Source organism: Ursus maritimus, unplaced genomic scaffold (genome assembly GCF_017311325.1).
Source record: "Ursus maritimus isolate PB19 unplaced genomic scaffold, ASM1731132v1 scaffold_8, whole genome shotgun sequence".
Classification (NCBI taxonomy): Eukaryota; Metazoa; Chordata; class Mammalia; order Carnivora; family Ursidae; genus Ursus; species Ursus maritimus.
The window spans coordinates 81,146,258-81,288,736 of NW_024426996.1; the positions used below are offsets into that span (position 1 = coordinate 81,146,258).

Genomic DNA, 142,479 nt, shown 5'->3' on the forward strand with positions numbered 1-142,479 from the left:
GGGGGGGGGGGGGCGAGGGCCCCGGTGCCCCACCCAGCAGCCCCTGCCCTCCACAGAGAACCCGTGCCAGGAGCAGGGCGACGTGATCCAGATCAAGCTCAGCGAGCACACGGAGGACCTGCCCAAGTCGGACGGCCAGGGCAGCACCACCATGCTGGTGGACACCGTGTTCGAGATGAACTATGCCACGGGCCAGTGGACGCGCTTCAAGAAGTACAAGCCCATGGCCAACGTGTCCTAGGGGCAGCCCGCCCCCGCCTGCCGTCACTGCGGGGCTCTGAGGGACGACCTGTGACTGGCCTGCGACTGCTGCCGAGCCCCAGCCCACGGAAGCTTTTAGGTTCATTTCTTGGGGGTGTTCTGGACTTATTTTTTAAATTTTAATATGGGTTACCTTTTGTGTGATTTCAGATACTTTTTTGGATTCAATATTACATTTTTGAATTGTTAAAGTTAACCAAAAAAGTTATAACTTCCTAATTTTAGCGACAGCTCTGCCTGTTTAGACTTTTATCTTTTTTTTAATTTTTTCTTAAATTCCACTGACCACGAGGGAGGGCTCTTACTTGCTAGTGCGATGCTCTCCCCGCCCCCACGAGGTTGAGGGGACCAAGGTGAGGCCCAGCGCAGTTAAGAATGGGGTGGGGACGGCCTGCCACGTGCCCCAGAGTGGGAGACGCCAGGCCACGCGTGCCACATGCAGGTGTTGTATTTGTCTTTTGTACGGTTGTGAGCGTTGAGACCAGGCTTCTGGTACCTGTTTTCATTGTACAAACGATCGCAGTAATTAAAGTATAGCTTTTCTAAAGAAAGCCCCGGAGCTGTGTTTCGGGCCAGCCTGTCCTCTCTGCTCTAGGGCCACAGCCCCTCTCGGGGTGGGGGCTGGTGGGGGCAGCAGGACGGTCACCCTTTCCTGACACAGCCACGGCCAGAGGCTCTTTATCAGAGAAGACCTAGGACCTGGAGCTGAACCTAGTGCCACCTGAGAAGAGTCGGCAGCTCCTCTCCTGACCTTTTCACCTTTAATGGGGATTTCTGGTAATCAAATTATTTACCCCAAAAAGGGGAGCCCTGCTTACTGTGTCTTCTTTTGGCTGTACCTCCCGAGGCCCCGTCAGCCTCTCCCTGGCAAGTCGAGAGCGGGACAGCAGTCGGAGGATGCAGGGGGGCAGGGAGGGGTGTCCTGTCGGGGCTGTGCCAGGTGCCAAAGAAACTGCAAAAGTGGGGAAAAAGCCCCAAACTTCAAAATGCAATCCCATATAAATTAAGTTTAAGAAAAAAAGCCTTTAAAAAAATTTTAATACAAAAATACTCATATACAGTTTTCCAAACACAACGTCCCACTTTAAATGCTATTTTCCCCTGACTGGCAGTTCTCACTCTACAGTTCAGTCTGTTACCCCCAGAAGGAATTTCAAGTTTTTAAGTCTATCCAGACCGGTGAGAGCACCGAGTGTTCCTAAAAGGAGCCTGACCTCATTCTGTATGAGGCTCCGACACCGACAGGCACATTTCAGTTCATATTTAATTTCTGACAGGGCATTTCACATCTCAACAGGGTACGGCGGACACCACGACACCGGTGACAGCAATTCACTCTAGTGACTAGCACCCAACACTATGCTGCTCGGAGGATCGTCGTTTGTGTTAATTTTCATCAAAACGGGCTTATCTTTAATTCCTGGAAATACGGTAGTTCTGGAAGGTGGGCACTACACACCCTGTGGTTTGTATGTCGGGATCAGAACTTGAGAGGCGTCAGAAGTGCGGACCTGAGCGTGTGGGAGGCCCAGGAGGTGGGGTGTCGCACACGGTTCCTTGCGGGACGGGGCAAACGGAGTCTCCCCGCTTGCCGTGGGCGCCACACCCGATTCCCCATAGTGGTCGCATGTCACGAGTGCCAGGGTGGACACGTCCCCAGGCCCCACACCTGGAGACCGGTGCTGGCAGGCACGACCTCACCCGCCGCGACCGGGGTGCCGGCCTTTCCTGATGCTGAGGAATCCAGAGACGGTGGGGCAATTTTCGTTTTGTTTCTGCTTCGTGTTCATGACAAAGGACTAAAGCTGACGTTCAGAAAGACTGAATCCCCCAAACAAGCTCTCCCTCAGACTAAGCAAAGCGCGTCGGCCCCGGCAGGAAAGCCCTCGGTGCTCAGCCGCCGTGCCGCAGCCTTGTTGTACTCAGAGTCATAAACCAGTTTTCTAGAGACTTTCAAAGTTAGTGTTATTTGCTCATTAGTTCAACAGTTTTTGGAAAGAGGATAACCATATTTGAAATAATTTTTCCAGTATTTCCTTTAGAAAGATCATGGAAGAATTTGAAAATATCAAAGTGACTCAAAAATCACAAGATTTTACCACGTCAAATACAAAAATAAGTTAATCTGCTCCCCAAAGTGCACTGCAAGCCCAGTCTGATGGTCTGCCTTCTGCAGAAGTCCCTTTGCTGGCGGGAAAGGACAAGCAAGGCACACGGCCCGCACCCCAAGCCCCGGGCTCTGAAGAGCGGAGCCCCGCGCAACTGCAGGGCCCCCCCATGGCCTCGGGCCCTGGCCCAGAGCACGCAGGTGTAGGAGTGCTGCCGGGCCCGTCGCCAGAACAACCTTCGAAGTTGTTCTGGGAGTAAGGAGCATGAATCTAGACATCAATCCAGTATTTTCTTAGGACGATTTGAGAGAAATTAGAGTTCTAAACTGAAAACCCCCTCACAGTCCCCGTGTCTTACCAAAGCAAGTGCATTTCCAGAGGTCACCTGAGCCACATGCAGGAGTCAAATGATCACCAAGCTCCCGAGTCTCCTGGGTCGCCGTGTATGGCTCCTTTCTCCAGGATGGCGGTAGGAGAGGCGCCAAAGGGACGGCCACAGTCGGTAAACTCTGGTCTCAGTGCTGAGTGTGTGGACCTGCAGACGCCAGGGAACCTCACACTGGGAGCAGATTCTTCCCCGTGGGCAGAGCCCGGCAGAGACCACCGCCCCCAAGAGCTCGTGTCACAGAGCCACGGAGAAGCAGTGGACACGGGTCTGGGTCCAAGGACATCCTGCAGCTGTGCGAGGCAGAAACGATGAAAGGAAGGAGCAGGAGACCTCAGGAGCAGTTTTCAAGAAGGGCTGTGTATACGTCTCTGCAGGATACATGTCCTCCTTAGGTTATCTTAAGAAGAAAGAGCCAGATAAAAGCATCTGCTGCTGAGTATTCCCTTCCCTCCCATCGCAAGCACGGAGACTGCAGGCCCCGTGAAGGGCACGCGGGTGCCTGGCAGGACCCCCGCCCTCGGGGTGCTCCGGACTCCCCACGGTCAGGAGGAACTTCAGAAGAGAAGACACCTTCGGATTCCCAGCAGCTTCTCACTTTGTGGGGCTGGGCCTTCTAATAAGTGAAAGTTAGTGGCCATCTCCCGGGGAAGCTCGGCAGACGCCCGCCCCCCTGGTGCGCAGGCGGTGCAGGCCCGGTGCGCAGGCGGCGCAGGCCCGGCGCCCCGGCTCCCGCTTCCCCGCGGTCTGTCCCGGCTGAGCACGTTTTCCACAAACAGACCCATGAGCGTGACTCAACGGCAGTTAACTAGGTGGAATGGTTCTAAACTGTGCGTCTCTCCTCAGACTCTGAAAGAACATTTTTTCGGGAATGTACGTCTCCCACGTGCTCTGTGTCCCCAGGGTGGGGAGCACTTGCCCTGCTCCCGGACTGTCACCACAGGGCAGAACACAGCTCCTACAAAGCCATTTTCATGAACTCATCACTTTACACAAACTCGCCACAGGGCCACACCCCTACCGAGTTCTGCTTCTTTCGCTGGGACAGCTCGGGGCCGCATCAGTAAATACACATTTCAGTCGGTGGTAATTTGTGAAACAAGTTTAGCAAAAATATATTGAGAATAAAAGCCAGAAACTGGTAAAGAAAAGCCAAACAAAAAAAATATACAAAGTCTTCCCCCAAACGTTGGTAAGAACCTAGGGTGTTCAGGAGCCAGGCCCAGGTGCGACGCGCCAGACCCGCCTGGTCGGGAGAGGCCGGGCTGCGCGGACCCCGCACGTGGGCGGCCGACGTGGTGGCGCCACCCAGTCCAGATCCGGGACAACACTAACTACGGGGGCATCTGACAACAACGCTATCACTACTGCCGCTCCGGGGGCCGGCTTCTCGCTAGGATGGAAAAGAAGCATTCTGAGGGAAAATTTCACATTAGTACAAAAAAACAAAATCATACAGCTGTTTCATAAGAGCAAAATAATGACCAAAATCATGGTTTCCAGGGAATCCAGGGTCCGAGTCCTTGCCCAGGCCCCACCCTGGTCTCTCCTGAGTGGTGAAGACGGGTAAGCAGGCCGAGTAACATCGTTAAGATTAAAGAGATAATAGCGATCCTTTAGAAAAATACTACTCTCTACATTTCGGGTGAGATAAAAACATTTCATATGCCAATTAATTTTCAATTATAACTTTAACCTACAAAAATAGAGTGGGAGGGGACCTTGACATTCTCAGAAATTCAAGTGTAGCTGTAATGCTGTGTAGTAAGGCTTGTTTGTCCGGGAACCTTCTGAACCTCGCGGCTCAGATGGGTCGTCAGTGCAGACGCAGCGGGCGCTGCTGAGGACGGCTCAGTGGTGGGCAGGCGCTCCCCCCCCAGGAGGCCTACACGGCTGCTGTAGCGGCTTCGAGCTGGGTCCTCCGGGCCAGTCCCCCGTGGCCCTGTACCCCTGGATCTGGCCAAGCCGCTGCCTGGCGCTATTTGCCTTCCATGACCCTCCGCCAGCACCTCCTTTTCTTCCTTTTCCCCTTGGACTTGGTGGGTTCCGGGAAGGGTTTCTCAGTCTTGGCGCTTCGAGCCGACTCTGCCCCCAAGTCGTGCTCGTAGCAATATGACCGCCCGTCCTGGGTGGAGCTGAAGGCTGTCCCGTCTTGGTGTTCCTTGCAAAACGAATTGGGGCAAAAGTGGCAAAACAAAGTGGAAGGTTTGCCGCACACGTCACAATGATGCCAAGGACATTCCCACTTCCCTGCAATGAAACACGACAGATTAGCAGAAGTGACAGAACTATAACCACTTCTAACATTTTCAGGGATGAAAACCGTTTTCAAACCTGTCTAGGGAGACAGACACAAATGCAGACAAGACAGTGCTTCCTACCGAGCTGTGACCGTGTAAAGACGAGTGAAGACGGGCGCTCCAAGGCCTGGCGGGGAGGCCTGGCGGAGGGCGCCCGCACCCCCGAGTCCCAGGCCGCCACCCTGCGCTCCGCGCGGCCAGCTGACACGCTGACTTCTCTTCTGTGACCCCACTGTGGCCTGGACCCGCAGGCTTTCTGGCGTTAGCGTGCAGGGGTCACTGTCACAGCTCCTGCAAATAGCTTCCTCTCCCATTTGCCTATGAAATCATGCTTTGTCATAATTATTTTTCTTTTACGCTCAAACATGTTGGACTTTTCCTTTTATACCTTTTCAGTTTCTCCGGCTAAGGGCCTGTTTTTCTCCTGAGACCCCAGTGAATATTTTCACACTGGTGCCTGTAATCTCTCCGGAACGAGGTTGAAAGTGCAAGGTAGACCCCATTGCTTGTCCCCTCCTGGCCCTGCTTGTGCCAGGCTGGCTCCCGGGACCGTCCCCTCTTCCTGCGCCACCAGTTCTGGCGTGGCCCCCGCTCTGGGGAGCCTCAGAGGCTCCACGACCATCCACGCTACAGACACTGACTGTGCGCAGACCTCCCCAGGCTGGGCCTCACCACCTGAGTCACCAGTGAATCTGTGACCAAGAGAGGAGAGCCGTCGCCAAGGACCCCAAAGGCTGCCAGGGGGCCCGCTCACCCACCGAAGGGCCGCTTGCCCAGGCCTAGGCACGATAAGTGGTAGGCCTTGGTGCAGGACTTGCGGTCACAGAGCACCAGCTGGCCGCCGTCCCCACAGCGGAAACACTCGTCCTCGGACTCCTTCTTCCCTTCACCTCTGGTTCTCCGCCTCCTGGTTCTTTTCTTCGTCTTTTTGCCCTTTTCCTCTGAAGAAAGGGATGTTGAGGTCTAGAAGGAAGAAAAAAGTGCAGTTCACCTAAAAGAATCACATGGACGGAAGCAATAATAGACTACGAAGAGCCAGAGTGGGGGTGTGGAGGCTTCAGAGGCCTTTGGAGACACTCTCACACCAAAAGGACAGAGAGTAAAACCAGCTTTGCCAAAAGTCTCCCATACTGGCACCTCATAGCGGCCTCCCAGGTCTGCTGATGGGATGCTGGGGCCACAGAGTGGCTCCTGCCCCGATGGGGTGCATCCTTGGTTCTTTCTAGTACGTATTTTATTATGAATGAGAAGAAAGCCTTCTCCAGTTGAAGCAGCAGACACCAACATGGACACTCCAACTCGGAGCCAGATACCTGTGGTCACCAGTGTTTTAGGGCCCAGGAGTTACGGGGCACAAGGAGGCAGGTAATTGTGTACCAAATCCGTGACCTTCCCAGAATCTCGGAATGGGACCTTACTTGTAAGTTAGGATGAGGTCACAGTGGGGTAGGGGCCCTTAATCCCATATGACTGGGGTCTTTAGAAGACGAGGGGAGCAGGCCCCGTGAAGATCACGCAGAGGGTGAGGAACGCCAAGGGCTGCCGGAAACCACCAGGAGCTGGGAGAGCGCTGGGAGGCAGTGCAACCCTGACTACACCCTGGTTTCAGGTTTCTGGCCTTGAGAAGTTCTGTTGTTCACGCCCAAGCCTAGCGAGGGCAGCCCTAGCACCCTCTCCAGGTAGGACCTTTGCCTCCCTGCGCCCGTGGCCACCCTCGCCCACCCTCGCCCTGTCACAGCTGCAAGTCAACTCTGAAGAAGCTACTTTTCACTAAAAGGGTCATGCTCGTAGACATCCAAAATACTGATGTCAGCTGGGGACGATGGGAGCCGCGCCTTTACCTTCGGTCTGTCCCCGAGGAACCCGCTGCAGTTGGAGGCCCCACACCGACAGACTGTTTTCTCGTTGCCCAAACAATCGAGGTTGTAGTTGAAGGTCAGCTCTGTCCCTAGGTGACAAGAGACACACCGCCCTGGAAATACTGACCTTTGTCAAGGCGAGAGCCTCTGCCGGGTCCACAGAACACACTCCCACTCCCTCACAGCTTTCCACGTTAGCTTTGTAAGACAGACACTCAGAGTAAAACCACCTGCGGAGCACCGCCCCCCACCCCTCATCACCCCGCCCCCCACCCCCCCACCCCCGCCCCAGGGCTGCTCCAGGCTGGCCTTGCCCAGCATCTGGTGATCCGTGCCTGCCGCGCAGCCCCGCGGGCCCATGCAGCGCCCCTGGAGGTGTCGTACCTGCAGGAATGTCACACACTGCAAACAGGCCCACGCGAGTGTCACCATTCACCGTCCACTTGAGGGTCTCACAGTTGGGCTGGCAGCTGTGGTTCATAAATCGGGAATAGTTTCCTTTGGGGCCAGCATCAATTATACGGTCCTGTAAGGTACAACTCAAGTTTCAAGCAGCATCGGAATACACGGGCAGCACTTAGCCATCGAGTCTTTATTTAACACACGCTGGACAACAATGTCGTGCTGGAAACTGTGGTCTCCCGTGTCCACTCGGACAGGACACCCCCAAACCAGTCCTGTTTCTCTCACTCACGGGGGGGGCAAGTCAGGACCACATGGAGAGGACCAAGCCCCAGTGAGTGTTGGTGAGGATGGGGCAGCCAGCTGGCGCTCCCCAACCCCACCCGTCAACACCGAAGGTCAACACCGATGGCCGATGGAAACTCACATTCACAGACAAGAACAAGAGGAGCCCAGTTCCAAATGGACAAAGGACGTGAACAAGCAATGCCCAAAGATCAAATCCAGACAGATGCGCATCTGGGAAGGTGTCCACATCCCTAAACAGTTGAGGAAGTGCAAACTCCGATGACAACGTAATCTGACCTCACGCTGAGACAGGACCATCGGCCAAGACACAGGGGCCGGCCCCAGGCCGGCAGGGACAGTTTTAAGAAAGCAAGCCAACAACGGCGAAGACGTACAGGCCCACTGTGGTCCTGCGCTGGTGCCAAACCCGCCAGGTGGCCCGTGCCCGTGAACACGAGGGTGTGCTCATCACCAGCAACGGTGAGAGTGGAGCCCAAAGGTCACTGGCTGGACTGCACAAGGGGTCCCCACACTGCACGGAGCAGTCGAGGTAAGAAATGTCCCAGCGGGCAGGAGGGCACTTAAAATTAGGCACACGAAGTATGACAGTCCTGAGTTGGTGCAAAGTTGTGTCTGAACAGGGCACACAAACGTGTAAACACACACACACACACCTGTGGGATGTCTCTCCTGGGGTCCCAGGAGCACTGTGCTGGGTCCCCCTGCCCAGGACAGGCTGGCTTTGACACTTCCCACCCCAGCTACACCCACGCCGGGGTTCCCGTGAGTAGAGGAACGGCACCAGAACGGACGTGCTCTGCGGCACACTCTCTCCCACCGCGTCAGGGCCCTGCTAGCCGCTGCGTGTGTAACCCCCTGGACGCCGCCGCCATCTGCACTCTCACGCACCCGTGCTGGCTTTCCCTCAGACACTCTCCAGAACGCACCCAAGATGCCTGCCAGCAGCGGGACAGCCCTGGTCCCCAACGCCTTCCACAGAGCGACAGGCCCCACAGACTCCCGTGGGCACGTCCCCACTCTGTTCTCTGTGCGTATGTACTCCGGCTACTAGACCCTTGGTAACCATGTGTCAGAGTCTTTCTGCTAGGTTTTTAGCTAGCTATGATTTTTATCTTATTTAGCTATGATTTTTAACTTCATAGAACCTTCTCTGAGAACTTCCCCAGTTTTATACAGCTCTTTTATTAATCTTTTGCTTCATGCACTCAGGGCTTCTGCCTAGCCTGGCCCAGCCCTCCCTACCCCTAGGTTACAAAAGATACCCCTACATTCCCAGCTCCTGACTGCGTCTGGGCTATCTACTTTCGTGAGTGGAGGGAGGGGGATGTCCTTCGCCCACTGCCCTGCCGCCTGCCACTGGGACGGGGAGCGCCACCGCGAGTGTGCCGGGCAGCACCTCGCTAAGATACGCCCTCCTTTAGTCTTGCAGATGTAGCCCTCTGCGTGGACCCTGGAATGGCCGGTCAACGTGGACTTTAAAACTGTGAATATGTGCATTCTCAGTATTTGTGGGTGTGCAGGTTGGGGGGGCAGACACCGTGCGCGGGGCCTCCCCGCGCCGCCCCCAGGAGCAGCGGCGGCAAGCGTCTCGTCTCCCTCCTGAGCCTTGCTCGGGCCTTCATCAAACAGGAGGAAAGGCCTTCTTTTCTGTCTCGTCATTGTCGTCAGGAGGTCTACATTCTCTCGGATCCTCGGCGCTCGCTAAGCAACTGCCCGTGGGTGCGTCTTCCTCCCGTCAGGCCTGGGCTGACCCGCTGGGCGCGGCTCGGGTGACGGCGGGCACCCCCTAGGCCCCGGCATGGTCGCGCGGGTGATCTCGCTGCGGGGACAGGGGCGGGGGCGTCTCTGAAAAGTACAGGCCACCGCCCGTGGGTTTGTAAAAAGTGACTTACGAGCTCCGCCGTTGGCTCATTTCAGAAGTTCTGCTTCGACTTCAACTCCCCCCTCAGTAACTGTGCTCCTCTGAGGCAGAGCTTGTCCGTCTGTCCCAGGCCCTCTCCCTCTGCTCAGGAGACAGACACACAGCAGGCCAGCTTCCCCGGTCTCCGCCCCCGCACGCACTGCTGCTGCAGGAGAGCTGCGGCCCGGCGTCTGGGACGCGCTCAGAGGCCTTCCCTTGAGTCCCAGGACGCGGCGGGCTGGCGTGCTCCCCTCCTCGGACGAGAACCAGTCCTCAGACCTCACCCGGCGGCTCTGCCCTCGGTTTGACGTTCGACTTTTCAGAGTCTCCTCGTGCCTTACAAAGAGCAGAGAACCAAGCTTTGCTTTATGGAACGATGCGCTGGGCACGGTTCTAACCTGTCAGTCTGTTCTGCTTGTTTACGTGGGTTTTAAGCCTCTCGCTACGAAGTAATGGGGTTTGCATTTTAACTTTCTTCTTATGTTGAGAACTTTGTGTTTTTCCTCCTCCTGGCTGCCCTTTATAAACACCCTAGCATTTATATCTGTGCACAACACCCTTCACCTACCCCGTTCCCGTGGCGCCCACAGGGCCACCACTGTGGCCAACAGGAACAGAGCCGCCCCCTCCTCCCTTCGTCCCGGCTTCGGTGCTGTCGCCTACTGCTCGCCCACCTTTGCTCTTGGATAAGCTTCAACCACCATCACGTGAGTCATCAGCTCAGACCCTCGGCCATCAGAGGTGACCTTGGCCGTCCTTCCGTGTCATATCTTTGCTCCTGTCAGGAACGACACTCCAAGCATGCTCTGCTCCTTGTCCCCACCCCTTCCTTCGGCTGGAGCTTCACCAGACCTCGGCCGGCCGCCTGGACCTCATCCTCCGGAGGGCTGGCTCCTGGTTGTCTCACGCTCAAGCCTCGTACCCTGTAGCCGTGTACCCTAGGAACCGCTCAGCCCACTACAGAATCTTTGGTTCCCTCTGTTCGGAAAACCGTGCTGGTGCTAATCCTCGGTGCTGCGGCCTCAAGCCAGCCTCGTTCTCTTCCCCGATAAACAATTCAATGTTTAGGTCTGGCTGTCAAAGGATTGTCATGTCCAGTAATTTTAATACGATATTTACTGTGTTGGCCATTCTGGATGATTTCCCTGAAATACAGGGTCCCTTTCTTTCATTTCCCTTGAGATTTCCATAACGTCAGCGGGGGCGCAGGCTTGTCTCCGGGCTGGGGCCATGGAGGGACTGTCCTCGGCCTGCTCGCTGTGCTGTGTGTGTCTCTCCTTGTCTGTCTCTGTCCTGTCTCTTCGGTCCTCGTGCCTGCCCTGCGTCTGCGGCTGAACTTCCCGCTCTGCCATGTGCTCCTTGTGGCTGACGCTTGGCCCGGCACGTCTCCTCCTGTCCCATGCTGAGCCCTCCGAGTTCCCAGCTCAGCTCTGCCTGCTGTCTGGCCACCTCCAGCTCCTCACACTTTAGAATCCATGCTCAATGCTGGGTAGAGCTTTCATCTGCTTTCTGTTGACACTGTCCCAGTGGTTCTGCTGCTCCCTTCGTCACCCTTCTCTGAGCGCGCTGGGGGTCCGCAACGGGTAGCAGCTGGACTTGGGGAGGGTGGGCTGCCTGGTCTCCCGTCTCAGGTACCCGTTCTCTGCTGCCAGCCTGACGGGGGTCCCCGTCGCTGCCGCAGCCACGGATCCGTTCTCCATCTCACTCTTGGAAGATGGTCCTTTCTGAGACCTGTCACCCACGCCTCCCAGGAGCCCCCCACACCTCCTGCCTCCACTGTCCTCTTCCGAAACTCAGTCCTGCCGGCAGCAGGCTCCGCGCACAGGGGCACCTTCAGGTCAATGGGTCTGCCTGTCCTCAGTTTCGCTCGAGACGTACTTTGTATGTACCGTTTGTTGTTGTTGCTTTGGAAGTGAGCAGCCAGCCTCTCGTGCCAGAGTCCGATGTGTAGATTTTTTTATTTTAATTTTTATAGATTAATGTTGCTGCACTGTGGATCTCCTATCTCATTTTTTTTCATTGAACGGCTTTTAAGATCTCTCCAAGCTATCAGATGCATACTGAGCCTGCCCCCCCCCTCGCTGCCTCCCTGGGCCTCTTGCACCCCCGCAGCCGCGCCCAGTCAGGAGGCCCCCTCCCCCGCCGCCGCGTGTGAGGCCCAGGGAGCTCTCCTTCGTCACCATGCAGTGGCCCGCTGCAGCGGCTCCACGACGCTGTCTCCCAAGTCACCCTTGTCTGACGTTAGCGTACCAAGAGCAGCCTTCTCCGGGCTAGCGCTGGCCAAGTTTTTTCTTTCCTAGTACTCTTAGAACCTTTCTGGTTCTTTTATTTTTATTTCACTTTAAATACTTTATTTATTTTAGAGAGCTTGAGTGGACAAGTCGGAGGGGCAGAGGGAGAAGGAGAGAATCTCTAGCAGACTCCTGGCTGAGCGCGAACCCCGACATGGGGCTCCATCTCATGACCCTGAAATCACGACCTGAAGCCAAAACCAAGAACGGAATGTTCAACCAACTGAGCCACCCAGATGCCCCCTCAACGTGGGCCTTGAACTCCCAACCCAGAGATTAAGATCTCCTTCCAACTGAGCCAGCCAGCCCCTCTGGCTCATTTTTATTAGACGAGTCACGGAGCGTCAGATCGCCTCCTACAGTTCAGCCGCTCTAAATCTTACTCTTACAAATCAAGCTACTTACATCTATGATGACCAGTGCCGTGCAAGTGTTTCTGTGTCTCATCCGTGCTAATGATCTCTTTCCTTTCTCCCTCCCTCCACCCCACGGTCTACTTTTCCACTCGTCAATGACACGGAAGTCACACTTTCCGTCTGTACTCATTTAGTAACTTCCTGTGTACTTTTAACACGTACACTTACTCGCCAAAGTCCAAGGTTATTAAGTTCAGCGTTCTTCTTCCCGAAGTACGGCCTTTGGCAAGCTGACCGTCTGCTCCCAGCTCTGAGGTGCTGCTCTGGCGGCGCTTGACTGAGGGTCAAGGGTCACTGCCCCTGATACTGTGAAGCGCCTTCTGGCTGCTGTCACACTTGGGGACAACGCGTTTTAGTTTATTCTATTTTTTTTTTTTTTTGAGAGAGAGTGCGTGTGCATGTGCGAGCAGGGAGAGGGACAGAGGGAGAGGGAGAGAATCTCAAGCAGGCTCCATGCCCAGCGCGGAGCACAACACTGGGCTCGATCTCACGACCCTGAGATCATGACTTGGGCCAAAATCAAGAGTTGGCTGCTCAACCGACTGAGCCACCCAGGGGCCCCGGGATGGCTGGAACGTGCTCTTCTCCTCTCTGGGGCTTTCAATCTTTACCGTCTTTGCTACCCTACAAGTTTGGGTTTTTTTAAAAAAACGTATCTAGGTATAGATTTATTTTTATTCATTCTGTTCAAAACTTGGTCAGTTTCATCAGATTCCAGAAAATCCTTTTTTCATACGACTTTCCCCCCGTTCCCCAGTCTCTGCTTCTGGAGCACCCACTGAACACTCCTACGTGCCACATCTCCTGGCCGCTCTGACACAGTCTTCACCCTCCTGAACTCAGTCCACAGCCTCTCAGGAGCCGGCTTCCTCTCCAGCCACCTCCCCTGCGGCTGCCTAGCACCTCCCCGGCCGCCTTCGGGCCCATTTCCACGGCTACGTGCTTGAGCCGTTCACGCCTGCGTCCTGCTCTTCTCTCATGATGCCCACGTCTCCTTCCGTGACTTCTACCACTTCTAACACTTCCTTCGTATTTCCTCTCAGACAGAAGCCCTACTACTTTTGGTTCTCACCAAAAACTAAGACTTTCTGAAGGTCTGCTTAGGGAGATCTTCCTCCGTTATGCTCTATAAACGCATACACAGGGCTTGTCTGTGTCGTTTTTATAGCAAGGAAACGATGTATGAATTAAGTGTCCCTCGTGTGTCATGGGCTTCTGTCTTTGCTTCAGTCAGGTGCCCTCGGTGTGAATTATCATTTCAGAGACAAATTTGTGTGTTAAATGGTCAACTTGGAATTTCTTACAATACACAAGTAGTTTAAATTTAGACTCCAAAACATGGTAAGACACAAGCCTAAGGGTTTCTCATAAAATGACCTCCCTCGCTACTCCCAAAGGGCGGGGGATGGCAGAGGGAAGCATACGTTGGCCACCCCCTGGGCCAAGTTTAGCAGTCCCTTCCCTGGGACTACAGCCGTCTGTGGGGTCCACACAGGCACCTCAGCTCCAGCCGCACAGCAGGCCTCTGCGCAGGCTCTGGCAGTGGTCCCCACACAAGGGTTCAAACTCGAGCACCACCTGCTCCATGTCCCGTGGCCCCCAGGAAGCTGCGCGTGCAGACCCTTGCCTCCATGGATCTCGCTCTGGAGTGGCAGAGCTCTCTGCCCCTTACCTGCCATCCTACACAGGTGTTGTGAGAGTTTCAAGGGGGTTGGACAGACAGTCCTCCCTCATCAACGGCTGGTTATTCTTGGTTTTCTGCTCGTTTTGTACTATGGAGTTCCTGTTTGCCAGCATGTGGGGTCTGCCAGACCTGCCCCCTACAGAAGCCTGCGTGGACAGAGGTGCTGTGCTTCTGACAGGCCCAAGGGAGGAAAAGCAGCCTCCTCTCTAGTCCAGGACCCTCACCTTTCTAACCAATTCTTTTAAGAAATTTCAAACTTACAGGAAAAAAAAATGGAATACGACCACCATGACCACCAGTACACCCTTCACTTAGACACACCGCCTACTGACATTTTCCCACGTTTGCTGTGTCATCTATTACACAGATGCGTGTGTGCTCACACAGACATACGTGGGCACTCACACTCCTCCTTCCCTCTACGAGTTACCAACCAAAGACACTTGAACCCGAAACGCAGCACCACTTTCTTCTCACAAGGAGCAACCCTGTCCAGGCATTCACCGTCAGCACCTGAGAAACGTAACATCAGAAGCAGAAACGTAGCCACAGCAGGGTTTCCCTGTCCCCACGATGTCCTGTCCAGCACACTAGCCCCAAGATTTAGGGTCTCGGCAGGAAGCACACACCGGCCATGGTGTCTCCTTAGTCTCCTCGTTGTGGGTCTAGGTCCCACGACTGGTCAAGTTGCAGCCAGTGACCAAAAGCCCAGTGCTCCTGGGGCCACGGCCTCCCTGGGGACAACCCTGAAAGGTCTCTGGGACCATCCTAATCTGCACAGCAGGCTGTTCTCGAGACCTCATCACATCGTCTCTCTCTCTCTCTTCCATGACTTATTCAAATCATTTGGCATGTGGTCATTTCTATCTTGTTTTCAAGCATTTTTAAAAATAGACACATCTTCCTGCTAGATTATGACATTAACGGCAAGAAGCAGCAGAAACATGCTTTGTGTCCGCCTTTCCTCTCAAGCAACATTCAGGCACCAAGGAGGCTGCCCCTGGGGTTAGACCAGCCCACTGAGTGGCTACCCTGGAAAGGGACTGTCCCCGTCAGGTACCAGCCACCAATCAGCAAAGGACCAGCCTGTGTTTTCTCTCACTCACCCCCACTCGTAAACAAGCCATCTCACCCAGCCTCCCTCTAGCAGACCTATGTTCCACACTGTTTTTGTACATCTGGACTTCAGACAAGCAATGAACACCCAGGAAACCCTGCCGTGTAACTGAAAACATGTGTAACTCTCCTAATCTGTGCTTTTCTCCTCTTTTCACTGACCCGTAGTCTGACTGTTCAGTACACTCTTCACGCCCCAGTGGGATACATGAGGCTCCCAGGATGCTCTCACACAGACAGTCCGCTCTGGCTCTCAGGCAGCTGCCCGAAGACACCATACACTTCAGGAGAAAATGTACACACATTTGAGAAAAGCGACACATGGACAGAACGCTATCGTCACACAAGACAAGGTCCGCCGTTCCAGGCAACGGCTCCGGGAACCGTGCTCAGCGTGCTACAGACCTAGCTGTGAAGGCCCAGTGAGCACTACCTTGTCTATGGTGAGCATGTAGAAGTGGGTGATGTCGTTCTCGTGCGCGTGTTTGATTCTTGCCATGCACTCCTCCTCGTCAATCAGCTCGCCCACATACTCGTTCACAAATTCTCCCTGGAAACCAGAAGAGCCAACTCTCAGTTCCAGAGTGTAAGAGCCCACACCCAAAGCAACCAGAGTGGGGCGCCACACACGCTGTCACGCCATCGGGGGCGGGGTCTTCCAAAGTCCCAGTTAGTCCAAGTCAACTCAAATGACTACCTATTTTAGACAGGCTGTCAAGAAAGTATCCTTCCCAAAGCAGCAACACCCTGACTCTTGCTTCCTGCAGTACACTGCTCTGGGAACACGACAGTGGGACCCAGAGCTTCCATAAAACTTCCTGCAGCAGCTCCTCCTCTCCCCCAGCAGAGTCCATACAAGAGGCCCGAAGAACCAGCCACCAAGGCAGGCGGTGGAACAAGACTGCAGGGGTTTTGCATGCTCCAAAGCAACCTTTTTTGCCCAGGATCACACCGAGACCAGACCTTGGGTCTGAGGACACTGCCCCCAGGGCATGGCCTGGCTTGGCTAGACGGAGGCACAACAAGCAGTTCCAGTTGTCCTCTACCTAATGGACGCACCTGGTCACCCAGCCCGAGGACAGAGGCAGGCAGACTGTATGTGGCCTCTGGCACTGACTGACGACCTGGCCCTGCACTGCCCCAGACAGCATGGCCTCCTCCCACCCATTCGAGCCCCCTGGAGTGTCCTGTCCACTTATCCAGCGAAGGGCTCCTTCACAGTCTTTCATATCCTAAAGCAACCACTAAAATGCCAACTGGAGGCATGCTGTAAGGGGATTTATGGGTTTTACTTTGAAAGGCAGCTTTCATGTAACATTTTACAATATTCAGTTATAATGACTCAAAAACTTTTTTAAAAAATACCTTTCATAACCGGGGATGTACTGTATGGTGACTAACATAATAAAAAATCATTAAAAAAAAAAAAAATACCTTTCATGAGTGCAAAAGCACAATAAGCAAATCCAAGTTTAAGCCACCAAATGAACGCTAATTTCTTAAAAGCAAGGGAAAGGGGCGCGACACACACCTTTCTAATGTCCCGCTTGGCGACCAGGCCCCATCCTTTGCCATCTGTCTTGATGATCTTGGTCTCGGGGTACTGGCGCTTGGTGAAACACTGATTCTGGCAGTACTCGCCTGCAGGACACACCTGCGGGTGGCACTCGAACATCAGCATCCTGTTCAAGCACTCCGAGTCGGAGCCGCAGGGATTCTCATCTGTGGGCTTACAGTTGCACTTCGGGATTTCAGAAATATCAGCTGTATAGATCTGGACTTTCCCATACGGCTTATTCACCTGCAGGGGAGAAAATTGGCATCTTATGAGCTGATATGTCAAACGGAACAAGCATCTGATGCCCCGTCCCCACCTGCCCACCCTCCCGAAGGTCTGAGATGGGATGGCGGGGGGCCCACCTCTGACCTGGGAGCGCAGCCCTCATGCCACCCCCACTAGTCCACGTTCCTCATCTACAAAAGAGAGCAGACACTTCTCCAGCCAGGCTGCTGCAAGGCAGGAGCGCAAGCAAGCGCTGAGCACATGTAGGGTGCCTGGCCTTCCGTCACCCCAGACCCGAGGACCCACAGGCAGGGGACCAGGGGGTGGCGGTGAGCACAAGTACACAGTCTGTGCCCTCGTGAAATCGCAGTTTGTAATGACGGAACAAGAGCAACCCAACAAAAAAGCGACCAAGAGAAGTGAAGAGGAACTAAAGCAGAAACTAACCATTCAAGGGGAAATGTGATAGAAGACCCTTTGCCCTGCTGTGGGGTGACAGACGGTACAACACCCAACGGCAAGCTGAAAACACGCCCTCAGAATCTAAAAGTCCCACGGGGCGCCTGGGTGGCTCGGTCGCTTGAGCACCCGACTCTTGATTTTGTCTCAGGTCCCGGTCTTGGGGACTGTGGGATCAAGCCCCGTGTCAGGCTCTGCATGAGATACTCCTTCTCCGTCTCCCCTTCCCCCGCCCCCCACACATGCACGTGTGTTCTTGCTCTCTCTCTAATTAATTAATTTTTAAAAAAAGTATCTAGGAGTCCCGAGCTCTTTGACCTAGTAACTCTGTTTCTACTAATTCGCCAGAGAAAATACTAAGCCCAGCTCACTACGGAGAATGCTTCCTTTCCACACACAGGGACTGTAGCCCCTGAGTAGCCAGCAGGCAGCTGACACACGCGCTGAGATGCTACCGGGCCCCGGGCAACAGGATACAGTGGCACTGGCTCGCCGAGCACCGCAGCTGCGAGAAGCACCCCTGATCTCTTCCAGCGCCCAGGCTCCCTGCAGTCAACACGGCGAGCCATGTTCAGGAGCACCCCCACCGTCCTTCCTTGATGTCCACACCCTCTGAGATGGGAAGGTCATGTTGTCTCCGGGGCTCCAGCTGACCGAGCCACATCTCAGCTGAGCATTGGCCCGGAATAACCACCTCTCATCCGAGCTCGTCCCTAGCCCCTGGTGACGGCATGCTCTCAGTCGGCCGGCCCTCAGTCCCTCCTGTTCCTGGCCAGGACTGTTATTCCAGCCCCTCGCTGGTGATCAGGTTGAGCCTCACGCAAAGGCAAAACTGAAACTGCACATGCAGAGACCCCCGCCTCCCCGGCCCTGCACCCAGTCACGCTCCCGTGGAAGGACACACGCTCGGCAGCGACAGCATCTGCTTTCTGTCTATGGCTCCTCCGGCAGCTGTCCGGGCCGGGGCCACAGACGCCTGCTCGTGTGACCCTCTTAGCCGCCACAGGCAGAGGGCTGAGTGGACGCCTGAGAACCGCCCACAGCCCCCTCAGCGACACCTGAACCATTTGCACGTCACCTTGATGTGCTTGTATGGCGGGGGCTTGCGCTCATTCTCCTGCGTTTCTCTGGCTTCCCTCTGAAGTTTGATTTCACGAAAACGAGCTTCAGCTTCCTGCAGTGCTAAAAAGTCAATGAGATGTGAGTGTGACTAAGAGGTTTTAGTAAATTCGTCCCTCTGCCCTTCCAGCTCTGCATCTTGACGGCTGACCGCGGGCCTCCACCTTCCTGCTCGGCACAGTCTCCAGTGTCCACGGGACTGCGGGCTACTGCAGGCAGCACAGGGCAGGTACTGCCAAAGCTGCAAGTGCTGTCGAGCGGAGGGTGCTCAGAGCACATCCGGCTCAAGAGCCCTGGGCGATTCTGCTGTGCGCCACCTGGCCACAAGGCAGGCCCCAGGGCAGGCTTCTCCGCGTGGACACTGCTACGGCTCCCCACCCTCCACCGGGACCCGATGCACCACACGGGCATCGATCCTGGGAACTCACTGTCCTAAGACAGAAAGTGAAAATGGAATTCTGCTCCTCTCAAGGAGCACACGTGCTCTGAGGCGTGAGCGCCAGGCTCAGGGAGAGCGGAGGAAACTAACCACTAAGGTCTGCCTACAGGACAACCATGTGCACTGGGGCCACCCCAACCTGCAGGACCCCAGCACCAAGTCAGGAGATGGTGAGACCCTGACTTCACCACTCGCCAGCTGCCTCTAACACTGGCCATGCTGAGTGGCCTCTCAATCCAACATCTCTCTGGTTTAATGGCAACAACTAACACTCTTCCAATGCCTCCTCTGTCAGCAGACCTCTGCGTGCCCACAGTATGTGAGGATCCACAGGAGAGGACATGGCCCCACTGCCCAGGGCAGCCCACCGAGACTCCTACGTGCGATCAGCCAGGACAAGCCTGCTTTCCCTGGGCTAACTGTGCACACACCCCAAGTCTCTCTCCTGCCCCCTCACTCCAGTCAAGTGGTCACATTCCCATCCCATCTGTCACCTGAACGACACCATGCTCTTGTCCCTCTCTGTCCCCCACCTTGGCTGTGGAATCAGAGAGCGGGCACCTGTCTACCTGCCCACACCTGGCACTTCGGGGGGCACCTGGTCTAGACAGCAGCCAAGTTTCCTCCACATCTCCATCTTACGCAAAGGCAAGCTATAAGAAATTTCTGTAAATCATTACTAAAACTAACTTAACAGTAGCCTCAATGCACTTTAGTGAAATTAATCACAAACAGATGTTATAATAAAAGTTACCGAACAGCATATTTTACCCTGTGCCTCAACAGATGGGTCTGCAAACCTAGTTTTTTCTAATTTAAAGTACAGCTAGAACACTTAGCCCAGTATTTTCTACAGAAATCAAACTTTCCAATAGCAGAAATCAGGATTAGCAAAAGGTACCCCAGAGTGTGGTTTCACTGCATCTGGAAATCTCCGTACCGTTTTTGAAGACCCTTCCGATCCCTCTGACCCCCTGGTAGCGGCTGCCCCGGTCCCCCTCCATGTACGGGAACACTCGCGCCTGATGCGTCCAGTAATAATCTTTAGACCCAAAGAAAAACACAGGGAATTCTCCAATCTCGTGCTTCAGTTTCTGAATATTTGGGGGGACATTTTTGGGATGGCAAACTTCTGCCGGCCACCATCTATTATAAATATTAAAAAGAGGATTCACAGACTCTTCAGACAGAGTGACAATCATTCAGTGCTTTCAGTCCTGCAAAGTGAAAAGAACACATGTGAACGAGGAGGCAGGCAAGCGTGGGGCTCTACTTCTCGCACCTGTAGTTCCCGAGCTTCACCCAGATGATGTCCTGGAAATGCAGCTTCTTCCCGGCCCGGCAGTCATTGCAGAACCAGCTGCCGTCGGGCATGTCGATGTTCAGGCAGTCGGGGTGGAAGGCGGCCGGGCAGGACTCGCAGCACAGGAGGCTTCCCCCTGCACGGGAGGGTGAGTTGGCTCAGACCACCTCCCACAGTCTACGGCTGCTCCATGCCTTGCGCTAAGACATCAGCTTAACAACAGCCGGCTGGCTACAAACTCGAAAGCACATTTTAGGGGCACCTGGCTGGCTCAGTAGGTTAAGCCTCCGACTCTGGGTTTCGGCTCAGGTCATGATCCTGGGGTCCTGGAGTCAAGCCCCATGTTGGGCTCCCTGCTCTGGGGGGGGAGTCTGCTTGAGATTCTCTCTCCCCCTGCCCCTCCCCACCCCATGCGTGTGCATACACTCTCTCTTTCTCTAATAAATAAATCTTTTTTTTTTTTTAAAGCACATTTTACTGCTACCATGAATAACTTCCCCTAAGTCTGTGCACCGGTCACAGTTAATTCAGAAACATCACGGTGTATGACTGCACATGACAGTTTGGGGACATCATGAATGTTAACACCCAAAGCTGTAGGAGCACTGAAGATCCCCCACACACGGCCCCCGGGGTTACCTGCAGGAGCTATGTGCTAAGAAGCCATGAGAAGCAGCACTCTCTCACCACTCACACGGACCCAACAGAATTAACACTGTCAAACAGCCCCCGGCGGCACGGCCCTCACCTTTGGAGCACACAAAACACCAGCTCACATTGACGTGAGCATGATGCCTCTTCCCCTTGCGAGCAGTGAAATGGCCCGTGCAGATGATACTGTTGGAAGCTATCACTGAGCAGCCGGCTGCCAGACAAGCATCCCCTCCGTGATAGGCAACGGGGCAGCGGACGCACCGCATCATTTTACCTGAAGGCAGAGACATGCACTGAAGACACAACAGTGAACAGGGCAACTGGAAATGACCAAGCCCCCACACATTAAGAAAATTAATGCTGAAATAAACTTGAAGTATTTGATGAAAAAAAAATAACTAGGATGGGGGCGCCTGGGTGGTTCAGTTGGTTCAGCGTCTGCTTTCGGCTCGGGTCATGGTCCCAGGGTCCTGGGATCGAGCCCCTCATCAGGCTCCCTGCTCAGCAGGGAGCCTGTTTCTCCCTCTGCCGCTCCCCTTGTTTGTGCTCTCTCTCTTTCTCTCTCAAATAAATAAATAAAATCTTTTTAAAAATAAAATAATTTTCTTATATGTGAAAGAGCACTAAAACCAGAACAAACAGAATCTATCAAAATGGTTCAAAGGTTTCCTCCTCCTAAAATGAAGAGTCTTTAAGACGACATTTAGGGCAAGAAGAAGGAAAAATACAGGGCGAGGAGATCCTCTCTCAAGAAAAACCCTAACCCAGCGCGTGTCAAGTCAGTAATAGGAAGACAACCGCGCAGCCACCACGCCCGCCCCTTCCGTGTGCCCGCATGAGCGCACTGAACCCACAGCAAAGCTCCAGGCGAGCACCTGTACCTTTCGATGGTCTTGGGTTGGAAGGGTTGGAAGCGTGGCAGCTCACGCAGCTGTGGAGCGGGCAGCGGAAGCCTCGGCTCTCAAACACAGTCAGAGGGTACTTCCTCACGCAAGCTTCGTGGTAAAACTTCCCACACTGTGATACGACACAGCGCTTCACATCTGTCTTGCTCTCCTTACACACAAAACATGAGTGAATCCCTAACAAACGGTTAAAGAAAGGGGCAGAGAAAGAGGTGCAAAGAACAAGAATTAAATTGTCGTTCCTAAGCCACTGCGCTCCAGCAGCTCTGTCAGAGGCAGCTGGTGTCGCTGAGGCCTCTGGCTCTATTTCTGACCTTGCTGACTAGCCCAACATGCTTCAAAAAAGTCCAGCCATCAAGGGTTACCTTGCTGCGAACTGGGCTCCAGCTTCCCCTGGAGAACAAGAAAGTCTGAGTAGGAGGCAGCCTAGGTAGGGACGCCCACTCGAATTAGCCAGAAGCTTAAAAGGAGGCACTCCTCTGAAGAAAGGCTTTCACTGTCCCTTCTGAGAGCAGTTAACCAAGTACAGGGAAGAATCACTTAGAATCACAGGCAGGCAGATGCCTGCAGAAGCAGCGTACTGTTGCATCGCAAGGCCTTGGCTTGGGGTTGGAACAACTCTCCGGAAGACTCTAGGTGTCTTCCTAACCTAGGACATGCCCCCACGAGAGCCAGGAGACCCTCAGGTCTGGCCAGGGACAGGAGGGGCTGCATCGGAGGGCCCGTCTTCCCAGAGCGCCCAGACCGTGCCGCTGAGTCCCAATGGCCACTCAGGCAAGAGCGCGGAGCTATTCTTTCTGTTGAAACCGAAGCTCAGGTGCGTGCTGTGTCTAAAGAAGCCCGTGTCCTGTGACTGACTAGGTTACCTGCACTGGTAGCACTGGCCCTCTGGCACCACGGCACCCCATGCCAGCCACCTCACAGACAGGGCAGGGCTCGGGCCAGCCCACGGAAAGGGGGTAGGGGGTGCAGCACAGAGACTGGCAGGGAGGCAGCTGTCCTCCGCCAGCCTCTCAGGTCTCTGACACAAATAAACAGGTCAGCACGCACCTGTGAAGGTGGACCAAAGCCCAGGGCCTCAGAGGAAGGCTCACAGAATGGCCTGTCGTGGCAAGTGCGGTTTACAAAGCTACAAGAGAACCTGCCTGAAGCACATTCGCTGCAGGTGAACCTCCCTTCCGGCCTCCGGGAGAGCCCAAGGCAGGCGAGGTGGAAGGCTCCGCAGCAGGGGCCTTCACAGAGCACGAGGCTGCCGGTCTTCTCACACAGCTGTGGGGCAGAAAGGGGACAGCGATAAAGCCACACCCGGCACCAAAACCCTACAGGATACACTCGAGAGGTTGAGAATCAGATGTGAACATCAGGAAGACTCACACACATTTCCATCATCATAAATCATACTCATCCGGGGGCCTCCCCGCAGCCTCCATCTCACACAGGACGCCAGGTCACAGAGAGGGTGAGTGACCTGCCCCAGCTCACCACAGACACTGACCGGGTCCTGGTCATGGTGCTGGCAGTGACACCCCCAACTTTATGCTTCAAAAAGCCGTACAAACGTGCGTCTGTTACACAGGACGGCTGTAACTCCGTAACAGAAAAGACAAAGCCTGCACGTGGATGCAGGACCCTCCCTGGGGCACTTAGTCCAGGATTCTGCTGGCAACCCCATGCTGGGTGGGGTTTGAGGGAGGAGTGAAGATGTGGCCTGGGACCGGGCCAAAGGACAAATTAAATGACCGCCTTCCCCTCACCTGACACACGTACTCCTTTTTGGCGGTTACTCCTCGCTCAGACTTCTTCGATGAGACGGACACTTCGGTCTGAGTTTCGTCTGCGCTCTCATAGGGGGATTCCAAGGGCTCGTCTCCTGGGCCGTCTGAGACCTGGAGATGAAGGAGGCGGACGACAGTTCACTAGTCGCGGAGAACGGCGGTGTCACACGGCCCACCCGTGTCACCTCACACACAGGCCTTCTCAGCACCTGTCCCCATCTGCCAGCTACTTGTCGCAAGCATACAGTGTCAGCTGTGTCTTGTGATGGCACAGCCTAGCAACTGAACTGGGCAGAAATTCAGAAAGGGATTTTACCCTCCTCAGCATTTAGTTACATCTCTGTAGAAGAGGCACAAAATTTCACATCTCTCCCGACAGAAGAAGGATCTCTGACGAAAACCCAATTTGCTCCAGTAGGTGACCTAAGGTGGGCTTTGGGACTGAGAATCTTGACCTTTCTTATGCAAGTTCCTAAGTTTCAACTATTTTAAAGTAAGAGAAACAGATTAATACCTAATGAATTGTTTAAAGGACCAAAATGCAGCGTCAAAGGGTAAGCCTTTGTATGGTGGTCTTGCTGTCTCACTGCCGCGGTACTGGAGCCTGCAGGGTGTTCTGGAAGCATGTCTGTGCACCAGAGCGCTGACCCAATGTCAGCACTCCAGAAGCATCACACCTGGAGCTAACTGACCATCCTGTTCTTGCCTTCCTCCCACTGCCTATTCTCCCCGGAGGGTTAAAAACGGGGAAAAGCAAGGTAAAACCTGCCGACTTTGTTAACAGGTGAGTCTATGAGAAAGGCCTGGGAGAAAAAAGTGGAATCTTGGAGCAAACCAAAGGACCATCCCCCGCTTATATTTCATCCGTCCCCTTCATCATCAGAAATCACCCAGCCTAGGCCAACCCTCTCCCTCTTCATGGCACACAACATTTTGCCCTTGTTTGAGCAGCAATAATAAATCTCTACATAGAAATCAATAAATCTTTAGTAAGAAAATTTTCTCATATACCAAATTCAAATTACAAAAAAAACCCCACAAAAACCCTAAAAACACATTTAGTGTTCATTCAATGTTAGATAAATGAATGTTGAAAACTGAATTTTTCAACACAACAAAAGTATAAACTACATTTCCTACACACCTTGATAATCACAACAAGTAATAATGTTATAGGCCTGCTGTTTGCCAATGAACACAAAGCTAGAAATTAAAGTTGGGCCACACTGAAACAAAACAAAACAGAACAAACCCCACCAGCCAATCCACCCAGTTCTGTAGTCTTATCAATGAACATTTTCTAGAGTTAGCTCACTTATGTGACAGGGAGCAGCAGTAGAAGGAAAACACCCAATAAACACGGACTTAGACCTGGTGTGAGTGGGCAGATGTGTGAGGGACGTGCTGGCTCGGACTGGCGTCTGTAGCAAGGCTGACAGGTGCGTGGGCCTACTGTTTCAGCCTTGCTGCTCTACACCTGACACATCCCTTAACAACACAGTCTTTGGAGAAAGCAGCCTCTTAAGTTCATTTCCTCACCTTTTCCAGGAAGATGGAAATAGCGGTGTGAAGGTACACTACGTTACAGGGGTCCTCGCACAGCAAGGATCCCCCCCTCCCAGGCTGGCCAGAGGGAGCCCCTCCCTAACAGCTCACCCCCTACTTCTTTAACATTTAACATCCAGAAGGAAGGCAACTTGGAAAAAATTCTGCATTCAAACCCCGATTTTTAACATGTCCATCGGATCTGGAGTCACAGACGGGCGGGGGATGGGGGCGCTGAGCGCTCTGAGGCAAGACACCGCTGGGCGCTGGGGGGGGCCCCGGGGGCATCACGAAGAGCAGCCACACCTCCTGGCCTGGCCCCACTCAAAGAGCAGCCCAAGGCTGACCCGTCTAACGGAGGAACCGAGGCCCAAAGAAAGAGCCTTCAACATGGGCTCAGGGGAGAGAGCCCCGGTGCCCTACCCACCAACCCATGTTCTTCCCTCAGTGTGGTTGGGACAAATTGAAAGCTTTAAAAGAAAAAAAGAAAAAAAAAAAAAAGAAAAACTGCATGGAGAGAAAGACAGAAAACACAGACCAGTCCTGGGTCAAAGAAAGGAACAGCACCTTTTATTTAAGATTTACAGAAAAAGTTAGCACGTTTCCACTTGGAGATATTTCCTAAATTAACAAAGTCTGTTTTGAGGAAATAAACACTGAATACATATTTTGAATGGAAATATAAATGTTAAAGACACACATGAGGCTTGTTTCCTGATTGGGGTCTAAGATACACATACAGAATACAGACCTTACAATATTACAGTCCATGACACAGATTGCAGGAGATTGCGACTTTCATCCCACCAAACCCCTTCCCAGCGACCGACAGACAACTAGCACACAGTCGGAGGGGTCCAACGGCTCTGTGCTCAGCAAACCACCCGCAAGAAGAGCAAAGTACGCAGGGCACCACACAGCACGCCTTACTCCAGCTGCAGGCTCCACGTGCACCAGGTGACGGTACTTACTCGGAGATGCCGTCTGTGAAAGCGACACATTCACCTGAATGGTCCCAACACAGTCCCAAATCTCAGTCTACGACATCTATGGTCTATTCCATATCCAGTAGGATGCATTTGGAAAAAGAACAATGTAGGAACTGAACGGACACAGACTCTGTCAAGAGCTTTCCCGGCGCTTCCCGAATCCACCAAAGCCACGCTGGCAGCACAGATCTCCAAGCAGCTTAGTTCCTGACTTTCCAAAGTTTTCTTGAGTCTGAAAATACTTCCTCTACTCCCCACTCAGTATGTGATAGTATCCAATTGCCTATTTGCCTTAGAAATACATTACTTTATGGGCAGGGAATGCTGTCTCCTTAACATGTATCACAGGAATTTTTCAAGAAGATATTAATGAACATAAGGTAACCTAGTGAACACATTTGAACCAACTTCTAGAAACAATGTAGCCATTTAGGGTGACTTATGAGGATCCCAGTTCTCTCTGCTGTGATGGGAAAGGGCCCCTACGCCTCGGACGGTGGTATACACAGTGATTGTAAAATTTTTTGACAAAACAAATCCCTTCACAAGTTGAATACCACATCATTTTTGAAGTACAATTACAGACCTTGAACAATAAATATTTCTATAAACCAACATTATTTTCATGTTTAAGTCACGCTTTTGTAAAGGAAGAAGTAACTGTAAGCACTTTCACACAGTATCTTGGATTTACACATGATAAATACGCTGTGCTCAGCAGATTCAATGAGCTTAAAACCAAAGACTAATCCCAGACAGGTCCTCCCGAGTTAACATCACAGTGAAATATTAAGAGTGGAATTAAAATAATTTTAAAATCAGTCATTCATCACCTAAAATACTACAGTTCAGAATAACTTTTATTAAAGCGACCCTTCTAGATGACATCGACTAGAACCATCCTAGCTGCCCCTAAATTCTAGGGCTAGGTCTGAGTCATTGAACACACAGATCTCCAGCTCACACACCGTCTCTGTGCTTCACCTTCTAACCTGGGTGCTTCTGTGTCCTCCAACAGCCCCAGAGGTGCCAGGGAGAGCCAAGCGGTTGGCCACGGCCGCAGCATCAGGCCATGCGGCTGCTGCTCCAAACTCCAGGCTGGCCCTGATCACAGGTAAAATGAGTCTCTAAAATGTCCTATCAACCCAACTTAGCCCCACCAAGTCCCTCAGCAGTGGCCGTCCAGTACACAGTGGGCTGGGGAGGGGCCTGGGTTGGCCCTGTGGCAACTTGAAAACAGGAATGAAGCTCGTGCCCCAGAGCAAACCCCACCCTCCCTGCTGGGCTGGGCCACCCCACCCCCACCTCAGTCATTCCTTAAAGGCACAACATGCCTGAGCGGTTAAGCACGCTTTAGAATCTACACCAAAGAATTATATGCCAAAACTCAACAGCTACATGTAGGCCAGAAAAAGTTATACAGTGGATCTAATATGTAACCTGCTAGTCACAAAGGTCTCTAACACGACGACAAGACCTGTCCGGTTCTTAAACGGGCACAGAGGGACACCCGCCCTCGCCCTCGCTGGCGAAAATGCCTGGAAGGGAGCATGCCCTTCCCCCAGGCAATACAAGGAGAATGATGAATATGACAACATACCATCTTCTACCTGCTAAGGATGGTTGATTTTCCATCAATGGCAAGTAAATTAGTGATAATTTCTAATATTCTAGGTAAAACAGCAAAAATACTATTTAAAGGGATCAAAATCAAGGTCACTGACCAAAAACCCTAAAATATATAGCAGTCAGTAGATTTCTTTAAAAAAAAGAAAAAGAAGAGGAAAAAGGGAAAAAGAACCTTTAAGAGCCAATAAGAAGCCAATAACAGATTGGGGAGCATTTTGTGAAATCTTTTCTAACCAGGTTCAATTCTTTTAGCAAAAGAGTCTCACTCAGATTCATATTCTGAAAGATAAACAGCAGGCCTCAGCAATCACTTTCTCTGTTTAGAGATTTTCAAAACCGGAGAGAATACTACTGACTGTAAAGAGCCCGCAATGCTACAGCCTGGCACGGAGTAGAAAGAGCCCTCTCCAGGTCACATGCGAAAGTCCACCTGGACCAGAACCACCTTAAAAATGAGTTAATAACCTAAAGGGCTAGACTTGATTGAGAAGCGTTAGGTCAAAAATCAAGGGAGAAAGGAATCCAGTCTACCTGCCAAAGTACAGGTGTCTGCCCTTTCGAGACAGGAGCCCAGCCTTCTTGCCAGCTTGGCCACAGAAGGGGGCCGCTAAGTCACCAAGGAACCCCTCGCCAAGCCTCCCCCTTTCTGCTGGACTGGACCAAATGAATGGAGGATGTGACGTAAACACACCTGCACTATGACTGAAACAATGCACAGAACCACAGCTCGCTGTCTGCCACAGGCCCCAGGGCCACTCACGCCAGGCTTTGGCCAAGGACCCTCTTTAAGGGCTTTTCTTCATCATTTTAATTTTACACCCAGACATGGGTGCATCTTCTGTTTTGGGAACTAAATGATGCTAACTCACAATCTTAGTTTTATTCTTTTCTGGGGGACACTGCTAAGACAGACCCTCGGTGGTACTGGAGTCACCACCCCTGGGCAAACGCTGGCTCCGCTCTGCCTTCAATTCTCCTCACGCATCCCCGGTCTCAAATCTCGGGGAAGCAGCTCAGGGCCAAAGAGAGCCCTCAGAACACTGACCTCGTCACTAACGGTTCAGGCTCCACAGTCTCCTGCAGCCTCTCCTCTGGCGCATCCCCAATAAAAGAAACCTCCTGAAACGGCCACCTCCCCTTATCCCGTTCCCCAAGCCCTGAACGCTTCCCTTCTTAAAGCTTTCCGTGCTTCTGCATGTGCTTCCAGAGAAAGCTTTGGACTCAGACCCACCTAAAGCTGGGGAACCTCACAGAGCACCTACGAGGCAGGATAGCCCTTGTTGGAGGAAGGGACACAGACAAGACTCCTCCGCGCACAGTGCGGAGCCACCCTTGGCCTTACACTCATGAAACTGCGCTTCCGTGCCGTGAGATTCGGCCTAGATTTCTTGGTGGCTTTTAGGGGCACCCTCTAAAAAACATGGGTTATTTTCAGTTGGGAGACAGAGACAGAACAGATACGTTGTATAAAGAGAGTACTGAGGTGCTAGTACACCTAAATTCATCACCATCAGAGACAGACATTTAACTTCTCTATTAACTCTAAAGAAAGGCCCCACAGGGGAGAAAGAAGCCCACAGCAGGTGAGTAAACAGCACAGGACCCCAACTGCCAACAGGTGCACTTACTTAACGTGCCACCCTATCACAGTCGGGAATTTTCAGTTTTAGAACAGCTACAATCTAAACTGTTGTATATTCAGACAAGTTTTTACCTCTTGTGAATGCCTCCCATTTTATACTAGAGAGTTCCTTCTCATACCTCCCCTCACCAGGCACAAATGGGGTGTATGGCAAATGGTTTGAAGCAGGTAAATGGGACCGTTACAGTGGTTCTATGTCAGTATAAGCAAAAGTCATCTCAACAACAGGCAGTTCAAATGACAAGACTAGAATATATCAGTGTTATTCTGATGTCTCCAGGAAATGAGGGAATTCATGTTAAATTAATAGCATAATGAATTTTTGTGCTCTTGGCAGACAAACGTACTCGCCACTAAGCTCTTTCAAAAAGGAGCCCTTTCCACTCACCTTCAGGAAGCCATGGGTGGGCCCTCTCGGGAGCTCTGCTCATCCACCAGCACTCCTCAGCAAGACCACTGCTGGCATTTGGAGCAGGACAATTCTGCCACATGTGGGACTGTCCCTCTCACTGCCTGCACCTGGCCACCTTCCCAATATCCCCAGCAGGGGATGACGCCTCCCCCAGTTGACATACACTGCATACTTCCCCCATCCTTGTCCCCACCCCATGCACCCCCTCCTATGGACTCAGCTGATGCTAATTTTATGCTGCTTAGTGGATACACCATTCAGCCATTTTGATGGTTCTTCCTAAGGAGGAAAGCACCCACTCTCTGGCTGACTTCTAATGCACATGTTGGTAGCTGGCTGGCTGCCCATTCAAAATTCATCATGCTATAATTTCAAATGAATTCTTGTCAAAAGCCTTTCAGGCTAGTCTTTACTTGGGGTGATCATTTCTTGAACTGGACCACTTTTACATGAACTTTTTTCACATTTTTAAATTTAATAATTAGTTTTCTGTTGAACCCTACATTTACTCCTGAGCTTTTTCATGTCCTTTAGGAAGAGCATGACTTGGGTCACCTTGGAGGCCATGTATCCCACCAGCTCTGAGCAGAGCCACCCAACTAGCCCCAAGCCACAGGCTAGTATCCTCAAGTGCTACTCAAACCAACCCAGTGTCTGCCACTTCCAGGTTTATTTTACCCCCACGTGCATAATGCAGTCGAGAGGATCGCTTCTCATGCCAAAGCAAAATTTATACTTTTGGATAAAAATGGAATGATGGTGATTTTATTATTTTTATTGTTATAACCATTATTGTCACAACAGCGAACCACTGAGTCCTTGCAGGGCGCCAGGCACCCTAAGTGTTTAGCATGCGTTACATTACTTAACGGATTAGAACACAGGTATTAGTCAGAAACTTTCATTAAAGGTAGAACACATCTGAAGAGGCTGCTGGGAATGAACCAGTGCTGTTCACACGGTAACGTGAATAGCACTCCTTCTGCCTCCATGAGCTGAAGGGCAAGCGAGGCCTGTGCCTCACCATGCAAACATGCGGACACCCAGGGACAGGACATCAGGTGGTCACCCAAGACTTAAGACATTTAATGTGATGGCTGATGTCCTACAAAAGCAACTGATGAAGTGGTTGTTGTAAATAACCTGATCGTGGTATATGGTACCCAAGATACCAGTCACTGAATCAAAAGAGTAGAGTTAAATGGCTTATAATGAGACTGTAAATGATATTTTTCCTACAAATTTGCTGTATCTAGTGTCATAGTAAAATTGCTTAGTAAAAATAAGACAGAATCAAAACTCCTCCTGCCTTTTATGTTGGAAATTAGTTTAATATGTACAGTACTGAGTACATTCCATTGGCAATGGGAATTAGCTGACGAGGACTCCTTTGAGTGTGTGCTGCTTGTTCTGTTTCTGAAGGTGCAGATGCCAGCATTTTTTCAATAAAAACTTAGCAAGTCATGAACTAGGAGACAAGTGCGGCCTCTAGCAAGACCAGCCCCTTCGGCGCGGAGTCCTTGTCGCAGGCCCAGGGCAGCCCCGGGTGAAGGGCATCCCTTCAATGTGAAATCTACATGGATCATTGCAATATGAGTGTGTTTCTATTATGAGATGAATGTGATCAGGTAAATGGCCTTGATTAGGTATCTTACCTTGGTCTTAAAATTTGTTATCTGTTTTCTTCATTGTATGTGTTAGTAATACCAGTAAAAACAGATTATCACACATCTTCCATAAAATGATTGTGATAGGAATGTCCCTTAGTGTGTACGATGATACGCCACCTGCAGCAGACATCCTGGAATATTACATCATTTTAAGTGCAGTACAGGGCAGCGAGTTCAAATCCAACTTGGCTGATGTGGGCTCCCATAAAAGCTGTTACCAGTGAAGGCGAAAAAAATAAGAATTTGCTCTACTAAGGGAATAAGAAATGAAGTTACAAAACACTTAAATCACATAAATTCCTTCAGAGGCCTTCATCATGCAAGTGTGTAATTTTAATCTATTCTCTTCATTAGGGTAATGTAGTATTATGTAATAATTATTCCAATATCAATTTTCTCACATATACCTTTTTTGAGAAGAATTTAAACCACAAGTGACCTAAAATGTCTTGAAATACCAACTCTGTGAAAACCCCTTATTTCAATCAAGGGTTTGATAAAAGCAGGACAAACATGCAGTGGGCATGTGACCTGAATAAGGGGCCAGTCTGAACCCCAAATAGCAGCTCCCATGGTCGCCTAGCTCCCACCAGAACGGGACCAGTGGTTTACAGGACGCTGTTTTGTAACACTACACTTTGCCTCCCATGCTAAAAGGCATTCGGCATGTTGCACGTTGTAAACGCATACTGCAGTTCAGTAGTGTTAACACATAATAGACAAGGCTTTTCGTTCACCTAAAGTGGTTTTAATGAATATAATTCTATAAAAATGAACGCTAATGAAAGATTTATATAAGCCACACAGAAGTGGCCTGATGGAAAAGGCCTAGTAATTTAAACGTTTTTATATAAGCAACAGAATACATACTATGGGATCTATGTATCACTTTCAAAATGAAGGACAGTGTATGATTTTAACGTATTTAACATAAAATATAAACATATTTAATAAACTATTCACTTCTGAAGTTCTAAAGAATTAAAAATCAATGAAGTCTAATGATTATAAAATCCTTCATCGAAGTCTTCTCAAGTTCAGAACAAATGTCTAACCCAGGAAGATCACACTCACCCTGGTCCCAGTGACCTTCAGACCACCAACCCTGACCCACCAGCTCTAACCCCACCCTGGCTGTGCCCGCCCTGGGCTGTGCTGCCCTGAATCCAAGCCTTTGGCTGGCACAGCTTCTGACCAGAAATGACAGAAAAGATTTGTTTTCAGCCTCAGAGTTTTTCTTGCAACTGTATCTGACAACAGAGTACATAAAAACTCAACCAGATAGTGGATCAAAGTGCAATGAGAGAAAAACTCATTAAAAATCTTTTTAAATAAAAAAGCCAACTTTACGCAAAAGGGTTTATGGACCTGAAACTTGTTTAGTATTCTTCTTTAGAATTAGAATCCTCATTTTTCAGGATACTAATCAAAATTCAGACAAGAAAAAAGGAAAAAGGAAAAATATTTGTATAGAATGTCTTTTCCAAGTTTCAATAAGCCCCTGGGAAGTTCAGTGAAGAATTCATACTGCATTTTCTCGAATGTGCCCAAACATAAGAAATGTTTCGTCACCCACACATACCAAACTATGAGAAAGCCTCAGTTCCCACACACATGAGCAGCTTCCCATCACTACTGGCATGAATCCCCAAAGACCCCACTCAGAGCAGCTCTCTGTGCTTGAACCCCCTCAGATGGCCCAGGTCCCTGAAGATAGCTCATGCGGAAAGGCCTGCCCCTCATCTAAGGCGAGGAAGCAGCCGAGGCTGAGAGACAGTAGGAGAACGGCCAGGCCCCACCAGTGACTGTGGCAGAGACCAGGTCAGAAGTGCCACCTTCTTAACAGGGTGAAGGGTCTATCCACTCCCTGCCTTACTGCCTAGTTCAAAAAAAGCCCAAGGTTAGCATCTCCTCATAAATACTCAAAAACAGGACTCATGTCTAAAATGAGAAAAAGAGGATCACAGGGCACGAACTAGTAAGGAATTAAAACTTGAATATAAACTCCTTGGGTAGTCACTAAAATTGGGAATCCAAAACTCCCTCTGGACAAAAAAGTGTCATACTTGCATTCTGAGGCTATTTTTTTGTTTTGTTTTTAGAACAGCAAAGACTTTATATTTGGTGATGAAGTCCAGATGTCATGATACAATGAGGGTAATAGCCTCAAGTAGCTATTATTCCACTATTGCATATTCTGCAAATCCGGAAAATAGAGATGTATTACCATGGTGGTTCTGACTCCCCTCCACACTCAAGTATCTAAGAATATGCCAGGATTTAAAGAACTAAAACCATGGAATGCATGAAGACATTCCTCTGTAAACCTAGGTCTAAAGACCGCTGGAATCCGACAAAGCAGGTAAGCCACCCTCTATCCCACCTGGGGTGAGTGCACAATGACTAGAGTCAGCTCGAGTGACAGTGTCATGTTAGGACCAGAGCAGACTTGCTGGGATGCGGAAAATTAATTACAATGTGAGGGCTATATAGAACACAACATTTTAAAGACAGATTTCAAGAACAATTAAACTACATCCAGACTAAAGTATATGCACGTACATTTATACATACACTGTGTGCATGTGTGTATACCTGTGGTGCTCAAATAGACTAAAAGAGTGACTTTTTTTTTTTTCCATTCCATGACTTATACATAGTTTAAAGAATCTGAAACTCACCTACATTTGTGGAGAGGACACCAGTGTTATGCTTGTTAAGTCTGACTTTGCTCACACTTCAACTTGGGCAACTAAATGGCCTTCATACGAACAGCATGGTCATCACTATCATTAGTATTTTACCTCATTCTCAGTTAAGGATGCAGAAGGAGACGAACTTTTGCTAAAAGGAGTGGAAGGCGCTGCTGCAGACGCCCGATTTCTCTTCTTCAGCGGTTTGCATGCATCTGACAGGTGTTTCGTTGCTGTAAAACAATTTTGGTTCATAAAGTAAAGTTTGAAATCTTACACCTCAATTATCTTAACTGTTTCAAAATTACCCCTGTAATAATGAAGTTCTAAAGATACATTTCTGGGCTCCTTTGTCATAGTAAAGGCTTAACTTTTTACTGTGAAAAAATCTGAATGGAAACAAAGGCAAATTTTCCAGTGAACTCTAATGTCCCCCTGCCTGGCCAGCCCCCAAATCCATCAACCTGGGGCCAACACAGCTCCATCCACACCTAGCTTCACATCCCCTGCCACATTCTTCTGGAGCAAATTCCAAACATCATTTCACCCGTAAAAAGTTCACTACATGTCTCTGAAACATAAAATTTTAAATATAACCCCAAGACCACTATACCATTCTTAAAAGTAACAATCCCTTCATATCATCAAATATCCACTCAATGTTCAAACTGCTCACAAGTGTCTTTCTTTTCATAGTCTATTTGACCGATTTTTTAAAACCAGCATAGCACCCCTCGCAAAATAAGGAAAACAAATCCATTTCCAACTCTCACTTACTCCTTTCTCCCCTGAATGTTGTTTTCCTTTCTAATTAAGAGTTGGTGATAGGAGGGAGGCAAGATGGTGGAAGAGTAGGGGACCTCGTTTCATGAGCTTCCTTGAATTTAGCTAGATAACTACCAATCATCCTGAACATCTAGGATTTCAACCTGAGATGTAAGAAGAGTGGGAGGACGCCTGGGGGGCTCAGTCAGTTAAGTGTCTAACTCGTGATTTCAGCTCAGGTCATGATCTCAGGGTCATGAGATGGAGCCCTGTGTTGGGCTCCTTGCTCAGCAGGGGTGGAGGTGGGGTCTGCTTGAGGTTCTCACTCTCTCCCTCACCCTCTTCCCCTCCCCCACCCTCTCTCTTAAAAAAAAACAAAAGAGTTAGAGATGGTAAGCTCTCTGTAATAAACTGTCAGACACACACTTCAAAAAGACAATGAGAAGGGAAAGGGAGCCTGCTTCCCCTTTCACTGCTTTGAGTTATTTTTCACGAACATTTGACGTTAGTTTCATCAACATGTGAAACAGAAATAACTAGTCATTACTTTTACTTTTAGTAAATATACACAGACGATCAGATACTCAAAAGTGGTGGAATTTATAGCAACTGGCACCTTCAAGTAAAAAACCTGGATATTCCTGGTTTAAATAACTTCTTTAGTGTAATTTTAAACTGACAATAAAGCCTAGTAGAAACCAGTAGAAAAATAACTTCAATAAAACGTAGCTGGAGCGCTGCGACCACTTACACATTCAGTTGCCCAAGAACCTCCCTTTCCCCTTATTAGCCGTCAGACCCCTCGGAGGGTGCCCTATGCCCTTCCCTGGCCCTGCTTCCTGTTCACCTCCGGCCGAGCCCCGGCGCCTGCAAGAACGACAAGGAAGAAGTGCTAACCACATTACCTGCCTGGCTCTTCAGCGAGGAGGCTGCCTCGATGGCCTTGCAAGAGCTTGTTCGGGCTGTCTTGTCATTGATCGTCTCTCTCTGTTATTAAATAAAAAGAAAAAGGAGAAGAAAAGGAAGGGGAAAAAATCTAATGTGAGCGAACACAGGTTGCTGAAACGTCGTGCAACAGAAACATCCTCCTTTGGCAGCATGCGCCACAGGCTCCACGAGCAGGGACCCAGCCTCACGCCTCTTCCACCACTGGGAGGCTCTCCCCTGCACCTGTCCCACCATCTGCTGGGACAGGGGAGCTGGTGGGACCATGCCAAACAACTTCACAAGTCCAGGCTGCTGAGACTCTTCACGTGAGCTGCTTCAATATGCTACTCACATTTCCCTCTGAATTCAAGCAGAGTGTGAAGTAGAAACCAACCCTTCTGCTCCAGAGGTTGCCCAATCAACCTGAAGTGGGGCCTCAAGTCAGTGCCAACAGCACTGCTCTAACTCCCTACACTGAGGATTTCCAATTCGGAGACAAGGTCCGAACAAACCTCACAAAGATCATCAATAAAGCACATTCCCCAACTGAGGAAAACCACACACATGAAGGGATCAGGAACATTTGATCCAATGCTCAGAATCTGAAGGAGTTGAAAATAACCCCTCTTGATAGCCCTGAAGCAGCACTGCCCCACGGCCACCTGCCCCTTTCTGGTCCCGAGGCCGGGACGGTTCCTGCACTCAAACCCCACTCCCCAGCCTGCCCGGGGCCAGTGGAAGCAGTCACAAGACTGCAGACAAGGTAACAGGGGTGCGGTGCGGGGTATGGCACCTGACACATCAAAGCGCTCAGCGCATATCAGGAAGTGTACAGGATACGGCCTACTCAGGTTCATAAAAACTCAACCAGAGGGAGACACCACAACTTTGTTATGGGAGACACCACAACTTTGTTATGTGCTACTTCCTGAGCTCTTAGTTCATAAAACGTTTCTACCTAGATACTTAATGTAAATTTTGATATTTCAAGTGTCCAGGGCTACACATTTTTTAAGGTAAATATGAAGTACAAGTATTTCAAGGCAGCCGACATCAGCCTGACTGCCAGCACGGGGTTGCTTTAATAATGGGCAGCCAGAGAGGATACTCATGGAGCATGAGCTGCCAGGTAACACAGATGTCAGTGACGCTAGGTCAATTTTACTTATCTTGGGGCTGGATACTTGATCACTAATAACTTCGCCTGACAGGTGCCCTGGAAGAATGTTCTCTTGGCCAGAAAAATAGGGCAGGGCCTGCTACTGCCCTGCACTGCAACAATGGCCTTTAAGTAGACAGACGATGTGGTGGCCACATATTTACACTTTCACAATACGTGGAATTTATTTTTCCATTCTTCAAAATAAAACAATAAAGAAAGGAACTTCCTAATTTAGATTAGAAGACAGTATGAAGCTTTTCTCAAAACCATAAACACACGACTCCTCTGTATAAACTCAAGCATAAGATACAAAGTCTGTTTCAACTCCCCGTTCATGAATAAACGGAACTGGGCCATAAAGCACACTCGGAAAGGGCTCACACTCTCTGCACGCATGAGCACCATAAGCCAGAGTCACTCTCCTTCAGGTACCAGGCAAACTTTGCCTCTTGACGTAGGGTGGACTACGCTAGAGCTAGACGGCCCTGGGGCTGCACCGTCATATCTACGCAGTCACTTTTTGGTTGTATCAAACAGGCCTACACAGCCTGCTTAGTAGTCCCATTAGGTAAACAATAACGTGAATTACTAATAAACTGAATGAATTCATAAAATCTATTTTCAATGCCCTTAATGGATTTGAAAAACTTTTATTGAAGTATAACATATCTCTAATGGATTTTGAGGTTTTCATGCCAACGCATTATTTACACATTGAATACTACCCCTATAGACAAGGGCAATCTTTAGTACATACAATTCCATTAAATCTAAACATCAAGTATTATTCAAAGTGTTTGTTTTTCTTTGACAGCCAAGTATCAGAAGTTTGTGTTAAAGTCCCTGGCAGAAAGAACTTGCTCTCTTCAGCAGCCTTCTCAAAGGGATTTGAGGAGAGAAGCCAGCCCTACTGCCTAGAAAACAATACCCGCTGAGCACCGTCCACAGAGGAAGGCCTCCCACCTCCCATCTGCATCCCGTAAGAGAAACACAGCCTCCAAGAGTCACACAGCACACACTCCTCCAGCCGAGGCAGACCCAGGGCATAATTACCTTCCGAAGACCATGCTTGTCGGTCCTGAGTCTTTTCCTGGGTGCATCTTCAACTTCGGCATCTTCAGTAGGGTCCTGTGTCCTCTTTGGGTGGTTTCTTTTTTTCCCATTTATGTTACCTTGGAATGGGGGATGGGGGAAACTTACATGAAAAACACTCCACAAGCCACCCTCCAAAGCAATGATCACCTAGCAAGGGCATTCATGTGCAAATCCAGCCCCTGATGGGCTTCCTGTAATCCTGTTGGTTTCCAGGGCCTAAGTATTACAGACCAAATCTCTTTGCATTTTGCAAATTGCATGGGACCATTTCCTGTAACATCAAATACTGGAAAATCCTTATCTAATCTACCGATTATTATACTGGTATTTCTTATAATTACATTTTAATGTACTATAGCATTAAATTTAAATATAATCCACTAGTTTACTAACATTCAAAGACTACTGGAATTTAAGTGGAATTTTAAGTACACAACTTGCTACTATTTATACATTTCTTGAAAGCATGTTAAGTAGCAACACTCCTTTTGTATCTGCAAATTAAGGGCTTTCTACGTGTTGTTCATGCCAGTTATCAGGTATTTCCAGGAATATCAACTAACCCAAGATTTAAGGTATTGACCTAGAAAAGTAAGATGTAAGGTAAGAATGCAAATTCTAGAGAGGTGATTAATTTGCACACACCAATGTTTATTTCAAGCACAAATCCAGCATCTCCGTTTGCAGGGCTGTTTTATAGAGGCTCAGGGTTTCCCCTGGACTGTTGGTCAGACATTTGATGGGAGGGCATGTCATCCTCAAACCCTACTACCAGGTGGGACAGAGTACAGCAGCCAGAAGTGTGGCGTCCAACAGTGCCTCAGGAGAAGGTGCAGGTGGCCACACCTTGGTCACTCTGCCCAGGGCAGACACGTGCACAGAGCCTCACCACAGGCAGAGGCCTGATATTACTAGAGCCGAGCAGCCGGCACCGGCTCTCACCAGCTGCCAGTCCTCGAACAGCGTCAGCCAGCCTGAGAGCAGCCTTCACTAAGCCCCACAGCACTGTGGGCTAGCCATAAAGGCACGCCAGGGAGAGGCCTGCGGAGCAGTGGGGTCTGTTCAGCGGCTGACCAAGCATAACCAGCACGGGGCACAGCCAGCCTGACCTGCCAGAACCTCCTCAACCCGGTTTGCCCAACCTCATCCACACGTGTCCACTGAGCTACAGATACCTGCCACCAGCAACTGCCACCTGGCACCTCGCCTTTGTGCAGGTGAGGTGATGTCACAGTCCTTTACATAAGAACCTCCCCCTGGACCCAAAATGAGACAGCAGGCATTTCATACACAAGTAAGCAATGTGGGCATCTGTTTGAACTCCTCACACTGAGGCCACGAACAGCTGATGCCACCAACACAGCCCAACATCGTGGCTATCAGCACTGGGGGCCCCAAAAGGGAGGCTCGAGGGCCTCCAGGACAAGCGCACACACCTGACAGACACTGAGGGTGGAAACCAACCCTGTCCTCCTCTCTGCTAACTACTTGGTAGCAGCCCAAAATGACAAAATGGGACACAACGATCAGTCACACTTACTCTTCAAGGGGAATTAAATCTGGTTTCAGGAAAACCTGACTCATTCTTAAATAGCCAGTCACTGAAAAGGATCACTCTTCTAGATTTAGAGTACTGATGAAAAGTCAAGTGAACTTCTGCCTTTTAAAGAAAATGCACAAATCCAGAACACCCTCGCTACTCTAAATTATAGAATTTGCAACAAACGCTTAACAAATTGAACAAAATTCAATATTAATAAATGAGACAATTGATGTGCAGATTTAGAAAGCCCTAAAATCAAGAGCATCTGTGAACAAAAGAGAAAGGCTGCACGGTGTGTGTGCAGCCAGAGTCAGACGGACACAGTGCTGGTCTAGAAGCACGAGCTAGTGCACACAAGGCGAACTGCACTGACTTCTGGGTCTTGGTCTCCTTTTAGGTGAGTCTTGAAACAAAATGCTTCAGTGATGAACCTTGAGAGATACAGAATTGTTTTGTATTTTAAATTGATACCCAAATATATTTTTTACATTAGAAATGCTGGTTTTCCACGACATGTGTGTCCAAGCATGCACAGATGACAGATCTGACCACGGTTACAGGTTCTCTCCAAGCTTACAGTGTTAAGCCTCCTTTCTCTTTCCAGTGACCAAAGCAAAGTAGCATCTTTGTTTTTTAAACTGAAGGCCTAAGAAGAGCCAGAGGACACCCACATTTGAGGTCAGTCCACTGTCACCTTTCTCACCCTGTGAGCTCTCAAGCAAACAAGCCAGGAACGCCCTCCCCGCTCCCAGGTCCAGAGCCCCCCACCCACAGAGGCGAGTCCCTCCTGAGGTGCAGGCGTAGCCGCTGCCGGGAGGGCAGCATCACCCCAGGGCCACAGGCCTGCAGTCTGACCCTACCATGTCACGTAAGCTTGCAGTCCTAGAGACCGCCTGGGCTCCCTTCCTTCTTGCGTCCCCCCTCACACCACCCCATCGGCTGCAGAGGCTAGAGCGCCTGCTCCATTTGGGCTCACAGACCAGACAGAGATCGCACCGAGCAGCTCTCATGACAACAAGAGAGAAAATGCAGACAGCACAGGTTGCTTTATTGTGACCACACGCGCACTGGTTGCTGGCACAAGCGCCAGCGCTTCCCTACAGCTCCCAGACCAGAGCTCAGCTGGCCACACGACACACAGATCACAACTAAGCAGAGTACACTAGGACACTTTACGTTTACCAGAGTCTTCTTCAGACTGGGAAGAGGCCACTAGGGCAAACTTTGTGTTATAGCGGGCTTTCTGTTTCTCGTTGAGCATGTCCCACTGGGACCCAAGGAGCTCTTCAATCTCCTCACCCGAGGCGTCTGGGTGCTCAGCAACAACCTGTGGACACAGGAAAGGCGGCTCAGAAGGTCACATACCTACGACTCACCAATGCCCAGCCCTCAGGAGCTCAGCAGGTGGTGTGTTTATTCCCACATGATGGAATGATGCCCCATAAGCTTCAAAAAAATTAGCGATTATCTGATGCTGTAACCCACTGAAAGCTCATACATAAAAACACTGCTGGTGAAAACAATTCAACTGTATTTATGTCAAGGCAGGAAACGATGAATGGTAAGAGGAAAAAGTACACTTTTCCAAAATCACTAAATTAGTAGTAGTAAGTTACAATTTTCTAGGCATCCTTGAAAAATCAGTGTAGGACAAGTGCCATGGAAACACTACCTGTCAACACAGGGGTGAAGTCTTGGTGGGGCTTTCTCATTTGCTGTACCACACACCATCTCTGAGGTCCATGCTCTGGAAGGACAGTACAGATGGCATACCAAGGAGTACGCCATGACACCTCACAGCACAGGACAGCACACAGTGACGAGCCCTCTGCATGGCCCTCCAGCCATGCTGGGGCTGCCAGCATAAGCACCCTGGAAGCATGCTAGAAATGAGGACCTCAGGCCCCACCCCAGACTTGCCAACCAGGAACCTGCATTTCTCCAGGTCTGCAGATGATCCATGTGCACACTGAAGTCTGATTCATGGCCCCACAGCCTGCCTGCACACTGACAATCAGAGAAGTATTAAAACCTCCGGTGTTCAGGTCCCACTCAAGACCAGTTCATTCTCTGGGTCTGGCATCAGTGTTTTCAAGACTCTGGGGGGCTCTCATGTGCACTCAGCTTGAGAGCCATCCACAGTAGGGGCACAGAGGTGGACAAGCAACGGCTGGCAAGCTAAACCAGCCCCACCTCCCGTTTTCATACGGTCTATGAACTAAGAACTGATTTTACATTCTTAAATGGTTGGGAGAAAAAAAAGTCAGAAGAATATTTCCTAACATATAAAGTTTTATTGGAAGCAGCCATAGGCATCCTTTTACCTGTTTTCTAGGGCTGTTCTCCTGCTATAACAGCAAAGCTGAGTAACTGACACAGGCCTCAACTGCCCTGGAGGCCCTTTCAGAGAAGGCATGCAGCCTGATTCCGAGCACTAGTCAGCATGCTTCGGAGCCAGACCCCAGGTTCCCATGTGGCTCCTCCAAGGGGCAGCTTTGTGAACTGGGTAAGAGAAGGTGTCTCCTCCTCTGTGATGTGGGGTGGTAACACTTCACCTGGCAGTGCTAGTGAAGGAATCAACGAGTTAATGCTGCTGGTCACTATGACTACCTAGACCCACGACCTGCCCAACCCAACACAGGGAACCTCTGCCCCAAAATGCAAACCCTTACTCACAGCATGGTCACTGCAGACAGCTTCCTACAGCCTCCTGTGTCCCCCACACCTCATCATGCCCTCCCTGGCCCGGATGGACACTGGCACACCACCAGCTTCCACCCACCCTCGCATCTCAGAGCACGTGCATTTTCAGATGCGGATCAATAACCACCTACACAATCATCCAGCCCTTCCGTGTCCTTACATCCCAAGGACGCCTTCTGCAATTCAAAGCCCAGCTCTGAGCTGCAGCGTTCCACTGGGTATGCTCTTCGGTGTCCCTTGTGAACTGTCACCGTTCCCACCCTGCCCCTGACTCGGCAGTCCTGGCCCCACTGGAGCTGCTTCCTCCTTTCACCTTGGAGCACTGTCACCTCTTGGCCCAGCAGGATTCTGTCCTGCCTGCCCATCCTTCAGGAGGGTGAGCTCACCAGCCCCAATACTTCAAGCATCAAAGTCTCAGACCTTCACGCAGCAAAAGTTTCTGTGCAGAGCTTCAAAGTCACAGGACGATTGCTTTCTGGAACTCTCCACTTAAAGATTCCTCAAGATTAGCACATGACTTGTGGACCCACCACCCTCCTTGGTCACCCACCCCTGCGGACAATATCCTCAATCAGAATGAATCCTAGCAGTGGTCACAGCCGCTTCATCAAACAAGATCCTGAATTGTCCTTGAGGTCCCCTTCCCCTTGCACCTAAATCCATGCCAGGTGGGCCAGCTCCACTCCTGAACATCTTTGTATCCACCCCATCTAGATGGCTGTGGTTTCAGCAACCAGTCTCCTGGCTTTCAGTCCTATCCATCTACCTGCTGACATTCCCATCCTAAAATGTCTCCCTCCTTGCAACCAGAGGGACTATGGCCCAGCCCACATGTAGGGTAGGGTCCCTGTCACTTAGCAATGTCTTCCATGGCCCCCCATAAGCTGGAGCCCATCCTCACCCCACTTTCATCACTGCCTGAACAACTCTGCACTCGGGCACAATGGCAGGCTCCACCTCTCCACAGGCCACACTCTCCCTGAAACATTCTCTTCCACCAGGCTGACTTTGGTGCAGTTTTAATTTCAGCTACAATGTTGTATTCACTCATTCATTCATTCAAGGAACATTCTGCGCTAGGGACAGGAAATAAAAAGGTCAAAGCAGCCACCATCCCACCCACAGTGCTCACCTTCTGGGGGGCCACCTGCTTATTTTTCATCCCTAATCATACACTGTGTACTCCAGTGGGGGCACAGAAAGTATCTCCACTATTTTAGGTTAATAAGGCACTGGCTGCTCACTGAAGTCTATAGGTTTCATCAATGAAGCAGTGCAGTACAATGTTTACAAGTTCTGTGCGTGTGCATGCCCGCATAATTCGGGCCAAGTCCCAGTCCTTCTTCCCGCCTGTGTCCTCCCACTGGTAAAGGAGAGTCACTAACATCTCTGAGTTCAGGGTAGCTAGCTATAAGGCAGGAATAATTTATGCCAACCTCAAACGGCCTTTATGAGAATTGAACACAATTTTTCACAGTAACATACTAGCAATGTATCTTAAAGATGGTAAGCATTCAGTAGTGGCTACTTCCATATTTTTTTTAAAGATTTATTTATTTGTGGGGCGTCTGGGTGGCTTAGTCGGTTAAGTGTCTGCCTTCAGCTCAGGTCATGATGGGATCGAGCCCCACGTCGGGCTCCTTGCTCAGTGGGGAGTCTGCTTCTCCCTCTCCCTCTGCCTCTCCCCCTGCTCGTGCTCTCTCTCACTGTGTCAAATAAATAAAATCTTTTTTAAAAATTTATTTATTTGAGAGACAGAGAAAGAGAGCATGCATGCGAGCAGGGGGGAGGGGCAGAGGGAGAAGGAGAGAGAACCCTCAAGCAGACTCCCCACTGAGTGCAGAGCCTGACGCAGAACTCCATCTCAGGACCCTGAAATCCTGACCTAAGCCAAATCTAAGAGTTGGACGTTCAACTGACTTAGCCACACAGGAGCCCCAACCATATATTTTTTTGAAGACTTTGTTTATGGGAGAGAGAGAAAGAGAGAGAGAGGGCATGAACACAGAGGGAGAGGGAGAAGCAGACTCCCCACAGAGCAGAGAGCCCAATGCAGGAATTGATTCCAAGACCCTGAGATCACGACCTAAACCAAAGGCAGATGCTTAACCAACTGAGCCACCCGGGCACCCCGATTTTTAATAAACTATCTCAGACACACACAAAGTTTAGAAAACCAAATACCCGCAAGCTCACACACTGTGATTGAACCGTTACCAGTACAAAGATTCTGTGTGCTCGTCAGAAATCACACTCCCTGCCCTCAGCCCACCTGTTGCCTCACATATCCTTTGAGAGCTCTGTGAGCCTTTTAGACTTCGGAGATGGCTACAGTCCCCTACAGCTCACGCCTTGACTCCCTATTGAACAGCACTGGCCAGTGAAGACAATGCGGTGTAGAAACGGCATACGATTTTTCAGGTCTAAGACTTATGTAAGACCTCGTCCTGCCCTCCCTTGGATCACCTGCTCCATGAGAAGCCAGCGTCTGTGCTAGAAGGACACCCCAGCCACCCCGTGGAGAGGACCACACGGTGAGGCTTCCGACAGGCAGTATCAGTACAGCCCCTTAGAAGACGATCCTCCAGCCCCAGCCAACATCTTATCTGTGACCTCATGGGACATTCTGAAACAGAACCACCCAGCTAAGCTGCTCCCAAATTCCTGACCCACAGAAACTGTCAGAGAATCCATGTGTGTTGTTGTTTTAAGCCACTAAGTTTTGAGGTCATGGGTTATGCAACACTACATAATTGACACAAATATATATACAAAGAATGGAGACATATAGCATGGTTCAACTCTAATGCATCTGTAAAAATTAGGATCAGAGAAGGTGGGAAAGATACTTTAAAAATGGGAAACTAAGACCACACACATCTGTAGTCAATGACATTGCTACTGAAGCCTCAGTAAATTCTTCCTGGGCTTTTCACCACAGTGGGGCTCCCCGAGCTGCTCTTGACCCCTTGCCTGCAAACAGAATCCTCCCCACCCCTTGTCCCACCCAGGTCATCAGTGGGCCTACAGCCTACTGTGGACTTTGTCTCCCAGCAAACTCACTGCCCCACCTGCAGCCCCTCTAACTGTATTCCAGGAACACCACAGAACACACTTATGAGCTGCACATCTAAGTTCAACCTGATGGACAAAGATGAACATGTAAAACGTGTTAATGAAGAACTCAGCACATTTCACAAAGCGTTAACACTTTCATTGCAAGAAGCTGAATCTCAAAAAAAAGTCAAGTGGCAGCCAAAAGTCCTTGATAGTCATAGTCCTCTATCCTGTGAGCCTAGAAAAGGGGGGTCCAGGAAGCAGAGGGAAGTCTCCATCCGATGCTGTTCCTCAAGGGTTGGGCATTGATTAACCAATTAACAACCAAACAAAAACCATCCTCGGAGTCACCACCACCTCCCAAAAGGAAAACACAACCTAGAAAGACTCAAGATTACTCTCCTCAACTGGAGTCTAGGATTACTTATTACAGACCAGCACAAACACACCTGTAAAAGCAACAAAGTAACTGAACCATTGAAAGAGCACCCTGCCATCACCACTCTTCTGACAGCACATACTTACTCAAAATCAACTAGCTGCTGAGCCCAGATGGGAGGGAAGGGGCCCAGAGGCCTAGCACCGCCCCCCAGCCCTACAGAGACTGGGTTCCGGCAGGGGAAGAGCAGGGCAGGGCAGTTTTCTCTAATGCAGAACTGAATTTTAATTGTGCACGCTTCAGTTTGGTTATTGCATGCAGTACTATGCCAACGGCAACACTGTACCAAATGGGCCCTGGAGGGGTGCTCAGAGCCAGAGAGCTCCAGAGCAGAGGCACTGCTCCTTGAGTACAGAGCCCCTCACCCATGTGTCAGCCTTCAGGTCACAGCTTGTCAGCAGTGTCTGGAGTGACAGGCTTCTGTTTGTTCTTGGCACATTTCTTAGTACTAGAAAGGCCATCTGAGAGCAATCTAGGTCCCAAAAGCAAAAAGGGTAGTCTTTGTAAACTGGCTTGAATTCTCAGGCACCCACTTTTCTCTCATAATTTCCAAATGAGTGGAGAGACCATGGAGAAACAAACTAGGAACAGGCTGGAGTGCAGCTGGCTGGCTGCTTCCGAAGTCCCAGAGCATGCAGCTCTCCAGCAACCATGATAGGTGTCCGGCTGTCAACATGGTAGTGCACATTCAGAGCATGCCGTTGGTGCCCCGGGCCTGCAGCAGGCCCGGTGTGGTAACTGTTCATACTGCTCACTGCTCTGCACCATTTCAAATCCAGCAGTGGCCACATCTTCTCCACCTTCCCTGGGAAGACTTAGCTCTGAGACAGAGGACACACATTCACAGCTACACATTTACTCTTCTGGGATGGACACAGGCAGACAGGTAGGTAAAAAAAGTGGGTATGCTACACTTTTCACACTTTATGGGAACGTGATGGGATGTGCACAGCCTTCCGGCACACTGCTCTCCTCCCGGACTTCCAGCACGCTCACCTCACCGGGGTCCGGAGTCCTGCGGAAGCACACCACAGCTGTTACTCCTTTCACAGCCTTCCAGTTTTGAACACCGTGCTGTCTCCTTGGGCACAAGGGCCAATTTCTCTAAGGTAAATACCTGGCTGTGACATTATAATACATAAAAAACATGCATCTTCAATTCCACTATATATTGCTAAATTTCTCTTGAAACCAAGTGGAAGAAATGATGGGGGTTCTCACTGCCGCTCATCGTTCCCGAGGCACTGGCTTGTGCTGCTCCCCTGGGGGCGGGGGCACCACCCTCACCGCGACGACCGCTTGCAGTGCCCTAGCCGCCAGTGAGGTTGAGCAGCACCTCCTCGTGGACGCACTGCTGTCCAGGCTTATTTTCAGAGCCTTAAGAATCATTTGAGCTCTGTACACACAGTCCATCCTCTCATTGTGTTCATGGTGTCCCTGGCACATCAACTTTCATAGCTCCTCAATGATCTATAATCAGTTTGGCTTAAGAAATCCTGCCCTCTCCCAAACCACAAAGCTGTTCCATAGTAGCTGAATTCTGAAACCACTGGGGTGGCCCCAGGGCCCATCCCGAGCAGCCACCCTGTCCAGCTGTCTGCACCCCTTTCCCATCTGCTTCCACATGCTCAAGAGTTTGCTTCTGGGCTCTACTCTGGGTGCTGCCACTGACCTGAACGTCCGCGGCAAAAACGTCCCTGCTTCTAGTAACAGAACTTCCTATGTGACAGGGCAAGCCTTCAGATATGGCTATTTATCATCCACTTAAGAAGTGCAAAGAAATTCCTATTGGGAGTTTTATTAAGATTATACAGGATTTATAGTTTAATAAAAGGAGAACTGAGAACTTCAACTTCAGGATACTGAACCTCCCTATCTATTAATGTCTGTTTATTTAGGTCTGCTAAAATACCAAGCGTTATTTTTCACCAAAGTTATACATATTTTGTTATATTTATTTCTTGGTACCTTATATTTTTGTTGCAGTCATAAATGGTATGAGACTCAAACTCACAACCTCAAGATCAAGAGTCACATGCTCCGCCAACCGAGCCAGCCAGGCACCCCAAATGGTATCTGTCTTAATGTTACGTTTCCTCTTTGTTGCTGCTCTTGTATACTGATCTGACATCCACCAGTCCTCGTGAACTCTTGTGAATTCTAAAGATACCCTGTAGATTCTCTTAAGTTTTCCACACAGACCTCTGCAAACAACAGCAGGTTTATTTCTTCCTTTACAATTATGCCTTTTTCTTTTTTTTTTTTTTAAGATTTTATTTATTTATTCAACAGAGATAGAGACAGCCAGCGAGAGAGGGAACACGGCAGGGGGAGTGGGAGAGGAAGAAGCAGGCCCACAGTGGAGGAGCCTGATGTGGGGCTCGATCCCGTAACGCCGGGATCACGCCCTGAGCCGAACGCAGACGCTTAACCGCTGTGCCATCCAGGCGCCCCTACAATTATGCCTTTTTCATTCCTTTCCCTTATCTTACCATACTGGCTAGTATTTTCTCTACAACACTTAATATCAGTGTCTTGTTCACAATTTTAAAGAGAATGCTTCTAAAGTTTCATTAATTATGATCCTTACTGAAAGTTTCTGATTGATACCCTTCAACAGATTAAGGAAGTCACCTTCTAATTCTGGTATCTTCTCATCCACAGTGGGAGAGACATTTTCGTAAGGAAGAGTGCAGAGGCAAGCATCTTCGCCCCCAAGGATGAAAACGGTTGTTCCCTAACAATACTTATTTATTAGATCTAAAATCTCTGCAAGGCTCACTACAGACTGTACTGATAATGCTGAGAAACAGAGGAAGAGCACTGGAGAGATGTTCCTCAAATTCAGGAACTCCCCAGAATAAATATACAACACTTTAGAACCCATCACAGTACCCACCTCATCCCTGTGCTTCTGACAGAAAACCAAAAACTGGGATGCCGCATCTCCCTTCCTGCTTCGAGGAGCGGAGGCCGTGGTCTTCTTCCTTCCAGGAGGAGACCCTACTCCTCTCTTGGGGTCGGCCTCTGCCATCTTCTGAGGAGTACTCTTTACTGTCCCAGGGTCACTTTCTTGGTTTTCGGCAGAACTAGACAGCTTGGCTCTCCGCCTTCTCTTAATGGGAACGCCCTCTTCTCTCATGGACTTGGGGTTATCAGCAGCTTCTTCAATGACTCCTGAGGATTCGACCATTTGTCCCGGAGACTCCATAGCAATGCTTGCCTCCTTAGCTACGTGGGGGTTGAGATGAAGCTGGTCCCCCACGTAGAGGAAAGTGAACTTAGCTTTCCGCTCCTCTACTGACATGCTTGCAGCTTCCTCTGCTTGAACGATGCCCATTTCCCACTGGGCCCTCAATTTCCCTGAAATAGGTTTCAACAGCTGAAAAGAAAAACATAAGACATTGAAGTTTCAGTATACAAACAAAAAAGTTAACCCACTTTAAAAAAAAGGATACTGTTATAATTCCAGATAAATTTAGAAATCAAAAACTATAAAAACCAATTAACTTGAAGGTTTTAGACAGGAATAATTCAGCCCAATAATAACTACTATTTCAACTAGAAATCAATTCCAATCACATTTAACTAATGTAATATCTGTATCACATAATATATATCATATATGACTGCTTATATATTTTTATATATACAGAAAGAATAAAAATTATAAAACAAATTATCTCTATCATCAAATGAGTAAAATGAATAAACTGTCTCTAAGAAAACTTGTCCTGTTTTGTAACAGTGTACTTGGACAAAGTTAAACAATGACAGACATAAGCCATTATAATAAATCAAACAACCATAATTTCAAAATAAGATAAATAAGAATAAAAATTAAAGTTTTGGTCTAAAATTGTACTTAAGGAACATCTATCACCTTAATTTTCTCAGCTTTCGTGGGTGCCTGCTTGGCACTTTCCTGGCATAATTTTTCAAACTGTCCTTCTCCTTCAAAAGCTACAAGGCTCTTCTCAAATATCCAAGCTCTTTCTGGGGCATCACCAAAGAACTGTACGTGATACTGGCGTGCACTCTTTTTCTGACCTAGTTTTTAAAATAAAATGTTAGAACTTGAAAGTTAGAATTTCGGATGAAATTAGGCAAGTCTATTAATAATTACTGATATGAAGTTGGAAGCTGCTTTGAGGTCGTTTTATTTGGTGCTGTTTGACTCTGTTAACCTCGAAAAAAGTCCTACTCTTTTTATCCCCACCATGCTCCATGTCAAACAGAAAGGAAATGCATTTATGAGGGACTCAGATAAGACTCAAATTAAACTAGGAAAGAAAGTGGACATCTCCTCCCTTCCAAGATCCACTTAAAAAGATTTACCAAATAAAGAAGCCCAAGAGACGACATCAGCAAAAAGGGCCATTCAACAGAGAGGGGCCTACGCAGCAATGAAGGGATACACACTGGTGTCAGACAGCCTGAGTTCAAATCCCAATCCCACCACTTGCAGCTGGGCAACCCTGGGCTGGCTGCTCACTCACAAGGCTCACAGGGGGTGAGAGCACCAATGACCTCTGAGGGCAGCCATGAGGCCACAGAATAACCTCTCAGATATTCACTGCTGTTCCTCTTAGAATAAAGGAAGAAGCCACATCCTACAGTGCAGCCAGAAGGGAGGTGAGGAAAGAGACACTTGATCCCAAAATCCAAGAGAGGAGGTGCCATATTCAGATGAGGAAGAGTGAGGTTGAAAACAAGTACGCTGGTTAAAAGGTCAGATTTCTGTATGCCTGGGTGGCTCAGTCGGTTAAGCATCTATCTCTTGATCTCAGCTCAGGTCTTGATCTCAGGGTCGTGAGTTCAAGCCCTGCATTGAGCTTAAAAAACAAAAAACTTTTTTTTTAATTAAAAAAATAAGAAGTCAGATCTCTGTGCCAAGTGGAGGGAGAAAGGGGAATCTACCAGCCCCTGCTCCTTCATAGAGAATGCTGGTCACAAGAGATCCAAGAATACTTCCTAAAGAACCAACAAACCCCAGAGGAAAAACCTCTCCATTGAGTCTTTTGGAGATCCTCCCAATTAAGTGGCCAACGGCCAGTTGGACCCTCTAAAATAAACTAACAGTCTCCCCACATACAGGCCGCAGCAGCTCTGAGTGGTACCCTCTCAAACACAAATGCAGCCTCAAGGACACCCAGAACCCAGGGAAGCCCCCAGCATAAACGAGTCCAAGATACACAGAAATAAGCAGTCTCTGCAATGCCACACACACAAAACACCAAGAAGAGATGACACCTGACAAAGAAAACTCTAGTTTGCTATGAAAAGAGAAGAAAAAGAGCTACTGGAAACTTTGAAATACAATTATGAAAAAAAAAAAATCAGCAAGAAAGCTTGGAAGGTAAGTTAAGAAATCTTCCAGAAAGAAGAAAAATAACATCTACTCCCGTAAGAAACCTATAGAATCAATTCAGAAAGTACCATACCCAAGTAACCGTTGTAGAGAGAGAAACTGAGAAAGCTGTCAAAGAACCAACACAAGACCATGTCTCAGAACTAAAACAACCCTAAGCGCCTCATGCAATACCCATACCAATGCACATCTTTCTGACACTGAAGGCACTGGGGGGGGGGGGGGGGACAAGGGCGGCTTCCGTGTTAATGGAGTGAAAAGTGGGATAACAAGGTACCACTTCAAGAGCAATCCTGGACTAGAAGGAAATGATGTAATACCTTCAAACTTCTGAAAAGAATTATTTTCAACATAAAATTCTATACTGAGCTAAACCATCAATCAAGTGTGAAAACACAGAAGTAGCATCCTCCGAATGACAGGGAATCAAATTTACCTCTCATACACACTTTCCTAGAACCCCAAAAATATACTCCAGCAAAAAAGGAAAACTGACCAAGAATGAGCACAGTGTGGAGCCACAGAAAACAATGCATGTAACTGAGGAAAACATCTTAAAGTCTAAGATTACTACTATGCAAAAGGTTAAGAGTGCCAAACAATACAGATTGAAGCAGGAAAATGGAAGATTCTAGAAGAGAGCTCCAGGGGAAGAAAAGATTAAAAAAAACTCTTCCATACCAAAAGAAAATCTGAGCAGCAAGAAAAGAGGGTTAAAAGATGAGATCCAAAGGGTGCCTGGGTGGCTCAGCTGGTTAAGTGTCTGACTCTTGATCTTGACTCAGGTCATGATCTTGGGGTCCTGGGATCAAGCTCTGCAGCAAGCTCCATGCTCTGCGCTCAGCGGCTCAGCACAGAATGTGCTTGAGATTCTCTTTCTCCCTCTCTCCCTCCCCCCACTCACACACACAGTCTCTCTAAATAAATAAATAAGTAATCTTTAGAGAAAAAAAAAAAGAAGATGAGATCCAAGGAGCAAAAAAGGAAAATGTCAATCAAACACAGGTTTTCACTTTTCCCCCCAACAGGAGAAACTATATAATAGTATGAGTTTCAGGGACAGAGAAATGAATATTTGAAAAAAAAAAAAAATAAGGCTGTATAGCCTTACAGAGCAAAGTATATGATTTAAAAAGAAAAGCAGGGGTGCCTGCCTAGCTCATCAGTGGAGCATGGGACTCTTGATCTCGGGGTCATGGGTTCAAGCCCCACACTGGGTGTAGAGCCTATTAAAAAAAAGAAGAAAGAAAGGCAATAATTAACTCCAAGAAAAACAAAAACTTGTACAAAAAAAGAAAATGCAATTTAGCGAACACAATTTGCTTTTCACTGAATGATATTTACATAGTCAAAATTATGTAAACATTTATGTTTGATGTATTAAAAAGAGTGAGTTAATTTGCCCCCTGGAGTGGCTAGTAGGCTAAAAATTAAAACAAACAAAAAACACCAAAGAACACTGAATTAATTATATGCAGAGGATGGGAAGAAAAGAAATAAGAAATGATTGAAGAGATCAGTCTTCATTTTCCACAACAGAAAACCAACAGAAAATATCTAAATGATAAATCAGAAGATAGAGTTAAAACTAGAAGAGAATGCTGGAAGAGTTAAAAATAATTAGCTCTAAGGAGAAAGTGAACTATTTTTCACTACTAACCTCTCAGTAGAATTTGGTCTGTTTATAAGTGTGTATACTTCTTTGATTTTACAATAGGTGAGATTCAAGAATATATTAAGGGATTTGTGACTTCTTCCATCACTTTAATACTTTGAAAGAACTTTCGTGGGTCATGAAAAGGACTATAGACATATGTCACAGCATTTGCATAATGAAGAAAATCTGTTACAGTGCATATGATGAAATAATATAAACTTATATTGTTTTTTATAAATAGTTACTTACACAGAAAAATGCTCCTTACAGGTCAGGTGAAAAAAAGCAGAGAAGAATACTATAGTCTGATTCTAAGTTTGTAAAATAAATGTAATTAATCTTGAAGTTCTTTCCTGCCTAGAAATTTGGTAACAATACAACCCAATTTTCCCCTATTTTTATGGGTTTCTTTAATCCACATGAATTTCTTTGGTTCAAGTTGAGAGGTGAATATCTCATTGTTTTATTTTACCACATAATTAACCAGTTGTCCCACCATTCATTAGTAATTATTTTTTCCTGTGATTTCTGATGTTCATCAACCATGGTTGGTATGAAAACACCTGCCATTGACTCCCCCTACCTACAATCCCTTCTATGAGAACCTGTCCTCCACCAATAGCCCAGGTATCTAATTTTGCATTACAATCCTTTCATCCCCATCATGGTGGGGACTTAAGGTGGTCTCTGACCCTCTGGGCCCAGTGGACTTAAGGTGGTCTCTGACCCTCTGGGCCAGACTAGATTCAATAGAATCCTTTGAGTTAACAGCAGTCACCCATGCATGCAGAATGGACCCCATAAAGAGACAAGACTACTTTGGAGCTGAAGCTCTAGGGAGGAAGAGAAGCCATAAAAAAATGCAGACAAGTGTCTACAGAAGCAAGAATAGAGCACAGGGACAAAATCACAAGGACGTGACACCATAACGTTCTACAGGAAATAAAGGACAAGCATCACCATGCCTGAATTTCCCGGTTTAGTCCCTGGGGGGCACTGGAGCGCCAAAATAGGTAAAGCGGAAACCAACAAAATTGCAAATAAAAAAAGGCACATTCACTATCACAGCGGATGATTTTAACACACCTCTCTTAGTAATTGAGAGAACAAGCAAAAAAGAAAAAAAAGGAGATTATACTATCAAATAACCCAAGATATAAGAAAGCCAGATTACCTGTAATAATTTTAGAAAATGCTGGAGTTTAGCAATAAAGCAATGAAGTTTCCCTTCCATAACAGAAAAAGCAACAACAAAATTTTCCACAACAGATAATTATTTGACTCCTGACCTGTTATCTGACAAGAAGACTAGTGGGGTACAGGTGTGTCAAGAAGATGGTGAAGCTCCCAGATGTAACAGAACTCAGTTTTTTTCATAGTATCTAAATATCTAAAACATACATTTATCTTCTGTTTCCAACTTAAAAGAGTCAGGCCTCAAAGCTGCTCATCCATCTGGATGCCCTTGTAGATAGTAGGCAAGACAAGTTATGCTGCCATATATCACAGAAATGCTACTAAAACTTTCATTAACTTAGCTTTTCAAAGGAAATTTGAACTTTCAAGAGTCTGGATTGAGCTGCTGCTTATGAGTTGTATTCTCTTCTGCATGTATACTTCAATTTTTAAAATCTGAGTGCATTACTAAGATCCAAATTCAAGCACATCTATAAATCCAAGCATGATAAGGGGGGGAGGAAGTACACACAAACAAAAATAAAGAAAGAAATAAAATTTGGGGTGGGGACAGGGGGTAGGGTGAGGGAGCTGCATCTCACAGGAAAAAAAAAAATACCTGCTTCACAAGACCCCCATGTTCAGCCTGCTCCCGGAGTCCTGGGATCAAGTCCTGCATCAGGCTCCCTGCTCAGCAGGGAGTCTGCTTCTCCCTCTGCCCCTCACCCTGCTCGTGCGCTCTCTCTCATAAATAAATGAAATCTTGGAAGGAAGGAAGGAAGGAAGGAAGGAAGGGAGGGAGGGAGGGAGGGAGGGAGGAAGGAAAAGAGAAAGAGAGGAAGGAAAGGAAAGGAAGAGGGTAAGGACTAGGGAATGGGATAACTGGGTGATGGGCATTAAGGAAGGCACTTGATGTAATAAGCACTGGGTGTTATACGCAACTGATGAATCACTAAATTCCACCTCTGAAACTAATAATATACGGTATGTTAATTAAATTGAATTTAAATTTAAAAAGTTTTTTAAAAAGAGTAAGGACTATATTACATAACTAAATTTTTAAGAGGAAGCTCATTTTCACAGAAAAATGCCAGTTAATTAAACAGAGAAAGCATGATAAAAATGGACAGTTACCATTTTATAAGCCAATGGATCATAAGGGAGCGCTAAAACCGTGAGGAAAGACTGGCAGGGGAGATCTCCAAACATGGCCACAGATCACTCACTAATGACAAAAAAGGGCTGTATTTTCCATTGGAGAGTTTTGTTGGTCACCACTTACTGGGAAGTGGGACAACTGACACTAAGAGATCCTGATGAAATTCAACTGAGACATGTGTCCTTCTGTCACCCCCCCCACCTCCCATTCTCAGTTTCCTCTGACCCCTTTTCTTTTCGAAGGTCATGTGAATCTCCTATCAGCTGGAGGGTGTTCACCCTGACTCCCTTCCTTTTGAACTATTTTTCAAATGCACATCACCAGTCTTCTGAAGCTGATTTGCTTGTGATTATAAGTGCTCCCTGCGCTGCATCCCCAAACAATTCCTAGAGAAACCTGCAGGAAGGCAGGTATTCAGCAAAGGGCCAAGCTCAAGCCCCTTTCCTCAAGAACACCTACATGGTACTCCTGGCTGGTCTTATGGACCTGAGTCTCATCACAAGAGACTAGAGCAGTAAGTGCTGGGGGCAGGGGGTGCCGGTCTAGACTGCAGGAGCCTAAAGAGACAGGACAGCGGACAGCTAAATGTAATGCAAGCACCCTTTTCAATCCAGAGTGAAGGAAAAAAAGGCACAGGGAAAATACTGAAGGTTGCTGGGGAAGTCTAAGCAAGGGCCCTGATGATGGGCAGTGTCACTGATACAGTGTTTCCCTGCATGTGTTGGACAGGAAGCTGTCCTTGTTCTTAGAAGATCCCTGCTGACAGATCTAGGGGTGAGGCACCATGATGCCTACAGCGTCCGTTCACATGGGTTGGCAAAGGAGTGTTCACATTCAGAAAAAGACGGAGCAAGCTCAAGTTTGCAAATATAGGTGAGGGCACACGGGTGTCCACTGCATTGTTCCACTTTGAACCATGGGCTTAGAAGGTTTTTAAATAAAAAACAAGCAAACAATAAATAAAATCTTTCACAAAGCAAACCAAAAAAAACAAGTGACATAAAGGAACTAAGAATGGGTACAAAATTATCTAAATTAAATGATCTAACCCTAGGATCCTGCAGGGGAAATAACTGGTCAAACTGGAAAGCTTTCAGGAAAGAGCCCTAGAGGTAACCAGGGGAAAGGGGATAGATATGATAAAAATTCAGGGTTTAAAAGTAAAAAAGAAGAGGACAGTAACATGTGCTAACATCTGAATGCTCACTACTCCCCATGCAAAGACCTTTCCAAACAAGTATTATTTTCATTACCCTCCTTTTTCATACATAGGGAAATTGGGGCTTAAAGAAATTAAGCAGTTCATTACTAGACCAACCAGCTGAGTTAAACCCTGGCAAGCTGACTCCAGAGCCCATGCCTCCTGGGAGCATAATGCTCTGCTCCAATGTTGTAAGCAAGAGTAAGGGCTGGAGGGGCACCTATGTGTCTCAGTCGGTTGAGAGGCTGCCTTTGGCTCAGGTCATGATCTCAGGGTCTTGGGATCGAGTCCCACATCGAGCTCCCTGCTCAGCGGGGAGCCTGCTTCTCCCTCTGCCTGCTGCTCCCCCAGCTTGTGCGTTCTCTCTCTGCCAAATGAATAAATAAAATCTTTAAAAAAAAGAAAAAAAAGAGTAAGGGCCAGAAAATAAAGGAGGAGGAAGTGAGAGAAAATAAAAATGGTGTCGTGTGTGAATGTCATTCAGACAGGCTGCTGTAGACTACAGGAATTATTTTGCTCTAAATCAGGGGAAAGATGTAATGAAATTAAAATTAATTAACCCCAGGAGCTTGAATCAAGAGACATTAAAAGACCCCTTCAATCACATAGGTCTGAGATGCCGGGAGCGTCATATAAGTAAAGTCGAAACCCCCAGACATTAAAAAGGAATTGCTTGTGATGTACTAGGCAGACCACTGGCGTGAAGTCATAAAGCCCACCATGACTTCTACTTCGCTTTGCTGCGTGGTTTTAGAGAGCTGGGAAGGAACCGGCAACACCTCAGGTGCACACCTGTGTGCCTGCCCAGCCTCTGTCTTAACTGATAGTTTTTTCATACTCTACCAAGTCTAGATGCCTCTGGGGTACATCCTGGGGTCCCTGAAGCCTCATGGAAGGGACCTCCTCAATTCTGGCAAGCTGAGGATGCCAAAGGTCCTCCATGGAGTCAGAGCTGAAGCCAGCCCAAAGGCTCTTCTCTGGCCACCACAAGCCCTAAGCAGATGTGCTTTCCTCAGCCTCGAGGTAGAGTCCAACCACCCCCAGGGGCAGAAGGCTGGGCAGGACTCAGACAGAGGCACTCAGGACGCAAGCATGATCCTCTTTGTCCTGAACCCACCTCCTCTCAAGTCTGTTTGTCAGATAGGCACCCTCGTACCCCATCCCCAGCAGCCATCTGCTTCACACAGCAAGCCAACAGCACCCCCAACCTGCCCTGGGGGCAGCAATGCTGCTCCTGTGAGAGCTCAGGCCTCCAGCCAAAGAACAGGAGGTGACATGTACTCATGTACCACTAAGACACAATATAAGGCTGACTAATCAGCAGTACTAAGAGGCCAGAAAGGCCACCTGGCCCAGCCCGCAGCTCTAGTCACCCATAATTCTGAAGGGTGCACAGGTCAGCTGGGCACTACCTTGGCTCAGCTCCAACACTGTGCTCATCATTTATCACCTCCCTCAAACTAAATTCAAACTTTACTCTGGAAGAACTTTCTAGAAGAATCTCAAACCACCTGAACTCATTTTTCCCTCCAAAAACACACGAGCTTTTCTGTTTTGTGAGCTCTCCAACCAATATTTAAATTTGCATCTGCTCTAATCTGTATCAATAACATATTCTTAATGTGTTCTTCAATTGCTCCATGGACCAATTTATATTCCCAAGTTTCATGACGCCAAAGAAGATCATTTCTAGTTTTTTCCTTCCTCCCACAGGCCTCAAAAATAAACTGGGCCATTTTTATAACTCAAACTTAGTAAAAATTACAATTTAATTTCTGAAAATCATGCTGAAATAAGCAATCACTGTTTATCTAAATAATAATAAACTATCATAAAACCTAAAAAGCAATATAAAACCAAGACCACTTCTCTATTAATACTAATTCAATCAGATAAAGTACATATCTGAGTTGGATATAAAGAGAAATGGCAATGTGTTACATTTGAACCAATTAACTTTAAAGTTGCAAAAATGAACCACTATACATTCAACAACAAAAAAACCAAAATCCAATTCACATATGGGCACAGGACTAGAATAGACATTTCTTCAGAGACATACAAATGGCCAATAAGCACAAGAAAAGATGCTCAGCTTCACTAATCCTTAGGGAATTGCAGACCAAACTATAAAAAGTAGACAGACAATACAATGGTGGGTGCCAGGGGCTGGGAGGAGCGGGAGCAGGGAGTTACTACTGAATGGACACCAAGGTTCAGATTCACAAGAGGAGTGAAGACCTGGGATGGATGGTGGTGACGGCCATTCAGCAATGTGAACGTGTTTAATACCACTGAGCTGTGCACTTAAAAATGGTCAAGATGGTAGAGTTTATGTTATGTGTATTTTAGCACAATTTTTTTAAACAGAAAAACAAAAGAGAAAAAGAACCATAATAGGGCTATGGAAGAGTTAAGAAAAAAGTTCAGACATTAGAAAGATTAAGTACAGAAAGAGAAAGATGAAAAAACAGTCCAAAAACACAATACCTTTAAGTTTGGTATAGTTGTGAAGAAGTGGATCAGCAGAAACCATGCATGGCCACCAAGGGTAACCGGACACTTTGGACCACACCAAATCACCGACATTATATTTCAACAGGTGGTCTTTGTCTCTGCCAGTATTTGGACAGGACTCTTTCTTAGCTGCAATCTGAAAATGAACAACAAAAGACATACTAACACATCCAGTAAGTACCCCTAAATCCAGTCTTCTATCCCAAGATTAATCAGGCTAGAGGTTTAAAACACACACATACACACACACCCTAAAAAAGGAGCATGCTAGGGGCGCCTGGGTGGCTCAGTTGATTGAGCATCTGCCTTCAGCTCAGGTCATGATCTCAGAGTCCTGGGATCGAGCCCCACACTGGGCTTCCTGCTAGGCGGGGAGTCTTTTCTCCCTCTTCCTCTGCCCCGCCCCCTAAACTCATGCTCTCGGTCTCTTTCTCTCAAATAAATACATAAATAAATAAATAAAATCTTTTTTTTATAAAGGGGGGAGGGAGGTGGGCGCCTGGGTGGCTCAGTCGGTTAAGCATCTGTCTTCAGGTTGAGTCATGATCCCAGGGTCCTGGGATTGAGCCCCGCATCAGGCTCCCTGCTCAGCGAGGAGTCTGCTTCTCCCCCTCCTTCCTGCTCATGCTCTCTCTATCTCTCTCTCTCTCTCTCAAATAAATAAATAAATAGGAGCATGGTTCCCCTGCTATCACTTCATCAAAATTGTCCCCTGCCCTAGCTAAGGAATCAGCACAGTGCCTGGTGCACACAGTAGGTACTCAACATTACGTAGAGCCCTACATAAACCTACTTCCTTGGCCTGGTTGAAGGTCTTTAATGGTGCTTTATTCACCTGTCAAAGAAGAATTTTCATGGATTGAATCCATATTCTGACCCTCCCGCTCCCCAGCCACATGTCTCTCAGTTCTCTGGAACACAGCATCACCCAGCATGAAAGGACCCAGAGTGGCAATGACAGCAGGAGGGCTTGGCAGCAAGTCTCAGCTCCATTTGTGATCTGAGTCCTGAGGCTCTATGCCTCAGTTTCTCCACCTCAGAACACAGGCCACTTACAAGGCTGGAGAACTGACCAGGGCCACTGCCACCCTACACCTCTCTCCGTTCTGCCCTCCAGTGGGACAAGCATACTTAGCTTGGCTCCTGGCCTCCTCATGAGTGTGAACTCCTGAGCTTTCCCCTAAGAGCCCTACATACTTAGGCAAATTGCTGAACTTGTTTGGGCTTCAGTTTCCTCGTCTGTAAACCAAGGACAACAGCTTTGAAATCTCACGAGTTGTTAAAGAGATCAGTGTGCATGGGGGAAGGGCTGGCAGAGAGCTGCCACATTACACACTTTCAAAAAAATGCCAGCTCTCTGACTCCTCCACAGCGTCCCAGCTTTACAGTCCTGTGTCATCTAAGCCACACGACAGCCCCATAAGGATGAGTAGTATCACCCCCACTCTGAAGATGGAGTCAAAATTCAGCTATTTTACCCAAGTTTTCACAAAACCAAGCAGCAGAGATAGCAATCACTTACACCGGCCTCTTCCCCTATGAAAGAGTAAGGTCTCCCACCGCCATGGGCACTTCAAAAACCTACTGTATCAGCCCAGCTCACTAAATTGGTCTTTTAAAAAATTCACTGTGGTAGGGGAGCCTGGGTGGCTCAGCCGGTGAAGCATCTGCCTTCGGCTCAGGTCATGATCCCAGGGTCCTGGGATCGAGCTCCATGTGGGGCTCTCTGATCAGCAGGGAGCCTGCTTCTCCCTCTCCCTCTGCCTGCTGCTCCCTCTGCTTGTACTCCCCCTCTTCTCTCATTCTGTCAAATAAATAAATAAAATCTTTTAAAAAATAAATAAAATAAAAAATTCACTGTTGTAATTACATTAGCAAAAGCTAAGCAGCTCCTGAGCACTTAAAACACTTTTTTTAAACCCTTCAATATCTTCATTATTTCAACGATTTCAAGAAAACTGTGGCCATTTCCCTTCTTATCTGTGGAAATTGTAAATAAAATTCCTCAACTATAATTTTAAACTAAATATTCCAACCCAAGCTGGTTTCAGGTTCCCTTTGTCCACCCCTGTAAGTGAGCCTGGAGCTTCAACTAAAGACCAGAGGGCACCAGGCACCATCCAGATGCTGTTCATACAGACTATATACAGACTGTCAGGCCCTGGCACCCTCCCTACCTCCTTCTGCCAAGGCCAAAGCTCCCCCGCTGTTTTCTACGGCTAATACTCATTTAAGTAGTGGGCCATCCTGAGTGCCCTTTAAGACACAGGGACATAAACCACTACATTCCTTCATTGTAAGTTAGAGGCTTCCACCCAGTGTTGGATGAGTGAACACCTGCTCAGATGTGTTCAGGTGCTGGGCTCTGCACTGGAAACCAAGAATGTGAAGGCGTAAGACACAGCCCCAGCCGTCAAGGAGGCAGACCACCTGCTGGACCACCTGGCAGAGGAGACAAGTGGACAGTGAACCACGTGGAAGGACAGGAGCACTCCTGCACAACACAGCTCCTCAGATGGTATAAACTGAAGAAGCCCCACGCTAGATCCCAACACACCTCCATAATCAGCCTAAAGAATGTCTCCGGAGAGAAGAACCATGAAAACAGCACAGCCTAAAGGTCAAGGGCTCTGGAACTGGCCAGACCTGGGTTTAGAAACTGGTTTTACCTCTCTTTAGTCATTTCAATCTTGAACCCTTAGTTAACCTCTCCAGGACTCACAACGGGCTCAACAGGCTGCTGTGAGGCTTAAGGGAGGCAACGTCAGGGTATCCTGAAGTGGGGGCCCAAGCACAGCCCAGGCTCCATGGTCAGCCCTGTGCCGACAGAGAGAGTTGGAGAGCCGATGCACGGTGGCCTCTCCTCCCCTCCACCCGACCCCGCATGCACAGGCACGCTCAGGTGGTTCTTATGTTCACAGTAACTAGCTGCTGCACTCGACCCTACCCTGGCCACAACTCCTCACAGATACCTTTTTATCTGAGGGACTTGAGATCTTGGACACCAGTGCTGCTTCAACAAGACCCTGCTCCAGTAAGGAGTCATATTTTATGCTTCTCTTCCTGCTCCTTCTTGCCTTATTTTCTGGTTTTTGTCCATTTTCTTCTGACTGGGACACAGCAGCAGCACCGTCACCACAAATTGAAGATTCAAAGAGAGGCTTCCCATTCATGTATGTTTTGGTGATCTTCAGCTTAATTTCCGGAGAGCCATTTTTGATAGGGGTGGTGTTAGGTGGTGTCCCGAGTCCTTTCCCTTCCTGGGACTCAAAACGTAATTTGGCATCATGAGCACCAGGTTCTCCATTAAATACACGGGAAGTTAGGTCTTTCAGCTTCTCAGATGGAATAAATGGAAGTGCATCATGGCCATTAAATTTTTGCATGACCCCCTCCTGCAGACTGGTAGAGAGGTGGGCTTTGCTGAGGAATACAGAACATTCACGATTCACTTCACAGGTCTGAGTCTTTCCATTTGTATTGCCAAGGATTTCTGGTGCCTGCTTCATCTTTACGCACTTTACAACTTTCTGAACAGAAAGAGGACTTTTTTGATGCTAAATTCCATTCAGCCCAGATGCTTCTGTTCTTAGAACACTACAGTATTAGAAAAACAAAAATAAAAAGAAACATTATGTTTAAAACCTAAGTATGCCAACACCTCTACAGCTTTGTGTGGTTATTTGTTTTGAGGCAATCTATGATATTTCCATAATCATTTAGGTCACAGGAGGCAGTTCTAATGTCATAAAAATGAGACAGAATCACGAAACGATAAAGCTGAAAGGAAAGGAAAAGGGATAATTTTTAAGGGGGAGAACACAAAAGTCAGGCACGGAGACATGAGTCGTGCCACCACCACTAACCAGCAATGTGGCTGTGGACACTTGCTTCAATCAGCTCAATCACTGCTGAATGGGGCTATCACCATTAGTACGTGTGCCTGAGGCAGCTCACACAAAGACAGGCCTTTGGGGACACCTGGGTGGCTCAGATGGTGAAGCGTCTGCCTTCAGCTCAGGTCATAGTCCCAGGGTCCTGGGGTCGAGCCCTGCATCGGGCTTCTTGCTCAGCCTGCTTCTCTCTCTCCCTCTGTCTCTCCCCCGGCTTGTGCGCTCCCTCACTCTCTCTCTCTCTCGCTCACTCTCTCTCTCTCAAATAAATAAGTAAAATCTTAAGGAAGGGAAGGAAGGGAGGAAGGAAGGGAAGGAAGGGAAGGAAGGCAGGCAGGCAAACAACAAAGACAGGCCTGTGTAAAAGGACAAGAGGAAGAGCTCAAAACCAAAGTTCCCCTGGTCACAGCTGAGGAGGACTCCCAGGCAGAGGTTCAGCAACATGCCCAAGGTTACTAATCAGCACTGCTGAAAACCGGATCTCCCAAAGCCTGGCACACCATTAATTCCAGATTGATGGTGGGGGGCAGTTACAAAGCGAGAAAACAGCCCGAGTTCGTTCTGGTTTATGCTCAGGCTAACCTTTGCCATCTACCCGCTCCTCGCCCAGGCCTAAATTAAATGCTTACGACAAGAAGCACTGTAGTAATGGTCGATCTTATTTAGCTATCTCCTGAAGATGAGCTAGCAAGGTCAACACTGCTGAGCAGTAACACGCACTACTTGCAATGTGCCCTGCTGGCTACCTGAGGCCCAAGGGCAGAGGGGGGCAGTTTTAAGAAGACCACTCAGGCTACATGGGATGATCAGGGGCTTTACTGCAGAGCGCAGCCCCACCTGGGGACACCCAGTGAAGGCACCAAAACCCAAAGGTCAGCTAGGAACAAGGAACAGAAAGGCACCCATTCCGGCTGGGAAAACATTCACCAAGACTGCACTATGACAGCCACCAAAGAGACCCCTCCAAGAAGGCAGCACCAGCAGCATTGGACGCTGGCGAGACGCTGAGAGGACAGAGCAGAGAGGTCCACACGGGTACAGCAGCAGTTCTCAACTGTGGAAGACTTTGCTCCCCGGGGACACTTAGCACTGTCTGCAAACATTTTTTGATCCTTACCACTAGGAGCTGCTACTGACATCTACTGGGGAGGGTCAAGAAGCCTGTTAAATACCCTTCTACACACAGGACAGCCCCCACAACAAAGAATTATCTGGCTGAAAATGCCAACAGTGCTGAGGTAGAGAAATGTCAAGTGCAGCAATGAGGGCCTGACTGTGACATCTGCAGTTTCCACACTGACCTCGCTGGAGACACAGGAAAAAAGAGCAAACCCAAAAGCCCAAGTTCTAGTCCAGCTTCACGCACGCCAGGCAGCCTTCTAGCACCAGAATATGTAGAAGAGCACATGGTTTCACTCACACATTTTTTTTTAAGGTAAATTATTCCATCTTATGTCAGATTAACTGGGCAAAAATATAAAAAACTACTTGAAGACCCAAAGAGAGACCAAAAACAGGAAGAAAATAAATGGGAGTCATCTCTGGGGAGAAGGGAGCAGTGCTGGGAGAACATCCTGGCTTTCCTGTTTGTGCTTAAGGAGAGTTTGAGCAACAGAAACAGCTGTACAAGAAACAAAACTTCTAGGGGTACCTGGGTGGCTCAGTTGGTTCAGCGTCTGCCTTCGGCTCGGGTCATGATCCCGGGATCCTGGGATCAAGTCCCACATCGGGCTTCCTGCTCAGCCAGGAGCCTGTTTCTCCCTCTCCTTCTACCCTCCCTCCCCTTGTGCTCTCTCTCTCTCACTTTCTATCTCAATAAATAAATTAAATCTTTAACAAAAAGAAGGAGGAGGGGGAGGAGGAGAAGAAGAAGAAGAAAAACAACTTCTAACAGAAGAGAGCCATGGAAGAGGAGCCCCAAATTCTGCATATAAACCATGCCCAAATTCCAGGCTGACACATATATTGGACAGAGTCCAAGTAGCCCAGTTTACAAAATAACTGAATAAGATTCCAGCTGCTGGACAAAAAACAAACCAAAACACCACTTTAAGATCAAAACCACAATGAGATCTTACCTCACATCCAGTAGGATGGCTACTCTCAAAAAAAAAAAACATGAAGTAAGTGTTGGTGAGGATGTGGAAAAATTGGAACCCTGTGCAGTGTTGGTGGGAGTGCAAAATGGTGCAGCTGCTGCAGAAAATAGTATGAGAGTCCCTCATGAAATTAAAAATAGAACTACCATATGACCCAGCAATTCCACATCTGGGTATGTACCCAAAAGAACTGAAAGCAGGGTCTCAAAGAGACGGCCGCACCCCCATGTCACGGCAGCATTATTCACAGCAGCTAAGACAGGGAAGCACCCAAGTGTCTATCCACCAATGAATGGATAAGCAAAACATGGTCCATCCACAGGATGGAATGTTATTCAGCCTTCAACAGGAAGGAGACTCTGACACCTGCCACCACGTGGATGAACCTGGAGGACACTGTGCTCAGCGGAAGAAGCCAGTCACCACAAGCCAATACTGTATGATTCCACTTACATGAGGTCCTAGAGGAGTCAAATCTATGGAGACAGAAAGTAGATGGTGGGAACCAGGGGCCAGGGTGGGGGGTCAGGGAGGAAAGGGAGTTAGTGTTTAACAGGTGCAAGAGTTTCAGATTCACAAGACAAGGGTTCTGGGGATAGAGGGTGGGGATGGCATTAACAATGTGAATGTACTTACCACCACTGGACCATACACTTAAAAATACTTAAGATAAATTATATATTACGTGTAGTTTAACAGAATTAAAAAAAAAAAAAAAAGACGACCCTTAAGGGGAACATAACAGAATCCAGAGTGTCTATAGCATATCATTACAATATCCAGGATTCAACCAAAAATTACTAAACATATGAAGAAACAGGGAAGCCACACAAATCAACCCTGAGATGGCCCAAATATTAAAATTCAGCAGATAAGAATTTTAAAGCATCTATTTTAACTATGCTAAGAACATAAAGGAAAATATGCTCATAATAAAATAATAAATTGGAAATAGTAACAAATCAAAACTATAAAAAAAAAAGAGCCAAATGGAAATTATATAATTGAAAAATACTATACCTGAAATTAGAAAGTCTTTGGATGGGCATGATAACATATTAGATATGAGTTAGGAAACTTGAAAATAGATTGGTAAAAATTATCTTGTCTAAAAAACAGAAAAAATCATGAAAGAAAGAAAGAGAAAAGAAAGAAAAGAAAAGAAAAGAAAAGAAAAGAAAAGAAAAGAAAAGAAAAGAAGGAAAGCCTCAGCAATCTACATAACAATATCAAAAGGTCTGGATTCCCACACCCACGCAGAAGGGACAAGGGACAGAATGAGACAGAAAAAATATTGGAGAAAAAAGGAGCTAGAAATAATCCCCAAATCTGGTGAGGCATAAATTTACAGACCCAAGAAATGCAGCATGATAAATATAAAAGAACCCACACCCAAGTGCACCTCAGTCAAAATGCTGAAAAACAAAGGTAAAGAGAAAACCTCAAAAGCAGTCAAAAGAAAAAAAGACCTATTACACATAAAAACAATGATATGGATGATAATTCACTTCTCATAAAAAAAGAGGCCACAGGCAGTGACATGACATGTTAAGTAATGGGAGGAAAAAAACCTGTCCATGTGGAACTTAAAATCCAGAAAAAATATCCTTCAAGAATGAAGGCAAAAGGGCACCTGGGTGGCTCAGTCAGTTGGGCATCTGCCTTCAGCTCGGGTCATGATCTCGGGGTCCTGGAATTGAGTCCTGCATAGGGTTCCCTGCTCAGTGGGGAATCTGCTTCTCTCTCTTCCTCTGCCTCTCTCCCCTGTGTGTGCTATCTCTCTCTCACTCTTTCTCAAATAAATAAATAAAATCTTAAAAAAAAAAAAAAAGAATGAAGGCAAAATACATTTTTTTAAAGATGTGAGAGAGAGAGAGAGAGAGAGGGAGTACGAGCAGGGGGAGAGGCCGAGGGAGAGGGAGAAGCAGACTCCCCGCTGAGTGGAGAGCCCGACACAGGGCTTCATCCCAGGACCCCAAGCTGAAGTCAGACACTTAACCAACTGAGCCACCCAGGCGCCCCAGAAAAATACATTTTAAAAGAAATACAAACTATAAGTTATCAGCGGATCTACACTACAAGACATGCTAAAGGAAGTTCTTCATGTTGAAGAGAAATGAGACCAGACTGAAACTTGGATCTTTAAGAAGAAATGGAAGGCACTAGAAATATTGAATATATTAGTAAATATGAAAGACCATTTGTTCTTAAGTTTAAAATTCATGTAACTAAAGCAAAATTTATTAGATTATGGGGATTATAACTTGATATATATGACCACTGTAACATGGGAAAGGAAGTAAATAATCTAGACAGTTGCAAGAATCTTAAATTTTCAATGAAGTAGTATAATATTAACTCTAAGTAGACCATGATGAGTTAGGTGTGCAAACTGCAATCCTAGTTAGAGTAACCACTAAGAAAATAATGCTAAGAAGTAGAGCAAAGAGATAAGAGTTTAGCTGCCAAGAGTTAAGGTTTGGGATATTTTACACAAAAATTCAGATTTCTGGCTTCTCTTAGAATGTATCCAGGGTCACAAGGCTGTGAGTCATGGAGCCAGGATTTGATCCCAAACCTAGGTTCATGTGAATCACAACCTGTGTAGTGAACCACACTTTTCAAGATTGCTTGTTCCTGGTGATGAAAGTTTCTTTTAAATCCTAACATATAATTGTTTTAAATATGTGGACTTTACAAGCTTGTTTTTACTGTTGGGTTTTGTTTGTTTCGTTTGTGGTGCTTGTTTCTTTGTGTTTTGTCACTTTTTCCTACTAATCTGACTGAGGGCTGCTTATTTCCCAGGATTCTACCTGTGAGAACTCTTTAAGGCATGGAGCCCTCCAGACAGGACTGGCCTTTACTTCCTCCACAGCAGTTTAAGTCACTGACCACTTAGTTTTATCCAAGATATTTGTTGTTACCAAAGTTATACCAACAAATTAGAAAATCTTTCACTTTGTCTAGCATTTCAAGAAAAACACAAAACCTAACCAAGGGGTAAAAAACCTGAAAAGCCCAATAACCACAGAAGAAAAGCCCAGAGTATTTCACTGGCTACTCTTAAAAAGTAGAAAAGTACAAAGCACAACAGGATAAAATCCATCACTCCAAAATGACAGTGTGTTAGCATTTTGCCACATTTGCTTCAAGTCTGTTTTAAATGGTGGGGGGGGGGGAGAACTCCAGGTAATAGCAACTACAGATTAATAAGTATTTAATGCTTACAGTGCGGTGCTCCTTAATACCTGAGAACTATAAAAGGAAATGCATACGGCCCCTCGTGGGCTCCTGGGAAGTGGGAAAGCGGGCTCCTGTAATCAGACTGCCTACCACCAACAAAATGCCCTCAGCAGCTTGCTGGGGTCTATGTCCTCACAACACCGTGAGGCAGGCATTAGTACTCCATTTCGCAGGTGCAGAGACTATGACACACAAGCCATAAAGCTGCAAGGCAGAGGGGCAGCAGCAGTCTAGCCCCAGGTACCGCCTCCCACAGGTCTGAGTTTGAGGAGTGAACAAATAAAACAAAGATGAAGTCTGCCTGTTCTTGAAGTGTAAGTTCCATTCATTCTCCCTCGCAGACAATTTCCATCACAAATTCACTATGCATTCCTCCAGTCTATGGTATATATCCATTAACAGAGAATTGTTTTGTGGGGTTTGTATTTTTATAAATGCTACCATAATATACTTTTGCTCTGCAATTTGATCAATCAATATATCTTTACTTCCCCATGTTGATATATACGATACATACGTTGATATATATATGCATCACACAAATATATCATTCCTATTGTTTAAATTACTCCAGAACACTGGGGCACCTGGCTGGCTCAGTTGGAGAAGCATGTGACTCTTGATCTTGGGGTTGTGCGTTCAAATCCCACACAGGGTACAGAGATTACTTAAAAAAAAAAAAAACTTTAAATCACTTCAAGACATAGAAAATGGCAAAAAGTTTCCCAAAACATTATAGAAGGTTGGCATAACTCTTATACCAAAACCAGAAAAATGAGTGCAAAAAAGAGCTATGGACCAAAAGCATTAAAAAATACTGCAAATAATATTACAAAACAGAAGTAAATCAAACCCAGTTGTTACTACACTAAAATAAGACACCAAAGAGGATTTACCCAAAAATTATCAATCAATATCAGGACCTGTATTAAAGTTACATCACCACGTTAACACATTACAGGAGATTTCTGATGAAGGTGGCCAAATTTTTTTTTTTTATGGGGCACCTGGGTGGCTCAGTCTGTTAAGCATCTGTCTTCAGCTTGGGTCATGATCTCAGGGTGCTGGGATCGAGCCCCACATCAGGGTCCCTGTTCAGTGAGGAGCCTGCTTCTCCCTCTCCCATTGCCCCTCCCCCCTTTCATGTTCTCACACTCACTCTCTTACTCTCAAATAAATAAAAATCTAAAAAAAAAAAATTTTTTTTTAAAGAAAAAAGTTAGCTATACCACCTAATTCAAAGCAATTCTGCAGGCCCAGAAATGAAAAGGAAAGAGCAATCAGCCTCATAGGGCAGAGGCTGCCAGGGGCAGAACTCCACACTTCCAGAGCTGGGCTTGGCAGCTGGAACATAGAGCTGAGGCGCGAAGCAAGGGCTTGGGCCTCCTAGCTCCCCACACAGAGCCCATAGCAGATGAGCTGGGGGCACAACGTAGAGGCCACTGGAATCTGGGCTCTAATGCTTATCAACTGTGCAAACAACACCACCATCTCATCCACACTCCACATCCTGGGGACAGAGGACTGACCGACTTCAAAGTAGTTCTAAACACTGAGGAGGAAGAACAGGCATCACCCAGAGCAGACCAGAGTGCCATCACCATCTGAGCCAATGGCAAGCCCACGGCAGAGCCCTCAGCAAATACCCACCAGAGAAGACTGGGGAGACAGAATCACTCTCGAGAAATCTCCCTCAGAGGCTGTGATGCCTCAAATCCTGAGCCAAGAAATTTATGTAAAAATGGGTCTAGAATGAATGATGCTGGTAGGGCCCTGCAAAGGCAAGCTGGAAACTGCTCAGGGGGAGCTTCTACAACCCAGAGCATGCCTGGAAGACCTCTCTGCTGAGGTGAACTATAAGACAGAGATTACACAGCACGCAAACCTATCACCAATAGAGAGGAATACCGGAGGAGTTGGCATAGGGTAATACGGAAGATTTTCCACAGAATAAAAGAAATTATTTTTCTCATAACTGGCAGGTTTAGAAAAGAAAAATAGGCAATGAAATTAAAATGGTTGAGCTGAATATAGCAGACTAACCACAGCTAAATATAAATTAATAAATTAGAAAAGAAATCTGAACAAATCACCAAGACATACAGCTGATAAAGGAATGAAAAATATTTAAGAGGGATTAAGAGATACAACATGCATGTTTCATTCTTTCAAAAATTTATAGAGTGCCTATGATGTGCTAGACACTGAAATCTTAGGTGCTGGGGTTATAGCATTGAACAAAAGAGGATTAAAAACATTCTGCCATCCTAGCTAGTGTAAAAAGACAACAGAAAATACAAGTACACAGATTGGGAAGTAAGACATAAAACTTTTGTTCACAGATGACATGATCATCTATGCAGAAAATCTAAAAGAATCAAAAAAGTCCTGGAACTAGTAAGTGTTCATAGGAAGGTTACAGGATACCATGCTAATATACAAAAGTCAATCACTTCTCTACATACCAGCAATAAACAAGTAGAATTTGAAATTAAAACCATCATTCACATTAGCACTCCAAAAAATTAAATATTTAGGAATAAATCTAACAAAATATGTACAACACCTACAGAAGAAAAACTACAAAGGTAACTCTGATGAATGAAATCAAAGAACAATTAAATAAATGTAAGGATATAACATGTTCATGGATAGGAGGACTCAGTATTAGCAAGATGTCAGTTCTTCCCAACTTGATCTATAGGCTAAACGCAATCCCATTCAAAATCCCAGTAAGTTATTTTGTGGATATTGACAAACTGATTCTAAAGTTTGTATTGGGGGGGGGGGTGCCTGGGTGGCTCAGTTGTTAGACATCTGCCTTTGGCTGAGGTCATGATCCCAGGATCCTGGGATCGAGCCCCGCATCAGGCTCCCCCCTCCGCGGGGGTCCTGCTTCTCCCTTTCCCATTCCCCCTGCTTGCATTCCCTCTCTCACTCTCTGTCAGATAAATAAATAAAATCTTAAAAATAAATAAATAAAGTTTATATGGGGAAGCAAAAGATTCAAAATAGCCAACACAATATTGAAGAAGAACAAAGTTGAAGAACTGACACTACCTGACTTCTAGGTTTACTATGAAGAAGGTACTCTAATGAAGGTAGTGTCATATTGACAAAATAATAGATAAATGTTCAACAGAATAGAGAGACCAGAAAGAGACCCTCATAAATCTACTCAACCAATCTTTGACAAAAGAGGGAAGACAATACAATGAAGCAAAGCCTTTTCTACAAATGGGGCTGGAACAAAGGACATCCACATGCAAAAAAAAAAAAAAAAAAAGAATATAGGGGTGTCTGGGTGGCTCAGCTGGTTGAGCATGTGACTGTTGATTTCTGGTTAGGTCATGATCCCAGGGTTCTGGGATCCAGTCCCATATCAGGCTCCTTGCTCAGCAGGGAGCCTGCTTCCTCTACCTGCTGCTCCCCTGCTTGTGCACGTGCTCTCTCGCTCTCTCTCCCCCACTGACAAATAAATAAATAAAATATTTTAAAAAATGAATCTAGATACAGACCTTATAACCTTCACAGAAATTAACCCAAAATGGATCATAAACCTAAATGTGAAATTTAAAAACTATAAAACTTCTAGAAGATAACACAGGAAAAAACCTAGATGACCTTGAGTTTGGCAGTGACCTTTTATATGTAACACTAAAGGCACAATCCATGAAAGAGATAAGTGATAAGCTGTACTTCATTTAAAAAAGAAATTATCTTCTGTGAAAAACAATGTCAAGAGAATGAGAAGACAAACCACAGACTAAGAGAAAAGATTTGCAAGTGAAATATCTGATAAAAGATTGTTATCCAAAATAGAAAAAGAACTCTTAAAACTCAACAATAAGGGGCATCTGGGTGGCTCAGTCGGTTGAACATCTACCTTAGGCTCAGGTCACGATCTCGGGGTCCTGGGATCAAGCCCCACACTGGGCTCCCTGCTCAGTGGGAAGTCTGCTTCTCTCTCTCTGTGTTCAAGTGCTCTCTCTCTCAAATAAATAAATAAAATCTTTTTTTAAAAAAACCTCAACAATAAGAAAATAAACCACCAAACAAAAACATGGGCCAAAGATCTTGACACCAAAAAAGAAATATGGATGCCAAATGAGCATATGAAAAGATGTGCCACATCACAGGTCATCAGAAAAATGCAAATTAAAATGAGATGTAACTCCACACCTATCAGAATGGCCAAAATCCAGAACACTGACAACACCAAAATGCTGGTGAGGATGTGGAGCAAGAAGAACTCTCATTCACTGCTGGTGGGAATGCAAAACGGTTCATCTACTTTGGAAGATAATTTGGTGGTTTCTTACAAAACTAAACATACTTTTACCATAAGATCTAACAATCCCATTCCTTGGTACTTATCCAAAGGAGGTAAAAACTTACATCCACATAAAAACCTGCACATGGATGTTTATACCAGCTTTTATTCATAATTGCCAAAACTTGAAAGCAATCAAGATGTCCTTCTGTAGATGAATGGATAAACTGTGGACCATCCAGCAATGGCATATTACTCATGCTAAAAAGAAATGAGTTATCGGGGTGCTGGGTGGCTCAATCAGTTGGGCGTCTGCCTTTGGCTCGGGTCATGATCCCAGAGTCCTGGGATCGAGTCCCCTATCGGGCTCCCTGCTCAGTGGAGAGTCTGCTTCTCCCTCTACCCTTCCCCACTGCTTGCGATCTCTTTCTTTCACTCTCTCTCAAATAAATAAATAAATAAATAAATAAATAAATAAATAAATAAAATCTTTAAAAAAGAGAGAGAGAAGTGAGCTATCAAGCCATGAAAAGACATGGAAGAACCTTAAATCCATATTACTTAGTGAAAGAAAAGACTACACACTGTAGGACATTCTGGAAAAGGCAAAACTACAGGAACAGTGAAAAGATCAGCAGTTGCTAGAAGGAGAGAGGGATGAGAAGGCAGAACACAGAGGATCTTTACAGCAGGGAAACTATTGTGTATGATACTACAATAGTGGATACCTGTCATTGCACATTTGTCCAGAACCACAGAATGTACAACAGTAGTGAACGCTGATGTAAACTAGGAGCGTTGGCGATTACGCCATGTCGGTACAGGTTCATCAGCTGTACAAAGGTACACTCTGGGGGAGAATGTTGAACACGGGGATGCTATGTACGTGTGGGGTCAGAGGGTATATGGGAAATCTCTGTACCTTCCCTTCAATCTTGCTGTGAATCTAAAACGGCTCCAAAAAAATAAATTCTGCCCATTCAAAAGAATTTAAAGCAGAGACTCAAACAGATATTTGTCCTCCAACAATCACAGCAGCATTATTGATAATACACAAAAGAAGGAAGCAATCCAAGTGTCTATCAACAGAGGAATGGACAAACAAAATGTGGTATATATGTGCAGAAGAAATCACTCGGCCTTAAAGAGTAATAAATTCCTACATGCTACAACATGGATGGACCTTGAAAACGTTACGCTAGGTGAAAGAAGCCAGTTACAAAAGGACAAATACTGTATGATTCCACCTATATGAAGTACCTAGAGTAATCAAGTTCATAGAGACAAAAAGTAGAATGGTGGTTGCAAGAGAATGGGAGTAAGAATTGGGGAGTTAGTGTTTAATGAGGACAGAGTTTCATTTTGGGAAGATGACAAAGTTCTGCAGATGGATGATGGTAATGCTTACACAACAGTGTGAATGTGCTTAATACCACTGAACTGCACACCTAAAAATGGTTAAAATAGTAAATTTTATATTATGTATATGTTACCACCAAAAAAAAGAAATGATACTCTGCCCTCAGGGAGCTTACATTCCAATGGAGTTCTTGGAGAGACTAAGGAGGATGGGGGAAAGGCAATTTCAAAGGGATAATGATGGAAATTTTTCCAGAGATGAAAGGAAATCATGTATTCAGATTAAGAGAGCACCCAGGGTTCTGATGAATTTAAAAATCAATATTTAGATACATCATATCGAAACTACGCAACACGAAGGATAAAAAGAAAATCTTAAAACCCATAAAGAATAAGCTAACTGCCAGACTTCAGCATGAGAAGAGAAACAGTAGCACCGACCCTTGTTTAGCCTCAAAAGACGGGGAGAACGGTGGAGTCTCTTTAAAGTGTTAAGGGAGGATCGCCTGGGTGGCACAGTGGTTAAGCGTCTGCCTTCAGCTCAGGGCGTGATCCTGGAGTTCTGGGATCGAGCCCCACATCAGGCTCCTCTGCTGGGAGCCTGCTTCTTCCTCTCCCACTCCCCCTGCTTGTGTTTCCTCTCTCACTGGCTGTCTCTATCTCAATAAATAAATAAAATCTTAAAAAAATAAAAAATAAAAAAAATAAAGTGTTAAGGGAAAATAATTTCCCATTGAAATTATCATTCAAACGTGAGGCCAAATACATTTTCAGACACACAAAGACAAAGGGAGTTTAATATACATATCCCTTTCACAAAAGAAATGCTAAAAGAGGCACAGTAGCAAGAGCATAAACCCAGAAGAACAGGATGCAAAAAGTAAGGAGAGAGTGGTAATTCTAAAACAATTTTTATATTTAAAAAGAATGTGAGGCTTCCTTTCTCACATTTATCTGCACTCCTTCCAGAAACCCCAATTAAACTGACAGTAAAGGAATTACAAAACAGTGTAAATCCACAGGGACAAAGGCAACAGAGGAACACGAGTTGGAGGTGCCCGTGTGGGGAGCTCACGGGAGGAACCAAAGCCGCCTCAGAGGCACACTGTGGTGAGAAGGAGCTTCAGTTCTCTTGTTCAGAAACATTTTCCCTGTCAAGATGTCTTTCAATAACAAATGTAGCATGTGATCACTGTAAGAAGGAAAGAAAACACTAAAACAGACTGAAAAATGAAAACATGGAGGTTAAAACAAAAATTAGCAGCTGAGAGCTATCGGTGCCTTTGCAAGGGCAGCACGTATGGAGAGCTAAGCATCACATCGCTGCTGTTTGCAATAAGCTCTCAAGAATTATGTAATTAACTCCTTACATTTCACAGAATACATTTAACATGACCTGATGCATTGGACAGCTAGGAAGGCCGGGCAGCCCCTTCAGGGCCACGTGGAATAGAGGAGTGGTTGCCAGTGTGAAGGAAGGGGCACTGCTCTCAGAAGAAAGGGGAAGGTTAACTCAGAAAACAACAATCACCATTCAAAACTATTGACTGAAGACCAGGCCCTGCTCCAGCACCTGGAAACAGAGCAGCAAATAAAGCACATGCCTTATTCTTGTGGAGCTAATATTCTAGAGGAGAAAGATTTCACAATACAGATATAGTCTGTTAGGGAAAAGAGGAAGGAGAAAGATGGCGTGGAAGGACAGAAGATGGCAGGAAGAATGTCCTTCCTGGACCAGAGCTAAGCAATCCCCAAAGCTCATTTCCCTGGGGTGCCAACTGCCTGAGGCACAGCAGGCCCTTGGATGTGCAGCTGCAGCCTGCTCTGTTCATTCTGTGACTCTAACTGAGCAGAGAGCCACCGTGGAGACGTCTTCATGCTGGGACAGCAGTGAGGCCTCAGGACATTCCCCAGAGCCAAGGCAGGAAAGGGACCAAGCTCTTGAGTCACTCCTCCAGGGGCAGGAGAGAGACTTAACCAGAAAACCCAACTTTATAAGTTAAGATTTGCATGGACATAATGCACCTCCCTCCATGTTCCCTTGTCTTCTAACAGGTCACACTCATCTACATGGAATATATTTTGGTCCTGCCTTCACTGAACAAGGACAAGACCTCCACCCTTCTATCAAAGAACTCTACGTGAAGAACAATGAAATCAGTACACTTGGCTATAAAACAGGAGCTGAGGGCACGAGCCCTCCATGACTCCATAAGAATGCTCTTATGAAAGAGATTATAAACAATTTAGAATTTACAGGAAAAGTTTTGTTTCTCCTGCAGAAATGCATATATGACAGTAAGGACTTTATAACCGACTTGTTTCTTGTTTTGTTTTAGCTGCAAAGAAGCTTACAGCCAGAGGCAGGTCTCTATGTTAGCCTTGGGCCTACCCACGGGTGTTGCTTCTCTCCCCTACAACCCCGATCTTAACCTTACGATGATAAGAGTTGGTATCTTCCTTGGTCCCATTACTGGTTTTTACTCTATATATTCTAAATGTAATATGTCAAATCTTTGGACCCCTCGTACACTGCTAGTGGGGATGAAAACTGGTATAGCTGCTATAGAAAACAGTCCAGCAGATGTTCAAAGAGTTAAACATAGAGTTCCCATGATCCAGCAATTCCAATCCTAGGTATCTACCCGGCAGAGAATTGAAAACATATATTTATACAAAAACTTGTACAAGAATCTTCATAGCAGGGCACCTGGGTGGCTCAGTTGGTTAAGCATCTGCCCTCGTCCCAGGTCACGATTCAGCGGTCCCGGGATCAAGCCCTGTGTTGGGTTCCCTGCTCAACGGGGAGTCTGCTTCTCCCTCTATCTGTGCCCCTCCTCCCCACTCATGCTCTCTCTCTCTCAAATAAATAAATCTTAAAAAAAAAAAATCTTTACAGCAGCACTACTCAAAAAGCAAGAAACAACCCAAATGTCCAACAACTGATAAACTGATGAAAGAAATGTGCTCTGCCCATACGATGACCGTAAAAAGGAAAGAACTCCTGCAAGCGGAGAGAAGCCAGTCACAAAAGGCCACACATCACAGGGTTCTGTTTCTATGAAATGTCCAGAACAGGCATATCCGCAGAGACCTAAAGTACAACGGGGGTTGCCAGGGGCTAGGGGGATGAGAGGGAACAGGGAGGGACTGCTAATGGGTACGGGCCTCCATAGTAGGATGATGGAAATATTCAAGAATTAGACAGTGGTGGTAGTTGTGTAACACTAAGAACATACTAAACAAACAAAAAAGCAGAAAAGCCCCACTAAAATATAAACCTTAAAATGGTTTAAATACTGAATTTTATGGTATGTGAATTTTATCTCAATTTTCTAAATATCAAATTTTTGTTGAAAGGGAAAGATATTGAACATATTAAGTTGTATTGCTCATATATCTGTAATATATTTTCGTATTTTCCTTCTAAAATATATTTAAAGCATAATGATAATTTACTGCATAGAGCAGGGGCATCTGCTACAAAAACTGGGAAGAACTGGCCTCAAGTTCAGGTAACATGCAGTCCCAGCCCTGCCCCACCTGGAGGAAGACTGGAGTTTAGACTAGGGACAGGGTACATCAGGGGATCACAACCCATGGGGAGGGGAGCTCAAAGAAGCAAGGTTCCATGGAAGTCCAGCAGTGAATTCTAAGAGGCAGTCAGCCAGAGGACACCTGCTGGGACTCAGGGGGAGACACCCACTGAGACTGACAATGGGGTCCTGACCAATCAGCCCTCAATGAAGCCCCCCACCCAGAGACCTTCCATCAGCTCCTGGACCTCCATTTTGACAATGGGCCTTCTTTGAGGAGGGCAATCAGGCATTCGAGAAAACTCACCATGAGAAACAATTTTAAAAAGCAAAAGAAAATTAGGAACTCAGAGTAACAGGGAATGAGAGAAACCTCAACATACATTCCCATGGTAGTTAAATCAGACATACTCCTTCCCACTTAGGTATGCTCTGTCTACCTCTGGCTACACTGTTGCCTCTAGGGAGGTGAATCGGACAGCTAGGGAATGGAGTGGTAGAGAGATTTTCACACCATACTTTTTAATTCTGAAGCATAAGAATATATTACCTAAGTTCTTCTTTAGATTTTTAAAGGAACTTTATGAAAATGTAAAAATATTTCCAAAAGAGTTAAAAATGACAGCACTCTCTGTAGTCGCATTCCACAACTGCTAAGGGGACAAAAAGAGACAAGAAATCCTACAGTCTTGCCAAAAGGAGGAAAGGAAGGACAGAGGGACAGAGACAGGAGGGAGAAGGGAGAAGAAAGGAGAGGAAGCAGGGAGGGAGTCAAAGAGGGGAGGAAGGAAAGCAGGGATGGGGAAGAGTAAGGACTCAAGAAAAGAGGCAGAGAAAGAAAAGGAGAAACATAGGAGAGAAAAAGAAAATCTGAAGATCATGCTGACAATACATCCATGTGATAAGAGTTCCAAAAAGAAACAGAAGACTTAAAAATTATAAAAGAGCTCTGCACAGTTTTCCTAAGAAGACATGCGGATGGCCAATAGGTACGTGAAAAGATCCTCAGCATCCCTCGTCCTCAGGGAAATACAGGTCAAAACCACAGTGAGGACCCACCTCACCCTCACTAGGATGGCCCTCATTGAAGAGACAAGAAACAACAGGTGTTGGCAGCAGGTGGAGAAAAGGGACCCTCGTGCACTGTTGGTGGGAAGGTGAGTTGGTGCAGCCACTGTGGAAACAGTATGGAGGTTCCTCAAGAAATTAAAAACAGGGGCACCTGGGTGGCTCAGTAGGTTGAGCATCTGACTCTTGGTTTCAGCTCAGGTCGTGATCTCATGGGTTGTGAGTTCAAGCCCCGTGTCAGGCTCTATGTTCAGCTGGGACTCTGCCTGGGGACTCTCCCTCTGCCCCTCCCCCCACTCATACACTCATGCACACATGTTCTACCTCTCTCAAATAAACAAATAAATAAATTAAAAAAAAAATAAAAACAAAAAATTAAAAACAGAAATACCATATGATCCAGCAATCCCACTTCTAAGCATTTATCTGAAGGAAACAAAATTGCTATCTCAAAGAGATCCCTGTGTTTACTGCAGCATTATTTACAATAGCCAAGACATGGAGACAACCGCTGTGTCAATCAATGGATGGGTGGATGAAGAAAATATTGCAGATATATACAATGGAATATTACTCAACCAATTAAAAAAAAAAAGTAAATTCTGCTGTTTGCAACCCAGAAGACATTATGCTAACTGAAATAAGCTAGACAGAGAAAGGCAAATACTGTATGATCCCACTTATATATGGAATGTAAAGAAGAATAAAAGAAGAAAAAGTCAAACTCACAGAAAAAGAGAATAGAACAGTAGTTGCCAGGGGCTGGGGATGGGGGAAATGGAAGGATAATGGCTAGAGAATACAAACTTTCATTTATAAGTTCCAAAGATATACAGCATGGTGACTATAGTTAATTATACTGTACCATACTTGAAATTTGCTAAGAAAGCAAATCTTAAGCATACTTACCACACAAAGTTTATATTGTTAGCTTGAAACTAATGTAACACTGTATTTAGCTACAGCAGAATTAAATTTTGTTAAAAAAGGTAACTGTGAGGCGATGGATGTGTAAATTAACTTGATTATGGTAATCATTTCACAATGTATAAGTATATTAAAATCACCATCACATTACGTTTTAAATATATACAATTTTCATGGGGCGCCTGGGTGGCTCAGTCATTAAGCATCTGCCTTCAGCTCAAATCACGATCCCAGGGTCCTGGGATCGAGCCCTGCATCGGGCTCCCTCCTCCGAAGGAAGTCTGCTTCTCCCTCTCCCACTCCCCCTGCTTATGCTCCCTCTCTCCCTGTGTCTCTGTCAAATAAATAAATAAAATCTTTAAAATAAATAAATAAATATAAATAAATATATACAATTTTGCCAATTACACCTCAACAAAACTGGAGAAAAATATAGTCAAGATTTTTTTTTTTAAAGATTTTATTTAGGGGGCCTGGCTGGCTCAGTTGGTTAAGCGTCTGCCTTCGGCTCAGGTCATGATCCCAGGGTCCTGGGATGGAGCCTCACACAGGGCTCTCTGCTCAGCAGAGAGCCTGCTTCTCCCTCTCCCACTCCCCCCGCTTGTGTGCTCTCTCTCTCTCTCTCTCTCTCTCTCTCATATTCTGTCAAACAAATAATAAAATCTTTTAAAAAAATAAAAATAAAGATTTTATTTATTGAGAGAGAGCACGTGTACAAGCGGGGCGAGGGGCAGAGGGAGAGAGAGAGAGAGAATCTCAAGCAGACTCCATGCCCAGCACAGAGCCTGACTGGGGGCTCAATCCAGGACCCTGAGATCATGACCTGAGCCGAAATCAAAAGTCAGACCCTTAACCAACTGAGCCACCCAGGCAACTCCCCCTTTTTTTTCTTTTTTAAAATCTTGACAATAGGGGTGCCTGAGTCCAGCTCCCTGCTCAGCAGGGAGTTTGCTTCTCTCCTTCACTCTCCCTCTGTGTGCTCTCTCTCAAATGAATAAATAAAATCTTAAAAAAAAATTTCTTAATTATGAAAGAAATAACTCAAAATGTCCCAGAATCAGAAAGTTGAAAAGATGCATCAAGTGCCAGCATAATAAATGCAAAGGAAACCCACCTGGTTTAGGGTGGGGGTGGGGGAACAACAGGTCACATGCAAAGAATCAGAAACCCCAACAGCATCAGCTTTCCTAAAAGAGAAAATACACATGGAAAACCCAAAAACACTGAAGCAATGCATTTAAATTTTTGAGAAAATTATTTCCAATCCAAATTTTATACCTAGCCAAGCTATCAACCAATATAATAGACTGTTTAGGCATGCTAAGTATCAAAAAATGTTGCCTCCCACACATTCTAAGAGAACTACCAGAAGGTATGTCAGCAAAACATGAAAGTAAATCACAGAAGACATGACACCCAACAAATGGGTGATCCACCTCAGAAGATAAGAATGTGCAGCTGTGGGGCACCTGGGTGGCACAGTCAGTTAAGCATCTAAGTCTTGGTTTCAGTTCAGGTCTGCTCTCAGGTTCATGAGATCAAGCCCCGCATCAAGCTCCACGCTCAGCATGGAGTCTGCTTGAGTTTCTCTCTCCCTCTTCCTCCGCCCCTCCCCCCACTCTCTCTGTCTCTCTAAAATAAATCAATCAATCTTTTAAAAAAAGAAAAAAAAAAAAAGAATGTGCAGCTGTGGCCACAGGCCTATGGAGGAATCCAGTCTGCAGCAGGAAGACAAAACAGCTCCAAGGTCACCAAGAGAAAAACATGGAAGTGACAGAGTGTAACTGACCATCCAAAAGGCTTTTTCTACAGTTCATTTAGAAAACCTGGGACTGAATTACCTACAGATGCATGGAAAACTAAGCAAATAGAAAAACAACATAATTATTTCCACTAGGAAAACAACAAATCACATAAGAAAATAAATATTATTGATCACAGTGTATGATTTAGCTAAACAATGTAACAGCTGGTAAATATTCTTTTAAACCAAAAATTGTTATAAAACTGTGGTGGATTAAAGATAGCCAAAAATGCTCTCTCACTCTCCCCCCCCAACAAAGAAATGTCTGCTTCCACACTCCTTCATCTGGCCTGGGCCTGTGACTGCTCTCATCGAGAGAATACAACAAAAGCAATGCCATGCCAGTGCCAGCCTAAGCCCTGAAAGGACCGGCAGGTTTCACCTCCTTCCACCATGCTGTGAGGAAGCCCAAGCAGCCTCGAGTCTTCTGGGGAGAACTGAGGCCTGCGGCCAGCCAACAGCCAATACCAGCATGCCAGCCACATGAATGAGACAAGCTGACACTCCCTAGAGCAGAAACAAGATAAGGCTGGCACACCATGTCCAGACTGCAGAACTGTAAACACATAAATGCTATGTTTTCAGCCACTGAGCTCTGTAATAGCTTGTTAGGTAGAAACAGATGACCAAAACACCACAATATGGGGAAGAAGCAAGGAAGGTGAAGCAGGAGGACAGGGGAATAAGAAAGTTAAATCCTTATCTCCCAATGATGGAAACTGACACCCAATATATAAATCAGAAAGTTCTCAACTCAGCAAAATAAGCAAGTCATTTTTCTGAAGTACAAATAGATACCAGAAGAAATAGCTAAAAGAGTAGAACAACTGCCTCGTGGAATAGGGAAGCAGAGTGAAGCAAAGCAGAGGACTGTTATCTTTTGTTATGACCTTCATAGAACAAATTGTTTTTAGGGTACCTGGTTCAGTTTGATAAAGGAAAAGATAAATCAAAAACATCCATAAACATTTTGGTTGGTGAGGTTATAATTATGTTTCCTTCCACATTTCTGTATCATACAAATTTTTCATAAAATGTATTTTCTGGATTAAAAATTATCTGTAATAATAATTAAGCTTTCCATTTTACCTTAATGATGTCAAGCATTTGTATGTACATCCTTGAAAATAAAGATTTCTATAAACTCTAGGCTGGAACTCACAACTCAGTTTCTGCTACATCATACCCTGCCCATCATTCCTGTGCCAGAAACTCACAAAGGGAGGAGAGAGGTGAGGTGGTGCCAGCATTTGGGAAGCTACAAAGAACCAGCTCCGAGATTTCCACCGAAAGTAGAGAACAAGAAAAGGAGTTGGTGAAGACTAAGGGAAGCAACAATGGCCTCTATGAGTAAAGGACAGCCCACAAAGAGGGCTTAACCAAGAATAGAAGCCAGGCTTGAGAGGCCACAGCTCCACTCCAATATCAGGTGCACACCTGGTGTGTGAAACCAGTGTTATTTATGCTTCACCCCAAGGAGTGACCTTGGAGTCCTGGAGAGGCAGAATGTAAAGAGCAAATTCCTATTAAAACATATGTTCACTTTTAATGGGCCATCAAGACACAGATTTCCTCTATCTCAGAAGTTTATCAACCTACAAAAATAATCAGGGTCCCTCTCCAAAGTAAGTAGAGAGGGTAATGATCTATGATTTCTTCTGTTACTCTTTCTTCTGAACCAGTAGATCGCCTTCAGTAACACTCCACTGACCCATGCCAGGGGCCTGACAGTGGAGCACTGGGCACCACCCTGTTTCTGCCTTTTACTGATAGAATCTGCTCATTCACACAGATCCTTAAAGCAGCTGGGAGCATTCTGGTATCTGAGAAACGTACAGGAGCTTACTTAGCCTCCAAAGGTAGACAGTGGACAAACAAGAACCACTTTTTTTTTTTCCGAAGAAGTTACAAGCAGTTGAATTTTAAAGAAACAAATACCCTTTTATACAAATTTCAGAACTAAACAGAAAAGAACCGAATAAACTGTTAGCATGATGCATAATCCCAACTCATGTTCCACAGATAAAGTACACAATTTCAGACACAGAACAAGAGAGAATGACCTAACATGCAGCTTTCATTCTGGCTACTGCTGCTTCCAACAAAACATGCTTTTTTCTCCCACTTGAGGAAGACCAGGCTGCCTGAAGTCAGACAGCTTCTCCGCACTCTCAGAGCCGGCGCATGCCTCCACCTCAGACCATCACATGGAAGAATATGAACAGATGAGAATAAAGGGGCCCCCTCACCAGACACTGGACAGTGCTCAGCAACATCCCAGGCACACAACAGATCAAAGCGCTTCTAGGCCGCACGCCCTTCTTGTCACCCACAAATCCAAGTGTTCTGCTCTCTCATCTGGCCACAGGGACAGCATTCAGTGCTGATACCTCAACAGGCAACTGTCCATTCAGCTCAAATACACGGAGCATCTGCAGGTGCAACATGATTCTCGGGATACAGAAGGGAACTAGAGACCACTGTCCTGCCTTCAAGAAGCTTCCACTCAAGGGGGGAGGTCGGGTGGGGGGCAATAAACAAAGTAATGACCGTTGTGAATAAAAAATAATCAGTCAGAGGGGATCAGGGGAGAGACAGGGGGCAATTTCAAGTGGGGGAGCAATGCGGGCTTCACTGAGAAACTGACATTTGAGCAAAGAAATCAATAAAAATTTTTAAAGATTCCTTAATAGGCTTTTCTCTGTTTCTGAGCCCTGAAACTGAAGTAAATATAAATGCTTACAAAAGAATATTTTGTCTAGACAGCAAATGGTACCTCCAGCCATCCAGGTATGTCAGACAAAACCTTAGGGGCCATCCTAACATCTCTTCCCCCCACCATCTCTCATATCCCAAACAACAAGCCTTACCAGTTTTATTCCAGCCAGAATCCTTCCTACCTAAGCCTACCTACTTCCCTCCACACCCACAATCTCAATGCTCGCCCGCCACCACCATCTTTCACCAGACTACACCACAAACTCCTAAATGGCTTATCAATCAGCAAACTCACAGGCAGGTCTTCTCAAAGTAGAAAGCATCAGAATCACGTGAAAAGCTCATTTGCACACAGACTGCTGGACCCCACTCCACTACTTATGGCTCAGTAGGTCAAGAGCAAGCCTGCAAATCTGCTTTTCTAACAAGTTTCCCAGGTGACTGATGCTGCCAGTCTGGGGACCAGACTTTGAGACCCACTGGACTAGGGTATGGGGCAATAACAAGCCCCAAAGCAATCACTTGTTCTTGGCTTAACCCAAAGGTTTCTCTCTTGCTAACAGCATATATCTGTGTGCTTTTACAATTAGAGTCAGAAAAAGAAAATACAATAAAGCATACATCTCGCAGATCTTCCAGTCAGAAGTGACAGGTCACTTTTCATTGTCCAAAGCAAATTACATAGCCATACCGCACTCCAAGGCGGTAGAACTGCTCAATCCTACAGGGCACCCAAAGCAAGGGTGACTGGAAAGCTCCCAATGCAGACAGACAGTAACCGCAGCATGGTCTCCTGTATCCAACTCTTCGCTCTCCCCTAATCCTCTCATCACCGACTCTATGGAGGACTCTGAGAAAGGCACTTTCCAAAGCAAATGGGTGCATATCTCATGCACACAGACCGCCTCTCCTTAAAACCCTTCAAGGGCCTCACATTGATCTTAGGATGAAAATCCTTAAGACAGCCCCAAAACACCTGCACCCTCCCCTACCTCTGCAGCCTCATTTTGCACACAGTCCCCTTCACCCTCTGTTCCAACCATACTGGCCCCCTTTCTGCTCCTATCCCACAGACTGCTCCCTCCTCTGGAATACTCGTGCCTACCTCTACCAAGCTCCCTTCTGCTCTCTGCTCCAGTGGCAATCCCATCAAGAAGTCTTCCTTGAAAGTGAGTCCCCAGTTACATACAATCGCCCTACAGATGCTACTAGATCCATTCAATCTTTCCTTCATGACTTTTTTTTTTTTCATTTTTGTTATGGAGAATTCCAAATACACGTAAAGGTAGACAGAACAGGTACAGTCCCATGTACTCATCAACCTAGGCCAGTCCTAACCCAGCCACATGCTCACTACCCTCTCTTCATAGAATTGTGAAGCAAATTCCAGATGGCATATCATTTCATAGGTAAGGAGGTGTATGTGTCTCACAAATTCTTTTCTTTTTTAAAATAAGCTCTACACCCAGCGTGGGGCTTCAACTCAGGACCCAGAGATCAAGAGTCCCATGTTCCACCACCTGAGCCAGCCAGGCACCCCTCAAATTCTTTTAACATAACAGAACCATTATGGCAGCTTAAAAAAAAAAAAATCCTTAATGACAAATCTAGTCAGTATTCCAATTCCTAAGTGTCTCAAATATCATAGGTGATGTTTAGCCACGTCTCTAACTGGCCTGTCTGGGACACAAATAAGCCCTCCACAGTACAATTTTGTCCCTTGTTGAAGAGATCAGGTTACCGGACTCGTAGGTTTCCCAAGTTTTGAGTTCTGCCGATGATGATCCTGTGGTATAGTTTAACATGTTCCTTTCCCCCATTACTTCCCGTAATCTGGTTGTTGGACATAGAACCTTGATCAGAATCAGGTTCAATTATTTGGCAAGACTATTTCACAGGCTTTTCAAAGATGTGATCTTTGTCCGCTGTCTCCCTGGTTTCATCCCTCTCACCAGTCTGTAAACTCCATGGGATAAAGGACATAGGGTCTGGCTCATCACTGACACTCAATGAGTGAAGAAATGTTAGAAGTATACCACCACACTGACTAACAAAAACATAATAGCCCACCCTCCTAATCATGTATAGATAGCCTAATGTTAAAATGTTCCCCGAGAGGCAGAACAGTAAGTTCCCAGAGTACAGAATCAAAGGTCAGGCCTTGCAGGAGTTCTAATCACTTACAGCCTTGTGACTTTGGGTCATTACTTAATATCTTTGGGATTCAGTTTCCTGCCGTGAGGATTCAATAAGAGGTAAAGAATATTCAAGGCTCAAAGCTGTGTAGAGAAAAGCTCGACCCAGATGGCACCAACTTCAAATCTTTTGGGGGAAGCAACACAGAAGCCTCTCATTTCTAACATATATTTGAATTTTTAAAATCTAGGAATTCACATTTTTATGAAACAAAAAACTTTAGGAAAACAGAAGACTCAAAGCTATCTCCGCTTGTTAACAGAGTACTTTTGGGCACTGTTCGAAGACCAGAAGACAAGTCAGAGGATCCTCTCCTTGAAAAACTCACAACCCAGAGCAGAGGGAGGGGCTGTCATGACAGGGCCCAACACACATAAAGAAATGACACGCTTGGGAGGAAAAAAAAAAACCCAAAACCCCATATCTAGTGCCCTGGGTGCAGGGTGGGCAACACCAGTGGCAACAGATATGAAGGCTGGGCCATGAGAGGAGCATGGCAGTGCCAAACAGGACAACTGAGGAAGAAGCAACAGCACACAAAAAGACCCATGGGATAGAGCCCGGCTCATCGCCAGAGCCGCAGCAGCAGAACAATGAGATCTCAGATTAGCCACAAAGGAATGACCAACAAATATGCCAGAAAAACATGCAGGGGCCACATGCCACACTTAAGATCTAGGACTACCTCTATGGAGTGAACAGTGAGGCACCAGGGATACATTTTTGACTGGTAGATAAGATCAGAGCTTCCTTTTGGAAGGAACAGAGGTAGATCAGAAACTGGGCCCACCTTCTCTTTCACTAGTTCACAGGGAGATAAAAATGGTGCCCCATCCACCCAATCTTTCAAAACGTGAATACCAGAATCACCCGGACCAAATCCGATCTGTCCTCTCATTTTGAGCCCTATGCTGTGCCCGAACCCACCAATGCCACTTCAGCACCCTGTCTTGCATCTATCCACTCTTCCTACTCCTGCCTCCTATGCCTTGGAGGGCCACCATTCTCTAGCACTGGTCCATGAGCTTCCTCTCTGACATCTGTTACCTGCCCACAGACCTCCACCTTTCCAACCTCACAGCAAGGCAAGCATGCTCACATCACTCCCCTTCATCCACACCATTTGTGAGACATATTATTGCTCAACATGAAAGAACTGAGGGTCCATCATTCAAACAATCACTGACAGTCCCTCAGGCACCATTCTAGGCACTTGCGGGGTATGACAGAAATCAAAGCCAGAAGGAAAAAAAGTCTCCATCCTTACAGACATCTCAATGTAGTCAGGTAGATGAACAAGTAAGACACACAGAATGTCAAAGGATAAGTGTTATGGAGGAAAAGATAGAGCAGATGGGGGATGCCAGGTGGCAACAGGGTCTTTTAAATCAGTGGTCGGTCAGGGAAGGGGCCTGAGAAGAAGTTTGAGCAAAGACCTAAAGGCAGGCAAGGAGCAAGCCATGCAGGTGTCCAGGGAAGAGCACTCCAGACAGAAAAAGCGGCAAGTGCAACAGCCTGAGGCTAAGCATGGCTATGGTCCTTGAGATGGGTGAGGAGCCAGGGTAGCTACAGCAGAGAGAGAATGGAGAGTGGGCAAAGGTTGGTGAAGCAAGCACAAACTGCTCAAGGCATAATATGAGAGCCTCTCAAAACAGGCAGAGACTTTGGTGGCTTTCTAGGAGTGAGGTCCAAGCTGAGAGTTGAATGAGAGGTAATTAACAGGTGTTGGGGGGGAAAGGGGTGGCAAACACTGATCATGCAAATGCCCAAAAGCATAGCAGCCAGAGATGGGCTGAAGAGAGAGATAAGAAGAGCAGCGAGAGTTAGAAAGCCAGGGAGACACTAGTCTCGAACCCAGAAGGGCAATGGAGATTCTTGAAGAGTAGGTCCTCACATGATCTCGTGTGCATTTTGAAAGTCCAGGCAGGATGTAGAGATCTGACTGAGGGTGGTAAAACTGGAGTCAGAAACACACTTTCTAATCTGCTGGCCTCCAGCATACAACAGCAAAAACATACGTGAAAAATTAATTGAAACCTAAAGACACTGCTGATATAAATACATCCTTTAACAGCATAACAGACTTAATTCATATCATCAGCTCTTCCAATGACAACTTAAAAATAGAGGTCCCAGCTCCTTCCAGTAATAAACATTGTTTCTCTATACACCTGCCAGGGAAGTTTCACTACTGAGGTTTTTGAGCTATAGGCCAGCACTCAGCTTAACCAATACTTTACAATGTCTATACTTGTCTGTTTTGTTGAAACCATTTAAGTATTACAGAAATAAGAAGCTTTGAAACTCATATGTGGCCATTTGCTTTTTGGATGGCACACTTCAAGGACAAAACTACTTTGTGGTCTGTCTTGATTTTTTTACCTAGCAATCCAAATTGCATCAAATCAATCAACTCCTTCAAAAGCTATATTGCAACCAACAGACAAATGCAAAATGCTGACAAGTCCCTGGGGTAACCAACATTAAGTCTTTTTCTCCCCCAAGAGCTTAGTGTAAACTATTCCTGAAAAAGAAATTAACAAATCATACAAAGACAGTGTGTAAAGTACCAGCCTAACCCTCCTCTCAAGTCGCCTCTTGCTTTTGTATTTCATACACTTTATATTCTTTTTACCTTGCCCAGCAATACAGAGAGGTACAGTAGAAACTGCTGCTTGCTTCACTTTCTATTACTCATTATACTTATACACTTGCAATGTTTCATCATTAACTTTTTATTTAACATTTGAGTTAACTATGATGAGAAAAGCAAAAGGAAATAGCCCTGCCTGGCAAACATGGTCCTGGCTCCCCAATTAAAGGAGGGTGACCAGGACGCCTGGGTGGCTCAGTCGGTTAACCACCTGTCTTCCACTCGGGTCGCAATCCCAGGGTCCTGGGATCCAGTCCTGCATCAGGCTCCTTGCTTGGCTGGGAGCCTGCTTCTCCCTCTGCCTGCCGCTCCCCCTGCTTGTGTACGTTCGCACGCTCGCTCGCTCTCTGACAAATAAATAAAATCTTAATAAAAAATAAAATAAAAATAAATAAAGCAGGGTGACCTTAGTCCAGCCCCTTACTTTCCATACTCAGCTTCTTCCAGAGGATCCCTTTCTGCTCCAATGTGACTTAAAAAAAGAGGCAAACAGGCCAGATGCTGACATTAAAATGGTTTGTTTGTTTATCCTAAATCATATGCCCATTTATTCAACATTTAGTGAGCACCTGCTATGAGGAGGCACCAACAGAGCCTGGGCCACCCAAGGCTATTAGAGTCCTATCTCCAACAGCTCATCCCACAGAGGAGAAAGGTCACATATGGCCATTAAAAGCCTAGGTACTCTGTGCTCCAAAAGGAAGGACAAGCAGTGCTCCACGTTCACCAACAGTCCACGCAGAAGTCGGAAGGCAGGATAGGGCACCACATATTTGGGGAACAAAGACACACTTATTGAAGTCCACCAGAAGAAAAGAGTGAGGCTCAGGAAACTAAAATGCTTACCCAAAACTGCAAACATTCTAAGGCAAGCCAGAACAACAACAAAAGTGTACACCAGAATATGGGAGTAGAAAGCTCATATTTTCAGTTCCTGATGATTAATTAAAGTGTTTACTTAGAAAGGTTATTTGCTCCAATTAAAAAAGGGCAGAGCAAAATAAATTTAGATAAACTTCAGCATCAGCTTAGCACATTCTTTTATATGTGCTGGTGACCAAAAAACCCTCTATTTCACGCAGCACACATTTTATTAGTGTCCATACTCTCCCAGGACTTCTCAGTAAGTCCATCCCACCTACTTTTACATGTTTTACACTGACGCATCAAGCCATAAAAAGGGAAGTAACTAATTAGTTTACATTCTGCCATCTGAGTAAACTTGTAAAAGTTGGGACTACTTATGGGAGGAAAGGACATCCGAGTAGATGGGAGGCTCAACCCACTCTTCCTTAACTAAAGCCACAGAGCCTCATTTCTGACATCTAGTTCCTGCAGTTCTGACTTACTCTTCATTGGGTTCCTCACATTTCAGCAGGTACTCGCTGTTTTAACAGTTCCACATAAATTACTTGCAGAAAAACTATAAGCTGCCATACCTGGTAGCCTGTTTACTTTATTGTTTCACTCTAGTGTTTCCAAAATACGCGTGGACACACACGAAAAAACTGCCTCTCATTCTTCAAAATTCAGTTACTTATCTGAAACTCTTAAACTGGACAGTTCACTGCTGGAATCAGCGGCCAGTCTAATTGGTAGTAATGCGGGGGGGGGGGTTGTATTGAATAGATCAGAGCTCTTCACAAAAGCTCTCACCAGTTCACAACCACGCAGTAAGCCCTCACTTTACCAACCATCAGCCCCAAACTGAAGGCTGCTGGGCGTCTGAGAAAATGGAAGAAAAGAAAAGGAAATGACTCAAAGTAATCGTGCTTAAGGCATGAGTCCTCTTCACTTCCAGTCGGTAGTTTAGATTTGAACTATGGCCGGCTGTGGGTAGAAGAGCACACAACACCAGGCACACATGAAGGGCTGTGCACACAGGGCTTGCTCCCCTCGCGTTATTGTCTGGAGTTGTGCTTTTTTAGTGGTGTTGCTCTCTTCCTACTTCCATATGGAACTAGGACATTTCAAACATTTGAAAAAAGGAAAGTTAAGGTCCCAGCCGCATAAATGGGACGGCTTCTTACCTAACATCTCGATAACCTTATTTAAAAACACATAAAACGTAGTCAAGAGAGTGGGCGCGTGGTGCCTTCGAGAGGTGCTGAAGCTGTTTAGTGATGAAGGCACCTCGGTGTGTAACTCATTTAAAAGTCAAGGCCTGCAAAACCTACGCGTGGGTTGTCAGCGCCGCACAACTTCCCTAACGGAGCCCCGAGTCCACGCCTTAGCGAGCCGGCCTCTCCTCCCAGGTGCGGCGGAGCCCCGCACTCAGCCCACCGAGGGCGACGAGCGCCGGAAGGGCGGCCGTGATACTAAGTTTCCACCTGAATGTCAAACCTGGGGCGCCTCCCGCCCTGGGCGCGGAGGGAGAGCCGGCCGCCGCCGCCGCGGGCCCACGGTCGTTTTCCCCAAACTCAAGACCAGCATTCTGTAAATGCCGAGATTTCCAACCGCCCTTCTCGCGAGTGGGGCCAAGCCAGCCGTGCGGTCGGGGGCACGGTCCTGAGGCCTCGGGGCTCCTCGGCGGCGCCAGGGGCCGGGGCGGCGCGCGCCGACAGCCCCGGGCGGGGTCTCCACGCCCGCCCCACGCCTCCACCTGCCAAGGCCCGGCCCGGCTCCAGGGCGCCCGCGCTGACCAACGGCCGGCGTCCGCCAGTGTCACCCGCGGACCCTCCGCAGACAAAAAAGCGCCTCCCCGCCGGCCCGGCGCCCGCGCCTCACAAAGGCCGACCCGGCCCGCTCGGCGCCGCCGCGAACAAAGGCCGCCCGGCCCGCAGGCCGGCACAGGTGCAGCCGCCGGCGGCCGGGCCCAACATGGCCGCGGCCGCCCGCCGCCCGGCCCCGTTAGCAGCGGCCGCCCCCGCCCCGCCGGCCTCCCGGGTCCTCCCGCCCCCCCCACCCCCGGCCCCTCGGCCCCTCGGCCCGTCGGCCCCTCAGCCCCTCAGCCCTTCCGCCCCCCGAGCCCCTCGGCCCCTCAGGCCCGCGGCGGCGGTTGGGCCGGCGGCTCCAGTGACCTGTTGTGCGTCGCATCCTCCGGCGGCGGCGGCTCTCCGGGCGCGGCGGCTCCGGCGGCGGCGGGCCGGGGAGGGGGCCGGGGCCGCGGGGGAGGGAGGGCCGAGGGAGGGGAGGGGGCGGCGGCGGCGGCGGGCGCAGCGCGGCCAGGCCGAGGCTCTCCGCGCGGCGCCGACCCCGCCCCGCCTCCCGCCCGCCGCCGCCGCCGCCGGGCCGCCGCCGCCTCGCAGAAGCCGCGGGAAAGTGCGCGCCGCTGATTGGCTGCCGCGCTCGCGGGGCTGCGGCCGGGCTTTCAAATCCGCGCCGGGCGGGGCGCGCGGCCGGGCGGGGCGCAGGGCGGGCGGGGACCGGGCTGGGGGCGCGGGGCGGGGACCGGGCGGGGGGGGCGCGGGGCCGGGGCCGCGGGACCCCGCGAGCCGCCTCAGACCAGCACGGAGCGCGCGTTCCGCTCCCGCTACTCGGCCGGGCGCGCTCCAGGCGGCGGCTAAACCCAAAGCCCGGAGCCGGGAGCCCGAGGCCGGAGCCAGCGGGCGCGAGGTTACGTCACGGCCGCGCGCCCAATCGCCGCCTGCGAGCCGGCCCCGCGCGATCGCGGCCCCAGCCGGGGCGCGCGGCGGTGGAGCGGGACGTGGGCTCCGGCGCCGCTCGCTCCCCGCCACCCGGCGCGTCCTGCGCTCGCACGTGCCCCTCGGACAGCCGTCCGGTGGCCAGCGTGCGGCACCGCGGGGTCAGTCCACGAGGGCCGCCAGCCCAGCACCCAGGTGGTCACCCACGCCCCTACCTCGGGGGCAGGAAGAAGGCGCCCGCCCGGGACTGGAAGCGCGGTGCCTCGGGGAAGGCGGAGGTCAAGTTCCAACTGCCCCTGCATAGGGAAAGCCAGCTGGAAGCCCCAGAGGAGCCCCTCCACTCACACACGCGCACACGCACGCCTGCGCTCCTGGAACCTACAGTACAGACTTGGCTTACATGGTCCCAAACAATGGGAGGGCGCGCGGAAAACAGACCGGAGGAGGATTAGTCCGCGCAGCACGATGGATGGTGTGGAGTCTTCCTGCAGAGTGTCTGCAGGGCGTGGATTCAGCCACCGCCCTCACCCCCCAGACTCGAGTCTGGCCTGGACCTGGGCCGAGTGGGGGATCTGTAGTCATCTGGGGGATGTGCCATTCCAGTGAGGCTTCGTGGGGCAAAGGGACAGGGCAGAAAAGAAGATCACTCTGACTGTGCCAAGGACGGTGGGCTGCTAGCATGGACACGGAGATGTGCCACTCAGATCCCCTTCCAAACAGGGTCTTCCTGCTCAGCCTCCGGCTGCCACCTTCTACCGGCCGGCTTCAGCTGCAAAGAGCCATCTCACCACGGGTCTCCTTTCCCAGGGCAGCCACATCCAGTGACTGAGGGGAAGGAGGTACAAAGACATGGTCAGTTCCTCCAGTGTCGGACTCTGGTAGGAGACACTACAGAGAAGTTGGCACTTCAAACTCTCCATCTTGACCCAGACACAAGCTGCTTCCCACCAGAGCAGGAACTAGCATAGGGCAAGCAGGGGCAGGGATGAGACCCTCCCCAGTGTCTCAACTGAAAGGAATTATGGAATTGCTCACTTTCAGCCAAGAAAGTGAGGTCCTAATGTGTGCTGTGCCCTAGCAGGGTGCTAGAGATCCTGAGAAACCAGAAGAGACACTTGCCCCAGCAGTCACTGCCAAAACTCACTGGGAGTTCCTGGAAAGGTATCTAGCTGGGCAGTGGCTCATTCACATTTGTATTTTGCCATATTACCCTTCTGACTGTAGGGAGGAGAGGTGCCCTCTCTGGGCCCTGGATCCCTCTGAGGCACAAACTTGAAAACTGCACCTTTTAAATCTTGCAGTACAGGACAAATACCACCATATCTCCTCTGATTTCACAGATTTGGAATTAAATCTCCTCTGGAAAAAGAAAAAAGCATTTAGAATGGTGTGATCAATATGCAAATTTATTCAAAACATGCAAATGTGCGTTTAGATTTTCCTGAAGAAAGTTATTTGGGGCTGGCTGGTCTTTTCCCGCCCAGTGCAAGCTTCCTTCGGCCCAGCCTGACTGTCTCATGGAGGTCCTGAGTCCTTTTCAGCAAGTCTGGCCAGGAGGACAGCCCCCAGCCCTGCACACTCCAGGGGCCTTGCCCTGTGGGGGCCATATTTCCGATGACTGGGCCCCCCACAGGTGCTCACAAGTGAGGCTCCCAAAGGTGGGCTATTGTCCCTGGGGCAATGATTTCGGAGCATACAGAGCTTGGAAATTTGCAGAGTCTGGGTAGTTCCCTGGCACTACAGGCTGAGAAACCATGTTCTTGGAAAACAGGCCTCAGGCAGGTGGGTGAGGGCCCTGCGAGGCAAAGCCCCAAGCCCGGTAGGCCCAGAGGGATCCTGCCCACCCAACAATGGCAGCAGGGACTGAACCTTGTTTGGGTCTCTTTGAGACTCCTGTCATTTCTCTGGATGAAAATTCTGGACTCAAAGGCAGGTGATTGCAGATGATGGAGGGATGACCTGCTCTGGCCTTTTTGGGGGGTTCAGCTGCCCTCCATCTCAGCTCCCACAGCACACACACACACACACACACACCCAGCTCTCAGGCCAAGGCCAAGCTAGCTGCGCAAGGCCTTTAGGACCAGAGGACTCCAGGCCTGCCTGCTGGACCTGGGACAAGCCCCACAACAACAGAACAAGAGATCAAGATTTGTGGGGAGTCCCCTGGCCACAAGGTCTGCAGCTGTGCTGCCTCTGGCGGCCTGCCTTCCACTGATCACCCACTCCGGGCATACAGCTCAAGAAGGCACAGTGCAGGCTCCCCTCCCTCTTCTCAGTGCAGCCTTGGCTGAAGCGCTCTCTGCCTCCCTGCTCCTCCTTGCCACAGGTCCTGCAGCTCATGGCCTGACCTCCCTGTAAGAGCTGCTGCCAAAGGCAAGGCCCAGGCCTCTTAGCCAAAGGAGCCCCCTCCCCTGCCAGGGCCAGGGTCCCTGAGGGGCCAGGCTCATTGCTGTTTCCATGGGAATGCATGCACTCTGACCTCAGCCTTTCTCCATCCCTGGCCAAATAAAGAGGGCTTCCAAGTGGAAACTGGCAGTCTTAAGCCACCCCTCCTCCCATGCCCCAGGTGGCCCCTGCCTCCAAGGAGGGGAAGAAATAAAGGCCCTTCCCCCAGCCCAGGCAGAGCAGTAGGGGCAGGGGGCCTCCCCACATCCCACCTTCTCAGAAACTCCTTCCCAGCCCTCTCCATTCTGCTCTCCAGACTGGAAACTTGCCTTTTCCAAGGCCTGGCTCTGCCTCATCTCCCACCTGGCCCAAGGGCCACTTCGGTCCACTGGGACAGCCCACAGGAGCAGGAGCTACAGCCACCAAGAGCCAGCAGGCAGCACTACAAGGCTCCTTAGGGTCACACTGGCCAACCCTCCATTGAGTGGGGGTCCCTGTCAGGCAGGGAAGATGGACATGCAGACTGAAACCTGGCTGGGGAGCCTCCTGTCCAAGTCCTGGCTAAGAGGCCTGAGCAGGAGGCTTCTCCACCCTCTCTGCCCACCCCTCTCTCCTTCCACGTTGGGGCTGACCCCAGTTCCCCCCAAGAGGCCTGAAGTGCCTGTCATCAGAGTCTCAGTGGTCACCTCCAAGAGCAAACAAAAGCCCAGGCCCAGGGTCCAGTCCTGGGGGCAACCACAGACCCATCTTGCCCCCAAAAGCTGCTTCCTTCCTGGAGATTCCACCTGAGCTAGCCTAGAAACCCACCCCCCCCCCAGGAATTCCACTTCCTAAATCCCCTCTAATCCAGCCTCTCTCCAGTAGGAGAGTCCATTCTATGCATTCAACCAGAATTTTTCTAAACCACAAAACGGACTGAGTCACCCAACTGTTTAAAATCGTGCTATGGCTCCCCAGTGCCTCTCACACAAAACCCACTCCTCAGCCAGCCTTGTGTTGGACTTTCAGGAGCAGGAAGGACATCCAGCTCTGCTTCTCTGGCCCAGCCCTCTCCCCAGAGCTCTTTCAACAGCCACACACATCCACCCTGGGCAGGTATCAAATTGACTTCTCCCTCTGTTCGCATGCCAGATCTTACCTGGGATAGTACTTTCTCCAGAAGCCTTCTCTGACTCCTCCCAGGCTGGCTGAGTCCTCCTAGGGGTACGCACAACTCTGTGTTTATCTCTACGTGGTACTGCTGCCTAGGGCTGGACAGCCAGTCTTCTAGTCCTGGTTCCCCATGAACAGGTTCCTTAGGGCCCCACTAAAGTGCCACAAAATAACACAAAGTTATTGTTTCACCGTTCTGTAGACTGGAAGCCTGAAGCCGAGGCCTATGTAGGGCCATGTTCCCTCTGAGGCTCTCAGGGAGAATCTTTCCTGGCCTCTTCCCAGCTTCTGGTGATGGTGGCAAAGCCTTGGTGCTCCTGGGCTCCTATCAGCATCACTCCACTACCAGGTTCTGTCTTCACATGGTCTCCTCCCTGTGTGTCCATCTGTTTTCTCTTTTCTCTTTTTTTTTTTCAAGACTTTATTTTTAAGCAATCTCTACACCTAAAGTGGGGCTCAAACTTACAACTCTGAGATCAAGAGTCGCTTATTCCACCAACTGAGCCATCCAGGGTCCCCTGTTTTCCCTTCTCCTAAGGATGCCAGTCATTGGATTAGGGTCCACCTAAAAACTTCTCTTAATTTGATTACATCTGCGAAGACCCTGTTTCCAAATAAGGTCGCATTCACAGGCAGGGGAGTTAGGACTTGAACATATCTTTTGGGGGACACAGTTCAACCCACAACATCTCCCTTACTAGCTGCACGACCTTGAGCAGGGTGTGAGGCGTCCGTGTGCACAGTGTGGCAGTAGTACAGTACCCCCTGCGGGAGTGCTGGGAGGAAGGAATGGACGGTCCCTAACGGCACGTGGTCCCATTTGCCCCGCTGCCCTCCCTCGAGAAAGCGCGGGGCACGCCTGGCCCGGGTGATGGCCCGGGCAGTCGCCGCGTGGGTGCAGCTGGGCAGGCAAGCTCGCACGTTCTTGCCGAGGGATAAGGAGGCGGCGCCCCAGGGGCGGAGGTTAGGGACCTGCCCCAGCCCTGGGCGCAGAGCTCCCGCCGTCCTGGCCCCGCCCCACAAGTCCCGCCCGTCCCATTGGCCAAGCGCCGCGAGGCCCCGCCCACCGGCCGGTCCCGGGCGCCGCTTCCTGCGGCGGACCCTGCGCGGCCGCGGCCGCCGGGGTTGCCGCTGGCTGGGTGAGTCTCGCGGCTGCCGCGGAGGGAAGAAAGCGATGCTTGAGGACCGAGGGCAGTGATGAGAAGACGGGAGACCTTCGCCAGGCCGCGCCCACCCTTCCGGTGGCCTTTGCACCCCCCATCCTCCGAGGGGACTGCCTCAGGTCGAGGACCACCCAGGTCAGGGCGCCACTGCCAGCGCTGCCCACTCACTCAGGCTTTGGCTAAAGAAACATTGTTTTGTGCTAAAGTAGCGCTTCTTTTTCTAATTAAATTAAAACCCAAAACAGCAAAGAGAAGAAAATGAAAGTTCTCCCCAAGCCCTGGGCGTGCCGCTACGTGTGAGCACTGGCAACGCTTGGGGACCGCTTTGGAGCGCTTCTGTTCTGAGCCTGTGACCGGCTTCACCAGCCTGAGTTGGGGACTGACCAGAGACAGCAGGAGCGGCCGCTCAGAGCCAGCCTGGTGGGCAGGCACACAGACACAGAGCCTGGCCNNNCTTTCCCTCTCTCCTGACCCCAGACAGATGGATCACTTTTATTTTTTTTATTGTAATGTTTATATTTACAGAAAAGATGCACAGATAACAGTTTCCCCAACTGTTTCCCCTAGTCGCCACAGCTTACATGGTAGCTTTGTCAAAACTAAGAAACCAACATCAGTCCATTACCACTAACTAAATTCTAGGCTTTATTTAGAGCTCACCAGTTTTGCCACAAATGTAGAAAGACTTGTCCTTCAAAAAAGCAAATTTGATTGAGGCTAGAACAGAGAATCCTGTAACTAACTGGCCCTCCCACTGTCAACAACTATTAACATGGACAAAATAGATGAGGGAGCTATTTTCAGGTGTGAAAAAAAAAGGAAATGCAGGACTTCAATCCCCAGTGAAGGGAAATTCCCAAGGTACACCTTGACCACCCAGCTTTGTACTTGTTGGCAGTCTCCTACCATGGCACAGGGAGATGGGGTCCAGCAGGGCACACTGTATGCCTGAGCCGAGGGCCAGTGCTGCTGCTGGAACCTGTGGAGAGGGCACTGGAGGACAGGCGAGTGTGTCAAGGGGCATTGAAGATGTCCCACTATCCTTGGCTGAGGTCGGGGCTGCACATAATTGGGGTGAGGCCCCCAAACTTCCCAGAGAACAACTGTTTTGGGAGCTCTGGGCTAAAGTGAACACCTCGTTCAAGCCCATGAATGCCCCTGGCATGCGGCTGACACACTAGGATCCATGCCCTGGGAACTGGAGCATCCTACAGCGAAACATTCTCTAGACACATCTTGTCTGTTATCTATTGCTGTGTATCATGTTACCCCCAAACTTAGTGGTTCAAAACACAGTAAATATTATCACACGCAGTTGCTTTGGTCAGGATTGGGAACGGGTGAGACAGCTAGTTCCGGATCGCAGACAAGATGATGCCCAGAGCTGCCATCATCCAAAACCTTGGCTGGGGCTGCAGACAGGCTACAGAGACAGCTTTCCTCAGATGGTGCTGCCCGTTGGCAGGAGGCTTCAGTTCCTCCCCATGTGGGCCTCTCCACAGGCTGCTTGAGTATCCTCCCAACACAGGGGCTGGCTTCCCCAGAGTGGGGATCCAAAGGGAGGAAGGCAGAAGCTGCAGTGTTTAGTGATCGAAAAGCACATATTGTCATTGTCAAAAAAAAAGATAACGGAATCTAGAGTCTATAGCGTATCATCCACAGCAATCAGTGAACAATAAAGTCACTCAGCATACAGAGAAAAGAGGAGATGTGGCCATTATCAAGGAAAAAAGGCAATACAAACCAATCATAAGCCCAGTCTGAGGTCTGACGGAGAAAAACTTTTAAGGCAGGAGTTTGAAGATATTCAATAATTAAAGGAAAATAGGGTCTAATGAGTGAAGAGAAACCTCAATAGAAAAAATAGAAGCTGTTAAAAATTACCAAATGAGGGACACCTGGGTGGCTCAGTCAGTTAAGCATCTGCCTTCGGCTCAGGTCATGATTCCAGGGTCCTGGGATCATGTCCCGAGTCAGGCGCCCGCTCAACGGGGAGCCTGCTTCTCCCTCTGTCTGCTGCTCCCCCTGCTTGTGCTCTCTAATGAATAAATAAAATCTTTTAAAAAATAAAACCTTTAATTTTAAAGGTTTACAAAAATATACATTTGCAGTCACACTCACTCAGCAATCTAGCTTCTAGGGATCTGTCCTTGAATCCGTTATGATTAAATTTAGCTTTATATACAGAAACTCCTTCAAGTAACAGTGGCTGAGAAAAGGTAGATGTTTTCTTGCTCTTAGGTAATACAAGTCCAAGGTCAGCAGTCCAGGGGCTGTACTCTCCATCACATCAACCACAGTGCTTGGCAAGCAGAAGGAAGCAGAAGGGTCAAGGGAGGCCGCTGAATGAAACCCAGAAACCCAAGGTTCTGTTATGGAGAGACAGGGGGAGAATGGGCGCTGCTGTGGGGAGCAAGTAGGCTTAGTCTCAGCCCCATAGACACCATTCCCGCGTACTCAAGGACCCAAATGAAGGTCTCTTCCATACTCTCTAGTCCAGGCCACCACCACATCGGTCATGTAGGTTGTTACAAAGCAAGAGAGGGCTGGAGGCCGGTACCTGCTCCTTCTGCTGCGTGTGCCTGGCTAAGGCTGTTTTCAGTTGGAGGAAGGCATGCCTTTCCCCATGGCGCTCAAAGGTATCCTGGCTCTCCACCCCAACGGCTTTGCCCTCCAGCCTCACTTCAGGTCCTTCTCCTGGGCTCACATCCTAGCCCTTGCCAGGGCCAATAAATGCAAACCACCCACCACCCACCATGAGCATCCCTCTCTTGCCAGCTCACCCGCTGTGGTACCCAACGGCCAATGCCCTTCAGGACCAGAAGCCCCCACAGGCCAGTGGTCCTGCCACTTTCCGCAGTCCCGAGTTTCTCCCACCTTTTCCTCCCTTCCCCTCATCCCCATTTTAAATTTCCCAGTCAAGTCTTATGGCCACTCTTTTGCACAATTCTTAAACTCCACTGTCCCTCTCTTCCTTCATCACACTTCTGGGCAAAATTCCAACCCTGTCAAATCCAATTTCACCTGCTCTGAGTCCAATCCTGGCCGCAGTATGGCACACAGACGAGTCTTCCTCTGATACCCTGATCCCTAAGCTGACCCCTAACCTGATTCCCTAACCTGATGTCTAACATGACCCCCACCCCCCAGATCCCTAACCTGACCCCTGACCTCATCCCTAGCCAGATTCTCTAATCTCCCTAGCTGGGGCATTTGTGCTGCCTGAATAATATCCCACCCTGTTTCTCTGGACTCTTGTCGCTTGTGTAAACATGTAGCGACTATGGAAGATTATGTTCAATTTGTGGGGAGCATAGAAAAAAGAAAAAGGCCCATAAAGAAAGAGAAGAGAGAAGAAAAAAACCGAAGAGTCCATGATACAAAAACAGACCCACTGTGCCAGGACTCTGTGTGCTTGGACTGCTACCTGAGTAGGTGTGGGGCAGGAGGGCGGCCATTCGCGCGGCATTAAGGGTATGGATGGCAAGCTGGCACCAGATTTCTACTTGTTTTTAATTATTTTCCATTAGTAAGTAAGCTCTATGCCCAATGTAGGACTTGAACTTGTGACCCTAAGATCAAGTGCTGCATGCTCTATGGATCGAGCCCGCCAGGCGGCGCCCCTCTACTTGTTTATATTTCTTTTGTTTTTAAAGATTTTATTTATTTGTTAAAGAGAAAGCACAAGCAGGGGCAAGAGGCAGAAGGAGAAGCAGACTCCCCACTGAGCCTGATATGGGACTCCATCCCAGGATTCTGGGATCATGACCCAAGCTGAAAGCAGATGCTTAGCCGATTGAGCCACCCAGGTGCCCCTTTATATTTATTTTTATAAATTTAAAATGCTTACAACAAGCACATGTTCTTTAACTAATTAGAAAACCCAATAGAGGTATTGTTAAAAATGTCTTTCTCTAAAAATCCACCCTGGCAGTGGAGCTGCAAAAAGCATCACAGATGTGTGTTCAGAAGCACCCTCCCTACAGAGACCCTATCTTTGGCTTCTCTCATGCAACCTAGCTGGGCCACAGGTGAATCGTGCCAAGGGCAAGTGAGCATGGTTGCCATAGTTCCTCACACCAGGTCCTTTGGGCAATACAGAGGCAGTTGGGGCCTTTCCCCCATCCACTGTCCTTCAAAGTCCTGCAGACACTTACAGCATCGTTAGAGACCAGCTTTGATTCTCACCCACTCTGTGGAGCCTCCCTTCCTGCCCCTTGATGGCTTTGGAACAGAGCCTTCGGGAGCTGAGGGCCAATGTCAGCTACTAGCTGTACTGGCACAAGCGTTCTCCTACACTTTGGGCATTGGTAGGCCAGTCCTGTCTGATCCTGAGCACCTGTTTGCCCTGACTCAGACCTGACCCTGGGGTGGGGGGACAAGAACTGTCCTTCCTTATCCCACCATTGCCTCCTGGGAGATGTATAGGAAAGGAGCCTGGCTTTATGGTTTTTTGACCTTGGAGGCCTCAGTTTCGGGCATTAACGTGCTTAGATTAACTCTGCGTATGATGTCTGTAGCGCTCACTGCCGGGTGCCAATACAAGCACTTCCTCTGATCGCCCAAGTGCCCTGCACTAACTAGTTCTATTCTCTCCCACCGGAGATGGGGTGGGGACTCCAGGCCCATCCCAGTCCAGCATCTGGAAGCCCTGGAAAGGAAAAAAACTGCAGGCAGGCTATTTCCTCCTGATGGTGAGGGCCGAGCCTCCTAGGTAGACATGCCGTTCAACCAAATTCAGTCTCTCAAGAGCCTGCTAAGATTAGGAGTTCCACGCTCCTGTAGCCCAGAGAACAGACTTGCACCGAGAATGCACTGCCAGACCTTCCCTAAGCGGTACCCTGGGATTAATTACATCAGTGAACAAGAGATAGGCAGATGAAGCCAGAAGGAGGTAAAAGACCTTCCAAGCAAGGGATGGAACGGGGAAAGCAGAGTGGCGAGTCCCGAGGAAGAGCCTAGTGCCACTGCGCGTGAGTGCCGGCTGGTCGAGTGGCCTGCTGGGGGAGACCGTGTCCACTGGGCCCAAGGGCCGCCCACCCCTTTTCCCCCTGCCTGCTTTCCTGCGTCACTTCATCCGTCCCCGCACGACCCTTGCGAACATGACCCCATCTTAGGAAAGGGGAGTGTGGGCTCAAAGGTCCGCGCTGGGTGGAAGGCCTTCTGGGAGCAGCGTGTGAGCTCTCAGCTGGGCGGATCAGGCCGCGCAGTGGGGGCGCCGCCCTGGACCTGGATCCGGACCCGCGGAGGGCCCCCTCGCGGCTGCCCCCCCCCGCCCCGGGCTGGGGGGAGTCCCGGGTGGAGCTGAGGCCCAGCGGTGGGGTGAGTCCTTCTCTGATCATTAGCCTGGGGAGTGTCCATTAAGGATTTGATCTGTAGGAAGCAGGCTGTGGGCTCCATCATCCCCGGTCATAATGCTCTGCATGCTTTGGTTTCCTTCATTTAAGGTTTTAAAATGGAAATAACAGTACTGGTTCTCCCAAAGCTACTACACCTAGGTACTCTGCCTCGTTTTGCTTTCTGAGTCTGTTTTTCTTAAGAATCATTGAAAAGCATTTGATTTTAAAAAGTGGTTTTTAAGAAACCAGGTATGTGAGTGAGAGAGATGTTTACTGATGAAAGTCCCGGCCCGTCTCCCAAAGCCCGACGAGCACATTTTGCAGCTATCGCTGGAAAGCCTTCTCTTTCCCATCTGTGTTGCAGGCTAGGAAACTGCACCTTCCAGCACTCCCAAGAGTATGTCCAACAGAATTCTTGGCTTCTCCAGTGCCTGGCAGATGCCTCTGGCTTTTGGAAGCGTCAGCATTCCAAAGCTATACTTTAATACGCTTAGAATCATTTTCCTTCCATTTCTTGAAAAGAGTATCTTCAGGATTCATGTGTTGTGACAGGAGTACATGTGCAGACCTCAGAGAGGCAATGATATTCTGAATTCTGAAATTAGGAAGAAAAAGAAAGCTTACCTGTCAGAGCTCATGGCTATGTTTTTTTACAGTAATGATCACCATTTCTTGAGTATACCAGGTAGATACTTAGCATCTTGGACGTGTTTTCTTTTCTTCATTTTCTCATTGTTGAGATATAATAGACAAACAAAAATTCTATATATTTTAAGTCTACAACTCGATGTTTTGATATACATACACATTGTGAAGTAACTGCCACACTCAGCCCGCCTCTCCCCTCCGCCCCGCCCTGGCCAGCCCGTTGTCGGGGTGTGGGTGCCGCGCGCGGGGCGGCGGCCTGTGACTCACTCGCGCTGTGACCTTAGCCGCCCGGCTGCTGGCCGCGGCGTCCTGAGCGGGATTTGGAAAGTTTTTTGAAGGGAGCGCGCTGACGGCCAGCCTTAGGACTGTCTGGGCGCTGCTGTCGTGGTTAAGCTTGGTGGAACGTGGTGTTCACTCATGAGGACAGTCGTGCCCTTGGGGCACGTTTAGGACTCTTGAGGTGAGATGACCAGGGTCTGGCAGAGACGAACCAGCTTGATCTGCGGGCTTGTAGGACATCGGTGGGACCGATATCTCTATAGTACTGTTGGGTGTCTGTAGGGGGGCCTCAGGCCTTGCTGGGCATGGCCCCAGGCGAGTCCCTTGGTATCCCCAGCCTCTGTGACCCTACCCTAACTCGGGGCTCTTAGGTGTCCACACGTTTCCTTTTCTGATTCTTTTTATATTAACCTTTCTGAGTTTGTTCCTTATCTGTTAAGATTAGGACTTCCCTTATGAATATTAGAGACTCGAGTGAAATATATTTTTCTTTCTTTTTTTTTTTTTAAAGATTTTATTTATTTATTTGACAGAGAGAGAGAGAGACAGCCAGCGAGTGAGGGAACACAAGCAGGGGGAGTGGGAGAGGGAGAAGCAGGCTCATAGTGGAGGAGCCTGATGTGGGGCTCGATCCCATAACGCCAGGATCACGCCCTGAGCCGAAGGCAAACGCTTAATGATTGCGCCACCCAGGTGTCCCACGAGTGAAATATATTTCAAAGTACTTTACCATTCACAAAAGCAAGTACAAGAAACGTGATTCTTGTAATTTTTAACAGTAACGACTGGTTGACTGCTTAGAACTTTGGAGCCATGGGAATGGCACTGAGCAGCAGGAATTGAGGGTGTGAATGGTCTGGGTGTCCAGGTCCCTCTGCTGTTAGAGTTCTGCTTGTATCTCTTCCCTGTTAAGCATGGTAATAAAAATACTTCGGCCACTTCAGGTTTCTGTAGCTGTTTACAGTTTAAAAGTGAGTGGAATTTGTTTTTGTGGTTGATATCTTTCCGGGAACACAAATGTTTCTTATAGTTTAGCACTGTTCTTTATTACACAGAAAGGGGCTGAGAGTGGGTCAGACAGCGGGTTCCCTTTAGGACCAACAGGGAATCCAAAGCCCAGGAGACCCAGGACTGGACTCTGAGTCCAGTCTTGAACCCTCCAAAACGACACTCTCGGCTGGGCACAGTAGCCCTTTTCTGCAGCACATTTCCCCAGTACTAACCTTTTCTGTCAGTGTGGCTCATTGTCACGATTAGTAAACCAACATTGTTATTTACTGAGCTCCATACTGTATTCAGATTTCTTTTATTCTGTCCCACACTTTATTCTGATTTTTTTACTTTGTAATTAACATACTCTCTATTCACATGTGTTTCTTGTATTGGTACCTTTCCTTTATTGTGTGCATATTTTAATTACGATGTCTTGCTGTGTCCCAGGACCTCATCCAGGACACCATATTACACGTGGTTGTTATATCTATTTAGTCTCGGCTGCGACACGTTTCTCAGGCTTTCCTTGACAGTTTTGAGGACTGTTCAGCTCTGTTGTAGAATCCCAACCTTCAGGGAGGGGAGGGGGTCGGGATTGAAATCGATCTCCAGTGGCCTGGGGTGTAATCAGTCATGCCTAGGTAATGAAGATAAGAAAAGAATGTTTGAATAGGGAGGCTTGGAGTTGGTGGCATCCTCCGCACGGCCCCCCCCCCCCCCCCCAGCGACAGAGGCTCCTGCACTCAGGAGTCTTCTACACCTTGCACTGTGTACCTCACCGTCTGGCTGTTCCTCATGTCCTTTATAATAAACTGTAATAGTAAGTAGAGCATTTTCCTGAGTTCTGTGTTCAGAGAATTAATAATACTGAAAGTAGTGGTGGGAGCCCCCAGATTTGTAGTTGGCAGAAGTGTGGGTGACCTGGGGATCCTACTTGCAACTGGTGGCCGAAGCAGAGCAGTCTTGTGGGACCGAGCCCTTAATAACCTGTGGGTGTGCATTAACTCTGGGTAGGGTCAGAAAGAACTGAATGGTAGGCTGCCCAGCTGGGGTCAGGGAGTTGGAGAATTGGTTGTTGGGGGGGGGGAATTGAAACAAAGGGACTTAAAGGAGGGAATGGCCCATCTGTGGCCCATATCCCAGAGTCCTCCCCCCGCCCCCAATCCCCCAGGAGCAGGCTCCTTGGAAGTTTTGGGAAAGCCTTCAGAGTGGGGAGATTGTGGGAAGGGGCCAGGTAGGACAGGGGATGTGCGGTTCACACAATATAGTGATGGGATGGCAGGCCAGGGAGCTCTGGGAACTGTGACAGCTTGTCTCCTTGCTGGGGGGAAGGTGCAGGGCCGGGAGCCATTGTTGAGCTATGTTCTTGAGGTGTGGGGCTGGCCCAGGTCTGGGACACTTCTGTTTGGTCCTCAGCTGGAGTAAGAAGGGCTTGGTGTGACTAAAAACGTATGTTTGAAATACAAAAGATTACTTTATGAATCATGGTAACCACTTGGGAGCCCAGACCCCAGCTTAAAACAAGGTTGTCGCCTGTACTACAAGGTCCTCCAAGGTCTCCAGAGGTTCCACCGGGAGCAGCTTGGGTCTCCCCTGCCTGGCCTGCTCAGAGGGTGTCTGGGAGCTGGCACCTGTCCCCTGCTGTGCCCGTCTTCTCCCTTCTCACGCTGGCTCCCAGAGTGAGCCCTCAGCACCCCACACCTGCTCTGTGCACTCCTGCTGCCTGAGGGTCTTAGGATGCCAGCCTGCCTTTCCAGCCTTGCTCCCTGGCAACCTATCAGTATGGTGCCTCTGGCCCCACTGCCCCCAGTATCTGTCTTGTTCCTTCCACAGGTGGTTTCCACAGCACAGGGTTTGATCACAGGTAAGCTGAGCATTGGTCTTGAGAATGAACTCTGAATTTATGCTTAGTGGAAACCACATTGAGTTAGAAAAAGTGTCAAAAATACATCAAAATCCTGAAAGTGTGCTGTACACTCAACAGTAGTGTTTATCCAAGAAATAAATTGCTCTTGGCATTTGTTTTACCAATAATTCTCATAGCCCTCACCCCTCCTGTGGGCAGAGAAGGCGTCGGGTTGTTTGGATGGGGCCCTTGCTTGCTCTGGAGCTGTCTGTGCCTTGGGGGTCCCATGCAACCTGACATCAGCTGGAGTGAGTAGGGAGGGAGTGGTCCTGCCTGGGGAGACCACCGGCCTGGGCTCTGTGGACCTGGGCTGGAACCTGGTGTTCCTGGTTGGGGTGCGTGAAGCCAGGGGCTGCCTCAGATTCTCCTTCTTTACTAGGGCTACCCCAAGACCCCATGTTCCTAACTGGACAGACCCTTTACTTAGCAATACTCTGAAACCTTCCAACACTCAGAACAGGCTTCCGGAAATTTATTCTGCAAAAGAGACTCTAAAACATGGTATCAGTCTAAAGCCCCTGATTTGAAACTTACGTTCTTGTTTTCTCCTTGTCTTTGTTGTAGGTAGTCTGAGAGATCCTACCTGTCTTGGCTGTGCCAGCACTGTGGGGCTGATAAGCCACCTGTAAGTCAACGACGTCACTGTACGTCCCTTTGAAAGTGGGAGCTTGGAAATGCTTGATTGCTGTGTGACTCCTGATTTGGGGGAGACGGTATAGTCTACCTTCCTGTTCTTTGTTTTTATTCTTTTTAGCCATTGTCTTTGCATTTTGAAATATATAACCTCATATATTAGTGGATCTTTGGGAAATAAACATTCATAATCCCAGTACCTATTGTGAATATAATTACATTTCGGTGTATTTTATCCTAGTCTTTTTTTCATGTATCTTTTTCAAAACAGTGCTGTGGACTTATCGTGCACCGTGTGCTTTTCCACACTTGCACCGCTGTTGTCGGTGGCTTTTCATGTACTTGTGCAAAAAGACACAGGATGCACCAGGCAGCATTGTAGGTGTGGGACTCTGTCAGTGAACACATTAGACCCTCCCTTGAACCCCATTTGGTCCTTCGCGGAACATCAGGTTGAGCGAGTGCTGGCCACAGGGCTCGCCCCCGCCTGGTTCTGGGGACACATCTGGAATGTGGTGGACTTGGCTTTCCCTGTGAAGGTACTTTTGTGAGGCTGGAGGGCTTCCTGGAGGGAGTGGCATCCATGCTTCCCTGTCCACTGATGCACATGGACTCAAACTTCCCTCGGGGTTCCTGTGCTCTCCCACCCAGCATTCCCTCTGCCCAGCATCCCCAGGCATAGTTTCCTTCTGATCCCCCCGCCCCCACCTGTGTGGTTGGATGCTCAGACCTCTCTCCTGACTCCCAGGCCCTTGTCCACTTGCCCCCAGATATCCACAGTAGAGCCCATCTCTCCCTTTGGACATCCCTGATTCTTCCACTCGGAGAGCGCAGACCTCCTTCCCAAGTGCCGTCCAGCTGGCCCCTCACAGCCACGGACCCTTGGGGTCTTCTGAGTTTTCTTATTCATTGGAGGTTGTTCACTTGTCACCTTATCTTGGCTATAACACTTTTTTGGAGAATGCTTCCTGGAACAGATCTACTTCCCTAAAATAAAAACTACATAAGTCATGCAGGAACACTTGGTTGATGGTAAAGCAAAATTGTGCTTAAACAGCGGGCTTGTGGGGCTTTTCTTGCACGTGTGAGTGTCTCTGTGGAGTGCGGTTGGCACACATGCAGCGTCTGGTGGGGACACAGCAAAGTCTGTCTCAAAACCTCTCCCAGCAGCAGTCCCTGCTGGCCCCTGCCTGTCACAAGAGCACTCCCACCTGACTCTTGGGTTTGATTTTATTTTTAAAGATTTTATTTATTTATTAGAGAGCACAAGCAGGGGAGCAGCAGAGGGAGAGGGAGAAGCAGGCTCCCCGCTGAGCAAGGAGCCTGACGTGGGACTCGATCCCAGGACCCTGAGATCTTGACCTGAGCCGAAGGCAGACGCTTAACCGACTGAGCCACCCAGGTGCCCTGTTCTAGGGTTTGATTTTAAAGATTTTATTTATTTTAGAGTGGGGGGGAGAGGGAGAGAGAGAATCCCAAGCAGACTCCCCGCTGAGTGTGGAGCCCAACATGGGGCTCCATCCCACATCCCCAAGATCACCGCCTGAGTTGAAATCAAGAGTTGTCCGCTCAACCAGCAGAGCCACCCAGGGTCCCTGGGTTTGATTTTAATTAGATTTCTCTTTTGACCAGTGTAAGTGTTGTTGTCATGGAATCTCTCTTTTTATGATGTGGAGCCATTGAAGAATGTGCATAGAACATCTTTACTCTTGCCAAAGTGTGCATTTCTGGATTTAATTCTAAAGCAAACTGTAATCCGCGGGTAGCATTTCAGGGGCCTGGGGCCCAGTGTGAGGCTGGAAACAGAGTGGGTGGTGATCCCGGGGTGCAACTTATGCTTGCCATAAAGGATGTAGCCTCGTAAGGCCAGCTCTTGGGTTTTTTTCAAGATGAGCCAGAAGTCTGGGTGTTTGTGTGAAGTCTCTGGTTTCTAGGTACTGACCTCTAAGGCAGGTTTGAGGACTGCCCTGTGGACTGCTTCGCCCGCATGAACCACCGGGGGTGTGTGGGGGAGGCAGTGCTGCCAATCAGCGACCCTAGCAGCCTGCAGAGCCTTCCGTGCCTTTTTCTCTTGCATGGGGTGCTTGTCGTGTCTGGGTGGTCTGCACCTGACATTTACCCCGGTGAGTCCTCCTGCTGGCTTTTATCTGCAGGGGACCAGCCTGGAACACATCCTTTCTGGACAGTCCTCCTGGGTTTGCTTTTGAATTATTTCAGTTCTAAAGTAGTCTTTTTGGGATTATAACTGGAGTATCCTCAAAACCATAAAATTGGGGCTCCTGGGTGGCTCAGTCGATTAAGCGTCTGCCTTCAGCTCAGGTCATGATCCCGGAGTCCTGGGATCCAGGCCCTCGTCGGGCTCCCTGCTCAGTGAGAAGCCTGCTTCTCCCTCTGCTCCTCCCCCTGCTCGTGCTCACGTTCTCTCTCTCAAATGAATAAATAAAATCTTCAAAAAAAAAACCATAAAGTCATTTGGGAATATTAACTGAAAGGCGCCCGCAGTTTCCCAGGGGTAAGCTGTTTTCTTTAGTAAGCCCTTCTCTCTGTTTCAGGAAGAGGTCTGTCATTTTCTTTATCCGGCCCACACCTGCTGCCCTTTAGAAGGTGCCCAGATCTGTTGGGTTTGGTGTTGATGGGCCTCCTTTTTCATTATTTTCCCAAGTGATTATTGCTGGCATGTAAGTCACCAGTTTTCTTGTGTCCAGCCACTTACAGCTCGTTTATCATGTTCTAGCTCACGCGGTACCGCCTCTCTGTGGTGGCAGGGTCTGCTGGGGCACGGCGCCCTGAGTGTCTCTCCTTCAGGTGCTCGTGCTTCTGCCACTTTTCCGCGCCCTCAGCCGCCCGGCCTGGCATCACAGCAGCTGCGGCCCCTCCTGTGTTGTTGCCCCAGCAGACAGTAGAGTATCTAGTGTTTGGTCTGTGTAATGTTAGCTTTTGTTTTTAGTATTTGACAGAGAGAGCGCAAACAGGGGCAACAGCAGAAGGAGAAGGAGAAGCAGGCTCCCCGCTGAGCGGAGAGCCCGATACGGGGCTCAATCCCAAGACCCTGGGATCATGACCTAAGCTGAAAAGGCAGACACTCAACTGATTGAGCCACCCAGGCACCCCTAAAATGTTTTTATTATGGATGGATGTTGAATTTTTCAACCACCTTTTAAGAGTCAGATGTACCTGCATTTAAGGTTCATATTAAAATATAAAAACTGCTTTATTAATACAGATTTTTTTATAAGTTAACAATTTTTAGAAAGTTAAGTGCTTTCTTTATAAAGTTAAGCAATGCGGGGCGCCCAGCTGGCTTAGTCAGTGGAGCAGGTGACTTGCTCTCAGGGTCGTGAGTTCAAGCCCCACATAGTCGGTAGAGCTTACTTAGAAATAAATGAAAGAAGATTATGGGGGGGAAGAGAATGTTGTACAATGGGAACTATAAAGCTGTTTAGCTGAACTCCAACATTTCAAATGAGAGATTACTGGTGAGAGTTGAAGTCTTTATCAGTCTCAGCATCCTGGACATGCTGCTTTTGCTTTTGATGGCGCAGTATAAGAAATGTTGAGCCTCACAGATAAGTACAGGTGACCCTTGAACAATGCAAGGAGGGGTCAGGGGCACCGACCCCTGTGCAGTTGAAAACGCACGTAGGACTTGACTTCCTAAAGCTGAACTGCTAGCCAGCTGTTGAGCGGAAGCCTTGCTGAACATAGTCGATTTGCACCTAGCTTGTGTATGTATCATATGCTGCCTTCTTACAATCAAGTAAGCTAGACAAAAGAAAATCGTAAGGCAAATGCACTTACAGGACTGTCCTCTATTTATCGGAAAACCTCCATGCATAAGTGGGTCCGGGCACAGATGTCTGCATTGTCCCAAGGCCAGTGTGGTCGCAGCAGTGCTCTCTCTTTTGGTTCTTTTTCTATCTCAATCTTCTGCTAAAATGGTCCAGACCCCAAAGGGTGAGCAGGTGGGGCGTTTCTGATCCAAGACAATGTCATGGGTGTTGTCTAGCTGCTCTTGACTTCCTTTATCACAAAAATAAAGGCAGCGAGGGAGCACCTAAAATGGGGAATAAGCAAACTAACTTCTTTTTTTTTTTTTTTAAAGATTTTATTTATTTATTCGACAGAGATAGAGACAGCCAGCGAGAGAGGGAACACAAGCAGGGGAAGTGGGAGAGGAAGAAGCAGGCTCATAGTGGAAGAGCCTGATGTGGGGCTCGATCCCATCACCCCGGGATCACGCCCTGAGCCGAAGGCAGACGCTTAACCACTGTGCCACCCAGGCGCCCCCAAACTAACTTCTTAATCCTGAAGCTCATTCCATGGGAAGACTGGGGCTGCCGTGAGGCTCTTTCCAGAGTCTTGTGCCGTGTGAGTGCTCCTACGATGGGCTGCAGAAATGCGAGATGGTGGTGCCAGCTGCTTCCCCGGCCCCTGGAATGCTCCCAGCATAGGGTATGCTGGATATCACGGGGCCTTGAGGGCTCTGATAGGTGTTGCAATGTTGCGGGCAGTGGTCTCCAGTTCCCTGGCGGAGGAGCCCCGTGTCGTACAGGGAAGTGCGGGTCACCTCTTGTCTCTGGGTAGAGAGATGTCCTGCACTTCGGGAATCATTCCTCTTGGTCCTCGTACCTGTTGCTCTGTTGTCCATCTTTGCTTCCCTTCTTGTTGCTGGTGTCACTTTGCCCTTGCCGGCCTCATGTTCCTGAAGGTCATGTTGAGGTTTGCAGTCCTCGCTGGCCCAGCCTCAGGCCATCGTCTGGGTGAGCTATCCCCTCAGGAGTCAAGCAGCCACAAGAGTTGTGCTGTTGACAAGAGTTAGGGAGGTGCCACGGGGAGAGCAGGTGTGGGTCCCTTACCTGCCACCCTGTGGTTGTGCAGCTGATGCCACGAGGCACGGGAAATGCTGACCCGGTGAATGCGTTCACTTGCCAGACACGACTCAGTTTCTCTCTTTGTTTTTTTAAGATTTTATTTTTAAGTCATCTCTGCACCCAGTGTGGGGCTCAAACTCACAAGCCCGAGGTCAGGAGCCACATGTTCTACCAACTGAGCCGGCCGGGTGTCCTTAGTTCTTCTCTTCTTGGAGGTGGTAGCAGGTTGTGTGTATTGAGGTGGACGTAGGCATCAGCACCCTAAAGTAAAATGGGCAGCTTCCATAGGAGCCCCCAAGCTTTTTAATGCCAACAGTCTGTCCTCTGGTGACTGCGAATTTCTCGTTGACACACTGCTTTTGCCCAGAGTGGGTTTTCCCCACTTCGAAGAGAAAGAAAAGGAAAAGCAGGAGAAGGACTGGGGCCTTGATGGGAAGCTGGGCCTACTGACCCTGAGTGGGTGAGGCGGGCGTGTGCTTCTCGGGAGCGAGGCCGAGCTGTGGGCTGTCTTGAGCTGGGGCAGAGGAGGGCCCCAGCTGGCCATGGGCAGGCAGCAGTGCCCAGATTAGTGTTATTTTGACGAATATTTTTAAAGTAACAGATTATGCAATTTTATGCTTTTTGAAAATAGCTAAACCTTTCTGGCTAGGTTGTTAGTAATAGTGGTCTCTCGTGTATGTGAAGATAGCCAGATCTTGGAGCATCACCAGCCCCAGCTGGATACACCGGGTGCTTTTCTGCTCGCTGTTTTCATGAGACTGTCTTTGCCTGTTAGCTGCCCCCTCCAACTGCTGACATCATGCCTTCTCGTGGAAGCCACTTGCTTCCTTGATAATTGAGGGTTGGAAAATTGGATAATTAAGTTTGACAGAGATAGGAGGTAAGGTTTATTACTGTGTGTGGGTATTGTCCTCACCTGCACTGGGAGGTGAGGCCGAGGTGCAGAGGGCCCAGGCTGCGGCTACAGTCTCGCAGCCCCATGTGGCTGAGCAGCTCTGCTGTGCTCCGTGCAGCTGTGACTCAGCAGGGCGGGTTCAAGGCCACCAAATTCCAGCTCAGGTGTTGACTGTGGGCATCTGGGGCTCACAGCACAGGACTGACCCTGCCCTTCGAAGGCAGGAATGGGGGCCCCAGACAGGCAGGACGCCAGCGTGGGGTTGATCAATGGGGTGGCTGGCGCCCGCTTGATACAGGCTGTGAACTGAGGTGGGCACGTCCCTATTTGTCCTTTGGTAAAAGGTTCAGCTAAACTAGACATTGACCAGCTTCTTCCAGCCCTGACTAACAGCTTCTCAACTGCTTTGATGGGAGAGTGATCATAGCCGCCACCTTTCTGGCAGGCGTTGCTGTACCAGGCATGGTTCTGGGCACTTCGTGTATGTATGTATTACCACACCCGTTTACAGAGCACGCTTCTGAAGCACAGAGGGGTTAATTACGTTACCCAAGGTCTCACAGCAACAGTGGGTTGGAATTTGAACTGGGACAGGCAGCTGTCGAGCTCAGGTCGTCAATGCTGGGATTGGGCAGGTGCCATGAGGTGATCCAGCACATGGGAAGAGGCTGGGCTGTGTTGGTTGTAAGCACACGCCTCTGAGGTTAAGCTGGAGGCTGTGGCCTCCCAGAAGTGGGTTTGTGCATCAGAAGGGAGGAGGTTTCCAGTAAGAAAGGCAGGTTCCATAGAAGCTCGTGGGGCTCTGAGAACTGTGCAGGTAAGTTGCTCTAGCCCTGGACCGTAATTGAGGCTCTGAGCTGAGCAGAAGGAGCAGCACAGGGAAGAGAGGGAGGAGTGGGCTCTGGACGTGATATGTTGGGTTTTTGCCATTTTGTGCAAACATTTTGCGGGACTACGCCCAGGGTTGGGTCATTGTTGATTGGAGCATCCTCACTGACTTCCAGGACTTGCTCAAGAGCTGCAGGTCTTTGTAGGAAGTCCCCTGGTAGGGAAAGGACCCTGCCCCTGCCCCACCCCAGATTCCCCAAGTCTGGGGACCCTCCTGGGAGATCTGCCCTGAGGTTGGGTCTGTCTAGTCCAGGGGTCAGGCTTCTGCTGTTTGTGTCCAGCCTGTCCCTTAACCCCAGGCCCTAGCCTCTGCCTAGTCGCCTTGGTGTGCTGGTATCCTCTGTGAGCCCATGGGGACCGGCTGCCCTTGGTCTCTTGCACAAGCCCCTCGCAAGCAGCTCCTCTTCCTGATGTGCTCTGAGTGTCAGGAAGCGGTGTTGAGTCTGTTTCGTGTACCAGGAAGGTTGAGTGGGCGTGTGGTTATGGTAGGGCTCTGGTCTGTGTCGCTCTTGTTGGTATGTGGCGCTGGGAGGTTGTAGATAGTGGCTGGCTCCTCACCGCTGTTTTCCTTTCTCCCTTTTCAAGGAATGTACCGTTTCGCTGCTGCACTCCTGTCCACCCCGTGCACCTTTCCTTCAGAGCCGATCCCCGTGTCTGTTGGACTCTGAGGCCCGAGCGCGTGTGCTCAGTGGCCGGAGCGCCGTGGGCCCCCACCTCTGCCAGTCTGGTTGTCCCAGGGCCACCGTTCTTTCCCTTGCGCTGCTGGCACTCGTCGCCCCCACTGGGCGATGACTCCGTGGTGGAGAAGTCGCTCAAGTCCTTAAAGGACAAGAACAAGAAGCTGGAGGAGGGAGGCCCTGTGTACAGCCCCCCCCCGGAGGTGGCCGTGAAGAAGTCCCTGGGGCAGAGGGTCCTGGACGAGCTGAAGCACTACTACCACGGCTTCCGCCTGCTCTGGATTGACACCAAGATCGCCGCACGCATGCTCTGGCGCGTCCTCCACGGCCACAGCCTGACCCGCAGAGAGCGCAGGCAGGTAATGGGCACGCGAGGGTCCTGGTCGGTTCACCTTCTGGGTACTTAAAATGTGTTTAGGGCTTTTTTCATGCCACTTTTGGTTTAAAAAAAAAAAAAAAGAACCGAAAGACTCACCCGTGAACTTCCCTGTAGGACCCCGCTGACGGGAGCAGTGCCCCTCTGCCAGGGCTTCCGTGCATCTGTTGGCTCTAGACCCTGCCCGCCCCCCGCTCTCCGGCTGCCCGGAGCTTCCCGCTCAGCATGTGGCGCACCAGCTTTCTCTGCCGTCTATCAGCTCTTTTTCCTTTTACAATTTTATTTGAAAGAGAGTGAGAGAGCACGAGTTGGGGAGCGGTGCAGAGGGAGAGGGAGAAGCAGGCAGAGAGCTGAGCAGGGAGCCCAGTAACACGGGGCTCCAACACAGGGCCCTGGGATCATGACCTGAGCTGGAAGGCAGATGCTTCACCGACAGAGTTACCAGGTGCCCCATGCCATCCCCCAGCTCTTAAAAAAAAGATTCTTCGTATTTTTCCAGGAGCCCAGACCTTCTAGGTCTCTTTGTCTGAAATAACTGATGGTTACACCACTGAGTTTTCTTTCTTCTTCCCCTCTTGCTCTTTTTTTTTTTTTTTTTTTTTTTGGTGAGTCCCCAAGGGGTAAGGGGCAGCTTAAGTTCTCAGCACCCTCGGATTCCCCAAGGAGAGGTGCAGCGACGTCTGTTCCTGGAAGTTGACTTTCAGAAGATCTTAGGAGTTGGCTGTCATGTGTGAAAGTTACTTTGGCTTCTGATTTTTTTTTTTTAAAGATTTTATTTATTTATTCGACAGAGATAGAGACAGCCAGTGAGAGAGGGAACACAAGCAGGGGGAGTGGGAGAGAAAGAAGCAGGCCCATAGCGGAAGAGCCTGATGTGGGGCTCGATCCCGTAACGCCAGGATCACGCCCTGAGCCGAAGGCAGACGCTTAACTGCTGTGCCACCCAGGTGCCCCTGGCTTCTGATTTTATGCTTGTTCTCAGGAACTTTATAGAGAACACAGGGCGTTGTTTTAACTGGCTGGAGTGTCCCCTGGGTGCTGTTTTAGGAGGGGGCCGGCTGAGGATTGGAAGGAGGAGCGGTGGCACTGGGATTTCAGAATCGTGCTGTTAGCGCTGGCTGGACCTTGATTACCCACACAAGTTAATGCGTTATGACCTGGACGCCCTTCTGCTCCTCCCCCATCCCATGCTGCCTGGAGAGGTGCCTGTGTTTGCTGCTTCACTGCAGACCTGGGGGCCTGGGGGCGGGGCTTGGCTCTGCCTCCACAGTGTGCTCGTGGCTCCCCGCTCCAGTGCTGGCCTCAGGTGGAGCGTGCTGGAGCACGGGTGCTCACCATGTGGCGATGCTCTTAGGGTGATGGAGAGTTACCGCGGTTTCTCTCTGAGGTGTTATTTCCTGACAGTCTCTGGCTTTGTTAGACTGTTAGCCGCTGCAGCCTTCTGCTCCCTTCAGTTTGGTGACCAGGTGTGGCCGGTGTGACAGCCTAGTAGGCGTAAGCACACTTGGCCCCCAAGCCCTTGGCTTCTAACCGCCCCACAGGGAGGATCCAGGGCTCCTCAGAGACAGAGCTCACCAGCGGTGCTTCGGGATGAGCTTGTGTGCCACGCTGGATGAGCCTGTGTCAAAAAGTAAGGAAAGACTCGAAAATAAAGGGGGGCACTTCTGGGGGTCGCAGTGTGGAATAAAACAAATTTTTGTTCATTTCTTTCAGCAATATTGCACGACGTCATATTTTTTGATGCTATTGTAGATGGAATTTTTTATTGTTGATAAAATACACAATCTAAAATTACCATTGTAGCCATTTTTACGTATACGCTTCTGTGGCACTAAGTACCTTCACATTGTTGGGAACATCCCCACCCTCCACCTCCAGAACTCTTCCATCTTACCAACTGAAGCTCTGCCCCTCGCGAAACACTCACTCCCCACCCCTTCCCTGGCCCCCGACACCCACCATCTACTTCCTGTCCCTGTGCTCTGGCTCCTCTATGGGCCTCATGTCAGTGGGTCACACAGCATTCGTCCCTTGGTGACCTGCGCACTTCACTGAGCACAGTGTCCTCAGGGTTCATGCGAGTGGTGGCAGGTGTCAGAATCTCCTTCCTGTTTAAGACTGAATAATATCCCATTGTGTAGATTGTCCGTTTTGTTTATCCATCCGTCTGTCCGTCCATGGACACTTGGGTTTGTCCATCTTTTGGCTCTTGTGGGTAAACGGAGTCTTTGAAATTTCAGTTTCCAGCTGCCGATTGCTAGTACAGTTGACCCTTGAACAACACACGTTTGAACTGTGTGGATCCACATAGATGCAGATTTTTTTATAAATGTGTAAGCATATAAAAAGTATAAAAATACATACGCTACTGCAAATGTACTTTCTCTTATGATTCTCTTAGTGTTTTCTTTTGTCGGCTTTGTGGTAAGAATACAGCATATGATACCACAGCGCAGAAAACGCGTGTTCGCCAACTGTTAAGCTATCCCTGAGGCTTCCAGTCAGCAGGAGGCTATCATCAGTGACGCTTTTGGGGGAGTCAGTTTACACATGGATTTTTGACTGGGTAGGAGGGTCTCTGCCCCTAACCTCTGTGTTGTTCAAGGGTCTACTATATATAGAAGTACAACTGATTTTTTTTTTAAAGATTTATTTATTTAAAAGAGAAAGAGCATGCATGTGTGCATGAGTGGGGGAAGGCAGAGAGAGAATCCCGAGCAGACTCCCCGCTGAGCGCAGAGCCCTGTGAGGGGCTCCATCTCACCATCCTGAGATCAGGACCTGAGCCGAAACCAAGAGTTGGATGCTTAGCCGACTGTGCGTCCAGGGGCCCCAGGAGTACAGCTGGTTCTCATATATTGATCTGTGTCTTGCAGATTTACCAAAGTCTGCTATTCTGGTGTCTTGAGTTGTGGTAGGGCTTTTGTTTTATTTTGTTTTGTTTTGGGGGGGACGTAGGGAGAGGCAGAGGGAGACAGAATCTCAGGCAGGCTCCGTGCCCACCATGGAACCTGACACAGGGCTCAATCTCATGACCCTGAGGTGACGACCTGAGCCGAGATCATGAGTCAGCTGCTAACCGACAGCACCACCCAGGTGCTCCTGCATCTGTTTAGATGATCACATGGTTTCCTTTTTTTAGTTTTATTAATTAAATGGTTGAGATTATAAGATTAGATAAAACAAGACCCAGCTTTATGCAGTCTACAAGAAACACTCCTTAAATGTAAAGACTACAAATAGATCCCAAGTGAAACAGTGGGGGAGGAAGTGGTGCTAACAAGAAAGCTGGTGTGTCCATCTGAGCACCAGACGGCAGTGACTGCAGAGCAAAGATGACCAGGGGTGGAGAAGGTCTTCCTGCTGTCCAACATTTCATGATGCTCAAGGGGTCAGGTCACCAGGAAAGAACATTCCTAAACGTTTATGTACCTGATGACAGAAGCCAGAGGCCAAAGAATATATTGTATGGTTCCACATACGGGAACTGTCCAAATAAAGCAGATTTATAGAAACAAATCAATTTACTCTTTGCCTCGGGCTGAGAGTAGAAACGGAGGTTGACTACAGATGGACATGGGGAACTTTATGGCATGACAAAAATGTTCTAAAACTGGGTTTTGGTGATAGTTTCACAATCTGTAAATTTGCCAAAAATCATTGAATTCCACACTTAGTGAATGTTATGGAATGTGAATTAAACATCAGTAGAACTACTAACAAAAAAATTAATGGATGAATGTCAAAAACAGTCAGCTTGAAGGGTCTTTCCATGGTACAATCCTGGACCATTTGAGTATAAAAATAAAAATAGTAATGAATGGTAAACAAACGAAAAAATATAGGAATCCATGAGTCGGTTTTGACAATAAATCAGAAAGTGAACGTGCAAGGTTTGTAAATGAGGAGATAGGTTCTGGTTGGGGGCCCCTGTTCTGTGACCCTCAGAGTAGAGACTGGTTTGAGAAGAGCGGGGGGTGAGTGCTGTGTGGAGAAAAGCCTCGGGTGTGTCCTCCACAAACTCGGGGGCCAGGTGGCTCCTGACTGCGGGGAGGTGTCGCCAGCACTCAGGGAGCCGGGCTCCAGCTCGGGGGGATGTACCACTTGAGCCCAATCCCAAGTGTCAGATGAGGCCAAAACCAAAGCTGTTGCGAGGAATCACGTTGCTCTTCCAAAGCTCGTCTAGTTGGTGACAGTGGAGATACACACGTGGACACACACAGGAGTGCCTTTGGTTCCTGTGAGCCTGGACAGTTGTGAGTGCAAACCGTAGTTGGCTGGTCGTGACTGAAGAGAAAGCTGAGCTGCCTGGGGGCCCGGCAGGGAGTGTCCACTCTCAGGGATTTTTGATGATTTCCACTCGTGTGTTTCTTGAATGGCTTCAGCGGTACTTGATTTGTGTCCCTGAAGCGCTTGGATGTTGTTCTAATCATCGCTGTGGGAGGCAGCGTCAGGTCAGGCCTTCTTGAGAAACACACAGCCAACACTCTTCCTGTCTGCCGACCGTCTGGGCTGGGTGGCATGGCCACAGCCTTCCCTGGTGGCCCTTGCTGGCACCAGCAACGGCCAGTCAGCCTGCTGCTCCTGTCCCGCTGGCGTCCAAGCCCGGTGGGCAGCACCCCGTGGCTGTGTCAAACTGTCTCTGCAGAGCAGGACCCCCCAGTGGGTGGGGCATGAAGGGAAGGGGACCACTCCTGGGGGGGCTTCCGCCCCTCCTTCCTGAAGGCTCTCCTTCCGTGGTTTAGACACGGGAGGAAGAGATGCCTTTGGGAGCAGTTGGAGGAGCTGTTTGGAACTTAGCGCTCTCCCCAACCCCTGCTGGGTGCTGCCTGCGGTCACGCCTTCTGACGGTCATGTGAGCAGTATTGTCGCCTCACCCTCTGATCCCTTCTCCCTTTCCCCAGTTTCTCCGGATATGCGCTGACCTCTTTCGCCTGGTCCCCTTCCTGGTCTTTGTGGTGGTGCCATTCATGGAGTTCCTGCTTCCTGTCGCTGTGAAGCTCTTCCCCAATATGTTGCCGTCCACGTTCGAAACCCAGTCCATCAAGGTGACAGGGCGTTGGGGGTGGTGAGCTCAGGGCAGGGTGGATGCGGACGTAGTTACGATGTCTGCACTGTTTGTGGCTGACATTCAGATGTTCTTCGTATCTCCTTCATAACGCAGTCATGCTCTGCTGTGATGAGTAAAGGTGGGTTTCGGAGATGCTTCTCTTTAAACGTGTTTTGGAAAACGGTTTCTGTAGCCCACCTCTTCAGGCCACAGGTTGAGGCTGTTTGTGGGGTTGGGGTAAGACCCCTGGAGGGCAGGGCTGACCTGCAAGTAGCTGGACTGTCAGACTGCCCCCACGGTCACAGACTTGTTTCCACACGGCCTACGAAGCTTAGAAGCGTCACTGGCTGGGCCCTGCTCCAAGAGGCCACACAGATATTTTGTAAAACCATGTAATAGAAGAGAAGGTCTCAGAATGCATAGTACCTGGTGGGAGTGAGTGCTGTTCAGGGAAATGTGGGCGGCACTGCGTTGAGGGGTAACGTGAACTCCACACCGGGGTTCCCATTGGAGGAGTGGAAGCATCTGCTCTGCCTGGTGCCATCCAGGGAAGCCATGGGGGGCTGGGGTGCAGGCCAGGGAGTGCAGCACCCCCTCTTTGACTTCACAGGAGGAGAGGCTGAAGAAGGAGCTGCGGGTCAAGCTGGAGCTGGCCAAGTTCCTCCAGGACACCATTGAGGAGATGGCCCTGAAGAACAAAGCAGCCAAGGGCAACGCCACCAAAGACTTCTCCGTGTTTTTCCAGAAGGTGCCGTGATGCTTTGGGGCCCTGGTGGCCCCAGCCCACTGGTCCCGAGTGCTGGTTAGAGCCTCAGGGCTGCCCCGCCTCACACGGGGCACGCCTCACTTCCTTGCTTCCCTCTGCTTTACCACGCATGGCAAGAGTGGGGCTCCCAGACAGGCGTAGGCTAGTGCCGGAGGGGGTTGAGCCAGGAGCCCCACCCTGACCCTGTACTCGGTGAGGTCAAGCCTACTGTCCTGAGAACTTGAACCTCGCTGACATTCACTGTTGTTTGAGGTAGAGTTTGGCAAACGAGCGAAGACCCTGCAGTTGTGATGAGCTGGGGGCCAGGCTGGGGGCGGAGGGCACGGACCCTGGGGCCGCTCCACAGCTACATCCACAGTGGGGAGCCTCTTGCCAGTCAGCAGCCACGGCCCTGCTGGCATGGGCAGGAGAGGGGCAGCAAGCGGCCCCATGCTGCATGGAGGCGTCCTCCCTGGGAGCCAGCGCAGGCTGTGCTTGGGGAGTGGAGGCCTCGAGGGGCTGCTTCTCAGCAGGAGCGTAAGGACAAAGGAGATCTGAGGGAGGGTGTGGATGGTCGGGGGCTCTTCAGCGGACCCTCCTCTGTTTCTTCACTTGAGGCTTGTGGCCCTGGTCTCTGGCCCCCCGTTGGCTCACCCCCCCGTGGTTGCTTCTGCAGATCCGAGAGACAGGCGAGAGACCCAGCAATGAGGAGATCCTGCGTTTCTCCAAGCTGTTTGAGGATGAGCTGACCCTGGATAACCTGACGCGGCCGCAGCTGGTGGCCCTGTGCAAGCTGCTGGAGCTGCAGTCCATCGGCACCAACAACTTCCTGCGCTTCCAGCTCACCATGCGGTTGCGGTCCATCAAGGCCGACGACAAGGTGCGCGGCCGGTGCTCACGGCGCCGCCTCTCCACGGGCTTTGGTTCCTGGGGGCACAAGCAGCGGGGGTCCTCATGTAAAGCTCTGGGGGCCCTGTTGCTCCCAGATTGCGGCTTTTTGCCCGCTCTGTGCTCCGTGTGTGCGTCCGCTGGACTTGCACTGGAGCCGTCCCGTCAGCAGGCGGCCACTTGGCAGGACGTTAGGAGACTTGCCCGTGTCTCTGCATGTTTGTTGAAAGGATGAGTGGCAACATGGCCTATGTGAACGCATTGTAAGTTAGGGACCATCACTTCCACAAAGATTTTGCTACCCCATACAGTGCTGTAATGAACGTCTTTTAACATGGATTTTTATTCCAGATCTTTGATAGTTTTCGTACAAAGAGTGACCCACAATTGGGGCTCCCAAGGAAAGGGGCAGGAAGTCAAAAGCAAGTCTTGGTCCACAACCAGATTGCTCCCAGGACTGTGCTGTCCGCTGTGTCCTCCTGCTTGGCCCTCCTGCAGCCCAGCAGCTGCACTGCCCGTGGTTTCGGTGCTTTTGTCTCGGGAGGAGCTCCTAAAACACCCTTCTTTTTCTCCAGCAGTGCTTCTTGTCGTACAGTGTCCGGTGTCTGATGTTCTCAGAGCTCTCCAGGCACACCTCGGAGGTGCTCAGTCTCCCTTCCAGACCGCTTGTGCTCCACTTTCTTGAATAGCTCATCATAGTTCCCGTCTGATTATTCCGATAACGGTGGTCTGTAGGTTGGTTTGTTTGTTTTGTTTCCTTCGGTTTGTGTGTTTGCAGTATCTCGTTCCCGAGTGCGGACATGTCTGTGGGAAGTTTCTGAGCTTCCGGTTGTCGCTGACTTCCTCCCGGAGGGGCCCATCCGAGTCTGCTCAGCTATCGAGAGGCTGGTCACCTGGGGATCACTAACCACAAATCCAGGCTGGGCCCGCAGCCTCGCCGTGGCCCTTCCACATGGTGCCTCAGAGGCCCCTCTGCTTTGTGAAGATTTTCTGCCCAGCTCCTCGCCTCTGTGCTGCTCAGCTGGAGAGCCTGATACCAGGGTTGTTTTCCGCCCTTCGTTTTCTGTGGGCAGCAGCCCTCGAGAACTGTCTGCCGAGCAGCCTTTCCATTCCAGCTGTCCTTTTCTTAGCCCAGTGAGAGGTCTCTGCCTCTCAGCAGCGGCCCTTGGCCTGGACTCTCGGCCTGCCCTGAGGGTCACCAGATGTTGCCACGTCCCCAGTGGCTCACACATGGACAGCCCACAGCTCCATGGTTGCCTGGCCTTTCCGTCCACGTACTCTTGCTGTCCCCGAGCCCTAGTTGTGTTAGCTCTCCAGTGCTGCCAGGTGTGTGTTTGTGTGTGTTTTATCTGGCTTTTCTAGGCGCTCTCAGCAGGGGTGAGGGTTGGGCGAGGATCGCTCCTCCTCGTAGCTAGAAGGAGCAGAGCATCCCTGCGCTTTTGTAAGGACTAAAAGAAACCCTTTCTCCAACACGGTACAGATTGCATCTAGGAGGGCACTGCAGACGTTCACTCCGGCAGAGTGAGGGGGGCTGACGTGGGTGGTACAGTGTGGCTGCAGGGGAGCCTGCGGTGTGGCTGCCCTCACTCTCCACTGCCCCACCTGGGGAGAGGCAGCTCGAGGGCAGGTGGCCTGGGGTTGAGTCGAGGGCACTCACTTGCTCTATGACCTTGAACAAGTCGTCCTACTGCTCAGTGCCTCAGAGTCCCGTGAAGTAGGACAGCGGCCAGACCTCCACTGTCAGGAAGATGGAATGGGCATCCTTTCCCCTGGATGTTTTTTGTTCAGTGACAAACACACAGGAAGATTCTGCAGCGTGGGAGAAGACCTTGGGGCCCCAGGACCGACCAGGCGGATCTTTATTCCCTGGGGCTGAAGAGGCGGCGACAAAGAGGTGCCGACGTGTGCAGACTTTCAGAGCCCTGACAGGAACGCCCGGCCAGCTCTGTCGGTAGGGTGTGTGACTCTTGATCTCAGGGCTGTGAGTTCGAGCCCCACATGGGGTGTAGAGAGGACTTAAAATCGTTTTAAAAAAGTAAACAAACCCCTAACAAGAGCCTGCTCTCTCTGGCCAGAGGACAGGAAAGGGGCTTCTTCGCAGGACAGAGGACTTGGGATAGTAACTGCTGTACTCCAGCCGGACACCAGGGAGACACTGTCACCCCTACCACATGCGCTGCTGGCTGAGGGCTGACGCCTCCACCCTCTTCAGGATGTCCCAGCTGGAATGGTGTCCGGGAAGGCCGGCCGATGGTACTGAGCTGCCCTCCTCCCCCTGGGCACAGTGTCAGTAGACCAGCAGAGGCCAGGGCGTCCACCTCCACCTGACCATTCCCAGACCTTCCCCGTGCATCCCACTGGGATGGTGTCCAGAGCCAGGCGGGCCGCGTGCCCCTCCTAGGCCAGGAGATACTGGGAGCCCTGGTGGAAAACTGGAACTCGAATCCCCACTACCCCAGCAGAAGCAGAAGTGCCTCCCCGGGGCTCAGTGGAGGCTGAGTGGGGGCCTGGCAGCAACGAGCTGGCACCGTAGCTATTCCAAACTGTACCACGGATGTCATTTTGTGTGTATAACTGAGAGAGAGCACGGAGAGGTCAGCCATTGAATGGAGCTCATGACTCACATTTGGCCTAGAAATGGGGGCACAACCCCCACTGAGGGCCAAAGGGACCTTGACACACCTGGGGACCAGGAAGCCGGAGCAAGGGAGGACCTGGGACTTGGCTTTTATTATTCGTGTGGTGGGAGTGGTTGCTGCAGGGAGTGACACACGGGGTGAAGGCTTTGTGGTTGGAGGGCTTGAAACAGGACTCTTGCATTCCCACGAAAGCCAGGCTACGGGGGAGATGTAAGCCATGTCAGCTTGTTAGTTTGGATCAATAGATGCCAGATGACTGGTTGCAAAATCTGTAGAAGTTGGTTAGAACATGACTCACCACTCCGAGGCCAGAGCACTGTTGGAGGGAGCCAGCTAAGGTCGAACACTGAAACGAGATGCAGAGACTCATAACCCCACACGTCTGGGTTTAAGTTGAAAGTCACTTCTCATGTTAAGACTCAGAAGGTTCTTGGGGCGCCTGGGTGGCTCAGTCGGTTGAGCGTCCGACTCCTGATCTCAGCTCAGGTCTTGATCTCAGGGTTGTGAGTTCAAGCCCTGCACTGGGCTCCATGCGGAGCTTTAAAAAAAAAAAAAGAAGAACCAAAGGTTCTCGAATGAGAAAAGGCAGCCGATGAAGACAGCAGAGACGTGAGACACCAGATGACAGTTGTGAGGCAGCCACTGTGTAGCCATGTGGGAGCATAGTCTCAGAGAAAATGAAGAAAACCCAAATGGAATTCTTTTCTTATTTAAAGATTGTATTTATTTATTTTAGAGAGAGAGAGCATGCATGCGTGAGCGGGGAGGAGCAGAAGGGGAGGGAGAGAGGCTCTCAAGCAGACTCGCCCTGAACGCAGAGCCTGGTGCGGGGCTCGATCCCACAACCGCAGGATCATGACCTGAGCCGAAACCAAGAGTCAAGGCTCAACCGACTGAGCCACCCATGTGCCCCACAAATGGAAATTTAGAAGTGAAAAATAAAACCCAAAATGAAAAGCTCAGTGGAGGAGCTCTACAGCAGAAAGGAGAGGGAAGAAGACAGGGGCAGTGGACTTTTAAGATAAAACAATAGAAATCACCCATCTGAACATCTGAGAAAACAGTTTAAAAAGATGAGGGGGGGGCGCGCCTGGAGGGCTCAGCCGTTAAGCATCTGCCTTCGGCTCAGGTCATGGGCTCAGGTCATGATCCCATCTTGGGGTCAGGCTCCCTGCTCAGCGGGGGGTCTGCTTCTCCTTCTCCTCTGCTCCTGCTCCTGCTCTCTCACAAATGAATAAATAAAATCTTAAAAAAAAAAAAAATGAGCAGGGACTAGAGGAAAGCATCTCACAAACTTGTCGCCAGAGTTCTGGAAAGAGAGGTGGAAGGGCAGAGCTGGGAAAGTGCTGGAAGAAATAACAGCTGAACTCTTCTCAAATTCAGTAAAAGATCTGAATCAGCAAATTTTAGAAGATGAGTGAAGCTCAGGTGGGATCAACCCCAAGAAATCCACACGATGGCACATCATCGTCAAAGAAACAACACTGAAGACAGCTAATTTTGACAGCAGCTCGAGAACAGCCGTCTGGCCCCCAGGGAAGATGCTCCTCAGAGACTGTAGAGGCCGGAAGGAAATGGAACTATATTTTTCACGTGCTGAAAAAGACCCTCTCAACTCAGAATCCTGTTCCAGTGAAACTATAACAAAGGTGTCAAGACATTCTCAGAAGAAGGAAAACTAAGAGTAAACTTAGCACCAGCCGATCTGCCCTCCACCTAGAGGAGGGTCTCTAATCGGAAAGGACGTAGTGGAAAGGATGATGTGGGGGAGTTAGGGACACTGGACCCCGCATCCCCCCAATACAGGTGAAAGTCTGCATATCAGTTTCCTTTTTAATTCATCTCTTTGTCCAAACTGAAGTGGTACTGCAGTAGAGAACTTATTTACAACTGCGGTGACGTGTTATGAAGTAAGTTACCCAGAAGGATCCTCGGCTCTATAGTGTTTCAAGTTATGTTCTCAGAGAAAAAAATGCCCAAGATGGGATTTGACTCCATTAAAAACCCAACTGGAGGGAGCTCCTGCCTCTGTGTCCCTCGGTGGTAGGCAAGCAGGTGGCACTGCCAGGCCTTCTGTGTATGACAGTTGACCCCCAAAAAGCTTACCTGCTAAGAGCCTCCTGTTGACCAGAAGCCTTACTGATGACATAAATAGTTCATTAATACCTGTTTTTTGTGTTATATGTGTTATTGCTGTGTTCTTACAATAGAGTAAGTCAGGCAAAAGAAAGTGTTACTAAAATCGTAAGGAAGAGAAAAGACATTTCCAGTGCTGTCCTGTGTCAAGAAAAACGCAAGCGTGAGTGGACCTGCACAGTTTAAGCCTGTGTTGTTCACGGGTCAGCTGTGATAGGAGGAGGCCTGGACCATGAAGAAAAAAGAACATGGTAAGCAAACATGTCGACTTTCCTTCTCGTCCGCCTTCTACGTTAAGTGCGATGGTTGCAGCAGAAACAACGGGCGGTGTGGGGTGGCTGTCCCTGGAAGGAGGAGACATTGAGACGGGTGTACCATGAGTGGGAGAGGTCAAGGGGCGTGTGGGGGCTGAGGTGTCTACACTGGCTGGGACTGGATAGGATGTGGCTGGTGAGCAGCTGCTGCACATGCCTCGTGAAGAGACGGACTCAGAAGCAGGGGACACAGGTCCACGTGGAGTCATGTAACCCACAGGAAGACAGAAGAAAACAAAAACTTAGCTCTTCCATAATAACGTTGAAAAGACCCGGCTGTCCTTCAGTGGGAGAACGGTTAAAGCAGGATGGTCTTTTGGCGCGACGCTGTTACGGAAGAGCACGCGTGCAGGTCTTCCAGAACTCCCCAGAAGTCGTCGTGCGCTTCACGTACAGTGAGAACGAGGGGCAGGGGGGAGTGGTTGACAGGGCTTCAGGAGGTGGGAGTGTGTCTGTGAAAGGGCAGCATGAGGTCCTCGTGGGGACACAGGGTTTCCTGCTTGGTGTCGTGTCCCTGTGTCGGCTGTGACGTTGTCCGCATCATCCGTATGGCGTCACCGTGGGGAGAAACCCCGTCTGTCTCCTTCACATGTTGATCTGTAGTCCCCTCAAAATGGAAAGCTCACTTCAGAGGAGGGGTGTCACGGTGCTGTCTGCCTCACCAGGTCATGGCGAGGCTTGAGTGGGGCCGACCGAGGGGGTGTCTGGCACGAGGACTCTGGTTTGCTCTTCTCAGTTGGGTCCCTGTGACCTCGGGCTGAGGAGGTGGGGAAGGGACCTTTGGCTGAGACCAGGAGATGTCTTCAGAGGGTCAGGATCGCCCTGCTCTCTGTCCTTCCTCCCCTGTCCTGAGGATGCTGAGAACCCCTGGGTGGCTGGAGGGCCATGGGGGGTGGGGAGGAAAGCTGGGGTGACCGTGAGGAGGAGGAGAAGGAAGGGGCCATCTAGCACAAGGAACAGGCCCTGGGCTGAAGTGGGTCCTGCCCACTGTGTGCCTCCCTGAGGTCCCCACCTTCTGTCAGACAGTTCTAGTGTCTGCAGACACAGAGCTGAGGCCTTGTGGCTATAGTGTGTCTTGTGCTTGGCAAGGTGGATTGGAAAGTGTTTGACAACGAGACCATAATCCTGGAATGATCTTTCCACGTATACTTAGTTGACTTTCTTTTATAGCTGATCGCTGAGGAAGGGGTGGACAGCCTGAATGTCAAGGAATTGCAGTCGGCATGTCGGGCGCGAGGCATGCGGGCCCTCGGCGTCACGGAGGATCGTCTGAAGGACCAGCTGAAGCAGGTGCGTGGCTGAAGGGCTTTGCCTTCCATCCAACCGGCATGGATGGGCTTGCTGTGGAAAGACTCTCCCCAAACCCCGGGTGGCATCCAGGCCTGGATGAGGGTGCGTGGCGACCTGGTTCTTTTGTGTGCTCACATACCCCCGTGTTCACGGCTCTGACCTTTCTCACCTGCTCTTGGCTGATGTTAACACCCTTACTGTGCCATTCTGGTCCCGTGTAGACAGATGAGGACTAGGTTAACTTCCCTTAAAATTCCAGTATGTCTTGTAATGAGGCCAGGGACCTTTGGGTAAATCGGACCCAGGCCAGCCCAACCCGAGTGTTTCTGTCGGCTGCGCCTTGCTCTCTCCAGCAGCTCAGAGGGCCCTTGGGCAGAGTCCAGAGGCCAGCTCTGCAGCTGGCATCGGTTTGAGTAAGTCAGAGGTTGGAGGGCGACATTCACAGCACTTCAGCTGTCAAGCTTAGCAGACTTGACACATGCCCGGTGTCAGCTGGCCCCCCTCGGACTCTGCTTGCAAGGCCGGCTCCCTCCCCGCTGGTTGTCCTCCACACGTAGACAAAGATGTGACAACACCCGCTTCTCCTCTTTCAACACAAGCGCTGCTTAGTATGTGGTCCCCCGGCAGAGCCTTCTCCGCAGGCTGAGCCCCCCTGTGTCTTCCCCGGGCGTGCCTGGGACTGTTGGCAGCCTTCTTTGAGCAGTCAGGTGCGGGCGAGTACGGGAGACTGTCGGAAATCAGAGCGTTTGGGTTTCCCTGGCCGTGTGTCTTCCGTCTCACCTCAGCTTCTGTCCTGCATCCAGTTTGTGTCCAGACCTTGTCGCGGTCTTCCTGGTCAGCTTGAACACTGCAGCAGTGGAGCCTTAGTGTCACTAGCACCCCAAACAGTGCCTGGCCCTTACAAGGCTGGCAGAGCCCTGAGAGCCTTCTAAGGTGCCACCCTTGCAGCGTCTGTGGCGCTTGGCCGTGAAGAGCTTCCAGGGGCACCTGGTGGCGCCGTTGGCAGAGCGTCCGACTCTTGGTTTCGGCTCAGCTAGTGATCTTCAGGCTCATGAGATCCAGTCCCACGTGGGCCCTGTGCTCAGCAGGCGTCGTCTAGATATTCTCTCTCTCCCTTTGCCCCCGCCCCCCAAACAAGTAAAACTAAATTAGTAAGTGAAGAGCTTCATTAGCAGAGAGTCTGGTCATCTCGCTCCGTGCTTTCTGAGCCTGGCGGCTGTGCTGCGGGTGCTCATTCACGACCCTGGGGGCATCTCGGGCTCGGTCGGCTGAGGGGGGCATCGGGTCATAAGAGGCGGCAGTAGGTGGGCCTTGTGGAAATTAAGGACTCTTGTCTTTGGGAGAACTTCCTTGAGTGACCTAGTGTGTCCATCTACTCAAGCTCCCTCCCCCATCAAATCAGAAGGGAGGAAAATTCCAGGGTCCAGGTCCCAGGAGAGGCCAGTGGGATGCGGCCAGCAGGTGAGTCTGTGTCTTCAAACCCCAATTGCAGTGGTTGGAGCTGCACTTGCATCAGGAGATCCCAACGTCCTTGCTCATCCTGTCCCGGGCCATGTACCTCCCAGACACCCTCTCACCCGCCGACCAGCTCAAGTCAACACTGCAGACACTCCCAGAGATCGTGGTACGTGTGGCCAGAGACCGCTTCTGCGGCTCGCTCTGGAGGGGGCCCTCGCTTTTGGGGATGCGCACCCCCACTTCTGTCTTATCGGTCCTTCCTCTGAGTATCGAGGGCTCCTATGACAGGTGCAGAAGGTGCCCCTCGGCTGCCTTGCAGCACTTCCCGCAGACAGGGTTTCTGCAGTGTTTCCGTTCTGGAAGCCTAGACGGCGGTCCCACTCGGCAGTGCCTGTGGGCCGGGGGTGCTGCAGGGGCCTGTCTGGCCACGGGTGACCCTGCCGTGCCTCCATGAGCCCTTGGGCCGCAGGCATCCCTCCTCACAGGTGTCCCCTCTCCGAAGGCGAAGGAAGCCCAGGTGAAAGTGGCGGAAGTGGAGGGCGAGCAGGTGGACAACAAGGCGAAGCTGGAGGCCACGCTGCAGGAGGAGGCGGCCATCCAGCGGGAGCACCAGGAGAAGGAGCTGCAGCGGCTCTCCGAGGCAGCGGTAAGCAGCCGGCAGGTGCCAGGGCCTGCCCCGGCAGAGCGGGAGCCACACCGAGCGCTGGGACAGGCTAAAGGCTGTCTGCTCCAGTTTTTCTAGAAACTGCTTGTGGAACTGCGTCTGGAGGGTCCCTACGATCTGTCTCCTTTTTTCTGCCTGGAATGCCCAGGGGACAGGACTTGGCTGGCTCTCCCATGGTCCGCGTGCCAGTCCCCCCGCGCGGCCAGCTCAGCCAACGGGTGTTCTCTTTGGGCTCCTTCGGCCTGGGCAGCGGGTGTGCTTGCTTTGGAGGTCGTGGGGCAGGTCGTCGGGCAGCTTCGTGCAGTTGTCAGGGAAGGACTGAAGGCACCATGTTAGACGGGCCTCAGTGGACCCGGGGAGCGCCAGTGCACAGCTGCGTGAGTCGTGTGACGCACCCGTCGGAGTCCTGCGTTGACGCCTCGTGGGAGGCACACCCCCCACTGCCGGCTGCCAAGCTTAACAAACCTCCACCAGCACCCAGCCGGCCTGTCGACAACATGCCCTCCGACTGTGCCGGTGCTGGCGCCGGCGCGGGTGCTCCAGGACAGCGGCTGGGGTGACAGGCGGTGCTGAGTTGGCAGTGGCCTTGCATTTCAGAAGGAAGTGGAGCCGGGAGTGGCGGCAGAGGCTGCCCCTGGGAGGCCTGCGGCCGAACTGCAGCCAGAAGTGCCTGAGGTGACCCTGCCATCAGAGGCCCTGAAGGACACGGCCCCTGTGCTGGAAGGCTTGAAGGTAACCGTGCACACACACCCGGAGCGCAGGCTGTGTTGGAGCCCAGCAGGAGGGTGAAGAGGGGGCCAGCTTGTGGGGCGGGGGTCCTGAGGCGCCATGGCCTGGCTCAGGGTGACAGCAGACAGTTGTGGGGTGAGGAGGGTGAGGCCGCAGGTGGGAAATGTTCTCGGGAGGCCCAGTGTGGCATGAGAAGAGCAAGCTGCCCTCTGAGCTTTGGGCCCGAGCGCCTGGAAGGTTGAGGCGCCCGTTGCTGGGTCCCCCGGGCCCTCTGTGCTCCCAGTGGCAGGGCATCCACGTCTGAAGGCAGGTCTTTAGGCCCCTTCCCGGCCAGGCCGCGCAGTGCGAAGGAGGGGAAGCTGTGTGACCCCCAGCCTGGTGTGCTGTGCATCCCAGCAGCAGACTCGGGGGGCCTCACTGTCCTGGTGGTAGCCCGCTCCCCGCATGGGACGCCTTCCATCTTGAACTTCCAGGTTTCAGGTACGGGAAATGTCTGTAGACGGATGGCAACGTCGGTTTGGCAGCTGGAGTAGGAGAGCGACCGGGGCCACAGATTCATGGGGTGGGGGATTCAAGTGAGGTCCCGGAGGGGTTGGAACACGGAGGCCTCCATGTTGAGAGGTCAGAGGAGAGACAAGGCTGTGGAGGGACCGCTCATGTGGTCCCAACATGTCAACGCCTAGGTGTGGGGAGGGTTGTGCCCAGGGGAGGGTGGGCCTCATCAGGGATGTTGAGGGCCGGGTCGGGGAGGCCTGAAGACCCACTCCTAACAGGGAAGGTGAGGTTGTCCGTGGCCTTGGCAGGAGCAGTCGTGGGGCAGAGCTGGAAGGAAAAGCTCTCCTGAGGGGGTCTCAGGGTGGAGCTGCCAGGAGGTGGGGGGACGCCAGCCTTCTCCAGGCCCTTGGGGAAGGAAGGACCCCACTGCAGCAGGCGGCAGGGAGAGCCGGGTCTCTGGAAGGCTCTAGACTGTTGCTTCGAGAAGACTCGGGGTAGGACATCTGACCTGGTGCGGCTGCCTAAGGTGGTCTGCGATCCTCAGAGGCCGTGCGTTTGGGTGGAGGACAGTGGGTGGGACAGGCCTGTGAGGAGGGAGGCCGGGGCCATCCTGGAAACAGACACGTGCTGGTAGTGACACATTGAAGAGGCTGGGAGGAAGAGGGTCCCAGGAAGCTGGGGCCAAGCTGGGCTCAAAGGGTGACCCAGGGAAGGGTCAGGGTCATTTTTAAGGCAGTGCAAGGCTGGTACACAGCTGAGCAGAGATGGAGCCTGGCTGGGCCCACGGAATGCAGCTCGGGGAGAAGGGGCACCTGTCATTAAATAGGGCTGGGACAGATGGCTGTCTTCACGGAAACAGGTGCATCCATTTCCAGCAGATTAAAGGCCTAGATGTGACGGGACATTTAGAACTGTCAGGAGAACTAAGGGCTGCTGAGGATGTCTTAGCAAGAAGCACAGACCTTTACAGAATTGTCAACTAAGAGCCTTTGTTCCCTGCAAAGTTACCGTAAGGAGTGGGGAAAACAAGTGCCTCTGTCCCCGTTTGCAGCGCACCCTCGTAGGTTTTAGCCGTGCTGACCGTCTGCTGGGGGTGGACAGAGAACTGGAACAGCTCAGCCCTGGCAAGGACATTGAGCTGATGGCTGAAAGCCTTTCCGCAGAGAAAGCCAGGCCCATGTGGCTTCACAGGCCAAGTTCCTGGTGAGATCCTTCCAGGTCGACACAGACTGTTTGCAGAAAGCCGAAGAGGGGGACCGTTTCCAGCTCGTTCTGAGATGAGCGCTGGCTGATGCCGGTACCAGACGGCTAGGAGAGAACTGCACAGCTGTATCTTTCAGGAACACAGACGCACAAACTCTTAACAAGCTTGTAGCAAACCAGATGCAGCCATTCTGTCAAAAGGCTGATACGTCGTGGTCTCATGGGGCTTGTCCGGGGAATACAAAACAGTCAGTGTAACGGGCATATGAACAGGATGAAGAGAGAAATCATGTGTGAGCATCTCGATAAACGCAGAAAAAGCACGTCACAGAATCTAGCATCTGTTCCTGATAACAAGGAACTTGTCAGCGAGCCGGAAGAGCATGTTCTCTCGCCGCCGAAGAGCGTCTGTGGAAGCAGCTGCAGCTTGCTGGGTCCCTGATGGGGGGCGCCGGCGAGCCTGTCCGCGCTCACTGCTTCTCTTCCGCAGTGTGCTGAGGATCTGGCCCACGCGGTTAGGTAGGAAAAGAATCAACCCACACGGTCGGAAGGAAGGAGCGAAACTGTTCACAGAGGGTGTGCACGTCTGTACTGGTAATGAGCAGTCAACCTGAGATCTCAGTGTATCGCGGGCGGTCCCCTAACGTGAGCCCCTGAGGGTCGAATCTGAAAGTAGGCACGTGGGCGCTGTGCGCCGGATGCTGGGGGGTGCTGAGGTTGATTAGCTCAAGCGGATGGCCTGTGCTCGTGGATGCCAGGGTCCTGCTTGGTGAGGTGTTCGTTCTGCAGCTGTATAGACGCAGAGCCATCAACATTCCGGCAGGCTGTGTGTGGAAACTGACAGGCTCATTCTCAAAGTACGTGGGAATTCGGAGGAGCTAGAGTAGCCTGTGGCGGAGGGGCAGGTTTGCTGCGTGCTCTGGAGGATGCTGTCCAGCCCCTGGAGGCACAGGACAGCACTGGTGGGCTCCAGGGGAGGGAGCGGACGACGTCCTACACGCATGAGTTCACGGTCTGGGACGTGCCTGTGTGACCTGCCGGAGGGCAGCTTCGAGCCGGCCTGGGGACAGAAAGGTTTGGGGTGGCCGACAGGTCTCTTGTCAGGTGGAGATGGTTTCCCGGGCTTACATGCGTGTCCGATACACACGTGGCACAGGCGCACGTGGGGGCGAGGATGGGGACTGTGCGCATATCTGCTGGCCTCTGCCACGCACAGCGGGAGCAGACGGTGTGGACAGAAGAGCTGCCGAGTCTCTTGGGGGGGAGGGGGCAGTGCTGATTTTCCTCCAGCTGGGTTTCCGTTGGGGTGCCTGTGTGTCCTCTTTGCAGGAAGAGGAAATAACAAAAGAGGAAATCGACATACTCAGCAATGCCTGCTCGAAGCTGAAAGAGCAGAAGTCGTCCCTGACGAAGGAGAAGGAGGAGCTGGAGCTGCTCAAGGAGGACGTGCAGGACTATAGCGAGGTGGGCAGCGGCATCTCGGGGGTGCCCTCCGCCTCCTTCGGGACCAGGCGGTGGTCTCCGCACGGCTTTGCAGCCATGCAGCTGGGCGCTTTGCTTTACTCGCCCTGGCGGTTTGCAGGCCCGTGAAGGTAGCAGGCAGACAGTCTGATCGCTTGATAAACGAAGTCCTAGTTTCAGTCGTGCTTCCCTGAAAGACACTTCTTTCTTACACACTAGCTCTTTTCTTTCCTTTTTTTTTCTTTTTTTCAAAGAAAACATGTCTGTTTGTCTTATAAATATTACTTCCGAATCTGATTTAGAAGAGCTGATTCGGGGTGTCTGGCTGGCTCAGTTGCAGCATGTGACTCCATATCAAGGTCGTGAGCTCAATACCCACGTGGGGTGTGGAGCCTGCTTTATAAAAGAAGTATGTTTTCATAGATCCATTGGAAAAAGAGGACTAGTTTTGAGATTGGTAAAAATAATGAGCCATTTTCGTGGCAACCCTATTTCCATGATAGGTTCTCCGTTGGAAATTAGGTGTTCAGACCCTGAGCCCTTTGCCTCATCTCTAGCCCCACAATCTGTTCCTCCCTGTAATGCTTGCTCATGAAGACAGTCATGACTTGGGATTTAAGAAGGCACATTCTAGGGGCACCTGGGCAGCTCAGCTGTTAAGTGTCTGCCTTCAGCTCAGGTCATGATCCCAGGGTCCTGGGATCGAGCCCCACATCGGGCTCCCTGCTTGGCGGGAAGCCTGGTTCTCCCTCTCCCACTCCCCCTGCTTGTGTTCTCTCTCTCGCTGTTTCTGTCAAATAAATAAAATCTTAAAAAAAAAAAAAAAAGCATTCTATTCCTTGATTCTTTTTTTTTTTCTTTTTAAAGATCGTATTTGTTTGACCGAGAGAGACACAGTGAGAGAGGGAACACAAGCAGAGGGAGAGGGAGACCAGGCTTCCCACTGAGGAGGGAGCCTGACGCGGGACTCGATCCCAGAACCCTGGGATCGTGACCTGAGCCGCAGGCAGACGCTTAACGACTGAGCCACCCAGGCATCCCTATTCCTTGATTCTTTCATCCATTTATTTATCCTTTTAACAAATATAAAGAAAGTTGAGGTTTAAATAAATGCCATTTTCTTTGCTACAGAAAGAATATTTGAGCTTGCAAAAATAAGAGTAATTTGTTTGAGAGAAGCAGATAGGACTATGTAGTTCCTTTCACGACTTGGAACTTTTTACCTTTGGGTTAATTTAACTACTTTTACAAGGTAAACTTAGCTGTATGGTTCCCTTTTTTTTTTTAAGACCAACTTTTACAACTAAATGTGTTCACTAGGACTTGCAGGAGATCAAGAAGGAGCTCTCCAAGACCGGTGAGGAGATGTACGTGGAGGAGTCCAAAGCCAGCAAGAGGCTGACCAAGAGGGTGCAGCAGATGATAGGGCAGATGGACAGCCTGCTCTCGCAGCTGGAGACGGACCAGAAGGCCGGCAGGCTGGGCCCCGCTGCCGAGCAGCCGCCTGCGGGGTGAGTGTGGTGCCGGCGCGGGCGCGGGGAGGCTTGGGGGTCTGCGGACCTTGAGGTGCGTTCCTCAGCCGTAGTGCCTGATGCCTGACCTTTGACCCAGCAGTTCTAGCCAGAAGCCCAGCCACACCGCAGTCTCCGCTTGCTGCAAACCGCTTTACTGAAGTAGCTCTCGGGGTCCTCTCTTCTGCACACGCACGCACACGGCACACACGCGTGCGCGCAGACACGTGCACACTTTGCTCACTGTCAGGACCACGGCTGTGGCTTGGCTGGTCCCCCACCCCCACCCCCTAGGCTCCATAGGCCACACCTGTCTCCAGACTGCCATCAAGCAGGTCCTTCCAGAGTGTACATAGGATTGCAGCTCCCCTGGGAACCCCTGGGCCATGCCCCGCCTCCTCTCTCTTCCTGAACCCACTACCCGGAGGCCCTCGCTCAGTGAGGACGCCCCACTCGGGGGTTATTGTGTGAGGAGCTGTCAGGCTGGTGCATACTGCTCCTGTGGGCTGGGTACTGTGCTCTGAGCACCCACATCTCCGGGGGCTGGTGGACTGGCTACACACTTCCTGCTGTCCTCCTTTTGGGGGGCCTTCACCCCCAGACAAGGTCCGTGTCCTTCCAGAGTTGACCTGCTGTGCTTTGTCGGCCCACCTGCCCTCACCGGTCAGAAGGCAGCACACCCGTACTCGGCCCTGCCACCCAGGCCACAGCACACACAGGCCTGAGGACCACTGCCCAGTAACCGTGGGACTCTCTGTCGTCCTCAGCAGTGGAGAGGCTTACTGGGGGCAGCGCACAGGGAGACCTGGGGCCAAGTGAAGAGTTCTGGTTTTGTGTCCCAAGTTGGACGAGCATTCCCAAAGGCAGGGGCCAGGGAGCTCTGGAGGGAGAGGTTGCCCGGGTCAGGGCTGACCCATAGGAGGCCTGGTGAGGCCGTGGGTGTGGCTGTGCCGCAGACAGGCTGTGCCCCTGCCCCAACCCCCAGGGAGAATGTCATCAGCATCGCCGAGCTCATCAGTGCCATGAAGCAGATCAAGCACATTCCAGAAAATAAGCTCATCAGCTTGGCCTCTGCACTGGATGAAAATAAGGATGGCAAGATCAACATCGATGACCTCGTCAAGGTGAGCTGCTGGGACCGGGTCGGGTCTGCGTGGCCCAGCCAAAGGCTGGTTCTGGGGGTGGGCATTTTCCATATGTGGCCCTGTCTCTGTCCTCACATTAAACCCTTGGCTTAGTCAGGATGTCCACCTAGAGCAGCCCGTCTGCATTTTGACTGGGCACTTGGCCTCTCGCGGCCTCCAGCGGGGCCATGGCGTGGTCTGGGGAGTGCAGTAGCGGCAGGGTGCCTGGGGCCGACCTCAGAGGGAGATGTGTCAGGCCGTTCTCTGGGCCAGACTTCAGCAGGGACCGCCTGAACCCTGAGGGGGTCTGAGGGGGGGCACTTGGGTCCCTGGTGCCAAGAGTTGGGCAGCCCAGGAGACTGGGAGTGGGTTCCCCCTTCATACGGAGGCCTCTGAGGGGAAAGCAGCTTCACGGGTGTTCGGATCCAGCTGGTTAGTGATGTTTCACATGTTTACCAAGCAGAGCTGCTGACTGACTGTGGTCCGGTTGAAAGACAAGGCGTTAGCAGGCGCAATGCTGACGCCGTCGCTTTGCCCGCAGCAGAGGCTGGGAGGCCCGAGGGCACGTCAGCTGCCCCTTCCCTGGGGCCCCTTCCGTGGTACAGATGGCAGCTCAGGTGCCCTCGCCCTGCACCCCCGGATGCTCTGCCCTGGTGGAGCCACGGGGACGAGCCTCTGTGCAGGGCAGGCCCCCTGGCCGTGAGCAGGAACCTGACTGGGGACCCGACCCTGCATCCTCACATACCACGTATCTCCTGCTCTCTGAGCCCCTCTCCCTCCTAGCTTTTTTTTAAAGATGTTATTATTCATTTGACAGAGAGAGAGGGGGCGAGAGCACACACACACAAACGGGGAGGGGTGGTGGGAGAGGACAAAGCAGACTCCCTGCTGAGCAGGGAGCCTGGTGCGGGGCTCGATCCTAGGACCCCGAGATCATGACCCCTCCCTCATAGCTTTTAACCTGGCCTGGGTCTTTGGAGTCTGTTGGCCTCCAGGGGTGGGTGGGGGTCTGGTACTGGAGAGCCAGGGCAGTTGAAAGACCCCAGGTACCCTCTTGCTGGGACGGAGGAGCCAGGCTCCATCTCTCCTGTGTGCTCTGTGGGGAAAGCGCTGCATGGGGGCAGGGCCACCCCTGAGCCCTCCGTCCCTTTCTCATGTGCGTAGGTGATCGAGCTGGTGGACAAAGAAGACATCCACATCTCCACTAGCCAGGTGGCCGAGATCGTGGCCATGTTGGAAAAGGAGGAGAAGGTGGAGGAGAAGGAGAAGGCCAAGGAGAAGGCTGAGAAGGAGGCTGCTGAAGTGAAGAATTAGGGTCCGCCCTGCTCGCGGGCACCTCGGGGCCCCTCCCACATCGGCCTCCGCCCCGCCGCACCGGCTGCCGGGCCCTGCTGTGCTACTGATGGCTTTGAGGTGATTCTTAGTGACAAGTCTAATATTTTGTCTGGAATAAATCGGAAACTTCCATAATCAAGTAATTTTTAATTTTCATCATTCCATGAAGATTCATTCAGTCTGGAATCCCCGAACCCTTCCAGGGAATTATGTCTGGATTCACACACTGGCATGGTGCTGCCATGGCCCCAGCCATGGCGGCCACATGTGCTCCCGCCAACGGCCAGGGAGTTGTGGCTGCACACGGGCCTTCTGGCTCCAGAGGTGGGCCCGGGCCAGACCAGGGCAGCGAGGTGCCTCCCTCCCTGCGCGTGCCGCACCGTGCTGGCGCCTGCCCCAGGAGGTGGAAGGACCAGCCGTCTGGACTCCCCATGCCCGTGGAGCCTGAGGCATGCAGATGGAATTAGAGAAACACCAGCCCTCATTGGCTCTGGAGAGGACATGGCCGTTAGTCTGCGGACTTGGATTCTGCCCGTCGGCCTAAATAGCACCGATTCACGCACATTTCCAAAGTCGTCTCTGGAACGACTGGGATCCCGTGGCCTCTGGAAAACCACAGCTCTCCGACAGGCACGTGGTGCCTTGTGCAAGTCTCCTGTCGTGTGCGTCAGCTCTTGCTTGGTTTAACCTTTGACATTCCCCTAACCTTTTAACCAGTTGAATAGTACAGAATTTCTACACACCACTGCGTGTCTGACTTGTAATAGTTGACAAGAGTTATGCTGGGAGAGGTGCTAACGAAGCCCTTGCAAATTAAGCCCTTCCAGTAGACTAATTGACGATGCTGTTGTGGCTTTTAGAAAGTTTTTCACTTTGGATTGTCAGCACCCCGTCGCCCCAGCAGGTGATAGGAGCGGATTGTGCTGTGTGTCCAGGGACAGTGCGGGGCGCTCTGAGCGCACGTACCCTGCCATAGCATCACTCCCAGCTCCTCCGGACCAGCAGGCCGGTGCCTGCACTCCTGGTCCTGTGGTGGGGCGTCCCGAGGGGACTTCAGAAAGGTGGCACCATGGCGGGGGCCGGCCCAGCACACAGGCTTCAGACGCGTTGGGTTCGCCTGGCACACCCCAGGGTGGAGTGGGACGGCCTCCATGGGCTTGGCGTCCGGCCACTTAAGCACCTGGCAGCTCAGGAAGGGGGTGCTCTGGGAGGGGGGCACTGTGGTCCCAGCTCCATCGGACTCGTCCTTCAAAGACTGGGTCTGTTACGGGCAAGAACATTCTCTTGGGGAATGCAGGCATAGGCTTGGAAGACCGGGGAACAGAGTGGCCAGGTGAGCCAGGAGAGGAGGACGAGGGCCCAGAAAGGATGGCTTTTAAATTACTTGAAACTTTTTACTCAGCCGTTAAAGAGGAAACTTGACAAAATAGGAATAAGATTGTGTATTCTCAAATGTAAACCTTTGTAAAGTAACAGTTGGGTTCTAAAGGGTTTTTATTTCAATTATTTGAGAAAGACGTATATATATTCTAGATGCTGAATTAAAGTATTTATGAATCACCCTAACTGACTTCCGTGGCGCAGTGTTGAGCTGTAGGAAGCGTGTGTGTCAGCTTTGGGCTGCCCATGAGCCCCGCGGGCGGTTGTTGTCTTTCTAGTGAGCAGTGCTCAGGCACCCCGTCGGCTGTGCCCAAATCCTGTCTTCACCCTTACCCCCTGGCCGGTGCCCTGGGCATCCCCACGATGCAGTCACTGCCACGACCGGGTGCTCCCGCCCCACCCCCTGCTCCGGAACCCCCCCCCCACCACCATTTGCCTATGTCATGCAGGACACTCGCCCCGGGATGCTGCCGAGGCTTGTCGCGTGCACGTGGGACCTTCGGAGTCTGCCACGGCGGCGGCGGTCCTGCTGCAGCCCTCCCCCCTCAGCGGCACGTGGGATGTTCCTGTCCTGAGCTGTTCGTTGCCGCCGAGAGTCGTGTCCAGGTGCGGGCACAACCAGCCGTGGGTCTGGAAGTTCGAGTTCTGTGCACTGAGGTTTGCAGAGGCGGCTGCCCCCGGCCTTCCGCACTTCAGGAGGAGGAAGGAGCCTGCGATGCCCACACCTGCTTGAAAAGGACACAGGAAATCTTAGCACATGCTTCCTCCTTCACTCCACGTTTTAAACACCTGCTTTTTTAGTTGGGATTCGGGAAGACAGTGTGTGGCTTCTGGAGCCCTTTTGGAATATCGAAATCCAAACTTCTTAAAAATGAAGGGCGCTTCGTAATTTTTGAACAATAACCTCCAGGCAGTGGTTCTCACAGTGGGGCCCTGGGCCAGCTCCCCCTGAGAACCGCACCCCCCCCCGGCTGTGTATAAATGTCTTTTTTTAGGAATAGTGTTTTTATTAAAATGCCAAATTAGTGTTCCCATAATAGCTCTAAGTAAGATTTTTGAGCCATGTGATGCATCAGAAGCCAAGGTGGAAGCCGTCGGAATTGTTGGGGTGTCTGCCTTCGTGACCGCTTGGTGCCTGGGCTCTGCTTCCACCTTAGTGGAAGAAGGGGGTGGACCGTGGGTGGGGCTGTGCTGCCATGAGGCCAGGTTCCAGATGGATGTCCACCTGGCGGAGCTCAAGCCCGGGTGGTCTCGGTGCGCGCTGGCTTCAGGTCCCATCAGACTGTGCCCCACACTGACGCCCGTGCCGCTGGCTAGCTGCTCCGTGTGACGGACGGAGAAGGGTTAATAAAGCGCTGTCGTGACGACCTGTCCGCCGTGCGGTGGTTGCTTTGTCCAGACTGGTGAAGGAGGCCGCTGCCTGACCAGGCCCTCCCCCGACCCCAGCCCTCAGTGGACGCCTTGGGACCTGGGTGGGCAGGACTGGGATCCCAGCTGAAGGATCACCTAGGAGGGCCCAATTCTGGTGGGAAAGACTCAGGTCTCCCGGGAGTGAAGATGGTGCTGCCCAAGGGCTGTGCACTCTGTTGAGGGGGTCCTGGGTGATGCAGGGGCCCTCCCTACACTGTTCCCTGCTCCCCGAAGCCTGGACAGGGCCCAGAGAGCCAGCTCAAGGCTGCCTGTGCTCTACCCCAGAGTAGAGAGCACAGCCCCCGCTGGGAGGACCACCGGGCAGAGGGTCCCAGCAGCAGGACAGGCACAATGATGCCCCCCCCACCATCCTTCTAGTTCCCTCCAGCAGACAGGCCACCCCACCCTGAGCCCCTGTCTCAGAGGCCTCACCCTTTCACTGGCACCAGGCTGCATGGGGCACTGTGTGGGATCCCTGCACCTTTGCTGAGTCCTGACACCCTGCCCAAAGGCCACCCTCACTATCATCCTGTCTGTCCCTGAGGCCAGCCTGGGCCACGTTCCATCTGCCCCACAGGTCTTGAGAGCTCGGATGTGGCTCCAGAGCCATGTGGGAAAGGTTATTTCTGTGGGTGCAGGTGGGGGGCTGCTGGGTCTCAGCCGTTGCCTTCCCCCCAGCCTGGGCCCTGGGCCAATGGCTCCTGTCCAGGTTCATTGCGATGCCCCCGGCAGGCACCTACATGCCCTCATGGGAGTTGGTGGCTGGGGACAGGGGCCATGGAAGCCTGTGGGGGACATGAGGTCTGGTCAGGAGTCTTTCTTGGCTCCGCGGTTCAGAAGGCCACGTAAAGGTGCCAGGGCTCTGGGGACGCTGATCTGGGGGGGGAGGGGTGCAAGGGTTGCTTAAGGAGGTGGCTCTGCAATCCTGGGGAAGGGGTGCTCCTGAGCAGAACAAGGACAGAATGAGTAGAAACACTGAGAATTGGTTGTAAACAAAGGCCCGGCACCCGTGGTGGTGGTACTCGGTCTTGTCTGCCCGGCTGGAGGCAGGCGCTCTCCAGTCTTCTCAGGAGGGGGGCCCATCCCCGCCAGGTCTTGACAGAGAATTCCAGAGGGTGGCCGGAAGAAACCTGTGCTGCTTCACAGCCCCCAGGCACCATTCCCTGGGGGACTGGGGTCGTGGGGGCAGTGAGCTGGAGCAACTGGGGGTGGGGGAAGCTGGGTGTGGGGGCGGCTGGCCATGTGCCTCTTGCTCTGCCCCCCCAGCGTTCTTGCCCCAGGTGCCCACTGAGCAAAGTCTGATGACCCCACAGGAGCACCAGCATATCCAGAAAGCAGGGCTTTCCAACAGGACACGGCTGCACCCCCAAAAAGCTCCAGGAGGAGGGGAGAAGGCCAGGAGCTATTCTGGACTGAGGAGAGAGCCAGATGAAGTCCCGATTTAAAGCACCGCTCCACTGTGGTGGAGGTGACTGGAGCCGTTCCGCTCCGGCCGGGCTGCAAGTGTGTTTACTGTGGGGCTGCGACCCTGAAGACCTCGGCAGCTGCGGCCAGTGTGCGCCCACCCGCCCAGGAAGAGGGCGCGGGGTGCACGGTTGGCGTCCAGCCTAGCAGGACAGGCGGGCGGCAGCCGACAGGATAGGAATAAGATCGCGGGGTCCAGGAAGCGTGTGGGTGAGCCAACGCAGGGCGGGGGGAAGGTGAAGGGCTGGGCCTGCACGTGCGAGAACGGGGGAGCTAGCGACCCTCCGAGGGCTGGCGGCGTGTGGACGCCTCTCTCCATGAGCCGCCACTGAGGCCTGCCCCGGGGCTGGGGCGCACCCCACCAGCCCTGGGGCTCGGAGAACACGCCCGAGACTGCCAGCCGGGGTAGCAGGAGCAGGCGAGGCCGGAAGGTGAGGGGCGGGCCGCAGGTGCCGCCTGACGGGGGCGGGGCCTCGGAGTAGGTGGAACCAGCAGGTGAAGGGCGGGGCCGCGGGGAAAGGTGGGGCCAGCAGGTGAGGGGCGGGGAGGCTCCCCGGCCGCGCGGAGGGCAGAACTGCCCTTGCCTGCCTGTCCAGTGCCCCAGCCTGCCGGCCCGGCGCGTTCCTCTGCCCGCCCGCGTCCCGCCCGGGGTCTCGGTCCGGCGTCCGGAAGACGGGCCCCTCCCCCGGCGCCGCGCAGGACAGGGGCCGGGGACTCGGCGGGGATGCTGGCGGCCGGCACTAGAGGGCGCTCCCGGCCCGCGCGCCGCCCGCCTCCCCGTTTCCTGCTCCCCAAACCCCCCCCC

General features: G+C 49.9%; 3 protein-coding genes and 1 non-coding gene across 5 annotated transcripts in view; 2 read left to right on the forward strand and 2 right to left on the reverse strand.

The window, feature by feature from the left end:
- Positions 1-804, forward strand: part of NELFA (negative elongation factor complex member A) — a 19,374-nt gene extending 18,570 nt beyond the window's left edge. For both annotated transcript variants that reach the window (XM_040624892.1, XM_040624893.1), the window contains exon 11: positions 57-804. In XM_040624892.1, coding sequence (XP_040480826.1) covers positions 57-241 — 185 coding nt within the window. In that variant the 3' untranslated portion in view covers positions 242-804. The remainder of the gene's footprint in view (positions 1-56) is intronic.
- A 3,037-nt stretch (positions 805-3,841) lies between these two features.
- Positions 3,842-62,403, reverse strand: NSD2 (nuclear receptor binding SET domain protein 2). Its single transcript, XM_040624891.1, is given in 22 exon segments — positions 3,842-5,004; positions 5,813-6,017; positions 6,896-7,002; positions 7,298-7,439; positions 15,465-15,581; positions 16,563-16,832; positions 18,352-18,455; positions 19,772-19,977; positions 20,114-20,270; positions 20,883-21,062; positions 21,670-21,870; positions 22,839-22,962; positions 23,448-23,579; positions 34,160-34,281; positions 35,719-35,800; positions 37,956-38,074; positions 40,723-40,867; positions 48,639-49,121; positions 49,623-49,789; positions 58,794-58,956; positions 61,793-62,370; positions 62,373-62,403. Coding segments are annotated over 22 exon segments (4,092 nt in total). The 5' UTR covers positions 62,389-62,403; the 3' UTR covers positions 3,842-4,732.
- On the reverse strand, positions 7,531-7,657 carry LOC121101575. Its single transcript, XR_005833567.1, has one exon.
- Positions 62,404-90,923: 28,520 nt separating the features above from the next.
- LETM1 (leucine zipper and EF-hand containing transmembrane protein 1) lies at positions 90,924-140,167 on the forward strand. The gene is made up of 16 exons (XM_040624932.1): positions 90,924-91,669; positions 92,085-92,334; positions 105,966-105,996; positions 106,603-106,663; positions 113,911-114,361; positions 119,283-119,426; positions 120,039-120,176; positions 120,850-121,053; positions 127,321-127,440; positions 128,933-129,064; positions 129,401-129,544; positions 130,160-130,294; positions 133,319-133,453; positions 134,771-134,961; positions 135,947-136,085; positions 137,250-140,167. Exons 1-16 carry the CDS (start codon positions 90,924-90,926, stop codon positions 137,397-137,399), a joined length of 3,171 nt encoding a protein of 1,056 aa, XP_040480866.1. The 3' UTR covers positions 137,400-140,167.
- The last annotated feature ends 2,312 nt before the right edge of the window (positions 140,168-142,479 follow it).

Coding starts and splice junctions, on each gene's coding strand:
- LETM1 (XM_040624932.1), top strand. CDS start 90,924: ATGTCAAACCTGGGGCGCCTCCCGCCCTGGGCGCGGAGGGAGAGCCGG. Junction 121,054..127,320: donor CCATCAAGGCCGACGACAAG/GTGCGCGGCCGG, acceptor TTTCTTTTATAG/CTGATCGCTGAGGAAGGGGT. Junction 127,441..128,932: donor TGAAGGACCAGCTGAAGCAG/GTGCGTGGCTGA, acceptor CCCCAATTGCAG/TGGTTGGAGCTGCACTTGCA.